This window comes from Atractosteus spatula, chromosome 1, assembly GCF_055471065.1.
Source record: "Atractosteus spatula isolate fAtrSpa1 chromosome 1, fAtrSpa1.hap1, whole genome shotgun sequence".
In the NCBI taxonomy this organism is placed as follows: Eukaryota; Metazoa; Chordata; class Actinopteri; order Semionotiformes; family Lepisosteidae; genus Atractosteus; species Atractosteus spatula.
Genome location: NC_142706.1, coordinates 10,998,778 through 11,109,948, shown reverse-complemented (window position 1 = coordinate 11,109,948; position 111,171 = coordinate 10,998,778). Strand labels below are relative to the sequence as shown.

The following is a 111,171-nucleotide window of genomic DNA, read 5'->3' as shown; positions in this document are numbered from 1 at the left end:
ACCTTACAGCTAGGACTGTCATTTCCTCAGCCAGGAAAGTTAACACCAAATATTAAAATATTAAGTACCCTGTACCTTTATATTCATCTTCTTGTCTCATTGTTAGTATTTGACCAAATTACTGAAATATTAGCTATTGCACAATGTGATTGATATTTAGTTTGCCAATCCAACAGGATGACATGGGTATCGAAAGCTGCACTTAAATCTAGGAGGAGTGAGTATAAAATGAGCCAGAGACAGAAGCCATCAGCAAATCATTAACTACATTAACAAAGGCTGTTTCAGTGCGGTGTCTTTGTCTACATCCCAAATGGAAAGTTTTTACAGAGATCATGACATACAAGATTAGATTGTTAATTGCCACTGCCTGTTCCAAAATTGTGCTAAACAAATTGGAAATAGGATGGTAGTTGCTACATACTAGGAGGCTAAGGCTCATTTCATAGCACAGGTGTGAAAGAGGTTGACGCTGAGAGCACAGGTACAAGATCAGATTTCAGGGATGCAATGATGACGTTAGTAATGAATGGGTACTGGGTAAGGAAGCTATCTTTGAACTAGGGGTGTAGGAATAGGATAAAAGATACAGGATGTACAGTAGCTTGCATTATAGCCACCAACTCAGTCATATGTATATCTCATCCTCAGCAGTTAAAACTGAGAGAAGCCTAAGCCTATAAAAGCAGGAGTGGGTGTAGTTGTTATGGCTGCATGGGATGAGGTCAACAACCGGTTATTAATGCAATGTGTTTTGTTGTGAAAGAATAGCATGAATCTGTTATAGTGTTCAGTAGAGGTAGGAAAAGCAGACTGTTGGAACTCCTTCAGACATTTTATTAATGGCGGAGAGAAAGGCATTTTGAAGTCCTGTTCAATTAGACTGGGAGAATGGAGGATGTGACTACATTAAGGCTGATGACGATGCGAAACGAGACACATTTCTGCTGGAGCCCGATTGTCAATGACAGCCACAGTTTCACGAGGACGTGCGTCCTCTCTAGAATTTCGTCCTGGCAAGAGCATTTTATTTCAAAATGAACACGCTGCATTTTTCAACAACAATAATAGTTCAGTTATAGATGGTCTCTTTCTTGCATCATCACAGTATTTACTAAGTTTCTATTATTCTTTTATGCTTTTTTGATTGTAAAGATGTTTTCCTGACTCCTTATTACACTGTGCGTTTGCCTCGGGTATCATTTTTCCTGTCAGTAAAACCTTTGCATAATGAAAGTGGATGATAACGTTTTGGTAAATGTCATGCGACAGCTGCTTCAAGCCTGATACGTGGAATTTTGCTCTACTGTTAATTATATCCAAAAAGCCTTGTTTCTTTACATTTCCTTTCTCTTCATCATTGAAGTCCAGCCTGTGGTTGTGCAACAGAAAAACATATTCCAATAACTAATTTTCCGTGATTTACAAACTAACACTCCTGAAGACTGTATGAGAGCTGAAAGGACTCTTCCAGAGCTGGAACCCACTGCTGTTGAAACAGATTCACTGCGATCATTGTAAAAAACTGTTTGACAGGTCTTTGAATAAATACACTCCCAGGAACCAAAAACACAGAGCAAACTGAATATGAGTCAAGATGTCTTTTTAACTATGTTGTCATATATCTCTTACATATTTACTGTATCTGTAACTGAAATGTCTGCTGAAGCAGTGACTTTCCTGTTTAAAGGTGAACCATGAGCACAAACATGCAGACCTAATTAAAAAAAAAACACAAGACGGTTCACATTCAGGCTGGCCAAAGGGTCAACAAAGACAACATAAAAAAGCTAAAAAAATGACAAAGCTCACTGCTGTAAAAACAATATACACACATGCAGTTTTAAAATGCTTTATTGACTAACTTACCACTATACAGACAACAATCCTGAATAAGCTTTTAAAATAAAAAAAAACAATAGTTATAAGGCCTAAAGGTAAAGCACATTTTGGCAATGAGGCACACTACAATGTTTTATTTTCTTAAACTATGCACATCTTGTTCGTTTAAGTATCTAGGAACCTATGTTTCAAGTTACAATACTACTCCTGTAGTGTAGATGAAATGGTTGAAATCAAGGTTGTTTGGAATAGAAGACCTGCTAGCTCTATAACCAGCATTCCTCTTCAATGAATCTACATATTATCTGAGCAGTGAAGCTCTCAGCCACATTAGGGTGACTGTGCTTCCATTTTGTGCACCAGAAAATCAAATGTCTGGAAAATACAGTAATATTGTATCCTCTTTAATAAACCCTTCAGCAACATGCGTATCTTTGTGAGCAATATTGCTGAGATCCTTTATGAGCTCAATTATGTTCTTCAGTCCTCTCTCCCCAGTTAAATTTGAAGTGTTTAGCTTCATACACTGCACAGATAGATGGCAAAATCAATTTGACTTCTTTAATCATTAGGAGGGGGAATACCACATCTTAGTTACACTACTGCATTTTCTGTACATTATTATAAAGCCTTTAAACAGGCCATAAGCACCGCATAAGGATCTAAGTTCCTGTTCTGACATTTCTGTCTTCTCAGGTAACATTGAAATAAACTGGTACAAGACAGTGGTGATTCACATGTGGCACTCAACCATTAAACAATGCCTGTGTTTTACCACTTATTTATATTTCATATTTTACGTTTCTGTACAGGCCCTCATTCCCTCAGTCGGTACAGTGTTTTGTCCTGGGATATGTCAGAGGCTGTTTTCCAAGGCTTTCTTTAAACACAAATGTTAGCCTTGTCCTAAACAAAACAATTAAAAAAAAAACAACAATTCAACATAAAAAAACACCGGTAAAACATACAATCCAAGACTTGCTTTCCCCCTTCGCTTACAAGTTTTAAAAATTACAAGTGAAACAAAAGAGCATTAGAAATCAAATAACAGCTGCAAAAGGAATTCAAGTTAAAAGCATTGCTTTGAGTTACCATTTGTGTAGCATTAAGGTTTGCTTTTAGTAAATTGCTTTAACAGTATGGCCCAGTTTGAGTGTACAGATAATGTGCAGTCTTTTCTGTGTTTGCCACTATTGGCCTGTCACTTGTTTGTTGTAAGAGTGGATAGTGTATTGCTGACTAAAAAGTAGACCCATTATATGGGCAAACACACTACCATCCCAGCAGAGGAATCAGAAGAACATCAGTGTCATACAGCAGGTCAATCTGTACCATAATAGTCAAGACTTCTCTAAGCAATAAAGTCTCTTATATGAGTGAAGAACAGGCCACTAATTTTGCTCTCAGTAGTCCTCTTGGTAGATATTTTGCTCGCTTGGAAAAAAAAAACAGCCCGCTCCAGTAACACACAGGTTGTGTTTGTGGTTGAGATGAGATGAGATACAAGACATTACACCATTACACAGAAGAGAACAGTATGAGCGCACTTCCATTTCAAGTCCTTCTCACTTACCATCATTCCTGCCAAAACAAGCTAGCCAAAGTGTTCAAACATATCTTTGGAAATTTTTCACTGGATTCATTTAGCATGACATTTTCAGATGTCTTGTACTAGCCTGCTGCAGACTGCACAAGAATGGAGTGCGCCTTTATAAGAAAAATACAGAAAAACAATCAATAGACCCCATCCACTCATGATTTCAGATACGGTTTAGTCAAAGCTATCCGAGTTGTGGGCAAGAGGAGAAGTTTTTTCTTGGAATAGAATAAAATATATATTTATCAGTTAAAAGGAAAGGCAACCCCAAATGGTAAACAAAAAAAGACTGAATGTATTTGTCATCATTGTGTCTTTGCAGCCATTTTGCTTGTACAGCATGGAGTGTCTGCCCCACCAGCAGCATCTGGGTGCAGCTATGCAGTGGATGGGTCTAATCCTGGCTCAGGGTATTCTGCTTTCAAAGAGTAAGCTTCCTATTCTGGGCTTGCCCGCTTCGATCTCCACTTAAAAAATAATAAGTCCAGCAAGCCCTCAGAAATTTTGTTTTGGTGACTTCCAAGTCTGTCAAAGATAACGCCTTCCAAGACATTTGTTAAAACACAAACAGCAAACCTAGATATGCATTCCATAAATCCAAAAGGTAAAATAAACAAGCTTTGTCCTCTGATCCAGCTTGTTTTTAAATCCAGGTGGACAATACTCTTTTTATTCAATGAATTGATAACCGATTCTGTTAAAACAAATCCGACCTGAATTTATTTTGTATATTCACATTCAGGTGATAATGAATTTACTTCATGATATTCTGAAATAATACAGGTAGGTGTTACAAAGTACGTCTTCACCAGAGGGTCATTCACCAGAGGCAAATTTGAGCAGCCTTTTGCTTTTCTTTGTCTGGGATTTTACAAACCTGTCAGAGATGTCATTGTGCCTGCAGGGATTTCAATAAACAAAAGCTTTTCTCCCCTAAGTTGACATGTTTCTTGAGCCACTGTGCAGTTCTACAAACTCCGGTGATGTGTGTGGCATGAACCCCTCTGTATTTTGTACTTAATTCTGCGAACACGTTTAGGGTCACAAGCAGTGCAAACCATGAAGAAACTTTAAACTCACCATCTATATGAAAGTGATAGAATCTAAGGTCTACATGTACATATATTTTACCAATTTCACATTTTTATAACTACCAAAATATATTAAGAAAACTTAGTGCTAATATAAATCCTTCATCTGTATGACAGTATCCCTGTTGGGAAGCTGACCTCAACAGTATTTACTGCAGTCACCTTTGCTGTTTACATACACTGTATTGCTGTTGGGAAGAATAAGGTGTGAACCTAGGTGTCCTAGCTGAAGTGCTCTCTGCCCTTGCACAGCCTGGATGCCGCGAGGTTACCCCTTAATTCAATTGGGGGTGCAGTTCACTACTTCTCACCCTGAGCTGTTGCGTAGTGGGGCTGCATGTAAAATGTTTTGGAATCTGTCAGGATGAAATCATTATGCCAAGGTAAATAGCCATTCTTTATAATCTTCCAGTCATTTTTGGCAACGTAAAAAGTGAAGTAAATACTTTTTTTTAATTTGTCAGCTTCCTTGCCATCCAAATTGTTACCTCTCAATCTCCATGTTTTTGCCAACCTGAAGCTTGTCCTTAGCCATTGGGTCATATTGGATTGGCGAAGTTTAAACTGGAAGGTACTACATTACATTGCGTCTAAATCACGCAAGATGAAAGGCAATATTTCTCTAGAATTGCACTTGCTGTTATTATTATTGCTGTTATAAGGCTCACAGGGCCTTTGAGAAATTTCCATTTCTTATCCAAGGAGAAGGTTAATCTATCTCTGATACAATGATATACAGTAAATCCTGGCTTGCATGCAGTAAGTACATGACAGGATCTCTGTAGCCCATCCCCAAAATGATTTGGTGCCAACTTCCCTGGGTCTTTTTCTGAGTTGCCAGAATTTCCAGAGCTCTTAACCTCCTCCTCTCCTCTCCAAAACTGTTACGAGTAGCACAACTAGAATGGAAGTATTTCCTTTCATTTTGTTTTTGGAATGCATTGTTTATCATAAAGAGCATACCCAAGGTGAAGGCACACCAGTGCTCGCAAGCATCACCAGTGGTTTTCTGCAGGATGGAGAAACTGGTTTTCTGCTTTCCAGGACAGGTTCATGTCTTCAGGTGCTGCTGTCTGTAGTTGTTTCTTTTACGTTTGCTCTCAAACACAAATCAAATCTAACACACACCTCAAACATGAATAACAATAATAATAATATTAATATTAACAATAATAAGAATAATAAATGCATAGCTATAAACGTCCTCTTTTAAAGTTGCAGACGTAAATGCGTATGGACGGAAGATATTAATGCCTAGAAGTTAATAAAAGCAATTTCAAAGTGTTTCTATTAAAATTTTCTAGATAGAATATGAATATCAATAGGTTAACCTCATGAAAAATCCTTAAAATATAACTCTTTTCAATAGCTTTAAACTCTTTTTTTCTTTAGGAGTAAAGGCAAATAGCACGTTAAGTCTTCAGTAGTCTTCACTTTTTCACTTTAATTTTCGTCACAATTTTTTTTTCTTTTCATTGAACAGGAGTCTCTTCTTTAAAAACCAAAAAAAAAAAAACCAGACGAAAAAAGGACATTCTCTGCGGAGTTCGCTCTTCATAAATACGAAAGTGTTCCTTCAGTGTTTTGGGGGGCGGGTCTTCAGTACGTCTGGTACACATCGTGGATGGGGACCTGGAAGGTGGCCGTGGGGAAAGCCTGAGGTACGTAGCTGGCGTAGCCCCCGTAGGCGGCGGCGGCGGCTGCGGCCGCGGCGTTCTTCTGCAGGGCCGCCAGCGTGGCGGTGGATGCGGGCGCCGCGATGGGTACGTAGCTCGCTCCGTACAGAGTGGTGGCGGGGATCCTCTGGATGTTGTGAGCCATCGTGTACACCGGGGTGATGGGGCGGCCCTGTGAGAGAGGGAATGAGTAAACACGTGGAGGACTTCATTGTGGTTCCTCTGTGCACAGGTCTTTACATGATAATTCTAACCCTAACCCTTCCTCTAACCCCTAACCCCTAACCCTAACCTCAAACTCCACTTATGAAAATTTACTAGAGAGCCAGCAGCCATATCACCCTGAAGCTCACAACTGGCAGCCCACTGAAGCTCAGCAGGTGTGAGCCTGGTCAGCACCTGGATGGAAGACCTCCTGGGAAAAACTAAGGTTGCTGCTGGAAGAGGTGTTAGTGGGTCCAGCAGTATAAGTGTAAGCAAATACTGGATTTGTACTCTCTTGTTTCATGGGTAATCTCCTTTCTCTCTGCAGCCAGTTAACATCCTGCATTGCAGGGTGGGAAGGCCTGACGTAGTAGCGAGATACTGGATCCAAGTTTTACATTTCGATCTAAAACCAGAGTGTCTGCCTGTTGTTTACAACCTTGGAGCTGCTACTGATTGCATTAGGCTGCCTGGGAAATGGAAACCTATTTGCTTTCATGATTCGCAAGGAGCACAAATGCCAATTGCAATGGTCCGCAGCAGTGCCGTGATCATTTCCATCAATTCATTCCACATGTCAAAGGGTTGGGAAGAGTCCGTACCTGAAATGGGGGGGGCGTGGAGACAGCAGGCATGACAGCGGCGGCGGTGGGGGCCGCCGAGGGGTCATGCTGGACTGCTATGGGGTTCATCAGGTGCTCCACTGCATGTATCTTCCCGTCCTCCATCAGCTTGGTGGCTGGGCCTGCAGAGAACACTGGGTACTGGGCGCCTAGTGTGGGCAGAGCCACTGGAAACACACAGACACCACATTAGGTTGGCAAGAAAGAGCAGGTCCACAGTGTGGCAGGTAGTATGTATACTCAACGATAAAGCTTTGCAAATGGTGCCCACTACAAGAACTGTCTGCAGCTAAGGAACAAGTAAAGGTTTATTCCATGCTGAAAAGAGAAGAAAAACACAAAGTTTCGGCTGTGGAGCCTTCTTCGGGTGTACGCTAGCTATAGTTTCTTTTTTGACACCCGAAGAAGGCTCCACAGCCGAAACGTTGTGTTTCTTTTCTTCTTTTTTCAGCATGGAATGGAGCTTGTTCCTATGCAGCCTACGCACGCTGACGCAGTACCCTACTGGAACTGTCTGCAGCTAGTTTTGAGGATCCCCATATTGTGAGGAATACACAATCCTTCACATCTGAACTATAAATCTTACTTTAGCAGTGCAGTCTAATTGAGATGAAAAATGAATTAGGACAATTATGAATTGAGATCTAGATGACATATGGGATGTATTTTTAAGAAGTCTCAGTGTTGACAAAACATGCAAATAAAAAGGACATAATGGAAAATTCACGTTATCACCCAAACATGGCCATATTAGTATGAGTCAGCTTTGAGAACAACTGCTGTGAGCTTTATACATTTAGCAGTGTACAAATAAGCCTTGAGTTAATCCATTATTCAGCAAAAAAACACCACTGAGCAAACAGCAAGTCCTCCTACAGATACTAAAATTAATTCCCTTTAAAGGTCAATTGATTCTGGTGTTGACCAAAAGACAGAAGCACATGTTTTGTATGGGGATACTGATAACAACAGTCCAAGCTTGTACTAGGAGTGATTCCAAATGGAAATCCCATGATCACATACAATTGGGTTAAGTGAGACAGAATGGAAAGCTAGTGCCACCTAGACCCATTCCATTTACAAGGGAAGCATTCGAAAGTGGCTCAGAAACACTGCAAGACAATCAGCCCATCTAGGATTCCCAGATCAATAAAAAACAATATTAGCCAGAGAGAGATAGCACAGAGGACAGATCAAATATAGGACAAAATCAAAACAGACACATAACAGGAGAAAAAGAGAGGTTATGGATGTCTGAGTAAAGGCTAATGGATTCCTTAATGGATAAGGGATAATGGTAGATAATGGATCACAACTAACTTGTGCCAGGTTTAATGCCCACTGGGTTGACTGCGGTCAGTTCCAGGCTGGGAACAAGCTCGTAGGGTTTCTCCTGCTGTTGCTTGGCCTTCCCTTCATGGTATCTGCTGTAGATGCCACGGCCTGCAGAGTATCCCCCCAGGTATGAGCCCCTGGGACCTGGGGCCCTATTCCCAGCTGCCCCGCGCCCTCTGCCCCTTACAGTACCTGCTTGAGATACAAACGAGACAGGGACGTGTTCAGAATCATAGCACTCGCTTCCTAATCGGGGGGGGGGTCATCGTGTGTGCAGTAGTGATACTGAACTTTCAGTTCCCTGATTGAAAGGAAATGCCTCAGTTTCAGGGGTAGCTTACATCATCTGCGCCTTCCCCTAATGGCCTGTCTCACTTGCCCCCTGTCCTGTTGTGTGAACTCTGTGCAATTTGCTCAATCTCAGCTAAGCAGGAGCGTTTCTGATTATCGTGTCTCTGGGACATCATAGTTCAGACGTTTGGTAGAACCTGCTGCACGAACGTGTTGCATCTAATGCAATCACATCTTTAGGGTAGGAGTCAATAAGCAACATTTTTATTTAAAGAAAAAAACTTGAGACTTTGTCTCTTTAGATTATACTGTATGTAATGCTTTATACTTAGGGCTGAATAATTTGTCTTACACACTAAAAGGGAGGAAACAAATAGATATCATGACTCTGAATCCCTCTGATTAAGCTCTGTGCCCTTATGGCCTGTACAGTGCTGATATATTTTATGAACCTACTGTTCAGCGGAGAGTTATCTTTATGCTAGTTTACTCCACACGGGTATTAATTTAACCAGAACCACAGAGAGTGCACACAATGGGTTGCAGAGCAGGCAAGTGGAGACACAGAAGCAAAACACAGATATATAACTGCACTTGGATACTTAGCTACTCACCTATGGTTATAACACTCTGTGTCTGACATTACTGCTGAGACCTACCATGCATTTTACTTTCTTACTTTTAAATGGGTAAAAAAAACTCTACTTGTTCCTCTGCAGCTTGCACACTGATGCACCTCCCCGCTTAAACTTCATTTGTTTATGCATCTATTTTTGCCATTATGAATGGGAAAATTTGCTCTAGGTTAAGGTAAATTAGCAGCAACTGTGTGCCTATAAGGACTTTAGAATAACGCACAGCAATTCAGATTGTGCTGTGGTCTTAAGGAAAACAATAATGATAAAAAGGTTAAAAAACGTTGGTTGTCATTATACTGTATATATGCTCTGTTTTCTGCAAAATGTTGAAAGTATGGTAAACATTGTAAAGTTAATAGTGTGTAGGGGACTTTTTCTTTCACAAATATGGTTACTAAAAGAAAACAGATTTCAGATGACCTTTGATCTTTTGTTTACATGTCCCATAGTACTAAGATGCTGTTACCTCAAAGGAAACAACAGCAGAAGGAAAACCGAAGAGGAGCTGAAGATGTTCAGCTGAATCATGGTCGGATTACATAGGCACTGAATATCAAATAGGTGATGTTACTGCTATCAGGTGTATATCTTTTAATTAATTGGATAATGCCCGAACCACAATTTAAAAAGGAATAATTTACACAAACAGTAAACTGATTTTCCTATTGATTAAGTCAAAATGAGCTATTTTGAAGGGAAAAGAGTTAAAAACATGAGTTTCGTTGCTCGAAAGGTTTTCCCAGGCTTCAAGGAATCAACATGCTGATTACAAATCAGAAACCACTTTTAAAAGAAGGCATCACAAAAATAGACTTTCCCTCAAAAACATGATTGGGATTTCTAACTTGGAAAAGAAATCAGCTTCACCTTGGACTGTAACACAGCTGTTATATTATTCTAGTACAAGGAGTGGTTGTTTCAGGGTATCCCACAAAAACAAGCAACACCAAACACAGAATTAAAACAGAAGAAATCTAACCTTTAACAAAGTAATCTCTGTTGGGTCCTATCAGCGCGTTGTAAGGGTATCCGTAGTAGGCTAATGTGTAAGGGTCGCACTGGTAAACATAGTTGGCTTGCGGGGTCTCTTGCGTTGGCGTTACACCTTTTGCTGCTTTTTGGTATCGTGTGTATTGCTCCTTGTCCACCGGCTTGGCCAGAGTGACTTCAATGCAGGACCCCTCCACTTCTGATCCATTGAGTTTGTCCATGGCGTTGACGGCGTCATCCCGGCTGGTGAAGTGCACAAAGGCATAGTCACGGATTTTCTTCACCCGCTCGACACAGCCCGGGTTGAACTGGCTGAAGATCTTCCGGATGGTTTCCTCCGAGGTCTCGATCATGAGGTTCCGGACGTACAGGATCTTGACCGTCTCCATGACGTCCTCGTCCACATCGATCTCCGGCTCGGCCCAGTCCACGGCGATCTGGTGGCCCCACAGCTGGATGCGGCCCGGCATGAGTTTCCTCCGGGCCATGGCGGCGGCCCGGTGGCTCTCGTACTCCACGAAGGCGAACCCCCGGTTCTTCATTTTGTCTGCCGCGCTCGCGTACACGATCACATCCAGGACGCCTTCCGTCACCTTGGAGATCTCCTCCAGGATCTCCTCGCGCTTCTTCGTCTTGGGGATGCCCCCGATGAACAGCCGGCAGTTGTCCACGCTGCTGCACACCCCCAGCAGCCTCCCGGGACGGATCTCGTAGTTGTTGAGCTCCCGGACGGCCCGCTTGGCCTCGTGCTTCTGCGTGTACATGACGAAGGCGTAGCCCCGGTTCTTGCCATCAAAGTCCATCATCAGCCGCATTTCGTAGATGCGCCCCACGGACTCGAACACGGGCACCAGCTCGTCCTCGTAGACGTCCCGGGGGATCTTGCCCACGAAGATCTCGCAGCCCCGCGGGGGGGAGGGTCCCTCCCAGCCCGGGGGAGGGCCGTATTTGCGCTGTCCGTTCTCTTGCACCATGCCGTACCCCGTGCGCTCCATCAGGGCCAGGAGGGCGCTCTCGTTGGGGGCTCCCGCCACCCCTTCCGGCACCTTGCACGCGGACTTGTTGGAGGAACTGTTACTCATGGCGGCAGCGGAGTCCTCAGCAGTCATTATGCCAAAACCATTCAATTTGTTCTGAGGCCTGCAGAAAGAACAGGGAGGGAAAACGGAAGGAGGTCACAAGGTGTTGTCCAGCAGCCTTTTCTAATAGAAAGTCCACAAAAGGCTCATCCATAACCTGCGGCACTAAGTCATGGCGTACCTGTGGGATAATACACATCACCTAGCTAATTTAAGCTAAATCTGGGATCAGACAGAGCCGGTCACCACTTCGCAGGCTGGCCTCTACACATGAGTGCTGACATTCCAGTGAGGGGGATTTCATATACAGAATACTGTTGGTTGGGTAACACTTTCTAATGAGGTGCCCTAAACCTTTACCAATGAATATAATTGAAAGGCACACACAGTAATTAATTCACGACAGGCTACAAATAGTTTGAAATACCATGCTTACAGATCAAAGTGGGGAAAGGAAAAGCCCTACATACAAAAATGTCAAGTTACTGAAAGTTAATTTACCAAATATTATTATCTTGCATACTACCTGTACAGCTTACTGATAGGACATTATGCAAGCTTGGTCTTAGTCTGATGTCTTACATAAATACAATGTTTAAAGCGTGGCTAAAAATCTATCGGAAAACTAAACAGGTGTTCAGCATTGTGGACAATTAAGGAGTAACAGATTGAATGGGTTCTTGGTGTGTGAGGTAGGCAGCTGTTTCAGTTGTTGGAACAGTTTGGAAATCCAGGAGCCTTTATACAGAATTCATTATGTGTTTATTAGTGCTTATTTTAAAGTATAACTAAATGACTATCATCCAAAGGTTTACACTTAAAGCTGTGTGTATTTTGCATTGTTCTGTAGCTGGCCCAGCCTGCTCTAGTGAAGCACTCTGTTCAAGGAAAGCTTTTCTCCAAGCACACATATCCTGCAGGTTCTGTAGGGCTACCTCACAGGTAGCATTAACAGCAACCCGATAGAAAAGAAATTGAATTTCACCTGCAGGATGTCATAGTGTGACCTTCAAAGTAGGTTTCAAAGGTAAACAAACTTCACTGAGCAGACAGATTCCATTTTGTCAATTACTGATATAATGTAGTGCTCATACTGCTAGAACTCAACACAAAAACATGCATGCTGCAGAATGTTCCTTCTGTTATACAAACACTTGACAGGCATATACTTACTATATCAATGTTTAATCTCTTTCTCCTACGTTTTAGGTAACTGCCCAGAGTTGATAAAACAAGTCTTCACAAGAGCTCAGTGCCAAATCCATTACACTGCAAGAATCAGTTTTTATTAGGTGAGAAGGTATCTCTGGGTGGAACAGAATTATATGCCAATTCTTTTATATTGAGGTTTCTGTATTAATGTTTTTCAGATGTTGGCCTTCTATGATATACTACTGGTAGAAGAAATTTCCCTTATCTGAAATGTCCCCTGAGCTTTTCTTATCTCAAATCACTTTATAGACTTATTGTGTGGAACCATGTGGTATGATTATTGACCTTTCCATTTTATGTATGTAGGGTAATAAAACCCTTTAAAAATACCTCTGTTTTGGTTTATTCCTATAATCCAGACCACACATCTAAAACCTATCACTCACGAAAAGGTCTAAAGCTGACAAATATCAGCAAACATGTGACAGTCACCATAGTATGTTTTGTACAGTCAGCTGCTTAATCGCAAACCAAGCACTTACATTTAATAGCTTTTACCACTAAGGTTTACGATGGAGCATTTTCACACTAAAAGGATGAATCTGTAAAAGATTTACTGTCTCTTTCAGGAAAATATTTATGATCTTAGGCAACACTTTATCTTAAATAGCTGATTCAGGACAATTCAGATGTCATTATTGCCTCACCCATTTCTGCTTAAGAAACTGTTGTTAGAAGGTAGGAACAGTTACAAACAAGAAGAGACTATGTGGCTCAACTGGGTGTGCCTATCTGATCCGAGGATCTCATTCATACATTCCTTGAAAACAAATCATGTGTCTGCTTCAATAATGTGACAGGATAACTTGTTTCAGATCCCCACAACACGTTATGTCAAACCTGCCTCTAGTACTAAGTTTTAAATGCAGGTCCTTATAATTTGTTCTCGTGTCCCCTGGATTGTGTTTTGCTGTTGGTTCATTAGGTTGAATACCTGTATCAGTGCAGTTCTCATCAAAATCTTATCTACTGAGGTCAAATAAGATTCAGTTCCTTCATCCTTCAGTGAAAGACATTCCTTTCAGTTTGTTATCCACCTGGAATCATATTGACATACCGACAATTCTCTAGTTTTAATTATTGTTTCTGTTTCTTTACATAACTTCCATGTGCCTGTAGTAGAAAACATACTTGTATATATAATTAGTTTGGTTTTGTCAGCCTTTTTAAGAATGGGAGCTACATCTGTGCAATTTTCCAGTCAATGGGCACTACCCCTGTCTTGAGTGACAGTTGGAAGGGTTTTATGAATTGCCAATGTATACTGTATCATTAACAGAATGCACATCAGGTCATAGAGATTTGTTGATCTTAAGTGTTGCCACTACCTGTAACACATTAGCCTCTTCTGTTCTAATATTATTTAATATGCAGCGTTCCTCAGCTTGAGACATGTTATCCATTTTTTCTTTTGAAAATACCTGACTTTCATTTAATATACTGTACCAGTCATTTCCCTTTCCTTAAAATGTTTCCTATTAATTCCCATATACGTTACTATATCCTCTTCTGTTCTTTCAGTTATTTTGAAAAAAGGCCTTTAATATTTATTTTAACTTTTATTATATATCCAGTATAATTTGATTATGACTTATACATGAATGAATGCGCTCAGTGCTTCGGATAGGATATGTTAAACTCTGTTTTCTACTTGTTATGCATCCTGTAATCTTCGTCTCATTCCTTTCTAGCTAGATTTCATAGCCTGATTTACACAAGAATGTCCTGCTGATTAAACAAAACACCCCCAACACTTTTTTTTTCAATGCAACGAAAAGATGAATACTTTCAAACAGAAATTCATTGCATTTAGAATTCCATCTCCCAAAAAATAAACAAATTAGGTTGGTAAGGTACTGATGTGATGAGTGATGACATCAGCACTGTATCTGCGAATCACGCACAATTGACAAAGTAGCAGATGACTGATTCATTTTCTTGATGGCCTTGCCATGCCACATTTCAATACTTAATACCAGAGGAGAAAAGGTACAGACTGGCACAAATACAAATAGTAAAGCACACAAAAGTTGGGAGTTTTAGAGATTTTACAAAATGCATTATTGTCATGGAGTTATTGTCAGGAGGGGCACTGTGGTACTGTTTCATCTGCAATGAAACTGAAATGGCAGAGTGTCATAGTCTGAAGAGGACAATTACCCCATCACATGTCCAGGAAATCTCAAATTGTGCCTTGAGGAGGCTTCTTGTAAGATTAAAATGAAAGAAACCTTTGTAAAAGAAGTAATTTGTTCTTCTGCGAAGCTAAGTAAAAGATCAGCCCTGTGCAGTTCTGATAAATGCAATCAGGGCTGCATGTCATTGTTAACCTTCAGGACGGCTGTGGAGATGATGTCGTCACCTGTGTTGGTACAGTCCCCTGGCTGTGATTAGCACCTTGGTAACAGCACCACGGCAACAATACCCTGTGTGACCTGAAGCGGGACAGATATCTCACTCCTACACGCATCAGATGAAAGAGCCGTTTGCATAACCGTATCAGCTGGAACTTGCACCGTCTGCAGCTCCTGAAAGGGATGAGGCAAGAGCCAAGAGATAAAAAAAAGGGGTTGTGTGGATGAAGGATGGGAGCTGGTAAAAACAGCATGTGACTCATCCCCTCTTGAAACCTGGGCTCAGAGTGTGTGTGGCTTTTTCCAGCACTGAGTCATTGTAGCATCTTCCATCCATCCATCCAATTTCTAATTGCTTCTTCCAACTCCCAACAGGGGAACCAGAGCTATCCCAGCAAGCCATGGGGGCAAGGTGAGACACACCCTAGATGGAATGGCACACACTCACACCTAGGGCAAGTTTCTCCCAGAAGCCAACTAACCTACCAGTATGTTATTTGGACTGCGGGAGTAAACTGGGAGCACCCGGGGGAAACACATGCGAACACAGGGAGAACATACAAAACTCCACACAGATAGCGCCCCAGCGCCACTGCAGCACCTTTTGAATCCAAAGCAGTGGCAAAGCATTCAAAGGGACAACATGTTCTAATGAGGAATAACAATACCCCGCACGCAAATGCCTTTAGGGATGTTTATTGAGGAGTTAGGCTGAGGGTCAACCACCTGGCTGGAGAATAAAGAAGTTATAAGACCCAAATGCAGAGTGGGGGGTCAACCAAGGTGTAGCTGCAACAGTGGAGAGGAGGTGGAGGGGGGACGCAGAGAGACAGACGCACGAAAAAGAGAGGGGTAGTAATCGCTGATGTAATTCGAGCTGTTCAGGAAGTGATGTCACGGATGAATACGAGTTATGAGTAGCAGCTAGCAATAACTAGCAATGATAACGCACCAGCTGCACCTCACAGGCTACGATACTGCCACTGCGCACAAGGGAAGCACAACTTTGTCGCCACCACCCCACTCAAACTTTCATTAAAAACTCCATGAACCAACAGTCTTGCAAAAAAAACAAACAATGTACTGGAACATAAGTGAGGGAATAATGGGAGATTGTTCAGAAACTACAACACATACACTTACTAGGTATGTACACACACTTACTAGGTTACTAGGTATTCATGCACATTTACACAGTAGCCATGTAGGTATACACACACTTCTATACTAACTGTATAATAATAATAATAATAATAATAATAGTAATAATAAACTTTATTTATAGAGCACCTTTCCTACAAATAGCAGGTTAAAGTGCTTTACAAACCAAGCGTTAAAATAAAATCTTAAAATTAAGAGATATACTTTCAGTTGTAAAGGAAAAAACAGTAATACAGTAAAGCAACATAAATGTCAATGTCAAGATAAATTGTGTATTCACACACACTTACACGTATTGACACATACACTAGTTATTCACACACATTTATATACTTACCAGGTATTTACACACACATAAAAACACAGCAATGAATTGTGAAACTTATCCACAGGCTCTGCAAATAAGGAAACTGTTTTTTTTTTTGCATAGAACTTATGGCTCCAAAACCAGGAAACACTTCAACAGCAGTTTCAGGAACTGTGAGAACTTTAAATGTATCCCCATTGAATAAAACATGCCAGGATGAAGCTTCATACTAACAAAACCTTTTTCATTGGTTGCTCGGTACCCACTAGAACTCCGGTTCTGATATTTTATAAACACTTCTCTCCCAATTTTGTCTATATTTTAGTTAGCAGAGCGAGTATCCCAAACTTCTAAACAAGGAATCAATATGACTGATTGTGAGCCTCTCACTATAGAGTTTAAAAATCATGTACTATAGACTTTTAGTTGTTTTCTGGAAAGTGAACTTTCTCAAGGTTTATTTATGAATCACCGACAATGTAGGGCTGCCAGTCTGCCAGACTAAACAATCGACGTATTATGAGTAGATGTATATGTATAAAAAATGTTTTCTGGTATTGCAAGTAAATTTGTTTAATTTAGTCACAGGTAAGAGCAGTTGTATTCTGTGAACACAAAACAAAAGCTCAGTTTTTTCTGTTCCCACTTAATGGAGGTCACAGTGTTCTTCATTCAAAGCACTGAAACCTATTTAGCTGTGATAACAACTCAGTCAAGGAATTCAGAATAACATCTGAATGAAATTTGCAAAGTGATGGTCTGTCTTCTGCGTCGCTTTTATTTTTTCACTTTGTGGGTCAACAGTCTGACGTTTTTTAGAAAGGGGCTTTACCCTGTTTTTGTGCAGCCCTAAAGATTTTAATTCTGCACTTCAAAAGAGAATTTGGAACTTGTGGGTCATGACTGTCGACACACCCAAAACACATTTTTAAAATTTTGCAACCAATTCAGGATAATGCAAAACATAATAGTCACTTTGGAAAGATGTACAGAATAGGTTTTTAAGGGAAAATGAGAAATATGCTAAGCATACATACATATGCTAAGCATAAACATTCTTTGTTAAATGCCTTGGAGTAACCTTGTTGTGAAAGGCGCTATATAAAAATAAATTTAATTGAATACATGACATAGCAATGTCTAAGTATTAACAGCTGAAAGCAGCTGTTTGTTTACCTATATTTGAGCTTTTCCATAACTTGAATAAGTGCAAACAATATTTGCAACTGCAGAATTCATGCTATCAAATTATCTTTAAAAGGATATGACATATTGCTGAAGCGGGCATGGGTTATTTTTCCCAAGGTCACAACAGTAGTGATTATGCTGTACAATGGCTGAATAAGCTGTCTTCGTATGGACTAAAGGTTATTAATAAGTCATCTTCAGTGAGGAGTATGAATATGTGATGTTTGTCATATATTAACTTCAAAACACTAGAAAAAAATGTCAAGAGCTACCCACATCAAATCCAATATGAAAATTCTGAGAAAGCTTAGGATATACAGTATGTTACATAGGCTAAATAAGATACAAATAAAAAAACTCCTGTGCCTCTATTGATATTCCAACTACTGTATTACTTCGCTTCAACTATTGACTCCGGTGTGTGATAAACGCATAAACCAGCACTTCTTAACTGGTGTGCCTTCAGACATTTATTTGTATTTTGAAAAATCCATCAGAAAATGCTAAATTAATAAATTAATAAATGAAGTATTTTTTATAATACTAGTTTTGGCGCACGTTCGGTATACATTGAACAAACCCCACGCTCTCACGCTGTACACGTAGGAATGCGAGCTGTTTTTCTGAGGTCGTAAAATACTTAATATACACAAGCAGACAACAGCGTGCTGAGCAGACTGCTCCTGAGCAGAAGATCCGTGTCTTATTGTAGTTAGTCCCTGCCAGGATATGGCCACTGTGCACTTCGAGGCAATATTAGATCAAACACTGAAATGCGTTTTGTTTATAATATTGATAACGACGTGCAGTATACAGTATACGCGGAATTGGAAACGCCAAGAAACACTGGCATAGATTCGATTTCACTCGAATAGACACAATTTTAAAATGCTGGCCTCAGTAGAAGAGTTTTCATACGCGCAGCAAAACTTATCAGACTGAAATAGTCCGTCCATATCCTTTCAGAATCAGTGTGCCACCTGCGCGCAGAGCAGTTCTTATCCTACACAACCAATCTGCTTCTCAGCAAACTCTTGCAAAGCAATGAACTGAGTCAGCAGCCATGCAGTCATGTGGTCCGCGTAGGAAATTCTAAAAAGTCTTGTGCAATACGTACAGATACACCCAGCACAGAGCTAGAATTGTTGCCAGACCTGGCACATTGAAAACTCCCAAACCTCCCCTAGTTCCGTGACTAGTTCCTTGAAAAATCTGATCAGGCGTTAAATTTGTTCAGATTGTGGTGTGCTACGCTAGAGCGCGGTAAAAGTTCATTAAAATGTCGTGCAGCACTCAGAAATCATGGCAAAAACATGGAGAAGTAATTCTGAGGGATGTTGGCCAGCGGTGGAATGGATGAATTGTTTGACTAAGGGTCAGAAGAATTCAAGATCATCCCCTGGCTGACACCTTTTCCCAGCAGTGTGGTGTGGTAGGTTCAGTTCTGGACTCACTGGTAGGTTGTGTGGGTTCAAATCCCACCGAGACAGTGCTGTTGTCCCAGTAAGTGAGCTACTGTACTTCACCTGAATTGTTTGGGGGAAACAGCTGTATAAACGGGTAAAGCTGCTTTGGATAACAATGTCAGCGAAATAAATCAGGAAGCATGATATAAGCCCAAAACCTCTCCCTCTTCAGAAATGCCTCCTACACCCTGTTGAAGGTGTTTCTGTTCGCAAGATCCTAATAGGCTTATTTTAAGGTCGGTGTACAGTACCTCACAGCCCATTGTTCGTGCTGCCTCAGTCTTCATTGTTTTACTGGTCTAAGACTATGGCCAACAATTGGAAAGTAACCCGAGCTGTTTGCTTTCGATCAATTGTCTGAGAGCATTCACACGCATTCAAAGACACAACATCACTTTTTAGGTTTGAGGCTGCCTCGATGAAAAAAAACCAGTCTGACTCCTGTTCGATTTCAGGATTTGCGCAGGTCCTTTTAAGTTATTTTACCATGTTTCCAAATGAAGTGAGCGATGGAAAAACGTCAGTTATCACTGGTGAAAAAGAGAAGAGAGAATTCCAGAGGCGGGCAAAGTCATTTTGTCCTCAGTGGTGACCGTACAACGGCAGCATTATTGAAACCGTACTGCAGAGTAAAGTCATCGCTCAGAGCTGCCTCACAAAATCCTGCCGGTAGCCTGTGAAAGCATATACAGACGCAACTGTACTTTAAAAACGACAACTCTGAACTTGAACCTTATATGGCATAGTTCACAACTATTAATACTCTGGGATATGGGATGAAAGTTTTGGATCAATTAGCTACTAAACAAGAGAGCAGGAGGGTCTGAATGACCTTGTCTCATTGTAACACTAGTGCTTATGTTCTTAGGATTAGATACAAGCTGTTTCACCTTAACTGTGCACAAGGACGGCTGGAGCTTTCTCCTTCTCCCTCTTGGAATTTTACTGACACTTTAAAATGAAGTGCCATACATTTCCACCATTGAGGTTTTTGGAGAAATTGGATTTTGTGGGTCGTGATTAGATTTGGACAATTTTGGGAGGGTAGTGCAATAAGCATTTCATTGCCCTTGAGCTTATGACAATAAACTGAACTGAATATCATAAACGTCAGAAATTCTAGGGCTGTCCGAGGTGAAATAGGCTATAATTCTATTCAGAAAATGGTACTCTGAGAAGAGGAAGTGCCCTGTCATGTTTTATTACTTCTGCTACAGTTTCACTGATTTCATGCCTATATAGACATAGCATTCATGAACATCCAGGTACTCCCTCTAATGTATATATAAGACACATTGTGTTGGTAATTACATGTGTGCTTTTGTGTAATTACAATGTAATTATGCATAATTACATTTTTATTAACTGTGTCATTTCTTGTACCTGTTCTTGCCGCTACACAAATCATGGTTATTACAAAGTAAAGTTTGTGGTTAAATATACATATAACAGAATTTAACTTGAACAACATTTTAACAATGCATTTCTTTATATTTAAGAGTAAGTACATTTAGCATGTGTGTAGTGAATAATTAATTATACATTACCGATGTGAATGTAAACATAATGTTACTGAGTTGAATTTTAACATATGGGAAATTAAATTCAAATTAATAACGAAGCATGCTCTGTCAATTCATATTCAGTCCTATCATTTTTTTTTGCAAGTGTTTGCATTAAAATAATTTTGATTTTCAACAGATAGTCACTTACAATACAGCAATGGCAGCAACCTGAATAACATTGTAGTGCACAAGCATGTGACTTAAATGCAAAATATGTGTTCACCCATACACTTTTTGTTTTCCTATTGTGCTGTTTAATGAAATACCAATTTAAAAAAATGCCCGTCCAGGTGAGTGAGTTTCTCGTGTGTCTTGTGTCTGTTTGCAGCAGGTCATGTGATAATGACACGATGTCGTGCGATTAGCTCTGTTGTTGATCTGCGAGTGTGTGACTGATTTTTTTTAAAGCCGTTTCCTTATAATGTTTATCTCTAAATACCTGAAATTCAATACCTCTGCCTTTGGGCCTTTTATATGAAATACCAAAAAAAAGTGAAGAGACAAACTATATTGTTTATTCATATTAGTCCTGCAATGTCTAACACCCCCTTCTCTACACTCACCAGGAGTTGACCTTTGAATAATGTGCACCTTGCACTAAAGAAACCTGAGGCACCATTTAGTTGTTCATTAACGACAGATAACACCATCTGACTCTTACAAATCACAGCCCTTAACTGAGCAGATCAGGCAACACCAGCCACAAACAGGCATGTGAGAAAAGTAAAAAAAAACAACTGCATTTCTGTCATATCTGCAGAAAAGACTGGAAAAGTGACACATTTATTCCTGACCTCTGAAACTCAGAATGTGCCAAGAACTTTGCTCAGCTTAATTAAGAGGTGTGTGTGTGTGTGTCAGGGGTTGTGGGGAGGGAGGAGAGAGTTGAGAAATCCTCATTTCTTGCTTTTTCTGCTGGTTGAGGAAAAGAAATGCTTTTTCGACCTTTGCTTCATGTTAATCAGTTTTAAAGAAGGGAAAAAAAGGTGTAACTGGAACATGTAGAGGTGGTGGTGGTGTTCGTTTCCTTTTACAGGAACTTTTACAGGAGTTAATTTTTCATTATCTTATTAAGTTATCTGGCTAATACTTTTAACCAAAGTAACTTATTTATACAGCTAAGTATTTTACTGGAACAATTCAGGTAAAAACCTTGCTCAATGATACAACAAGAACATCTTAACAGGAATTTGAACCCACAATATGCCAGTTATGAGGCCAGAATTTTAACTGCCTCTCTGGTGTATTTACCTTTATGTTACAGTGCAGTATCTGCAATTAACATGACTACACTGGAAAAATACGCTAAGTGTTATTCATCGACTGGACTTTACAATAGCCTTTTCCATAGCAACAAGACTGAGATACAGCTTATATGTTTTTTTTAAATAACTTTAGGGTTCATACTGATTGTGGTGACATGTAAATTGAAACAGAGTTTAACCAAACTTAACTGGAAAAACAGGTGTATAGTTCATTGCGATATATTTTAAGTTAAACAGGCTTTTTCTCCGCCTTATCAAGTATGTATTAGTGGGAGTACAGAAAGTATTCTTGTTCCAATGCCACGAGTAAACAGGCAGAACAAAGGATTATATCCACAATGACCTCTCTCACAGTAAAGTTCTCCCGTGTGACTTTAACCAGGCAATTAATCTGCAATCTCTCTTTCTCTGTTCAGCACTGTCAGACCTGGAATATCAGTCTTTTTTTAAGGAGAAGAAGATGGCAGGAACCATAGACATTTTAAAAATCTGAATGCCTCCAAAAGGTTTTGTGAATTTCTTGAATAAAACCACATGTCCCAGGAGACACTTTGGAAATACTTTTATACTGGATCATTTTTGGCCTGTCAAAAGTTTTGACCCTGAGTTAAGAGCACCTTCTGTCACTGAGAATTTCCTGGCAGTACAAGCAGATTTTATTTTTCATTTTCACGACACCAAGACAAACCAAACAGAACTCCTTGACTAACACTTTCAGAAGCACTGCACTGATGACTTATTGCCTTGTTAGGCCTTAAACCGGCATAAAGTCATGCCTCCATCCAAAAGAATAAGCAAGCAAAAAGAAAGCTAATCAAAGTTAATTGTATTGAATATATCCCTAAGAGCAAGATGACAAGGGACTTTCAGTGAAACCGTTTCACTGGTGTTACTCCACCTTAGACCAACAACACTTTATTCAACCCCTTATCTAATCTGACGAAGGAAACCATTTGATGTTGACACCTGAAGAAGGCTCCACGGCCGAAACGTTGTGTTCTCTTTCTTCTTTTTTTCAGCATGGAATAAACCTATTACTTGTTCCTTTGCAGCCTACGCATGCTGACGCAGCTACCCACCTGAACTACTAGTTTAAAAATATGCACATCAGCTTCCAAAATGAGAGGTCCAGATTTTAATCCTCCCAAATTGATTGACTAGGTTCTGAATAAATTGCTTTTTCTTTTTTTTTTAAGTGAGATACTACACCTCTCATTAAAATTCAAAACGGCAGTCAGAAGGCAAGCTAATTCTGTGTGTGCACTGTGTTTGACCTGTCTGAAACAGCCCCGCTGTTACACTGTGGAGCTGAAAAAAAACCTAGAAGATTTACAAAAGAGAATTACGGGGAAGCATTGGTTAAAAGGTATTAATGTATGTATCTTATTTTCGTGTCATTTTATGATGTTTTTATAAAGTAAAAAAGAGTAGAAGGTCTTGTTAACATGCTTCAGTTAAAAACCTGCTAAATAGATGATATTATATTAAAGTATCTTAACTATGATCACCAGTTGTCCATCAGTTTAGCAAACAAAGCTGACTAAACACAAATTATGAGCATTCGTTTATACGCGACTTAATTTCTTTCAATTAATATTCCAGTTTTTCACATGGATGTCAACATCTCCAGCACTGCAATTCTACAATTTCTTGACATCAAATTTAAAGACTGTAGGGTTCATGCCTGGTAAAACTCAAAGTGAAAGGCTGCTCTTAATCCAGGAGTTGCAGCTCTCGTTTACACTATACGCTGTGGCAGCATCATGATAAATTCAGAACTCGCAGAAAAAAACGGAATATCGGTACGCTCCGTGATGTCATTCTCCCAGCCGAAACTCACAGCTGTCACAGCTAGCAGTAAAAATGGAAAACATATTCTGTTGCGAGGAGCGAGTTCAATGCTGACAGCTGCTGCATGGTAAAGTAGCCTCCACTTTGTTAGCTGTTGGCTGTATCTGAGTGTTGAGCACCGAATAAGTTCTTTGAAGTTATGCTGACCAGTAACACAAAGCGAAAGCACTTGTCCCTTCACATGCTGCAAGATGCTGTAAGAATCTCCACTGTACCTTTATCAAGTTTCGTGGTCCTCATGTGCGCTGGGGAGACCAGGGAAGACTGCTCTTTCGCAGAACCAACTTTAGAACTATTTATCCCCACGGTCATGGGAGCAGAAAAGCTCTGCAACACCTGGTCTGTTCGTCCTTATTGTAGCAGGCTGGTCAGTGGAGCTGATTGAGAAGTCATTTGCTGGGAGAGTTGGGTGAGAGGCAGGGGGGTGGGTGGAGCAGAGAAGGTAGAGGGGGAGGTTGTGCTGTACTACCTGCTGCATAAACCTATGACTGCGTGGATCACTCTGGCTAACCCAGGTGGAACTAATGGATTTTCAGAAGTCCTAACCAAGAAGTAGAGGAGGGCCGGCTCAGGAGTCCAGACCTGGAAAAACAATGTTATTCATTCCTTCCCCTTTTTCTTTCAACTTTTCAGTTAATTCATATACAAATACTCCCAGAGGACTCAGAGGCTCTGGAACTGGGTGTGCATACAGTATGTGTGTGCGCCTGTTTGTGTTGTAACAGAACAGATAAGGAGACTCACGGTAATGTAAGGGGGAGTGGTGGAGACCTGTCACTCAAACGTGCTGGTGTTTTTTTTCCCCTCTCCTGTTCGTTATCTTTAAGCTGGGCCTGCGAGGCTAGTAACGAAGGGCCGAGCGGTTTTCCGTTAAGACACGTTTGTGCCGGGACACAGTGTTGTGTTCGCCTCAGTGAAGGACTGGAGGCAGGCACAGAATGTGTGGTTCGGACCGTTAAAATGTTGTGTACATAACAACGGGCAAGGAGCTCCCTGCAGCACTGAGGCTAAGCAAATAACACACCTTGTCAAGCAGCTAAGAGCAGGAACAAAACACAAAACGTACGACACGGCATGGGGGATACAGTCACATCAAGCATCAGCATCAGCAGGAAAAAGGAAAAGCCCAAAGCGAGAGCAGAAGAAAAACCTCCAAAACATGGTACAAGATAGGCTAAAGTAATACAAGCTCCATTACTGACTTAGCAAAGGTCTTCATTACCAATAAATGGAGGCCTTTTCAAGTTCTTTGTTAGTATCCTATCTTTTTTTTAGACCACACTGACTCTGTCACAGATATCTAAAATTGAAAGTATTATCAGGGTCCCTGAAACCGTCTTCTTTAAAGCATCTGTATGAGTGAAGAGATAACAGCAGCAGGAAACTGGAAAGCAATGGCTCTTGAGCAGAGCTCATAAATATTGTGCAGGAATAAGTCCATCGGCCTGGCAAAAGTTCTGTAGGGTCTCAAACAGCAGGAAACCACCCCTTTCTCCCCCGTTTCACACACCCAAATATAATGCATAAGAGTTCATTTACAAATCAGGACATGTGCTTACAAGATGGGACAGAATATCTTGACTTAAACTGTTTGAACGATTTTCAATTTTTCAGTTGATGATGGTGTAGATCTGCCCTTAAATATGTCCACTCTAGAATATCAGATCTAGTCTTAAAAGAGACAAACTGTGGGGATTTTACAAGTTCTGGGCTAACAAAAGGCAGTAACATCTTAGGTCATTTGGTTTCCTGCAAATATTTGCAATCTGTATTAAGTCTGTTAAAATAGCCAGGTCGCATTATTCAAAACTAAAAAATTAAGAGTCATGTGATTTAAGGAGTATGGCCAGTCTAGAGTTCCATGACTTGTCTCGTTGAATGTACTTAACACAGGCTATAAGCAACAGCACCTGACATGGTCTCTAGTGTTTCTTTCTATATTGTACTTAAATATCCAGCAACTGTCCTACACAGTGAAACACAAATCTTAACAACACAAACCAAAAAGAATAGGTGGACGTATATATGGAAAATAAACCTCAACAGGAATAGCATTGATAGCATAATTGATAGATCCATAGTCTCATTCAAATTTCAGTTATAATGAAATTTTATTTCTCCGTGCACTCAGTGTGATAAAGGAAGCACTTTTCGTACAGTAGAACAAATGATTTCACGCAGATTTCCTACAGTATGTGCTTGTCTTCAGCCCTGGCCCAAAGTGATGGGCCTTATTGCATTGAAACCTATTGCAAGGGGTTCTGCATGACCAAACACTGTATTTATTTTCTCTGCAGAGCAATTACCTACCCTGGTGATCAGACTGCTAAAAGAGTCAGCTTCCATTAACTTAATGAGTCTACAGTCCTCTTTCTTTGCTCAGTCTGTTGTAGAGTGTTCTTCAAGCTTCAAGTTCCAAGGAACCTGTTCCCTGGTTTTCTCTCCAATTGCTAAAAAGACACTGAATCTCACCATATTCCCACCCTTTCGTACATTAGAGTGCCTCACACATCCTCCTAGATACAGAAAGCACAATGATAATGATTACCTTACAAGCAAAGAATAGCACTTATAACACCCAATGGTATTTAAGAACTCTTTATATAATGTGGCTAAAATTCAGAAACCTGGACTCCTTCCCTATAAAATGCAACGTGGTCTGCTGGGTGAAAGTCTACTGAGTAATCTATTTATGAATTTGAAAAGGGAGAACGTGTATGTCCAAGAATGATTAACAGCGTGAATATATCACAGAAAGTCTTTCTCCTTTCACAGCCCAACTAACTTCTCTTTTCTGTGTGCTCTTTGTTATCAGGTACTTTATCAAGGGAAAGTTTCTGCGTGTTGACAAAAATGCATAAGGAAATAAAGAAGCAGAATGTACAGTAACTTGGCCATTATCACTTTGCACAAAAAGTGATAATGGCCACTTTGGGGGCTTTAATTCCACCTGCAATACTGTAAACCAGGCTTTGACAAACCTTGATGAATCGCCTAGATTGTGATGCGATGTCTGACAAATCAATGTTTGCATAAATGGCCCACTTTTGCTAAAACACCTACTTCAGGTAACTATTATTTCTGTGAATTTCCTCTGCACCTTGCCTTATTTGTCCATCAGAACAGTGGGAGGGTTTGTAGAGCTTTCATCTGGATAGACTTTGTTAAAACATTCAGAGTTTAGCCTACTCAATGGCTCAGATCAAATCAATTCACCTGAGGGAAAAGGCTGAGAATACTGGCCGGCTGCATCTTTCCATATGCCTGCCGAAAAACCAAAGAGGATCTATAAACCACCGGTTAGCCACGTGAGAACCTGACCTGCCTGCCTTAACCCTGAGTTAAATTCACCTTTGGAGAGACTTGAATTCATAGTTTAGCCTCATGTGCTTTACTGGGCACATGCTCAATATGAGTGATAACGATCATTAGAGGTGGTGTACAGTAAATGTGATAAGATTCCTGTGAACAGGAAAGAGATGTTCCAACACAAATGTGAAGGGAAGCATGCTCCTGTCATTAACCTGAAGTTAATGAAAACTGTGATCTGACAAAAGACAAAAGACTGTGCATTTTTATAAAACTGAGAAAGTCATGGGCAACAACAGGATCGTTGCTTTGTGTCAAATTAAAATTCAATTTTCTTTATTCACCTAACATGTTGACTTTGATGGGTTATTTAATAACATATTTGATGCCTTGAAGTAAATGCGTGACATACACCTGGTCACGGATATACAACGATCATATCACAAACTTTTGGAAATTCCTAAGAGGAAAAAAGACTGTGAATCAAGCATGCTACACTGCATGGGCTACATAAAATTAAACAAAATAAAACTGCAAATTAGGCTACAAGAGTGACCTCCTTCAAATTGGGGTCACTATACTGTCTTTTTCTTGCACATTAAGGGGAGTTGTGACTAGCTAGGACACCCATTTTACCAGCAGTACAGTCACATGAGGAATTCATTCCCATATCTGACTGGCCCCAGTTGCTTTAGTATTTTAACTAAGATGCTGTCTCATGTGATGCTCTCTTCCAGCACAAACCAGACCTCCTCCTTGTTTCATTTCTGCTTAGAACTAGTCACACACAACTAGTTTAACCACACCACACCTATTTAACCATCAATATGTGGTGTACAAGCCAAGTGACGAGACTTCCTGTAGCTTTTGGCAAAGGATTATTACTCCTTACTCCTGTATTGAACCTTAACGTATTTAATGTTATAATTATTGCCGTTTGTTGTTTTTAGGTCCTACAACACAAAGGAAAAGAGATAATGAGAACTGAATCCAAAGTTTAAGGTGCCTGGAGCACTCACCCTGTTCTTACCGGCAGTGTCTGAGCACCCTCAGTGAAGTACTGGGCTGTGAGCTGTGAGCAGAAGCAGCAAATGAAATTTGAAAAGACTTAGACAAAATTCAAGACAGGGCAACAGTCCAACGGCCTCCCCTTGTCTGAAACTGACCTTATGGTGATAAGTACAGTACTTATGCTGAGGAATGATTATGATCAGCAGTTCAGACCATGAACCAACGCTGGTGACCAGACTGACATCTCAGCTACAGGAACTGAATATTAAAATATCGGTTTCTTATAATGTTGTTTTTTCTTTCAATTCCTGACTAGACTAAAACACACCCCACATTATGAAATCGTTATGAAATTGTGGTCATGCCAAACTGCTTAACCCACAACATGCCCATACATTTTGTTGGCACACTCAGTAGAACTCAAGAGTTCCTGGACAATCCTAGAGCGAGTCAGACTGCTTAGGGGTTTCAACTGTGAGTTTGCTAAAGGTAGTTAGCACCCTGTATCTGAAAAATTACAATTGATTATTTGCTTAAATACCACACTTATTTGTCAGGGATGTTAATGTCAATGACTTGTTCAATAACCATTCACCATAGCAAATAGCAAGTATAGATATTTACAGATTTGTATGCATGCATTTTACCTGGCCATTAGCTAACCAATTTACTAGTACTGTACATCTTTCTTATCACAGCTTTCTCATTGTGTCCAACACAACTCCTGCAGTGTCTTTACAAAGTTGAGTACGTGATTTTTCTCTCCCGTCACCATCAGCTGGTGAAGTGAAAATCACACAAGAGGTATAGACGAGATAATACCGAAGATGTTTAAGGCTTTGATGCCAAACCAGTGTAAAATACCTAGCCGAAAACCATAAACATCATCCCATCATGCCAGAGACGACCAAAATAGAACAGCAAAAGGAATAAAAAGCATGCCATAGACAGGCAGGAGGAGCTTTTTCACCCATTCACGGAATAAACCAGTATTGTTGACATGATTAAAGCAACCAGCCCATAGTTGCACAGGAAATCAATCAATAAAGGAATCAATAACCTGGGATCAATACATATAACTAGTGCTCTGTTCGACCTGGAACAAACACGTAGCAAAGCTGGATCTGCCGCTGGCTGGAAGGGGCCATCAGGGGAAGATCCTGTTGTCCTGGGCCGGCAGGCCACAGGCGTTGTTACTTCCTTTCAGCGCACGCCGAACAACGCAGACGCACATTTTCTTCCTGTCCTTCACGGGCCTGCCATTAATGGTGTTATAGCCAAACCGATTTATTGAGATTTGACTTCTTTTCCAAGCTACGGGGTGCACACTGTAGCTCCAGCCAGGGAGAATCCAGCACTGGAGGACATGTTTGAAAACTGAATGGAGAGGGAGGCAGAGCAGAACCTGGGGCAAGGCTCATTAATCCCAAAAACTCACAGGGATTCTCGAACAGCAGTGTAGATCACAGCCCAGAAGGGCTTACGGACTCTATTGGCATAATTTTCCCAATTGCCCTAAGGAATTAAATTCGAGAAACAAATCAAAGCTGGGGTAAAACCAGAGTTAGATGGTGCAATGCACAGGAATGGAAACACAGCACAAATATCATCTACAATCTAATGTATCTTAACAACCAACCATATGAGTTGGGTGCAGCTCAGAAAACCACTCTCCTACTCAGCAAATCACTCCCTTGAGATCCCCTTCCTTGCTAATAGGGGGGGTCAAAGATCAGCTCAGCCTCACTGACCCATGAGGAGTAAAGGTCTGATACGAAGCAGCACATTTACCTGATGTATCGCATGTTGGCGGGTGGAGGAGGGGATGCCGTAAAAGATTCAAGTCAATATTTAAGCTGGAGGAATGAGCCGGCTTTGCCATTAAACAATAACCGACTTCTTCCTGCTGTAAACCTTAGCACTCTGCTGAGTGAATTGAAGGTTTTAATCTCATATTGTTTTTTACTGCCACAGCTATCAGTTTCTTTGGGGTTTCTATATGTAAAAATGCTTGGGGTGACTTTCGAAAATAGCATAAACCCTTGTCATCATTCCCCATACCTATGGAGGAGGTTTTCTATTTAACGGGGGGTTGTCTCCTGTTAGATTTAACCTTATTCTCTGCACATAGATGGTGTTTGAATTCCCTAATAATTTCCTTCAGCATTCATTAAAGATCTAGTCATAGTTTACACCTAAACGACAACATCTGATGGAAAGCCAAGATGTACATTTTCTTTTCCAGTGAAAGATAAATACCAAATGGTAAATGACTTTTTTCCGCAGATAATTGCTCTTAAATATCTGCACGAAAGCCCAAATTCAAAACGAAAACAGATAAATTCCTTACCCTGTCTGCTGCGTACAGTAAATGGCCAAGTTTAAACTGTCAGTTATCTCAAACGCAGGAAAAACTTGTGATTCACATATTATATAAAGATGAGAGTGTCTTTACAGTTCTTCACCCAAAAAAAACATTCCATAGGAAATCCTTTATGCTACAACTACTCCACTCATTTCCTGTCAGTAACAGTGTTCTAGCCATCTTATTTGGTGTCTTAAAAGACAAATAGCACACATTTGGCAGTGCACCTGTGGAGAAACTCTTGTATCTGTGGAATGTCAGTGTCATTTACTGCATTAGAAGACTTATTCTTCTGTTGAGAAATCTGTAAAGTCAGGATTATGAAATCCGGTGTCTAAATCTGCCAACAGGCAAATTTGTTTGTGACCCCTGGAATGATTGAACACTTTCTGGAGGAATTAATTGTTATTAATTGTAAAGCATTGGGAAAGAATGCGAGAAGCATTTTCTAGACTCTATATGCTGCTGCCTCAGCTCAAAGACGAGCCAAATACTTCCCTAACAACCGGTTTCATTTCTCAGCTCCACTGGTTTCATTTCTGTCAGGGGATGGCTGCGGCCTGCCTCAAGCACTGCTGAAGTTTGGATGGAAGAGTCACTTTTTGACCAGTGTTTCTTCATTGTACTGCACTTCCCTGTAGCAAGTATCATCTGCACCTCTCCTGTCGATGAGCCCCCCCCACAGCATGAAATCATCTGGCCTCAATGCAGAACATGAGCTTATATTATAACGTGCCATCAACGTTTTCTGTTGTGATACTTGTGTTAATTCAATGAACAGGTTTTGCTAGAACCACTAGCCAAGCAGGTTTGTGTTTTGAGAAGTTCATGAAACAGTGACCCCCCCCCCACCCCATCATGGTGGTTCCCCACAGCCTGTCAAAGCTTCTCTGTGTTCCTTTAAACAACTGTTCCACTCGTAAACAAACGACAGAGATGGACTGCGCAGCTTTGTCACCACAGCAACGTCTCTTTAGTGTGTAAACCAGGTCTTTCCACACTGCCTGGATCTGATGAACTCAAGCACCGAAAGGGTATGTACACAGCACCATAGGGAGATAACAGTAACTGCCATTTCATGGAGCTGTCCATCAGCTAGGAAGCAGTTGCATACTCCCGGGCAGAAATGCGCAGAAGGATCTGTTCGGAATGTTTTCTGAAATGTATTTCCCTGATGATTTCACACTTCCGTGTTTGCATTATTACATTTACACCATACACATTTTTCTCACCCACAATTTCCCAGTTCGTAACATTCTTTGCCAACCCACATGCTTGGTGCAACAAGATTGGAACTCTACCCTGACTAACTTGATTGATTTACAGTATTATGTAAGTCATGCAATAATAATAATAATACAACTCATATATTTCTGGACACTCCGCTGAAAGCACTTTACAGGTAATGGGGACTCCCTTCCACACCACCAATTGGGAGCCCCACCTGGATGATGTAATGGCAGCCATAGTGCGCCAGTACGCTCACCACACACCAGCTATCAGTGGGGAGGAGAACAGAGTGGTGAAGCCAATTCATAGATGGGAGTTATTAGGCAGCCATGATTGGGAAATGCCAATGTGAAATTGGCCAGGATGCTGGGGTAATGCCCCTACTCTTTTCGAGAAACACTCTGGGATTTTTAACGACCACAGAGAGTCAGGACCTCAGTTTCTCATCCGAAGGACGGTGCCTTTTTACAGTATAGCTTCCCTGTTACTATACTGGGGCGTTATAGACCACAGGGTGAGCACCCCCTACTGGCCCCTCCAATACATCTTCCAGAAGCAACTTTAGTTTTTCTCAGGAGGTCTCTCATCCAAGTACTGACCAGGCTCACACCTGCTGAGCTCCAGTGGGCTGCCAGTTGGGACTTGCAGAGCGATATGACTGCTGGCTATGTAGTTTCCAAGGACCATATTTAAATGGAAGATGTTTAAATGGTAAAGGTTGATTCAAAGTGTAGTAACCCTAAAAAGAAGTGCAATTTGCCCTCTCAAATCAAGCAATTAGGTCAGTTTAGTGAGTGAATGCTTTGCTGCTTTAACAGACAGAAAAGTCTGCAGTCCCCAAGGACCTGATCTTGATAGCCTTAGTTCAGATGCCTAAAACTGGCACTGAAATGAATTATTGACTTTCCTCATACCAAAAAGACTCCAGAGAAGCCTATTGTAAATTAACACTGCTCACACAGGTACTAACAGTTCTCATTCTGTTCCTGTATTTTATTAGGTAAGCCTACCAACAACAAACTCTCATCCCACCTAGGATTTTAATCCCCAACCCTCCCATAGTCCAGAATCCAGAGCCCCGGAAATTACTTCAAGCTGCTGCCTAAATGGTTAAAGTGTTGGAGGTATGAGATTTGAAAAAAATAAATAAATACAGATACTGTATGCAGAAGCCCCTTGAGGGCACTGGGCTGTGTAAATAAAGGAAAGGAAATTAAAATGTCTCAAAACACAATTAACAAACCATAAAACGAATTCAGGGGACACCAGGATAGTCAACAATTGGGCTAGCATTAACTCCATTAACACACAGCAGGGGGGTGGCTGACTGATGACCTGTGACTCCAGGTTTGCAACAGACAACAAGCCCCAACAAATAACAATAGACCCCAGTTGATTAACAAACTGAAGGACTTAAAAGAACCAAGTTACCTCAGCTTCTAAGGATTAAAAAATAAAAATAATATAGTCTTAATTGAATCTTCGAGAAACCCCTTGCTCATTCTGTGAAAAAAAACTGAAATTCAATCAAAAAAAGCCACAGGGCCATTTTTTTTACAATTTGCCGTTTTTGATAAAACCTTCTCCAGCTAACCTGCTGATCCAGCTGAGCAGCTGATCAAAACCCTATTGTGTTTGCTGTGAAACTGGCTGGCTGCTGGCATACAGACCAGCTCAAGATAAGGTCTGTGTACCAGGGTAATTAGATCTAGTCTTCACACCCCGTGATGCTGGATATGTGATAGTGAATACAATGAGAAGAATCCTTTAGTCACCACAACGATGAGCTGCTCAGCGGGCTCCATGTATCTTTTGGACTCTTACTGAGTGTCTCACAGTGGCTTTTGAGTGTAAGCCATGTAGATAATGCTGTTTAAGGCTCTTCTGCATTCTGCTGCCCATTATCAAAGCCTGAAAACATTTAATTTATCCTTTCATGGAAATGGAGAAGAAAAACAAATCTTTAAAAGACAGCAGATAATATCTTTCTTGTGGTAACAATAAAAAAACAAGTGTGCTCTGCCAGGAGGTTCACGAATGAGTATTTTCCTTTTTTTTTCATCATGGATGACTTTCGAAAACTAACCGTTGCCGATTCAAATATAATAGGATCACTGTGCCCCTCAAAGTTTTGGGGCAAAAGGTGTTTTGTCAAAAGAAAATATATCCATTAATAAACAGCAATTAAAATAACTTTAAAAACTTTTGATACTTGCATTGGTTTAACAGTGAGTGAAAGGGTAGTTGTGCAGTGTGCCATATTGGAATTTGTTTGGGGGGGGGGTACAATTCATGGGGTGTCTATTTTTATATCTATTCAAATTGCACATTGCTATTTTTCTTTTACAAAACCAGGAAGCAAATAAAAAATACCCTGTCCTGTAATGAGAGGTGCAGTTTGCATTGAAATTATTAAGGACTCAGGAAGAAGAACTCGAGAGGTCCCTATTAAGGTATGGCAGGATTGGGGGCTGTCAATCCCTTTAAAGAAGCAGCACTCAGGTGAATTATATCACAAGTGATTACGGGTACAGTCCCAACTCATTCCTAACAATTATAACAGACCCATCTCGCCCCTCGGAGCACCTTCTTCTTCCCTGCCAAATCCAGCCCGCGCCCCACTGCTGACAACTGGCCTTTTCAAGAGAGTGAAACTTCTCTTGTGCAGCTCTTCACTTTAAAAATCATCTCCTCTGTCGCCACTCCATCATCTTTCTCTTCTTTGTTATCTCTCGCTCCTGCACTCCGAACTCTTTCACCCTTCCCTCTGCCTCTGTATCCAGCTAGAGTGATTCACAGGAGAGGCCTTCACCATGAAAGTCACGAATGCTGTGTGAGACTGGAACGCTTTTTATAAACACTGGTTTTCCCCCAGAATTCTTACTCTGTTCTTCTATGTATAGAATTACATATCCAGATAAGTTAATGAAGGATTTGTAGTTTGTATTACTATGTAATTGTTAATCCCCCTTGAAAAATGATTGTTCTCCTTCCTCAATTCCTGGAGTGAAAATGCCCTTCAGATTAGGTACTCGGTTCTTCTAGTAAATATTTTACAAGGCTCACAGCAAACTCCCTGGCCCACCCCTAGTGCAAATACAGTTAAGAGTAAGAATCACAAGGACAACTCCACACAACCAGGAACTCCCCCACCACCAGAAAAAAACTATATACAGCAAGTACATTCAAAGAGGAATTACCTGTAAAAGTATTACTTTCTTCTTAACCAAAGATGGCTTAATTTATATGCACAAAACATTTTCTGTACTCAATATTCAATATTGTTCAAATGATGTAAAAACATTCAGCTAGTAAGAAAATAAGACATACTGTATATAAGCAAGAACAGTCACATTCACACCTACTGTAAATGCTAGAATCGTAAAGGTTATCTAGAATAGGAGGTAAACACAAGCACAACAAATTAATTAAAATAAAATAAAAGCTTTTATACACATCTGTAATGGTCTCCTATATCCATCTCCTGTAACGTTTTGTTATGCTAGAGCAATAACAAAAAAGGCAAGTGTTAACTATTTTCTGTAACTGCAAAGTGATGACGTTTGAACTTTGGCTTGAGAGCAAAGGAAGCTCAGAAACACACGCAACGGCTCCTCTGTAGGCCTGCCTTGTTGCGCAGTACATTTCCACACCGCTTTTGACACGATCGATGTGAAAAACAGAATTGTAAGGCAGGTTGAATTTAACGAGATTCCAGCTCTCCACTCTGGCATCCTCAGAGGTGCTCAAGTCAGGCATTTGCAAGTCAGTCCTGCCACTGACATGTAAGATAACAGTATATTTTGTACCATTCCATTGGTCATACACCTCCGGTAAGTGCCACGAGACAGACTTTCGAACCCCTGTCAGTAACCGGAACCTGTGCTTTCAAATCCTTTTGTTTTCAAATGGAGACACAAAACTCCCCCTCAAAATAAGACATGCCATTCTCTGACCCTTTTTTTTTGGGGGGGGAGGGGTGTGTGCTGGTAATTCCGTTGCGACGCAATGTGTTCGATTACATGGTTGGCACGCCAAGGTTATGTGAAGGACACAGACGCCGTCAGCAAGCCAACCGAGGTCTGTGGAACTCGCCTCGTGACAGGTCTGGACAGAGATCGCCAGCACACCCTGCTCTTGAACGCTTGACCTCTAGAGTTAAAACGGACCACTGAGGCCCGGGAAAGGACGAGCCCTCCTTGAAAAATACAGTCACCGAGGAAGCATAAATAGAGGAGCAAGGCTCCAGTGAATGCCGCTGTAAACCTCGATAAACTATCAATGTCACAGGAAACCAAGAGAAAACCAGTACCATACCTGTTCCCACAGGACTGACACACACAGGCTTTCTGGGCTTTGTGCTGCACACCTCTCTCAGCCTCTACAGCCAACCAACCTGTATCAGCTGCCCACAGGCTTCAAAGAGACAAGGTCCTACCTTGTTGACACAGTGTAAAAAGAGGTGTGGTTTCTTTCCTTGAGGCCGGTCCGCCCCCCACTCCCCTCCCCTCCCTGATATCAATGAAGGACCAAAGTTCTGAGATTTGAGGAGGAGGACATGTGTGTGTAAGGGGAGGGAGTGATGCTCATTCGCTCTTTAAGTTTCTGAAGGCATTTCTTGACCCAACGGGTGAAGTAAAACACAGCACTGTTCATTTTAGCGGTAGACCTCTGAACTCTCTGACCTGAAAGTGATAAAACGATTTGAGTGGTGTCGATATAATCACTTCAGTCCTTTCCATTGTTCTTGTGATTATGTCCAGAGACAGTCACCTTTAAGTAGAATATAAAGGCGGAAAGTGCCTGGAAGAAGAGCCACTTTGCTTTGAATATGTGTCTGGAAGCACTTCACACCCACAAACATGTGCATGAATGAAAAGCTACAAAGAAACAGCTGCTGATATAGGACACAATGTGCTGGATTCCCTTGTTTCTTCTTTTCTTGCAGTATCTTTGTTTCGAGGAAGACTGAAAATCAAAGAAGTTCTCATAAGTGTTCATTTTCACATTGCAACCGAATTCAAAGAATCACGTCGATATGGAAGAGTTGGTAGGTGTCATTTCCCTTACGATTCAATGTGAATAAAACCCCCCTTTCTAAAAGATTACTGGTTCAGCTTCCCCGGAAAAACAAAAAACAAAACAGTTTAGTTCCCTTGGAGTGCAAGAATGATAACTGAAATACTTCAATTGATTCTGGTTAATAATGACAAAAACCATTCTATGCCCAGAAGGCAATGATTATGTTTTGCTTAATTGGGATTTTGTAAATACACAGTGGCTTCTAATATCCTTTTAAAGGAATCTATGTCACATTAAAATAAATACTGAAACTGATGATGTCCTTCTTCAACATGCCAGCATGTTGAGTGTGTGTCCTGAGTGTGTGTCTTGCACACTCTTTATGTCATGAACACATATGTCCAGGAACACGTTAACAAATAGGGAGGGCCTGAGTTACTGGGATTATGAGCAACCCAATCCCATACAAAGTGCAAGGAAACAGTGTAGGAGTCAGTCAAGACCGGCCTGCTCTGATTTTCCACACATTGTTCCACATTATTTTCATTATTTCTTTTCTGTAATCATATACAGACTGTTGGGAAACTGCTCAAGGTTGTAGTTGGGATACTTTTTGTGATATTCAACACAAGTAACAGAAACAATGGCACTCTTGAAGAAGCATTCTCAGTGGAGGAAAACTGTTAGAACAATGGAGTAAGTAATGAGAAAGCACTGTTTGGGCTGAGAGAGCCTTCCAGAGGACTAAAACATTATGGGACAGTCCCATTACTGTGCACCATTTACCCCTCTCCTGGTACTGGAAACACACGGGCCACTCAGGGTTACTATTACCCTATGCAGGGCTAATAATAATAGGGTTAAAGAACTGAAACTCTGCACTGGGGCAAAACAGCTGGACACAGTGAATATTTTAACCTGTGAAGTCAATGACTTAATGACTTTCAATTAAGTCATTAGGGCCTCAGGTGGATCAAATTTCAGAAGACTCTGCGGCTCTTCAGGAGTGAATAACTACTTCAGATCATTCATTACAGCATAATGTGGAGCTGATGCTGGAAATGAATGAATAGATTATCTTGGGGAGATATCATTGTGGCTTGTGCAATCCCATCTCCAGTAGATAGCAGATACAGCACATGAAATGACAAGTTCATTCTCACAGTAGGCACTTACACTAATCTGGTGGGTCTGACACAGTTATGTTCTTTGAGTGTAAATAATGTTGCTTAATCAATTTTCTTACTTTATAACTACTAATTAAAAGTGTTTTTTTTTGTTGCATTGGTCTGCTCACATTTTCCAAGAATCCTTAGTGTCTGCCGTCAGGCAGTGGGCTAAGGCCAGCACTCAGTAGGCCGAATGGGTGAAAGATTAACAGGCTTGGTGTAAGCCTCTTCCTCCGTGGAGAACTAAGCATTTGCTGAGTTTCTGAAGGGAGCAGACTAACACCTAGGAAATACAGAACTGATATCATGGCAAAAATGTGATCAAGCATGGAGAGGTGTGGTAAAACATTATCCAGACTGTGGGACAACCAGGGACAGGCAAAGTAAATGCATTGTACAGGTATAAGCATGGTACTTCATGACTATAGAACATAACAGGGGTCCCCTGCATAGGAGTGAAGAGGGAGTCACTTTTTTAAGTGAATTTAAATTAAGATTAGTGACTTCCTACAACTGATCAAAACCATTTTTGATCATTCTTCCTCCTTGCTTTTTTTAATCAAAACGAGCGTGCCCAGCAGTAGATTCATGCTTAATGTGTAAGCGATGCAGGCTGAGTGATGACATCATTAATGAGTTTCTGCTCTCACCTAATGTCTCCTAGAGTAATAGACTTCATATCGGAAACTGACTGTACTTGCATGTAAATCAGAATCAACGGGGTTGTGCTCTGCGGTGTTTCTGGGGTGACATGAGGAGAAGGATCTGTAACTACTGCCTTTTCCTATTCATGGCACTCCAAAGGCCAAAAGCAAAGAGTGGCTCCAAACCTCATTGTGTAGCAGTTTCACGCTATGAGCTGGTTTGACATGAGATGCCATGAAGGTTCTGCTCAACCTCTAGAACAGCCCAATCAAGAAGAAGATAAGATTTGTATCCTCCTCAGTTCTGATTTTCTATGCTTAACCGTAACTCCTGCAAGTTTCCCTCTAAGGCTGTGAAATGGAAAATACTCAAGATACATGTTCCCTTTACACTGAAACACGCTGAAGAGAATCTGCCGCACCTAAGACAGCCTCACAACCTTAGACAAGATGGAAACGTCCGCTGACGCTGGGTGGACTCTTTCGGGGATTTTTCTTAATTGTCACGAAAGACCAGAGGTAAAAAACAAAACACTAGAAAAAATAAAGACAAACAAGGGAAGTAAAAATCACTTACAGTTATTACAGATCCTTCTTTTAAACATCAGTGTTTCCTTTCCTGTCACTGATTTGAAGGAATTATTTTCTTAGCCGCCTCTTTATTCATATGTGGTTCACTGGACATGGAGTTTGAAGTGGAATTTTTTTTGTAACTCTCAGCTCTGAAGAACAAAGTCCAGTGCAATGGAGCCACTCGGTACTTGGCTGAGAAGATCAGGGAGGCCTGATAAGGATAAGCAATGCAGTTTTCTTAACCTCTCCACCTTATATTGCTTTATTGTGTGGTCCCAAGGCAGTAAGTCTGTGGAGCAGCAGTGATTTATGCCTTGATGGCACACAGTAAGATATATTCAGTCCTTGAATAAAAAAGGCCGTTCCCACAGAAGCAACCATTTTAAAACCAGTTGTGTAACTGCTGATGGACTACCAGAGCTAGTAGGTACTTGTTAAACGTTCAGAGTTGACAGAGCTGGGAAAAAAAAACCAACTTTAAACATTGTTAAAAACACGATGTGCTAACTGTCTTGCAGTATCAATTCAATTCAATCCAGTTATTTTCCATTATATTCCTTAGAGGTCAGGACCCAGCTAAAAGAAAGGTTGTTCTTATCAAGTGTTCATATTCTCCACAGCACAGCTTGTCATTGCATCTGCTACATTTCAAGCAATGTTATTCAAAAAATGCTGATCAAAGTCTAAGTACAGAACATACTGAAACATGAAAGCACTTTCTCAAAAGTCCAGTAAATGAACCCATCCTGAGAGCACAACAGTGACTTTCATCATTCTCTGTACCCCATCATTGCTACTGTGTTTTTGTTTTTACAGCAGTTGATGCAACAACAGTCATGACACCCACAGAAATACCTTCTGGTTTCACATTCACATTGCTTGTTGCTTCTTAATGCCTGAGCTTTTGTGGAAAATTCATGACATAGTTTTCATTTGTCAACTCCTCTTTGTAATCAAAGAGTGCCGTTTTAATAGGAGCATTGTGCTAGCACCTGAGAAGAGAGGCACTCAGCCCACTGCACAGAAATGAATAAATTTTCCATCATTCTCCTGTTTTAAGAATGACAGACAGCGGATACTTGGTTTGCTTCAGCAGGGACTGTAGTGTCTTTATCTGGCATAACGGCCCAAGCCAGCATCTGTAGTCTATAGCAAGAGAAGTAGTTTTACTATTACTTTGCTGGGGACCCCAAATATTTTGAATATACTGTGAAAAACTGACACTCCAGGCTCAGAGTTGTGAGTACTTGCTCTAACACTAGAACAACATACAGAGATTTTAATGTCAGTGTGCATGAAGACTAAAGAACATTTGTGATAAGATTTCCGACGTTATTCCATAATGTTTACTCATGATAATGAACAAAAGGGTTCAGTTGGCTGTTACAGAGCTCCCACGCTTCAGGTGAAGAACTACGCGACTCATGAATAACTGTGCTAAAAAGCAAAATGATGCACTGAAAGGACATTTGACAAAACACTGGCGTCCGTGGCAACACTTCATCCCAGACTCTTAAAAATTGGTTATCCTTAGAAACAACACTAAACACAACATTGTTTTCATTTTGCTCGTGACCTTTAAGGCATTAATGTCTCCACTGCATAAGTTCTTGAATGACTAATGTAGTCCAGAGTAATAATAAGTCCTTGATTGTACAGTGCATAGTGGTTTTCATCCCAGAGCACTTAACAGACAGGAAGGGAACCACTTCATCCACTGCAGACATGCAGGACACACCTGGGTGACATGTGGCCAGCAGCCCCACTGCACAGCAGATCAGATGGAGAAGCAAGAATTTGCCTCACAAATTAAGTTAGGGTTGGTTTCCAAATCAAGCCTTGAGTGCACTAACGAAATGAACAGCAGGTGACAGGTACTTCAATGATCAGTTAGTCCAGACCTCAGTATAATGTCTTTTTCAAATGAAGGCACCTCCTACACACCATGTGACATGGCCTTGGTTATCTTCTGAGATCAGAAGAGATTGGACAGTGATAATGCTGCTGCTGGCAAATATGGTAGTATGTTTGTACTTTACTACATCAGCATGCTATGATCAGAACATGTCGATGCAATAAGTCAAACTGCCCCTTTTCTTTCAATTTGGAAAGTGAGAAAACTTGAAGATAGACAACGGTTTAAGCAACGTATCTTACCTTAAAGGGATTTTCGTCCTGAGCAGTTGTTGTAACTTTGTAACTGAGTTCCAGCTTAACAAGTGGTTGTTAGTCTTGAATTCCCTTATAACTCCATAGCTGTTGACTGAACCTTCAACAGCAGTTGATTGGCTGTTTCATCAGGCTTGCCTTAGTCATATGCTTTAAATACAGCTAGGTTTGTGTTAAACCCAATGAATGGAATATTCAAGGTATCCTATTCTAACTCTAGCTTTTAAAGGATTTGCAAATTAGAACTGATATCAGTACTCAGTGAAACCTAAACAAATTATTTTTAGCGATAGTCAAAGCTTGCTGTCTGTTGGGTCTCGTTATTTGGGCTATCGTTCGTTCTAGGAATTCAGACTGCCATGGTAATAAACTTCCCTTCTACAGAGGCTTCAAATCGATAATAAGATGCCTCCTGTGATTCAGACAGGATGCGGCAGCCAAATGATAGCATGACTGCCACTTGTAAGAGCAGAGATACTGTACAAGTCAGAGGAAGTTTAGCTCCAGCCTGCAGAAACCTATGCTAGAAACAGGAAGGCTGTAACAATTCAAGGATACTTAAAAGGGGGCTCACCATGATGTTTGTGGAAGCAAGTAAAAAAATGTCTAAGGTGCTAAATACTCCTTAGTGCTTATATACATGTATTCCATCACCATATAAAACAAATCCCAAATAATTTAAGGAAGATGGTTGGCCATCTATCTCCCACAGCCTGTGCAATGCAAAGATGGAAGTGGCACAGATCACATTATCATTGCCTGGCCAGTCACTGGATACTAACCTTGCCGAGCAGGTGTGGACTCTCTTTCATCCAGTTCCTGCACAACGCAGCCAAGGTAACCCAATTTCTATTTAATCAGATATGCACTGCTGATCCTGCACATGCAGTGTGTCAGAGTACTCCTGCATCAGGCTAAAGGAAGCACTGTATAATATTAGCCCCATTTTTATTTGCTTGTGCTGTTCAAGGAGCCGGCCAGGATAAATAGTTGCTCAATACACCATGGGTTTCCATTTACTTCCACTGATTCTCTCTCCTTCAGTCTCTTTTTGTATTTTGCATATGCATGTACTTACTGTAAATGTACAGTATGTGTATTAGGCATGGATGCAAAATACTACACTGTGATAGTTCTTCCCACCACTATATTTCTCTTGGTTTTGTACAATATTTCATCTCGCATATTCCTTGAATTGGTCAAACACTGAGCAAGCCCTGGGGGGGTTGATGAGTTTTCATTTCAGTTTAGGCCTTTTGCACAACTAGGTGGGGTGGAGATGTTCTTGGTTTCCCTGTACTACAGGTGTGAGCCGCCTCCTCCTCTCTCCTCCATCTCCATTCTCTACACGTGTCCAGTCTCTTTGATGGACACCTGGTCAAACCCAACACAAACTAATAACTAATTGTACTCTCCCTGCTTTTAAAATCACACCATCTTCTCTTCTCGCTGCACAGACTGGAGTTTACACAGACCCAGTAAGAACCTCCTGTCACTAATGAAACCAGTAAAGGCCACACCGGGGACAAAACTGTTTCCCCCAAACAAGGAAAGAGAGAAAGGTAACTGCAGACGTAGACTCCAAAACTGCATAGTAATCCCCTCACACCCTGCGGAGGTAACCTAAAGCTTAAAGGTGACACTACAAATCAGACACAGCAAAGTTATAACAATTAAGAGAATATCTTTTATGTTTCAAACCAATTATATTTCCCATTCTGTACCATTAAGATAATTTCACAGCTTAGCCTGGTATTGCGAAGAGCCCTTTCAGAAATGAGTACATGTAATGGTAAAATGAAATTGAAAGGAAAGTTGAGATAAAAGAAAAACAATTGTGTTCTCAACATGTTAGGTCAAGCGTAGAAAACTGATCATTCTGAGCCGTGAAGTGCTCAGATGTATGAAATCTTCCTGCTGGGAACATATCTGGGTTTGCCCAAAAGAGACTGTCTGAACTGGGGTTACATATCTCTTAAACTGGCACCTTAAACCTGCGGTGGACGAGAAGCAGATCTCTCACTTTTTTTAGTTGTGCTCTCCGCTGTTGTGCAAGATAATCCCTCCACTCTTCAGTTCACCCCGAGAGGCAGAACCTGTTTACCGAAGCACGCACAAAGGCAGACATTTCATACAATCTGTCCTGCATTCACCAGCTTTTGACTTTGCCATTCTAAACACCCCCAGTGACCACAGCCTGCAACCACTACTGGTGTAAAGTCATGACCAGGGGTGTAGGCTCAAGAAAACTACCCCATGGCAGACGAACCCCAGGGCAGGTGTACGGAAGGGCATGAGGAAGAGAGCAGGGACACACACGTGGGAAAAGCTGTTTGAGATCAGATTTAATTCTTTCTCTCGAATTTCGCTGTGATGTGGCAATTAACCATGGTAATTAACAGATCAAACCAGTATGACTGGTTTGAGAACTGTTTTTTTATTTTACTTGAACTGTGGAGGAAAGGTGGTTTCTTACCCACACCGTCTCTCTGAGAGACTTCAACTAGACAACAATAACCTCTAAAGACTGAGGACGTCTTTATTAGCTGTAAGTGGGCACAGTTTAAAATTTTACAGAGCACCCACTGCAATCTTCCCCAAATTGCCACAGCATTGTAGTTATCCCTAATTAAACCACATGAATGTGACCCTATGATATTTTTAACCAATTGTTTTTGTTAAATTTGAGTAACAATGTGCGTAAATGATTATTTGAAATATAAAAATGTATAATTTCTTGAACAAGTGTTTTAGGTAAGTACAGTATGAGTTAAGCATAGAATACCAACACATAAGGAGAAGAAGGGCATCTCAATTAACCTTTAAGAAAAACTTTTAATTTGATTTTTCAGATCTTGCCCACAATTATGCATAAATTAAAACTTGCGGTCCATGAATTTGGCACTTGACAGGTTAAGGAACTTCTGAGATAATGTCATTATGAGATACCACATTAAATATTTTTTTTCCTGTGCTTCCGTAAGGAACAGAGTACTTCATAAAGGTTCACAAAATAATAGCTGATATTAGACACAAGCCAGTTTCTTTCAGCTAATCCAGGCATGGCAGTACCTATTTTTAATACTATACATACCAGCCAGGCATAGCAATTCTAATAACACCTCACTGGGGCACCATCCAGTAAAGACCAGTCATATGGAAGGAAATCTGTTACTTAAAACGCCACTCTAGATTGCATTCCTAACAAAATCATTTCTTTTAATTACAAATAATCCTCCTCTAACGACTGACACCTGTAGCGTACACATTGAGAACTGATTTTTTTTTCCCAACAGGAAAGTTCTCTATAGGGGTTAATACTGAATAGGCTGTGTACAACTGTAGGATTAAGAAAAAAATTGCCATGTGCAAGGATAATCCACTCGTGACCATCTGAAACTTCACATGTACTATTCGTTTTTTTCAGTTTAGAAAGATTTCAGTTACAATGTACTAAGAAAAGTGCTACCTAGTATGTTTTGATTTGGTTTTCAGTCAATGTCTTTGCTTCACCTTTGTTTGTGAGCAGTCGCTGCACGGAGTTTGAACTGTATTTATATAAGCAGGAATATGTTAGTTACTATAAGACACTCCCACACTCACCTCCTCCTAGACAGGAGCTAATTGAATCAGTACTCAACACATAAAGGTAGAGAAGACAGCAATGTTGCTTGAGCATAAAAGGAGAAGAGAAGAAAAATAAAAAATGTCTAGCTTTTTTAACCTAAACAGTTATAGTAGTCAAATCCTGTAAACCTTTCGAACAAAAATTTTTAAATGGTGCTTATTGAAGACTGGAACCCTGACCACTATGAGAAATGGCTGATATCACTATAATGTATTAATAACAGTACTGATGTTCTTTTCCACTGTGGCAGAAGGAACCTATGAACTCAAAAGACAGAGTTGTGGTTCCAAAGAAAGTCTAGGCACTGAGCTGTTCTCTATAATGCCTCTACTTTGACACAAACAGCCTATCCAATGTAGTTTACTGGGACCATAGATCTTGAGCTTCTTAACCACCCAGAACTGCTTTATAATGAAACAACATGTCCCTTTAAAAGAAAATCCCAGGCATACAGACTGCCTCCCGATAACGTCAGACTGCATCAACATTCATTTGGGTTAAGTGCATTCTTTAAAGCTAAAATCTGCTAAAATCCAGACACACAGCCTGCATGCACCCAATATATATATACAGAAAGATGGGATAAGCACTTCTGCTTGGTACATATCATGGTAGTATTTCTCTCAGCTCAAAAGAGCCACAAATACAAATAGGTTCTGGCAGAAACCAGCCCTTAAGAGTCAGAAAATATATTCCTTGACAGTTTTGTTACCCTGAGATCATCTGTTCAGAGATCAGGTCCAGATCCCAGAGAGAAACTAATTCAGCTTTAAAGGGATTCCTGCTTCCCAGTCACCATTAACACCCTGAACACAAAAACACACTATGGGGTTTGGGCCATCAAAAGTCAATTACCAATGATGGATAGTGACATCTAGGACCCTGTTGTCTAGTACTTCTCCATGCAATAAAAGTAGCCTAATTAAGGATCAGGTTGATATTTATTTGTGTTTTATAGCCTAAAGTGGATCTTTACAGGTAATTCAATTTGCAAATGCAGGAATGTTTCAAGGATTTAATTATTTCATTTGTAAAGCGCTATTTGAATGTAAATTTATGAATGTAAATAAAATAAAGTATAATTAGTACAGTGAATAAAATTCCTTGAAAAGATGTTTTTCACATTTTCAGTGACTCAGTGACAGCATGCACTTTGAGATTGATGCAACCTAATGAAGAGTAAGATATTATTGGGTCTTCTGTTGTGTTATGAAATCGAGCAGCTTAAGCTGTGTTTTAGGCAACTAAAGCTAAAAAAACTCCAATTAGCATTGATTTTTCACAGTACGTTTGAAGATTTTGTGTCCGGCTTCCCTTAATATAAAGTTTAGAGTATAAAATAGAGATTAGAAGAGATTTACAGATTAGAAGAGGATAGTTTGTAAGTCTTAGTGACATAAAATGCAAAATGCATTTTGTACCGTTCTCTATGAATTCTGCACTAGTCTCTCAACATCTTTCAGGTGGCGTGTCCTTCACTTTCAGACAGCTTGCCCACAGCCATAACCCTTCGCTCACCACCCACTCCGAAACGCACTGTCCGCTGCTTTTACAAAATCACGAGCTCCACAGCAAGAACAGTGAGACCGATAGTCAGATGGAGGAGCTATTGCACTGAGGGGCCTTTTTTAAGAGTACTTGAAGAGATCCCAAGTTTCTGTTGCTCAAGCTGCGGCAGATCTGGTGCAAATGCCTGCACTTCACCGGCGTGCAAGCAGCCCCACGCTTTTCTCTTTGAATCCTCCAAACTGTAACACTTACAGCTGCTCCTCGGATGCTCGAAAGGACAAAGACAGCTCAGCGTGACAGCTGCTCTCATTACAGGGTCCATCCAAGTCTACAGGGCCCATCCAGGCCGGTATCACCTCCAGATTGTGAGCACATGGCCAGACACAGAGGGTAGCTGCTCCATGGGCTCACTAAGGAAACGACAGCAGACTCTCCCAATCGTGACAGCACTTAGATATTTGTGTGCTGGCTGCTGAGCATTGGGCAGTCCCAGTAATAGCTGGCTGGAGACCTAGCCCTGGTGACTCCAAGCAATCTTTGCTCTGTACCGTCTCACCTGCGCTTCCTGCAGAGACCTGTTCCGGTTGGAAAACCACAGTAGTTTCTCTTTTTGATATTTGGACACAAGGTCATGCTGAACATGCATTCGTAAAACAACACAAAACTCGCTTCGTCCAAGAAAAGAATAGCAGTACAGTATCTGGACACAGAACAGAGCGTGCAGCAGGGTGAGACCAGAGTTGTGTTGATACAGCATGAGCATTGCATAAAAAAATGAATTAACAGACACTGGTTAGGCCTTCACAGATATGGGCCAGGTTGCAGCATGTGTAGCATCATTGTTTATCTTCTTGTCTTTGAAACAGAAGCACAACGTCACTCTGAAGTTGAGTAAGTGAATTACACTTGGCAATGAACTGACAACTTAAGCAATGAATGGCTAAGTCAACTGCTCACTTTGTTAAACATGACCTCTGAGGTTTCGCAAAAGGGTATTGCCTCATCCTAGGTTCTCTGTCACACTTTCTGAGACTTGAGTGTAAATAAAAGACAGAAACATGTCTTCTCTTTGCTCTTTTCTGACAGATTCTCCCTTTTCATATAACGCAGTTGTTTTTTTACAGGCTAGTCCTCTGAATAGAAAAAGCACTAAGTGGAAAAATGATGGTCAATTTTGTGGAACTAATAAAAATCAGAACTGATCAAATTGCCTGTGCTAATTTCTGTCACTTTTTTGACAGTGAGATTCATCATTGCTGGGGGTAACATCAGTGTTTTTTAATATTTAATATTGTTTTTTTAATTTTAAGGGGAGACTTGGAATCACTGCATCCATTCTAATCTCTGCCACGCTATTAGGGGGTCATTCTGCTCCAGATAATTCCGTCATTACAGAATCAATGCATGTGACTGAACTAATTAAATAGTTTAGCCCAAACAAGCGCTTGTTTGTAGAAACTTTGTGAAGGCTAAGAGGATTAGGAGTTTCCACGACAGTGAAAGAACCTATAGCTTCAAGAGTGCAAGGGGTACTGCTAAGATCAAAACTGCGTATAACCCAGATCAGAGAGGACTGGGCCTGTTGTGATTTGGGAGAGCCGAGTTCTCCAGGCAGCAACTCAAGGCAGTCGAGTCACCAGAATTGTCATCAACTAGACCACTAAGAGGATGTCAAGCCCAAGTGGGGATTTTATCCCTCATTACCTGGGCCTTTTAACACCAGGAGGCTGGGAATGTAGCTAATTTACACATCCTTCTCTTGACACAAAACACACATTCCTCAGACACTTGGGAAGACAGCTCTGAAATTCTGTCGATCTGAAAGTGGCACCCGCTCTTGCTTCAACAACACCATCCTGCTTCACCATCACTCATAACATTTGCACTGTGTAGCCTAAATCCTGAAGCACAGCCCGAATTTTATTTTTTAATACAGTATGTGGCTCCCTTTCATAAACACCCTTCTCTCCCTTAACAAACACGAGCATCCCAAATGTTTTTTTTTTACTTTTTCAAGAGGTCTTTGTTAACAACAAAAACGTCTTCCACAGCAGTGTATGGGAAAATATGAATTGTGATGAGTTGCAAAATATTTGAAGATATTCAACTTTATTTATTGCTTACATGTCAACATGTTTTCGTGTAAATAGACACCAAGACCGCAGTGTTGTGGTAGCTGTGTTTGAGGTTTGTACATCTCACGTTCTGTTTTTACCAGCCCTTTCCAGTAGCGCCAGTACCCATCAAGTAACTGAGAACATGTAACTGAACTGCATGAACAGTGCACACGTTAACTAACACACAACCAGACGCTAAACAGAGAAACACAATCTCCACACCGAGCCTCAAAATTCAGGCTCATCCTGTACAGTGCTGTTATTGAGCCCTGGTCTGCGCAAGCTCCATTCCTACGCATTTTACGACAATTTCAATCAGGGCAGCTTGAGAAGAGAGGTGGAAACCAGTTAGGACACTGGTTCCCAGCCCTAGTCCTAAGGGACTTTGTCTTCTGGTTTTTGTTGCAGCTGGGCACTTCCTCAGCGGTGTTAATTGACTTGTGTAATTGATCTCAACATTACAACAATACAAAATACTCTAGTTAAATTGTGTTGTTTCAAGCAAGTCAGAACGTCTCTCCTCAACTTGATCATTAAATAATTTGCCTTGTTTATGACTAAATAGTTCTTAATAGACGGTGGAACAGGCTCAGGTGATAATGTCTTTCTACCAAAATCTCATGAGGAGTGTGTCTTTCCCTTCTATTTAAATCGAATCCATTTCATTCTAGCTAACACACCTGAACTGACTCTCGACACCCCTTATAACAGCTGATTGAAAATTTTAAAACACACCTAAAAATAGAAAACTGCAAACAATTTAGCTGTGATTAAAAAACTGTCAATAGCAAAAAACAGAAGACACAGTGGTTCCCCCCAAGACCAACATTGAGAATTACTGAACTGGACCATTTCCATCCCAGTGCCTAGTACAGTAAGTTCCAACCCAGCAAGATTTATAGCTGCGTGTACTTTTAGCTCACCAATCTCAAAAGGCTTGGAACAATTTAATTGTGATAAACTGCTGTGAATATGTTAAATAAAGTATTACACAGATCACTAGAAACACAACTCTTTAACTCTCAAGGACAAGGGGTCCCTTAATTGAACAAATTACCTGTTTAATTCAGCAATAGCTCTGTTCTCAATCTTTATGAAAAGACAAGGGGGTGACCTATAAAACTTATTGGACCAGCGCTCTCCGGGATCAAGGTTGGTCCAAAATTATAGACTCGTTTGTTTGGGAATACTTTCAGCTATGACACATTTAGTCTGCATTCTTAATTAATTCTGCAAGCAATTAATTTCATTTAGGTGCCTATCATGGCTTTCCTACTGACAATGCTTGGTGTCTTAGAAAAGTCACTTGTATTTGTAATCTGTGTTTGAGAACAAACATTGTAAAATGTCAGTGTGTCCGCTCCTCCAGGACAAAGAAACCCTTCAGTGTCCTTTATACTCTAAAGCCTCTTCCTGTTTCTAACTGGTTTCAGATCCTCCCTGTACGAGCTTGATCAGAGATTCACGCTGTGCGGCTCCTGGAGTCCTGGTCATGCACATTATGCAGATCTTGCCTGCAGGTACTTCCTTGCTGGGTAGGTGAGTTAGTATGTGATACAACAAGTTGTGCAACAATCTCCACACAGGATCAGCACAACAAACAATGGGATATAGAACACATCTAAAAAAAACGCCCCTGCAGTTTTCATGCTTCTCACATAGTTCATCGCCCTTGTTTTACCTGATCACAGGCAAGCTCTCCTGCCCCACAGCAACATGACCAAGCAATTGAACCCACAGGCAAAAAGTTCAAAATGTAAATAGGGAAACGTGAACACACGTCAATTCCTCAGTTTCTGTGGTCCTTTCAAGTTTATTTTAACATCCTAGATGCACTCAGCTCTCAATTACAGTTCAGTTTTTGTACATCGTGTGCTGTGAAATTGAATTAGTACCAGAGGAACTGGACAGACACTGTGCTATAGTGACTGGCTAAAGAAAGAAAACAGGTTTAATTTAGGCAACGCTATCACAAACATGCTGTGAAAAATGATTACCCTGTTTCAGTATATTAAAAGCTGAGTACTTTTCTGTATACACATACAAGCAGTGGGTCCTTTTATAAACCGAACAAGTTCTTAGCTGCCTAGCAAGCCTCTATTCTAAGTCCCCAAATGTTGAGAAAATTCCTGAGTGTATTATACACAGCAGAGCAGTGTGACAAGGATAAAGAGATTAGAACGAATGTAGGTTAACTCTTTCAGAAACTTCAGAAAGAAGGAACTTTTCGGCCAGCTTTCTGGGATGTCCGTCTTCACTTTGCACTCCCAGAAGGACTAGCTGTAGACCACAAAGCAGGTGGGGGTGAGACACTCAGTTTTGGCCTTGTCCTCGACTGCTGATTCTCTGCCTACCCACCCTGGGGCATGTGACCAGCAACATCTTCAGCACAGCTCCCAGGAGCCAACAAACCAGAAAGAGAAGGCCGACCTTATGAACGCCTCCCAGAGCTGAACTTTGCAACATCTGCATTCCCTAAAGCAGGACTATCCAGTCCTGCTCCCTCAGGAGCTGAGGGCTGCTTGCTTTTTTACCCCTGTTGTGCTCTCCATCGCTCAATCCCCTCCTTGAGGGGATGTCCTAAATATGACATGAATGTTTTACAACTGTGACAGTTAGAGATGTCAGGTGTGCAGGGAAACCGTGCTAAGAGCTTTGAACACACAGCTTGAGCTGAAAACTATTTCAAAGGGTCTGAGCAAAGTCGTTAACACTGAAGCAAAGTAAGTCCTCAGAAGAAAAGAAGACACTGGAGTCTAAGAGGGACAGGTCCGGGGAATGCTACTCTAAGGTGCCTTCCTGCTCCATCCAGTCCAGAAGGTGTTCTAGTCTGAAGCTATTCGTGGTGGTTTGTTTTTGCTGGTGTGTTGGCAAAACACGTGTATTGAGTCTGTATGGTCTGAGCTCCAGCTGGACTGTGACTGTGCTCCAGTCAGCCCTCGAGCTCTGTCATTAGCATGAATGCACAGAGGCTGGGCTTGAAGTCCAGATCTGGCATGGTGGGACCACATCCACAGCCCCAGATTTGAGAAGAAGTCATTCCTGTGTCATTTTCTCCAGTGACGCACACAAACCGGAAAAAGAATGAGATTTCAACACCATTACACTCCAGGAATGCAATCACAAGTTATCACACCAGGTGACAACAATACTGTTGTTCTGCTCTGTTCTGCTCTCAGTACAGTGCTGTAAAACTAGACGCCTAATCCCACCTTTATACAATAACCATTGGTAACACTAGAAGGAAAATCAAGGCTTCAGTTAAGAAAAGTTTCTTACGCCATATTTAAAAGGTTAGAAAGAAGTATAAAACATTCAGAAGAATAAGGCCTCTTAATTTAGCCAATTAACCGGATCTGGCTGTATGGCATCCCCAGTGTAGAGCCCTAATAGGACTATGTCATTATTGCTGCTCAAGGATATGTACTTTTATGCTATTTGTGTTGTTCTCATTCATCTCAAATAGGTTTAAGTAAATAGTACAGTGTTTTCTGTTGACAAATTGACAAAACTTCAGATGTGTCAGCTGTGATGGCATATAATCATTCTTTTCATATTATAAACACGAAATAGCTATTATAACATATTATGCACAGTATATAATGATATATATGACACCGTTAAAGTTAATAAGGTTATGCTTGTGAATTTGTCTTGTTAAAAGAGAAATTAAATAGGGGTGAAATTCAAATGGAAATGATGGGTCTCTTTGTTTTATGGAAGGAGATTTCATTTCTGTTTGAGTTTGGGCAGAAGTCTTCACCAGCTGTGTCAGGTTTGGTTTTGTTGTGTTTTCCATGAATGTGTGGTTTGTTTAATTACTTAATTACCTTATTTGGAAAAAACTAGAAAAACAGCTCTTTCTCCCACCCTGCCTAGAATCTGTTTGTTACGATGTGGTTATTTCATGTCCAGGCTGCTGATAAATTATAACTAACCCTTCTCAAGGTTGCCCACAAAATGAAATTTCATTTGTGATCCTACATTCCCCGCAAGTTAAAGTAACACTACGAAAAGGCTCAACTGAGGTCACAGACTAAGGAAAGAAATACTGAACTGTTCCATGGGAGATAAAAAGTTTGGGCTGAGGCACTTGTGCGGTTTAATAACAAATCTTTCTGCTCTGCTGCTCCCGCTATGTCACTGAAACCTGCCTGGGCCACAGCGCACAGAGATCTCATTGTGAGGACACGTCTAGTGAAAGATGCCTCTGTTTCAGGGCTGCTTCTAGGTGTTTGGAAGCTACTGTTCAAGGTTACCGTATCAAGTGCAAAACCCCAGGTTTTTTCTTTCTGTCTGTGTCACTGCTTTGAAATGTCTTTCCCGGGCCCCCACCATCCGTCCAACAGCTAAAACTGAGCTCTCTGGTATTATCAGCTGAAAAAATGCAAAACACATTTGGCTGTCTCCTCCGTGAATGCAATTAATGGCTGTCTGCGATCCCTGCAGAAAGAAACAATGTGATACCACGGCAGAGAAAAAAGCAAGAAGGGAAGTGAAATGAAGCATTATAACAGCATTAGGGAAGAGTCTAGCCAGGCTGAGAGTGGCTGCGTGATTTTCTTATTATGGCGCAGGCTGTAACAGTGCCAAAGAAGTGTGACTGAGGGGAAGGGGGCTTGATATTTTCGAAAGTAGGCTCCAAACGTGGTCTTTCATCGAATTAGACCACTTATATCTCCTAACACCCCCTGTTTATTCCACACCACTTACATACATAAGTGCACGCCATCCATAATCTGCGTTTACATTGTTCGCCACATGTCTCCATGGGGAACCCCTGTAAATGAGCCTTTGGTCTCAGCTGGTCTTTCCTAATAAGTCGTTATTAATTAAATTAAGAAATAAAGACTCCTTTGTAGGAAGGTTTGCCGCAGTACGCATTTCCGAAAAGCTTTTCAAACTGCAGCACAGCATAAAGAGAGCATTGTACAATTCAGGTATGCATGTTAAAGCACACAGAGGCATTCTAGAAGAGGAGTAAATTGAGGCGAATCGGTAAAGTAGCACAATGGACAGAAATGCTTGACGTACAACTGTACATACAACTGGTTGACTTTTGCAAAAATGTCTGACTCTCATTTCTTGTTTAAAACCATGTCCTTACTTCCCCAAATCTCCAAGTTATGTTTTTTTAAAAAAACAACACAACTTCACATACTCTTTAAGATTCAAGTCAAGTCCTCTTGAATAATAAAACACATCTGACATTGTGTTAAAATTCTGTGCAGGTCAAAATATTGATTTGTCTGGACCAAACTGGAAGTGTCAGAATACTGCTTTCTGCCGACACCTAATAAACCACTGGAACCCTGATTCTCTCCCTAAGGCAGAAGCCAGAGGGATAGAGCTGCAGTCATACCAATGGTCTGTATTGACCACAATAGGCAGACATGGCCTTCTCTCCCACAATGCACCACTGCATCTAAAACTGCCACAAGTGAGCACACAGGAAGGTTTGTCTTCAAATCAAAAGTGGAAAAAGGAACATATTTTTGGAGCACCTGGGAGGTCAACACGTTTACAGTGACAATTCCATTAAGAAAGAGGCACTTCAGGGAACCTGACGGTGATAGTAACTGTGAAAATCTTGTGCAGGGCATAAAGGCCCTCATTAAAAATACTAGAGAGGTAGAAATGAGACAAAGCCATCAGACCCAACCTGCAGGTTTATATATCCTTTGTCATGAATGTTGTCAGTGATATTTGAACAGTATGTTGAGTCATATTCAAAAACTATGTAAAATACAAGTAGGGTATTGCTATTGAGGCCTAGCATTTCAGTATATATCTTTAAAATGGATTTAAAAGAACATCCCCATTACATTTTTACCCATTATCATATTATTCTTTCTCATTAAACCTCTTAACTTAACTGGATCTTAAAGGATCTCTTAACTGCTAAGTCAACAACAAGCAGAAACAGTGTCTGACTCCCTCTGGACAGGAGGTGTAGCCCGACTGACAGATGTGGACTTACTGCAAGGAGCTTTTGAGGCAGTGCATTGTGGTACATTAATCTGTGCTGGGCTCCAGGGTTTAGGATCTTCCTTTTATCAAGTAATTGAGGCACTTTAAAGAAAACATCAGACAAACAATCACTAAACAAAATAAAAAACTGAGACTCTTTCCAAAATCTAGTCTGTAGGACACATTGTCCTTATCTCCCTCTGGGTAAACTGTATTAAAATGCTCTATCAGTAATAAAAAAGAGAGATGAGCAATTTTCCTGCCGTTTAGTGCACACACAAACACTATAATTCCTGTTTTTTTTTTTGTTTCTGCTCTCATGGATTGTTTTAATCCCTCAGAAAATTTAACCATGTACTTAATGATGTTTAAAGTACTAGTAGGATATCTGCTCTTAAACAGACATTTCAGGTTACCTGCTGTAGTATACATTACAGCGAGATTAAAAAATGCCAGCCTTTTAGCAAACGAATTGTTCAAAAATATACATTTTAACTGAACAGAATTAAATTAAACTAGGCCTCAAAATTCCTATGTGAAGACATGAAAAAATAAAGATAAAAAATCAGATAATTGCAATGAATTATCAAGAAAGTGTTTTCTCCCCTTTCTCACTTCTCCTCCTAAAAACTGAACTGTTGGCCTGTCCACATCAACACAACCATGCTTAGACATGAGATTTTAATCCAGGGCACACAAATTCCAGTCCATGAGTATCTGTTTTGGTGCTGAAACAGCGTACTTTGTAATGGCAGTTTGTGGAGAATACCATGCCAACAGCATATCACAGGATTTTAGGCGAAAGAGTCCTTCCTTTTAGATTTTAGCTCCTCCTGTACTAATCTGTTTCCCCCAAAACTCAAAAATGCTGCCATGGTTCAACATCTGACAATGTAGCTCCTCAATGGACTTCTTTCAAACCACGTTACTAAGTAACCACAGTTATTACTCACAGAACACGAAGATCCGGGATAGTGCCTGTGTGAAATGTTTCTACACATGCAGATGACTCTATTATTTATTTTATTTGGACAAGATCAGCACCATGAAAGCAAAACTATTTTGACAGAGACATGTAGAGGTTTTTAACAGTTTAAAACAGTTTTAATTCTTGTTCAAATTGTTTGGTTCTCCAATTTCCCTTGTGATAATCTCTGAATAGGGTCCTTTGTTTCACTTATTAGATGAAGGTCCTGACTACTCAGATATCAACTTTTCTATTTCCTATTTTCCTAGTGTATGGTCCTATATATTTCGATATATTTTCCTATTTTCTGAAGCTTTTGCGTGGTAAACAATGTGCAGTATATACAGCATATGGCCACCCCAAGGAAAATCCCATGACTGTTCATACACCTCATTCCAGGCAAATAAAACTCATTGCTATATTAAGATCCCTCTGCAGACTGGCCTGCAGATGATTAAACTCATTCCTGCATAAAAGGAGTTATGGAAATATAGCTCTAAATTCATTCAAACACATATAGCTCCTTTCAGGACTGAAATTGTGTTGAGATTATAGTTCCCCTATCCTGGAAGTCAGTTTGGATTGTAGAAAATATCACACATGTCAAAGGACAGCCAAGGTCACTCCTTCACTTCTCTGTTAAAGCCATGTGATTTCCTGGTTCCTGGTTCTCTTTCTCTCTTTCAGGAATCTGACCAGTAAGTTAAGCAAGACCTCTTTTAGATTGCATTAACCTTTTCGAGACAAAACACTGTAAAAATTCAAATGCGTGGCCTATTCCAACCAGTTCCTACAAAAGTGGAAGGAAATCAACACTTGAAAGGAAGAGTATAAAAGATTAAAAAATGATCTGTAATGACCCCGGCATTTAAACTCTGTTCTCTAAGAGTGTTTTACAGAGGAATACCAAAGTAAAGATGAAAACATTTACAGCTAAACAGAAAATCCTTCCCAAGTTCAATTCCAAAATACTGTTCACTGAAATCCTGTCCTGTTCAGTAACATTTATTGGTACTAATTGTGACAGTACAGTAGTACTGGCCTGGGAAGCTTTTCTTCACTCAACAAGATCACCAAAGACTAATTAAAGAAAGAAAGAAGAGGATTTTTGATGTTGCCAATTTCTTGTTCTCCCTTCAGAACGTTAACTGAGACATCTTTGAAGTTCTGTGAGCTTCCAGTAGTGGCCATCCTAATCATTATCCTTCTCATCCACCTCGAATGCACCGTGAGAAATCAGAACAAACAAGGCAAAGGACCAGTCAGGAAACCAAATACTCACAGAATTGTCATGTGTTTTGCACTGTGTACCCGTTATCTTCACAACGCTATAAACGTGCGAGTTGCTTGCTTGTTCAGATTGTGTATATAGATATTGAGAATCAGAACAACTGCTTAGCGTCTCTTTAGCTTTATGTTGTCATTTTTTTATTTAATTCCTATAATTGGAAATGACTTTTTTAGTTTTTGTACCGGCACCAAGTTAAGTTCAATGTCTGAAGCCAATAACCTCTTCAAATGGATGTGCAAATTACTGAGGTCTGTCAAAGATTCCCACCTGCACTTTAACGGTTCTACAGAGCCCTTTAACGGTTACACAGGCAGTGAGCTCAGACGCAATATTGAACACATATCCCCGCTGGAGTCCATTGTTTCCCTTGGCTCACAAAGTTCTTTGGTAAAATCTTTCAGCTCTGGTGGAAAACATGTTTATTTTTCCACTTGGTTTGTTACTGGTCAATATGCCCCAGTGTACCTACAACACACCTGTGTGCAGCTTGCCTCATTTTAGCTTCGTGTGAATTTGATTGAATTATGAGAAAACAAATCTTTTTGAAAATAAAGTTTCTGTTACTTTCCTTCAGCTTGTCTGTGGAATATGATGCATCTTTAGATGCGTGTTCCAGTCTAATGTAAAAGCGGTTTGCCAAGAAAGGGGCTTTCCAAGAAATTCAATGAGTGGCACAGTCCCACAGGACACTTCTACATCCCAGATTGTCTCTTTGGCCTTACTGAGCTCTTAGTTTCACTTCCAGAAAACCCTGACACATTCAGTTAGTCTACCTGTGTCTGTGTGAGCTGTTTTTTTTAAAAAAAGAAAAGACACACAAAGCCCTTTCTGAATTTGTGAAACATTTTAAGTAAACTAAAAAAGGGAGTATTTTTGGGCACCTGGTGCTCCACACTCCTGCCGTGATCATTTATTAGGTTAAAATAAAATTAAAACAAACTTTAAGGGCACTTCAGGGCACCTGAGAGAGCCATTTCACTGTGGGAATGCTGGGAAGGACTCACTAGCATAAAGGCCTTCATTAGAATCATAAGAAAGGGGAGGAGTCCATTGAGCCAAACCTTGTATATCTTGGTATGAATGTCGATTTTACTTTTTCAGTGCCTTTTCGGATCAAAAAGAATTGGAATGTTCTAAAATGATGTAAACTATAAAACAACCAAACGCTACAGTGTTAAACATCATGTTACGTCAAACAGAAATGTCACTTGGCCTGATGGATCTGAACAGACCTGGTGACCACAGCTGACATGTAATCTCCAGCTAACAACAAAGGATTATCTGGGCCATCACACTGCAAAGCAGTTGTCCTCGTGTCCAGAAACAGCTGAGCTTATTGAAAGGCTAGGTATGAAAGACTAGCTCTTCACAGGGCTATTAAAAATCTTATAACACCTAGCTGGCTTAGATTAGGAGGCTACAAGGATTTTTTTCAATGCTGTTTTGAAGTTAACTTAGCTCAGTGCAAAGATATCACAGTTTCTTTTTGAGCACGAAGGAGAAACATTCTGCAATAAACAAAGAACTAATATATAAAGTTCATCATATCTTATAATCTTAGCATGCTCTGCTGGGTTTAGTATACTGCACTCTTTTGATAAAGGAAATATAAATGCCTAATCTTGCCCAGTTACAAAAGAATTGAGCAAATGAGCCCATGGGAAATCTTTAGCCTGTCATGGGAGGTTTCTGTGACAGTCCACAACTGGCTCGAATTGGTTCCTTATTAGGAAGCGACAGGTGTAACCTCGCATACTGGTGTAATTTTCCTGAATATGAGCAATACGTGTTGTGTTTCTCTTCAACTGAAACGCCAAGTTAAAAATAACTGCCGGAGCGTCTTCTCCTCGTTCCTAACCGTTCACGAAAGACAAGGTGGTGTTTACTGTAATTAAAGGAGCAATACCAAACCTGCCAGACCTACAGCGTTTACACAGGCTCAGCCCTCTCACCTTTCTGATCTGACACCTGCTCCGGCCTCCTAACACACAGAAGGGAAACCAAAAGAGCGCTGTAGGCTGCACTTGTCCCTGCCAACTGACTCACATACTTCCGCAGTTTTAGAAGGTTTTTTTCTGCTGCTCTCCTTCACTGAAAATGTACCACGTTTTGTACTTTTTTCATCAACGTGACATATCGTGTGTTCCGGCAATCTAGTGAAAAAAATCAAAACGCAGCAATCTTCTGAATTATGTTCACACATATTATTGATTGGCTGTGACATTTGTACATTTTATTGCATATTTTCAGGAAACTGAAGCAGCTGAGCGCGTATTGCGCAAAACTATTAACTGGAGAAACAGCTTTTTCACTCCGTACTGTGAGGTCATTCATTACCTTGATTTTCGGATTTTTTTATTGTGCTTCAATGCGAAAATTCTCTTCACAAAAATTGCAGATAAAACACCTACAGCAGCCTATATCCAACCCAGGTTATGCATAGCCGAGACAAACTCAAGCCGGACCCATTTGAAACAGATGTAGTCATGGTAAACTATGTCTTTATTTCTAAGTCAAATCGCAATCCAATGCATTCAGCCCGCTTCTTGGTATCACAAGGACATGACTGGCGGTCCACATTAATGTATAAAGTGGCAAACTGTTTCAAAGGGCACCGTAGCAAATAAAAAACGGACTGATTAAGAAATGCTGCCTTTTTTTTTAAATGGCTGAGCTCCAGTTTACTCAGGTGTTATCATGCCAGGAGGCACGCAGGTGACATTCTGCTCATTCCACCTGTTTCCCAGGCGAAATGTTTCTTCGCAAACTTTCCTGTTTAAGTACAAAGAGTGAAAAGAAAAAACAAAAACGAAACTGTCACCTTTCTCTAACACACTGCGAAGCTATCCGCAGGAAACAATCAGTCAGTCAAAAGGTCTCCAAAAACAAAAGCTGTCTTACCTGTTTGAAGTTTCTGAGGAGAAGGACACGTCGGCCACGGTCTGTGATACCATTTACTGAGGAACGTCGAGGACCTGGGGAGCACACAACTGCATCTTCTTGGTTTCTGGAAGGACGGTCCAGCTACTGCCCCAAATGATCGTTTATGGGAAGATTTCACCCGCTCAATGCACAGAGTTCCTTCTGCTTCTCGCACTCCGGCAAGTCTCAGGGAGAAGCTGGTAATTAGTACTAGCTGGAGTGAAATACCTGACTCTCACTGACATAAGCTGCACATTCCACTGCACCGAAGAAAAAAAAAGAAAGTTCTTAAGGAAAACTAGCTGAAGCGGACACACTCAGAGCCTAGATAACACTTTCCACGTCCCACTCACTGAAATAAGAAGGACGCAACCTCAGGTGTTTGGAAATACAAGACAAACTAATAAAAAGAAAGAGAAAACAACCCAAGGCAGGATAAAGTAACCCAAACCAGCACGACAAGTGTGGGAAAAGTTTAGTCTCCTCTCTGCCTTTCTTCTTCAGTGCCTGTCTCACAGTAGCAAGGTTGTCTCTTTGTATACTCCCTGCCCCGAAACTCACCAAACCAGAATTCTACTCCTAACACCAGTAACTTCCCATAATTCTAAATTGAAATTTTATCCCATGTGTTGAGCCATGGCTGGCTGAAGGCCAGTTCAGCATTCCTGTTGTTTTGGGAGTGTAGGTACGTTTTTCTTCCCCCTGAAATACACAGAGATTAAAGAGGGCGGGAGGAGTGAGACACTTTATGCTGAATGGAGAAAAAAAAAGAAGAAGAAAAGAAACGAACTTGTATAGCCTTGGGTGATATTTGTGACGTGACACGGCCTTCCAAAAGTGCGAACTTACAAACTGCCTTCATCACAACAGTGGTCCTTCACACTGCCCGCTATGGAAGATCAGATACCAAGCACATTTTGTTTGATTTCTCTCACTTAGCGCCTATTTTCTATTCAGGCAGGTTACATAGAAATCCCTCCTCATACCTGTTTTACCTTGCACTGTTTTCCTGAACTTCTATTATTATTATTACGTTACGGTGAATTTTGGAGCTGTTTCAGATTTTAGGTATCTGTTATACCCCCCTTCAGGTATGTAACCATTGTAGTGTTTACATTTTATGTACTTGAGAAAGTTGCTGGAATGTCTTCAAATATAATAATGGAGGGGAATTGTTGTTTCAGAAAAACTGCATTTAGAGCAGTTTCAGAAAATCAAATAATAATAAGAGTTTGTTAAAGTCATAAACTCTAATAATAATAATAGTTTGTGAAATTAAGTTTTACGGGTTTTGTAAGTTAGTTTCAACATCCCCCCGCTCCCCCCTCAGCTAAGCAGTGTCTTAGTAATACAAGCTCTGATTCTCTCTCACCTGAAGCAGAGCAGGGGCTCAGTGTGGGTAAACTGTGTCGCTATTGGCAACACCTGACCTTTCTTCCTGCTCTAGCTGTGACATCACAACGGCTGTGCCGTTCGCCATGGAGCCCAAGGACTGATTGCATGGCCGCTCCGACCTTGAGTAACCGTTGCCTGCTGACAAAGACAAAAAAAGAGAAGTGACAAATCATTTTCAGTTTCAAGAAAGGCTCACAAGCCTGGGAAGAGGGAACAACAGAATGAAAAAAACCTGTAACAACCCCCCCCCCCCCTCAAAATTGAATGTACCCCTGGTTCCTTTCCCCTTCAAAGGTGCTCGGGACGAGGGCTACAGCTCCAGTTATCAACTGCACCTGCGAGAAGCTCCGGGCTCGAGACTGCGTCTGAGAGAGAGCGACACAGATCACACAGTGAAGTTCAGTTTTCTGCCCGAGTCCAGCCAAACCTGGAACAGGAAGCTGTTTCTGTCAGAAATCTGAGAAAAAATGACTAACTCTTTTGTGTCATGTCATGCGACAGTGCAACCTCCGTATTAACCCTTCACAGAGTCAAAGGCCAAAGTGATGGGCAGAATCCTACTGAAAAGTCATCAGGATTTATTTGTTGCCTCAATGTTCTAGTCTTTGTGTTTGCGTTTCAGACACACTACTGATCCATCTTTGCTTTATTATTGGCAAATTCAAAAGACCTAGTTTGGGTTACACTTGGACTGCTTCGGAAATACACCAGTCTCATAAAGAAGAACACCTGTAAGGGGTATTTGTGTCATGGATTGAGCCATTTTTGTCTGACGTCAGCTGTACACTTTTCACAACAAATCAACAGACAAATCGAGTGATCTAAAGCAGTGTTATGCAAAAGTAAACACATGAATCTACACATAACCTACTGAATATGAACAGCAGAAGCTGCAAAATGAATGTATTAAATATTGAAGTTGAAGTTGATTTACAAGCACCTTTGGAAAACCTCAATTAAGAGCTCATTTCCCTGTCTATTTTCACATTGTTCCAGAAATTGTTCCCTACGATGATTCCACTCAGTGTGGGACTGAGCCGGCCCAGTTTATAGCCCTAGTTGAACTGGAGAACGTACATTTTGCGTTCCTCGTTGTGATGACATCGATGCTGTACATACAAAGCATCTCCTTGACGTGGAAACGGGAAGAATAGGAATCTGGCTTCATAAACAGAATGGACACAGAGTGAAAGCCATGTGAAATATGTCAACTCAATCACATGACCCATTTAGGCTCAGTCTGCATTTCCACGTGTTTGATTATAACTGCGAGTCCCCTTACCAGTTCTAGCTTGATTTCTCTAGCCTGGCTTTATCTTCTGGGTTAATCACTGAATTACTGTGCTTTTTACAGCCACTTGGTTGGTAACCCTTTCAAAGACCAGCTCTGAGCTCAGATCAACAGAGCAGAGCAAGCCAGCAGGCTGTGAAAACAGATGGGATCCAAAATTTGTAGGAGTTGCCTCAACTGATGTGGAAACTCTTCCTTGATCTAAACTCCAGAGAGAGAGAGAGAGAGAGGGAATTCTGTTCGTCACATTTTTGCCCGGCAAAAAAAAAACAAACAAAAGTTTGGGAACTAGTAATTATGAACAAATGAAAGAAACAGGGACAGAAGATTGGAGCTGCCAAATTCACAATCTGGAGATTTAAATACGGAGTGTGGTATGCACGGAGCCAGGCCTGCATTTCAGTACTTGTGAACAGCAATCCAAATAGTTAACAGTATTATTGTTCTCATGCCTAGTTATTATATCACTGTTCCACTAATTAAATGACCTCTCCCACTGCCTTCTGTGTGTCTCTTTATCAATTTTTTACTGTTGCCTGCTGGAGTGTAACCACAGAATCCCATAACGCCTTGTGCCCTGCGTGTAACAAAACTAAGGCATTGCTCTCCTCAAACAAAGTGCTGTTCACAAACCTAGTTTTGAATTCTGTTGCAGGCAGGTCTTAAAAAAAAACAATGGAGGAGTTTATAGGTTAGAATTGAGATTCTGTTGTTTCTACGGGTTAAATTCGGATTTTTCACAGGGTGAAAACTTCCCATGGATACAAAGTAGCCCATTTTCACTTGAAAATGTAATATTCTTCAGGAACTTTCCTGTGACTGTCTCCATTGCAGAAAGTGGACATCACAGACACCGCCTTTCCAGACTGTACCCGTTTTTAACACAATTAAAGTGTTGCCGAAGGTGTGATCCCTAGAAGACATTTCATGTTTTTATGTTTTCTAGGAGTGTTGTAGGAATAGGGGCGACCCCCACCCCCCTTCAATCAGTTACAGAATCTCTGGATAAACAGCCTCATGTTTTCATTGTCTACTGCGAGTGTTTTCACAACATGCAGACCAGCTCCACACTGGACAAACAGGTCTTCTCTTGCCAGTCACCATTGTATGGTGACATTTTGCTGCTTAGCAGGTATCCAGCAGCCATGTCACCCTGCAACTTACAATGGGCAGCCCACTGAAGCTCAGCGGGTGTGAGCCTGGTCAGTACCTGGATGGGAGACCTCCTGGGAAAAACTAAGGTTGCTGCTGGAAGAGCTGTTAGTGAGGCCAGCAGGGGACGCTCACCCTGTGGTCCATGTGGGTCCTAATGCCCCAGTATAGTGACGGGGACACTATACTGTAAACAAGTGCCGTCTTCCGGATGAGATGTAAAACCGAGGTCCTGACTCTCTGTGGTCATTAAAAATCCCAGGGCGTTTCTTGAGAAGAGTAGGGGCCAAATTTCCCATGCCTCCTAATAATCCCTCTCTAGGAATTGGCTACATTACTTTGTTCTCCTCCCCCCCCTCCGATGGCAGGTGGAGCGACGCGCCGGTTGGAGTATTCTCGGTCGCATTTAATGGCAACATCGGCTCAAAGATTTGGTTCAAACCACCAAATGGAGACTGGCGTGCCGACAAGCGGACCCTGCTGATGTGGGATTAACGCTAGGATGAGAGAGAGCAGGTATCCAACAGAAATACATGAACCAAGGGGGTACGGCTGCTGTTTGAAGGAGAGGCTTGCCACACGTTTCTAAATCCTCAGGGAGCAGCTCTTTAACTACAGCCAGCTCTGCAATGTTTGTGTATACTGAAACGTTGATTCAAGCGGTAGTAAAGCTTCCAGGCGAATTAACAACTCGTTTCACATCATCTGGCCCATCTGTCTGACCTGTGTTAGTTCTGTACTACCGCTTGCTAGGATGAATCAGCTCTCAGTACACCTCGAAACGAAATCCTTGATGCGATAGTATGTGTGAATGATATTTTATTCATTTGAATCATTCAAATATAATATATATAGATCATAATATTTATCAAAAGTGTGTGTGTTTTGTATCTGTATTGGATAAAGCAGTTAAGAGATGGATGGATGGAATATTTACGAAATGGAGTTCATAACAGACGTTCAGGAGGAAGGTCAGATCCTAATCTCACGCAGTTCTGCTCCCCTACAGTATGTGTATAGCTCTCTTACCCAGGTCTTCCTGGCCTGGCCATATACTTTATACGCATCTCTTAATTTAACATTTAAAATATAAAATCTAACTAATAACTACTGAAAAATGACATATTGAATAATGATACTTCCTCACACTTACATAGCGCTTTACAGGTAATGGGGACTCCCCTCCTCTCCACCATCAATGTGTAGAACCCACCTGGATGATGCGACAGCACCAGTACTCTCAGATGGGGATTCTTAGGAGGCCATGATTGCTAAAGACCAGGGGGAAGTTTGGACAACGCGGTTACACCCCTACTCTTTTTGAGAAACTCCCTGGGATTATTAATGACCACAGGGAGTCAGGATTATTGTCCTCAGGTCCCAACACTGTACTGGAGCCTGAGGATCCACACAGATCACAGAGTGAGCACCCCATACTGGTCCCTCTAACATTTGTTTCAGCAGGAACCTTAGCTTTCCCAGGAGGTCTCCCATCCAGGTATCGACCAGGCTCACACCTGCTTAGCTTTAGTAGGGCTGCTAGTTTTGAGTTACAGAGTGAAAAAGCTGCTCTTGTTTCAGATGAAGGGTGGCTACACTTTTGCCTGCAACTGTAACCCCAGTCAGTCACGAAGTCCAAATCAGTCTTAAAGTCTCAGTTGATTTTCAAGCTCAACATGTAAGCAAGAGAATAGCATTTTAGGGTTTATTGTATCATAAAGAAAAAGTGAAAACAGATTACACTGAACAAAATCTGAAATGCGGGTAGGCACCACACCTGACACGAGACTGAAAGTGAAAGCATACTGATTCCACTCTCCCTGGAGTGTGTTGATCTGACATGCCTGCAGAAATCTTTAAAAGTGTAAGCATAAAACATTGCATTTTTTTAATAATACAAATATGTTAATACTGGGAAAATCTAACAAAGAATACAGGGATGAATAAATGAACTTTTTCTACTTAAGGGGGACAAATGAATTAAGGAGGGCACCTTTTTTCTGAGAATGAATCTATCTGATGTTAGAATAATTCATAGAGAAAATAGTTGGGAGAGTTTTATAGAAATTCATACTCACACACAAAGCCAATAGAAGACACATTATTTTTCACAGGCTTCTCCCAGGACATTTAGTTCCTCAGGTTTATACAAAACATTTTTTTTTTCTTGTGAGCAATGTTGTGATGGCAATGTTTTGCCTCTGAGGAACATCTGCTCCCATGACAGATCTGTCTAAAAAATGCTTTTTCCTCTGACATGACTGAGCCTTCTGTTCCTATATCACTCCAAGACCAGCAGGGCATCAAATCTGTCTGATTAATACCAAAGGGGGGAGGTCATTTGACTCATCTAGCACATTTGTTAGTTAGTAGTAGTTAGTATGTTAACTAGTAACCTAGCAGGGGGGTTATACACTAACCCACACACACACACATAAAAATAACACAGAGCTTGTCTGAGAACACCAGCAGGCAAGTAGAAAAGGGAGAACTGCTGTACAGACAAAACTGACTGAGGAATAACACGTGTGTTTTCTTTCTACACCTGGAGTCTCAAAAGACGCGCCACACAGTGTTCTGTTTCTCAACAGCCCGAAACTTCGAAACGCCAGCTGTTGAGTACCTCACTTGTACCTTTGCGCACTCCGCTCTGCTTTCACACACGCACTGTGAAGCTCTCCACTACTTCTCCACATCCTGAGCCCCACAGTGGCCACAGCAGAATTACCATTCGACAGAGGAGGGACGCACCCCTGACAGGCAATACTACAAGTTCCCAGATGAGCGACAGGTCGCGGGGTTAGTTGTTGGCACAGCGAGCCCAGGGAATTCTCATGCCTTTGACTCATGCATAATTAATCAGGAGATTAATAGATCAACAAGTCTGCCATCAATCAAAACGTATCTTATGCAGTGCATTTCGAGGAAAACAGCCTTAACAAAGTGCTATAAATGAAAAACAGTTGACATACTGTGTAACAGAGAAAGCTTAAATATGTATAAAAAAGATAAGAAAATCAGTAAAATAGAAAAAAAAAGCATGAAAATTTCTATGAACGAGGATAATTACAGTATATGTAGGGGTATAATATCAACAGTATAATGTCCAAAACAAGAAACAGCGCAAGTCAATTTTCCTATCACTTACCCTGAAATTTAGGAGAAGACTAATGAGAATAAATTGGGTTTTATCCTGAATCTTTAGAAACAATCGTTAGGAGCACTATGAAGACAAAGCTCAACCAATCCCGGTTGCTCTGGGCTAGTTATGCAACACCAAATGGGGACAAATATCCAGTATACCCACATGTTAACCAGCAATGTATGGACTGTAATAAATGGTTTCATATCATTTTCAGTTTTAGGTCTTCAAAATGAGCCCTAGCTGAAAAGTTTGGTAGTCCTCTGAAGTTGCCTGTCCCTGTTTAAAGTTGCTACAGTATATTGAAGAAAAGTGGTATTATCTTTTCTGGGAAAAGGTTAGAGTTGGGAGCTGTGTCAGTGTCTGCTGGCTGCTGAAGAACACTCAACAGCTGGAATATTTCTACTTTTCAGAGTGGAATTATCTTTTACTTGTTCTTTCACTGTCATGCATGTCACATTTTCCCTTCACATTCCACCTTAACACCTTTCCATCCAGCTAGTGTTCTCCAATCAAAATGAAGGAGTGTTTTCCGGGGGTCACTTATTTAGACTTATTTTAAACTCTCCTGATTTCATTAAATACACCACCAGCTAGACTGGTCTATATCTTACATTTGTTACCAGTCTTTGTAAAATCATCTGTATCCTCTAAGAGCAAATCTAATAAACTTTGACTTGAAAAAGATTTTAACAGAAAACAAAGGGATTTATTTATAAGCAATGCTGCTATAATAAACATATTCAACACAGTAATGGACACATTGACCATAGCCTTCTTGATGTTTTCTGCTCGAGAGTAATGTGTCAATTAAAAATAAAAAAGCATTTGCTGAGAAGAACTGGTTTATTTTCTATCACCACAAAGAGGAACAGAAAAAGAAGAATGTTTGACTTTGGTAGCAGTAAAGTCAGGACGTGAAGATAGACTATCTTGCTGTACAAGGAAGAGGCTTTGATCCATTTACACAACGCAAAAAGCAAAATCCGCCACTGTAAAATGATACATCTTCTTTACGTTTTGCATTTCTTTTAAAATATTTTCACTTTCTTTTTTGTGTCCTTTACGGAAACGTCTCAAATACAGGGCAGAGAGGGGAAAAAAACAACTCTAAAGGCTTAAATATAAAAATGAAAACAGGGTTGTTGAATGTCTTGTTGAAGGTTACATGAATAATATTTTATCTTGACTTAAATGAAAAAAAAGTACACAAGGCTAAAGGCCAGGCACAGGGAGGCGGCACAGCAGTTATCTGCGTTTAAAAATCCTTCCAGGCTGAGATCTTTTCCTCTCCCAGCCTGTCAGCGCCTGTAGGTTACTTACACTTCAGAGAAACCTGTCTGAGAGCAAGCTGGCTTCAGCCCCCACTACTACAGAGGCCTTGTGAAGACCACTGTATCTTTTAAAACATCGCTGCAGAGTGCCACTGAAACATGCAGCCAAGCATAGTAAATCGTGGTAAAAGAGGTGAGAAAAGTAGTAATGTGTACCAGAACCTAGGGAACCAGGGTAAGACGGAGCAAATGTAAGCAAGGTGAAAACAGGAAAATGCACAGCACATTCACCATGGCAACATGTGTTGAAAAGCTACCCAAGTTCTGACACAGGCCTTGGCAACAGTACTTCAAATTCTTAGAGTTAGAAACAGGGAGAGAAAGCACATGGGATCTGTATTCATAATGATTTGGCGATTATTACGTAGTTTAAAAAGGAAAAACAGACTCCTACTGTTCAATACATTTTACAATAAATCGGCATGAATCATTAACACTGAATCCCGAGACCCAGGCAGCAGTGTGGACTGGGGAACAGGGACTCCTGACTCTAGGGGCTCATGGGCCCACATCCTGGGTGAGACGCTGCTGCTACTCTGGTACCCTTGAGCAAGGTATTGTACTTCACCCAAATTGCTCCAGGAATTGCTGCTATATAAATTAGTCACGTATCAAAACTGGGACAGTCGTGAAAAGGGAGATTTCTTCTCAGGTAAAGTATCTGGTAAAATAAAGGAATAATAAAAAGGCAGAGATGTACAGTAACACTTTAGGACTTCATCGTGCGCTTTTTTTGGGGGGGGGAGCAGGTCTCAAATAACCACAGCTGATGTTTACTTTATAGATGTGGCCCAAAGTGCTCTCACAGGATGGAAAAAGTTCTACACCCACATTACTGAAGCACTTTCGTGTTTCACATCAGATTGTGTGGGCAGGGCTTCTTACCTGAAACACCTAAACACTGTCAAGAGCCCTGCCCATAGCTGCTGAGGAGTAACGCCCAGGTCACAGAGCTTCTTAAAGATCGGACAGGATCATTTTGAAAGGTGGGAGACTTTGCACCTGAGTCAAGAGGGTGGGGCCCAGTTCAGAGCTGTTCTAAACTAGAGAAACGCCGTTTCTCCTGTTTTTGCGTCCGTTGTTTCAGTTTTCAACAAAGGCTTTTGTCGTGGCAGAGCCAGCTTTGTTCATTCACTTATTGAGACTCTCAACATGGCCTCAATGCAACCTCACTGTTTGAGGGGAAAACAAAAGGGTGGACGGTGCCCTCATTTTGTGCAAACTACAGTGAATTTAGAGCACTGCCTAGTAGTTAAATGTTCTGAGCCAACCTTCATCTTGCTGAAATGCAATTGAAAAAGAGTCACCAAAACTAATTAGCCTTTGATCAATTTCTCCCGGAATGTAGAGACTTTCTCAAAAGGGGCTGCCACTCTTACTGGTGGGGGGGCCGGTTCGCAGGTTCAGAAATTTGTCTCCTTCAGTCTTGAGCTGGGCAGCTGTCAGAGAACGGTCCTTTTCAGTCAGAGACCTGGGAGTCGTTTTGCGTCGCGGTCCCGTCTTAAGCATGATCATCTCACCCGTTGCGAAACACCCTCTTCCGCCACCTCGGAAACACAGCAGAGATTTTCTGCTCCCCTATTGCGTCATCCTCCCTGATACCAGGGTGCTGTGTGACACTGACACCGCTTGTACCTTTCATTCTGTCACCAGGCTCCAGCTGGTACAGTGCAAAGGACAGCAGTCAGAATTCTGACTGGTGACAGGTGGCACAAACACATTATTCCACACCTGGCTTGATTAGACTGGCTTCCTTCCAGCCAGGTCACACATGGCCTACCACACTATCCAAGCATCAGCCCTGGGTTCCTCTCTCAATCTGCTTGCCTCCTCTGTTTTCAAATCCCCCGAACCTGAATTCCTCATTGCAAAGGAGGCTCACTGCCCGCCCAGCAACAGTGCACATTTCCTCTGTAATGTTCTCACAGTTCCCTCAGAAAAAAAAGTCCCCTAGCCTCTCACTGGCGATGTCTAAACCAAAAGCACCTCTCTATTCCATGGGTTTCTCTTCTCCTGTTTATTGTGCCACTGTGATGCATGTTTTCCCTCCTATTTCTGCTGATTTCTCGAAAAACAGGAACAGTCAATATTTTCATTTTGCTCCAGTTGTTTGTAAGCCACAGTTGTGTTCCCCGGAGCGCAGAGGCTTGGGTTGTCAGTTAATGTTTGAAGTATTTAAAACGTTTTTTATTATTTTCTACAAATTTATATCTCTTTAACACTGAGAGAGAGCTGAGAAGTTTTAAATAGGGAAAGCAGCTGGCCCCAGTTATCAGATATAACCCTTGATACAAACAAGGTGGAACAGCCTTACACACATGTGCCTATCTTATTACAGTTTGCATCTGTACATAGAGGGCGTTACACATGCTTTAGAAAACCAAGAGAATTACAGCCTTTAAAAAGGAATCTAAAAAATACCTCATCTCCTCCTTCTCAAAAGAAATATCCTATTGTTCCAAAATAGGTCACTCGAACATAACAAAGCCAAGAGAGGCTGGAAAAATGCTGTACTTAGCCTAGACTTGTGATCTGATCGATCCAAATCACATTCGATGAAGACGAATGCTACAGGTACATTGCAGATTCAAACATTGGACACCTATTTCCATAACACTTACCAAAGCCATGGATGTCATGATTTTCTGGGACTGAAGGACAGCCCAAGGTAAGTTTTTGCACATTGTGAACAAATGGGTTTGTCTCTCATTAGGCACACTCATCCCACCATTTAGCAATAAGAGTCAACAAGCAACAACAAGATGATCACGTATGGAGCTATTATTACAAAATCCCATCCAAAGCACAAAATTCCATTTACCCACTTAGAGGGATATTAAAGTGGTCATTCTGAAACGTTATAATAAAGACCACTCCCACGCTTGTAGCATTCAGGTTGAGTAATGAGACAACAGGAATGGGTTAGTCCACAGTAACAGCTAACCTTGACATTTCTGGAATCAGAGATCTTTCCTTCTGGAGAGCCACTGCTGCACATTCTGTGGGAGAGGTTAGCATTAAAAACATGTGCCTGGGACATATCCTCTGTGTAACAGACCAAAGGTTGTCTAAGGTGAGGTGATCCACAACGATTTGTGCTTCTCGAGTCCTGAAGCTGCCATTTGGAGAAACGAACCCACCACCACCTGATCTTGAACAACAAGCACAAGAAGATGAGCTGAGGTAGTATGAAACTGTGACACTATCTCCATCTACATGGAGATCAGTTCTGCTGGTTGAAGTGATGCCTCCCCCAATCAATCACTGAAGGAGGCGAATACCATTCTCTCATCTTTTGCCAAGGCATCATAGTGACCTGCACTTGTATGTGACAAACTGGGATGTCTCCGCATTTATTGTGACATTCCCAGTCAACTGGAATCATGGCTAGAAACATGATCCTTGGCTGACTGATACATTCGGTGGGGTTCAATACCCTGCTTGGCTCCTCTGACTAACCTTGCACCAGCTCTCCTTCTATCCTTCCTCTCTCACTGGATTAGATTTTATTAGATAAATCCGGGCCTCCGTGCTTTCAGTCTCCTCTGGTTTTAATTCCACCCCTGATCTTGATTGCTGTTGAGCTAATTAGTCAGCTGCATAAGTCCGATATCATGCAATTAATTATTTTTTTCATCACTGTCTTAATCAGAGATAATGAGATAATGAAATCTACCCAAAAAACCCACTAGACTGGGGCTGCCAATTTCTGCCACAGACAGGTGTAAAAAAAATGATTGTTCCTCAGATCCAACTAAACAAATCCGGTCCACAATGAAGAAGCAAATTAAGTTTTAATGATTAAGAAATAGACTTTATTTGCCTGCCGGTTTTAACCAAAGCAACTTACGCTTCTGATCATTTACAATATACAGGTGCATAACTTTGCTGAAGCCATCTGAGTGAAGACTCTTGCCCAGTCCAGGATTCAAACCCATAACCTTCCAGTTACAAGTTGGGAGCACCGACCTCTACTCATATAATATACATACTGTAACGAACAGTTCTTTCCGGACCCTATGCGGACGACACAATCTGAAGAAGTGGGGGAACACTAGGGAAACGTCATGCAGGAATACGGGGCTGAAGACAGGGGGGCGTGTCCAAGGTGCGCTGGTGCACGGGGAAGGTGTGGCCGAGGCGAACAATCCGAGAGAGTAATCCATAGAGTATCCAAAACATGAAGGTAAGTCCAAAACCAGGAGATCCATCAGAGGAAGGAATTAAAACCCACGAAGGCCGGGTCGGAACCGGCGGACGGGGAACAGGAACGGGAACAGAGGTTAAAACCTTAACGGGACCAGGCGCTTCCAGGTCCCGGACTCGCACGATATGGAAATCAGATGCAGAGCCCGGAAGAGCGTCAGCGCCTGGCTTTTAAGGTGGGCTGGGAATAGGGAACAGGTGCAGAGAATAAAGTCTAGTGAAAGGGCTGGAGCACCCTTAAGGAGGGGGAACTATAATCGTGACAGTACGCCCCTCCTTTTCAGGGCGGCTCCGAAGCCCTAAGAAAAAAAAAGGGGAGAAAAAAAAACTCGATGGAATCCAGGCTGCCAGGGTGCCGTCCGCGGGGTCCAGGTGTTGGCTCTGCATTCTGTAACGAACAGTTCTTTCCGGACCCTATGCGGACGACACAATCTGAAGAAGTGGGGGAACACTAGGGAAACGTCATGCAGGAATACGGGGCTGAAGACAGGGGGGCGTGTCCAAGGTGCGCTGGTGCACGGGGAAGGTGTGGCCGAGGCGAACAATCCGAGAGAGTAATCCATAGAGTATCCAAAACATGAAGGTAAGTCCAAAACCAGGAGATCCATCAGAGGAAGGAATTAAAACCCACGAAGGCCGGGTCGGAACCGGCGGACAGGGAACAGGAACGGGAACAGAGGTTAAAACCTTAACGGGACCAGGCGCTTCCAGGTCCCGGACTCGCACGATATGGAAATCAGATGCAGAGCCCGGAAGAGCGTCAGCGCCTGGCTTTTAAGGTGGGCTGGGAATAGGGAACAGGTGCAGAGAATAAAGTCTAGTGAAAGGGCTGGAGCACCCTTAAGGAGGGGGAACTATAATCGTGACACATACTGTATATACTCATATGTATTTCCAAGATATGTGCAAACACAGGGCTAAGAGCTTAATTCCTTGCTTTTGCAGAACCCCTTTGCCATCAGTGTGGCAGCCTAACCCAGACAGTGACCACATGCAGTTTATGTATTAGGCCAGTGGAAGGATCGAGTGACGTCTCTACCGTTTTCGGTGCCTTCTGTTACATTATTGTAGTGTACAAAACCTGTACAATAACTTGACTACTGCTGTTTTAGCTTTGAAAGAGAGAAAAAGTAAAGTTTCTTATGGGGAAAGGAGGGGAAAAAAGAAAAATGTGTATGAAAGCTAAACGATAAATGACAAACGTTTTAACATTTGGACAAATATCTGAATCTACCTTTCTAGTTTTAACCAGAAATACAGTCCGGTCTCCACTAAAGTGAGGACTCCGCTCCACAGATTGTTGGAGAACCCTGGAATATTTCTCTGCAGGTGGTAGAAATACGGGGCATTGCGACCTTTTGTAAATGCATAGCCGCACATGTTTGAATGTGTCTTCGAAACAGGGACATTTCATGTTTGCTCCAACACTGTAAAATCATTCCTATCAAGACTGGTAGCTTGCTCTAAGTATGCAGAGCAGCTAGCAGCAGACAGCAGATTAATTCAGTTGTACAAGAATTACACCTCCATTTTGTTCTTCTGCAAGTTCACTGCACTGAATCCTGCATCCCTCCATTTTCTGGAACAATCCGTCTCCGCTAGCAGAATTCTCCATTTACAGTATCCTTTCGATTAGCTTGGTAATGCATTAGAAGCAAGACTCCATTATTTTGTTTTTTCAAGTGAAGGGGACCAGGGCGGTGAGGGTGGTGGTGGTGGTGGTGGTTGGGGGGGAGTGTTTTTCCTAATGAGTCCCTTTCTTTCTTTTGCCCACTGGAGTTAAAGCCTCTTGCTGTTAGAATGTTAATCTGTCTAAACCCATTGAACTCAGCTGGTCGTTGAAGTCAATCGGCTGCTGTTCACGTAGCAGAGCCGAGTTAGTTCAGAGAGTCTTGCCCACTTCCTGCTGCGCTAGGTGAGCAGCTGGACACAGCCCCCCCTGCTGGTTGAAAAGCAGGGAGGTGCCATGATGAAAAACCCGACCTGAAGGAATTAATCCCCTCTGGCCTTCTGGGTAAAACCACACAGAAAGTGTTCCAGGACAGAACTGAATGCAGAACCCAAGAGGTATGGGGGTAGTGTGTTGTCCTTTAATTTGTGCTAAGAGACCTTTATGGAATGAACATTGAAATGAAAGGAGCAATAATTCCACTGAACATGTTGTAGCAGGAGCTTAGCAAGAAGAGTCTGGGACGCCAGTGTAAAGAGAACTGAACTTCATTATGCGGGCCTAGGCCCAAACAGAATAGAGAACGTAACCGTCCTCAAGAATTTCCCACCTGAAAGCTCCTGCGCTCCTACTTTAGGGGGGTGGGGGGTGGGGGGGATACCCTGGGGTTACCAGGGAAACACCCAGTTCCGCCCTCCTCCCCCCTCTGGAGCAGACAGCACCTTCCAGTGCCAACCAGTCAGCCAGTGCAGCCCCAGGGTGCGCCCCTCACAAATACCCCATGGGGAAACAGTCACAGCGACAAATAGCACAACTTCCATTTCTAGTCTGGAAGATGATTTCCAGTACAGTGGCTTTCAAAGTGTTACGTACTTGGCAAAGATGGTAGAAAGAAACCGGCAATGTATGCTTTTACAACAGACTACAAAGATTTGATAACGTCTATTGTTTGATAATCCAATGGCACTTTAGGTATATCCTCTCTGTTCTGTATCTGGAGACCAAAACATATTTCACCTTCCGTAGCACTGCGGAGATATTCAACTTGACGCACGAAGAAAATCACATTCTGAAGCCTTGTGTAAGAGCACACCCGACATGCAAATTATACTATGGAAAAAGGATATATGGATATAAAAATAAGAATTAGGAGTCTAAATCACATGGACAAATTCTTTACTTAAATGAGGACACCTGAATGTTGAAGAAAGACAATCAGTCAAAACCACCTGCTGCCATGAACCTTATATGAATTCAATCTGAAGCAGTAAATTCTATAGGGTTTATAAAAGGGTAAGCCTTCGTTCTAGTTCTTTATGCAAGGCCACGCAAGGCTGGTGACAAAATGCGTTTTGTGCCAAAACATTCCAAAGAAAAGTAGCACTGTTTTTGACGGAGAGATTTGGTTTTCCAGCGCAGAGTTCAGACACGTTGTTGTCAGGCTTGCTTCCCGGGAAAGTGGAACTGAAGATGGCGTCTTTGTTCTCGAAATCGCTTTTATTTGGAAGGAAGCGCGAGAGAGAAGTGGGCCACGGTGCGGGGTGTGTGTGTGTGTGTGTGTGAAAGAAAGAGACAGCAGCAATGAGAAAACCATTTCCTTCACCCTGAGGTGATTCAGGGACAAACAATCCCCACATTCTATCCAGTAGGATGTGCCGAACAATTCTAAACTATGTCAAGTGACAGAATCGCTTTGCTCTTCGGAGCCTGGAAGTTTCACAGGGTCAAACAAATAGGCTGAGAAAATCTTCTTCCATTTTTAAAAACATAAAAATGGTTACAAGTGAGAGGAGGCCATTTGACCCATCTAGCCTGTTTGATAAATAGTAATTAATGGACCCTAGGATATCATTCAGCCCTTTCCTGAAAGAAGCCAGGGTACTGGCTTCAACAACTTGGCTTGTTGAAGCCAGTACTGTTCCCTGCTTCAGAACCTGTTCCCTACTTCCACAACTCTTTGTGTAAAGAAGCACTTCCTGTTTAATAGTAATAATGATAATTTATACCACTTTTCTAGACACTTCACTCAAAGCTCTGTACAAATAATGGAGACTCCCCTCCACCACCACCAGTGTGTAGCCCCACCTGGATGATGTGACGGCAGCCATAGTTCACACAGTACACTCACCACACATCAGCAATCTGTGGGAAGAAGAACAAAGTAATGATGATTATTAGGAGGCCATGATTGGTAAAGGCCAATGGGAAATTTGGCCAGGACATAACACCCCTTCTCTTTTCTAGAAATGCCTTGGAATTTTTAATGACCGTGGAAACTCAGGACCTCTCGGTTTTATGTCTCATCCGAAGGACAGCACCTTTTTACAATATAGTGTCCCCATCGCCATATTGAGGCATTAGGACCCACACAGACTACTGGGTGAGCACACCCTACTGGCCACACTAACCAAACATGACCATGGCCAACCTTAGCTTTCCTAGGAGGTCGCCCCTCCAGGTACTGACCAGGCTCACACCCGCTGAGCTTCAGTGGGCTGCCTGCTGTGAGTTGCAGGGTGATATAGCTTCATTTAAACATACTTCTGCATGATATTTTATTTTAAACTTATTGAAAACAAAATAAAAACAATATGCCAGCATATTTACCTTAGCTTCATTCATTGTGATGTTCATGGCTATGGAAATGTTCTCCCACATTCACTGGTTTTGTATGGTGATGTGTCGGGATAATTTGGAACTCGTCATCTGGCGATCCCAGATTTCACGACATTCTGCCCTCAGGTATTGAGGAAAGAACTCCCATATTCATTTATGCTACAACATTATCCAATCCTTAATAATTTGTACTGCAGCACTTAATGGGACCTGGTACAGGAGAGAATTAAGCTATGGGAAATTCATCTAGAAATCAAAACAAAAAATAAAACATGTAGCTTCTGTTTTCTGAAATCAAAATGGATTTGAAAGAGGTACAAATGGCTTCTCAATCAACCAAGGTTACCAATCTGTGAGCTTTTATGGGCATTTACAGTTTTAATCCACATTAAACACAGAAAACACTGAACTTCATTTTAGAGAAATTCATACGTAGAGGGAAGTTCAAAAGACTGGTCTGGTCCTTCTTTCATAGATGGGCCACTTGTTTTGGAGCTGATCTGTATAGGACTCGACAAAACCAAAATACTTGAATGTACCAGTCATTAGAAATCAAGAGCTTTGAGTTCCTTGACTGGAGACTCAGCCAAAAGGACTATATTGAGACACGATGGACTTGTCACTTTGAGATGTATTAGAGATGAGATCATCAATAAGACGTGACCTGTTGTACTGTATGTGTTCGTCAATTACTTGCAATGTTCTGGATTTCAATATCAACAAGACATTGGACAAATCACCTTACTGAGTCTGTTTTCCAGAGTGCTTTTATTTAAAACAAATGTTTGTTTGTTTTTTGCAGTCACATGCAATAGAAATGAGAAATGTCTCCTACACAACGATCCCACCAAGTGCTTTTTCCATTTGCCCATGAGCGAGCCCCCAGCGTCACACCACAATGTCAGAGAGCGCAAAGGACAGTGGGACCGCAGCTTGCCTCAGCAGTGTCTTTGGGGTTGACACTCCAGTAAATAGTAATGAACAGGATGCAATCTTAGCATTTCAAATCAAGCAGTGAGTATGATAAAGATGTGCCCGGGAGAGAAGGACAAAATTGTGATTCAGGTGACCAAATAGCCACAGGCATCCAATGCAGAGAGAATAGAAACAGACATGCAGGGCTGTCTTGGCATATTTGTGTTGCTTTGAAGTGTTTGAATGTAGTGAAGTTGAATGTAGGGCGTCCACACCATTCCTTCTGTCTTAGTAAGGAATATTTCATGTTATCGGGGCTTTTACATCGCCAAACTGACACTGCTGCCCTGACATCAGCTCCAAGGAAGGCAACAGGCCTTCAATCAATGTCTCACACAGACACGTTACAGGAACCGAAACTCAAGTTTTTAAACTTTCAAAGGTACCGACAATCCTACTTCAAGTGCAACGAAGTAAGAACCCTAGGAGACAAGTGGATTAAATGTAGAGTAAATGCACTTAGGACAGAAAACAGGAGACTCATTTTTACTCAAAGTGTTGTGGGGGTAGGGAACAAACTGCCACAAACCTTCCCTGAAACCCTTCAAAGCAATGGCTTTGGATGAATAAAGTACATGCAACAAAATGAAACTACATAACTGCATAAGTCATGGAAAAAGGGACAAAATAAGTGCGCTTGAAACACCGTATATAGAGGACAAAGAAGAAATAATGGCTTAAAAACTACTATGAGTTAATCAAAAGAAAATACTGGTTGAATTCTTTCAGCAGAAGGTAACTAACAATGTGGCTTTGTTTTTACTCAGGGTCACGATTTTCTAGGTCATAACACTGTGTACAGTAACTGTGTTCCTAAATACTGGTCAGAAGAATGCGAGTTTCTCCATCTCGTATGAAAATCTAGTTAACATCGATGTCTTGCAAAAACAGGCTTTGTAGTATTTTTGTGTGAAATGTGTTTATAAGCCAGCAACAAGTAATAGGATTAGAGTACTTAGAAAACACCTGGTGCACGGAAAGTCTTAATGCCTTTATGATTTTGGTACCAGTAAGTGTGAAACCAGTTAATTGTATTAAATAATTAGTATATATATATTTGAAGAGGGACTTCTGTTGTGCACACATCCTCTTTCAGTTTTGGAAAAGAGCTTTGTGGAGGTCATTTCTTTTTTTTGTCAGGCACAAGAGGGTGAAAAAAAGGCACACGTGGCCTTTAAGTTCCTGATTTAAGACAAACAATTGTAGGTCTTACTCAGCAGCTTCCTGTAAAGATTAGAACTTTATTGCATAAATTCCAGATCAGCTTACAGCCTTACTGCCATTCTACTGACAGCAATCACTAGCACTAAACTATTACAGCACAGTTACAGAGCAACCAGAAACCTCTCTGCGTTACAGTGAATCACAAGGCTCCTGCATTTAATCGCGCAGGCTGGAGTAAACTACAAGAGATGATCTAGTGTATCTTTAAATGAATGACCGTAATTGGAGTTTAAAAAAGAGAAGAGTATTACATGTGTATTCAAGAGGCAGTCTGTCGCTTTGGGTGTGGTAACTTTCCCAGGCCTGTGCACAGCGCACGAGAGACTAATTGAAAATGATTTTATGAGGAACTCAGTGGAATGTGCTGCAGAGATGACTTTGGAATTCCTCCACTAGTCCTTGCAAGTAACCTTCGCTGTCTCGGTGAAATGACATGTGCTGCCAATTTCCACCTCTGTCTCAACACACTTGGGACGTGACTCCTCAGTGGTCACTGACTGTGAATTTAACCTTACAGCATGATCCTTTTAATCTGAATGAGAAGCGTATCGCCTCCATAGAGTTTATAAAACACGCTTGCTGCTGTTCATGACTGCGATTGCAATAATTATAACAAAAAGGTGGGCAGTACAGTGGTGCAGCCTAGCAGTGTCACTGCCCTGGGTTCAGTTCCAACCCTGTGCTGCTATCTGCATGGAGCTTGTTTCCCAATCCCAATCGTGAAGGATCCATCAATTACTCTAAATTATCAGTTGGTAGAGGCTTCTACAAATTGCAGGTGGTTATCACATCTGTTTAGACTTTATTTGTTCAGTTAACTAAAGAACAATCAACACTGGGATGACTTCAAGCAGCACGATTATGTGTCATTTGACTGGGTTTGTCAATGAAGAAATTATCATTTACACTGATGACCTGATAAATTCTCATTCATATGGCAAGCCATTTACTGGATTGCCTTAAAATACTGATACTAGCCTTTATTTAATTATTTGATTTATTCAAATACCCTTGTCATGAGATTACTGTACTGCCTTATTTACTGGGATGTCTATTAAGATATTAAATGATCTTTGGTGGTGAAATCTGATATCCAGAATTCAGTAGTCTGTATACTAGTTAAAGATACTCTGATTCAACATATAACTCCTGTCTTGTGTAATTTGCACAGGCTCTCTTTGGAATTTAGAAGCTAGTTTTCAAAAGGAGCCACATTCCACTGGAGGCTACTCAGACTAACTTTGGTTTACAGGCCCTCTTAGACCAATTAATGGGTGTTCAATCCATCAAGACCACACTATTTAAACCGTGTTATGCCACTGATCTGGTGCTCTGTCATTGAGATAGTTCTAGACCTTGGTAGTGCACTAAGCAGTACTAACTGGCACCACCGAAGTGTACTCTGCCCGAATCCACCTGAATGTCTGTCATGACCCTGAACCACCTGTCAGGAAGCCGTTTCCTGCCCATCACCGGATCAGTGGCTCCAATCTCTCTGCCCATATCCCACACGCCAGCACGGCCTCCCTTTCTGGCCCTGCCTTGACGGTTGCGCTCACTTCCTGTCCAGGCCTAATCATGATCGCCCATTCCCTGTCTCATTCTCCATCACTCTTTTTCCTGCCTCAGCCATCTCCGGTGGCCTCCATGCTCCACCACTTCGGATCTCTCTGTCAGTCTCTGTGTAACACAGAATCCTGCCGGGCTCTTGCACTTGGATTCTCAGCCTGTCCGCAAGACGCGGCTGTCTCTCTTGGCAAGCCACGTCGTAACACCTATTGCATGAGCACAGTCCAGCTCTTAACCCTAGATCTCCAGAGACCAGGCTCCACACAATGGGATACAAGGCCTTCTCTCACGCAGCACCACAGCTCATTACCAAAAATCATTAGAGACTCTGCAACTGTCAGCCTTAAAGGCTTATCTGTCTACTAAAGAGTAGAATGTATAGTGTAGTCTTACTCTTGGCTTCAACAAGTCAAAGTGCTATGTTTTTTTTCCCCTTCACTTTCTTTTTACTTGTGTATTGTAGGTTGTATTGTCCAACGTTTTGATGTTCTTGAAAAGCTTGCATAAATAAAATTGTGTTATTGGATTATTTTACTGAAGCTTTTATCCCAGTTGGAATCTGAGCCTGCATTCTGGAGTCCAGAGCCTTAAACATTATCGCACACTGCTTCCATCTGCAGCCAAAGGACCCACGCCTTTATAAAAATGTATCCTTTAAGGCTGGCTTTTAAAACATACCAGCCTGTGGCCCTCCAGTGATGGACTGCAGGGAGCAGAGAGTGATACCAAGTCCTACTTGTTTCAGGTACTGCAAAGAGTGGGAGTTGCTGAAACTTCAACCACAGTAGTAGGCAAATAAGTTCCCTGGACAAGCAACTGACACACCTGCAAGGTGTAAACTGTATCGCCCGAGGTGAAGGCGTCAAACTTAGATCACCATCTCCACGCAAAAACCCATCAGTGTGCTGCCAAAAGACTGGTAAGGCAGTTCACCAACTCCTCCTCATTCCATGAAAGTTCCATTAACAAGTTTTCACATTAATACATCTGTATGAATCATCTCCCATCCGTGCTGCTTTATTCATGTATGGTCCAGTTTTCCCTTCATACTGCATGTTGGTTTTAATTAGTCCTGAGTATTCTAACAAATAAATGCTTGCATGTGTGCTATAGATTTACCTTCCTTGACTATTATTAATAATATTAAGATATCTGCTATCTCAGCTCATGTAAATTTTCGCTTGATGGACATTACATTTCCTGCCTACGTGAGGATAATCCACACATATTCAAAGGCATCATAAACACTGACAAGTAACACCTAGAAGAAGCTAGTTTAATTACCCCAGATCATACTGGGAGCGTGAATGTGTGCTTTGGCTGAGAATCTCTTAAACCCACTGGGACATCTAGGGTGAATAAATGTTCAGTTTACCTAGAAGGGGTATAAACATCAAATCAGGATAGCTTAATAAACTATAGGTATTTCTCTTTATAAACTAGTTCATGAGCTGGCTTCAGATACATATTGCCCACAATTACACTTGAAACTACTTTCACTACTACTCCCCTTATGCAGGGCTTGTTAGAAAACAGGCAGTCTTACCATAGTCTGGTCAAAGTGGTCACAGTTACATAGGTCTCCCATTTCAATAAAGGTCGTCTTTGGGCTCCGTAACTGACACTGTCACAGTTCCCTCTAACCTGGGTTACCCATCTATCCATTTTCTAATCCGCTTATCCAATTCAGAGTCGCAGGGGTGCCGGAGCCTATCCTGGCAAGCACCGAGCACAAGGTGGGATACGCTCTAGATGGGATGCCAGCTCATCGCAGGGTACACACAGAAACAATCATGACTCGCATCGGGGCAATTTTATATACACCAGTTAACCGATCTGGAGGAACTCCATGAGAACATGAAGAACATACAAACTTCATGCAGATGGGAACCAGGGAATTGAACCCCAGCAACGCTAACCATCACGCCACTGAGCCACCCTCCTGGATTATCAAAGATCCTATTAAGCAGTTAATACAGAGCGACATACTTAACACGTGAGACTATGTCAAAGGTGGAGTGAACCGTGATCTGGGCACCAGAGCGAAAATTCCCAAATCTTGGACAAGTTGGAAGAGTACCACACAAAAGTGTAGCGGGTTTATTTTTTGACATCCCTATGGCCAACTCGCCCAGATTTGGGATCTGATGCCTTCCATGATTTCCCAGTGAAGTTTAGGTTAGGGTTCCTCTATCTGCCTGTTGGCTTGATGGCTTTTGCTGAATGCTGAAAGAATATTCTAATATCTTAGAGTGGGTTTTTTGCCATCAGAAACCTATTAATAATGTCTTTACTTGCTAGTCACACTACACAACAGGTAAAATGAAGAACTTTAAAGAAAGTGCTGTTGTTTAACAGAAGTTCAGGAGAAGGTCAAATTCTATTCTTGCACTTCTGTTCTCCAATGTATGAATATTCGTTGGCTGCCCACAGCTCTGCACAGCTTTTCTAGCTCCCCTCCCTCCACCCCAACTGCACTCCAGCAGCTGCCTCCCTGGTTCATTACTCATGAGGGAGGAGGGTTGTGACAGCTCTGACCTACAGACAGCCCTGTCATTTCCTCAGCCAGCCCAGTTAATGCCAAAGTATTGAGTAGGCTATCCCTTTATATTCATTGGGTTGTTTAGTTGTAATTAGAATTTTACAGAACTGCTTAAAGAAAAACTATTTGTTGTACACACGTGCATAAAGGAAAAGCTCATACTGGCAGGACTTTGCCCAGGGACCAGCAGACAGAATCCTATGTCTCTACGGCACCTGGTCTTGTCCCATTGTTCATTGTTGCCCTAATCTACATTAAGCAGAACAACAGAACCAGACCTGCTCATCATCAAGGTGTTTTCAGGCCAGACGTTCAAACTGCTTCTTTTGTACCTGTTAAGCCCTCAAAGAAGATATTTAACACCAAAGTTCAGCAAGACCTGTCTTTTAACCATCAGTGACCAATAGTCCAGACAGCACCATGGCTACGTGCTTCCACACAACTGCTTTAACTGGGCCGTCCCAGAAGCTGTGAAGAACAGTGGCAGCTGCACCACGGCTAGAAATATCACATTGAGTGGGAGTTACATGACACTGCTGAAGGCCAGTGGTTTGATAGTTAGTCACGCACTGTTGCAAAGTGTATTTATTCAGTAACTTGTTTCTTCCCAAAAGTACACGCATGGTGAAAATCTTGCCTGGATGGCAAAGCTTGTGAAAAGCTAGTTTTGTAGCCGTTTTCCTGATCAATACTGCTCCCATGGAACTGTAACCCGTTGTCGATTGATCTAATGGGGATTCTCCACAACAGAGTGCCCTGGGTGTTTCGCAGAAAACTTTGCTATCTGAGAGGTCAAGGTGATAACTTCAGTAAGCAACTTTTAAAGTATCCAAACCCCAGTCGCAAGCTTTCGCCCACACAAGTCTTTGTGACTCAGTGTTCCTCTGTTAGTGTCCAAGTGTTAAAACGGTAAATTCAGGTAGTTGCTGTAATTTGTTTAAACAAACACTGGAAAACATATGGCTTTAGCATCATTGTGTTTAACACTGAGCAACAGCTGCTGTAATTGCACTACTTTCTACAGCCTCCAACCATCCATTTTCTAACCACTGTATTCATTACAGGGTCACAGGGGAGCTGGAGCCTAACCCAGCAAGCAATGGGCACAACACACACACAAAACACAGAAAGCCCAAGTGCACTTTATTAACCTATGCATTAAAGGTAGACATTCTAATCCCTGACATTTTTTTGTTTGCTGGACTCAAAATACCATAACAAATCACTCAGCTCTGAAAGTGAACCTGTTTAAGGCGATTTTGGCATCTGTCATTTGCTTTCACCCTCTGAGGTCCGGGAGCTGTTCCGAAATAAGAAATGAAAAGGGATGACTAGTTAGCCATTTTCGTATTAATTCTAAAAGTCGGTTGCACCCCAACTCACTTAATTTATTAGTAATTATTATGAGTGGAAAAGTCATCTTTTTAGCCTTTGAAAAAAAGGGGCGAAGGGATTTATAATCAAATGGTCGAATAGTTTTGAAAAGCAAAACCACCTATATGTATCTGACGACATTTAATACAGTGGAGGGTGAAGAGCTGTACACAAGTTCTAAGAATATAAACTACACACAATATATGATGGTGAACAGTGAGCTTGAAGAAGCTACTAAAGAAAAAGATGTGTTTATCATTTGTCAAACCTGGGCAGTCCCTTAACCGGTAGCCTTCTGGAGGAAGCAATAAAAAAGGCAAAGTTAATATATATATTTAAAAGTTTAGAATTTCAATCAAGGGTTCTAACGTCACAATTGCCCTTTGCATTCATAACACCCCATTTTAGCATATTGTGTACAATTTTGATCACCACGCTCTAGTACTCTGGAGTGGGTTCAGAGAAAAGAAAATACATTCTCGTGCCTTTAGCCAAGGAAGGTCCTGCACTGACAGCTAATAGGACTGAACCCCTTTTTAGTCATGAGCAGAGAAGACTACAAGGAAATTGGATCCAAGTGTTCAGAATCCTCAGAGGTACTGACAAAGTCATTCCAGTGGACTTCTTCAGAATAAAACAGCGAAACACAAAACAGAGGACACAGGTGGAGAGTGATCAGCCCTGGCTTTTTTCAAGCACAGATTGGATGAGCTCTCCGGATCACTTGGCAACTGTCAACAGAACGAGTCAAATGAGCCAAACTGTCTCCACTTGTTTGTATGTACATATGTTTTTTACTACACTTTCACCGAATAGTCCTTTTTTTTTTCAAGTAAGAGTAATTCTACTCAAGTTACGATTTGGAGCACTTGTACACGTCTACTAGGTACTGAGCCAGATCGCCTACTCCTGTTTCAGAATAAGAGTCTCGTCAGCGCTGAAATGAATACGCGAAAAGATTTGCAGTGCCATCTAGTGGATCGAATTGAAAATGTCTGTATTAAGCAGGCCGATCACAGTTAAAAAAACAGATTCCCTTTCAATTCGGAATGAAGTTGTCACCGTGTGGGGGGCAAGAGCTTTTTTCACAGACGTCATACTAAGACGTTGTGTTAAATTAAATCTCGTGTGGACCACTGGACACTCTGTACTGTATTCTTTATTTATCCAGAGTTATACACTGTATCAGCGACATTCGTGTTAATCTACCCCATTTTATCTACTTTCTTATTTTTTGAGAGAGAAAGCAAATCGCTAGAAACCACTGTGATAATATCACGTTTCAACGGTGGTGTCAAGAAACATGCTACTAATGCAAAATAACTAATGTACAGGCATGCAATGGCACTAAATGTTAAAATTGGTTAATTGAGAAATCCAGACAACTGATCTTTATAATTGAGATATGTATCATGTAAAATAATAACAAGTATAATAATTTCAATCATAACAGCTATTGTAATTTCAGTGGGCAATGAATACTTGTCACCAAATTTGGGAGGAGGTGAAGTCAATGACTGCTAATGACCAATTTAAAAGTAGAAGCAGACCTTGAGAAAATAGTGGAAGATACGTCATCCAAGTGCATTCAATCTTATTTGTGCAAATTTATTCTAGCTTGGAAGAAAAAAAAAAACTAGAGATACATATTTACATAGTTTTTTCCAGGAAAGATTCAAATGAAATCCTGTCTGCTAATCAGCCGTGACGCACCTGCGTCAGTCAGCACAGGCAACAACGTGATTAGATTCAGGGTGATTCACTGAACGATACTTACAGGTCCTGAGTGTAGTATTCAGTGTCTCCACGCCAGATTGGAATCTAGGGTCAAATATGTCGTAACCGGCATTCATTTGTTAGCTCTGGAGAACAGAACTTGCTGTTCTTCATGGTTCAGCAACAGTCTCTTCAGATCACCCATCCATTTTCAGTGACCACTTAATCCTTAGAACTGGGTGTAATGATATTTAGCAACTTAAATACAGTACATTGTAGTACTGTACTGATAGATGTGAGTAGTGTGTGGCGTCCCAAGTTGCTTTACGGCACTATTACAACGGGACAAAAGTCCCGTGAAGTTAGGAGAGCACTTGTAAAATAAATGACTAGCAGAAGCTAGCTGTTCGTTAAAAGCTGGTTTCCTTATTGAACCATGCATGAACATTACACTGGGGTGTCAAATTCAGGTCCTGGAGGGCCTTGAGTCCCTTAAACAATGAACAATTAACCTAATTCGTTTCTTAATTTTCTTTTCTTATGCATACATACAATATATGTCTATAGTGCTCAAAACAATTCTTTAAAAGTACAGTTACAGTACCTGCAAACGCACCACAGGGCTGGGTTTGAAACATTACTGTTAATACAAGCTACGAAACGATTAGACCAGCTCCTTTACAGAACGGCGGACAACTAGGAGAAAAAAAACGGAAGACGTTAGGTTATCCAGCTGTAATGGAGTTTGTGTCTCTTGCCTAAGAGGGTCACAGTGAGCCAGAGCCTTTTCCAGCAGACACACAGCAAAATACACTCTGGAAATGGGCAAGAAACCACCACAGGCCAGATTCACATTCAGTCATTTTGTTGTGTAGACACCTATACAGTATATAGATGTGTAGTGTACCATCCTTAGTCAGATAAACCCTAGCTCTAGAAACCTACTTGCAATCTGCAAGGTGTTGCGCTGTAAAACATTGTTTTTAACACTCTTCTTGACTGCTCCTACAAAACAAACAGGCTTTCAAGTTACACCAGCAATTCCCCAGCTGTTTCTTTATGCGATTTAACACATGTAATGGCTCAGGTGGTAGAAATGTTCTCCTCCCTGTAGCTTTTCTGTTTGTTTGTTTTTTTTTGTAGATATCAGGTTTTATTTTTTTAGTCTATCCACACATCACACACCTGTCCAAAAACTACTGGAAAAATATACTTTTAAGGTCTAATTCGATCCTTTAATCAGAGTTTAACTGAATACAATTTTGTCAAATGATGTACCAAATTGTCTTTGTTTCGTATAAAGTTGAATCATAGTGCATATACTCTAGTAGAAGTTTAATCCACACTGTGGCCTGTGATACTGGGACACTCCCAGCACAGTGTAGTACACTTGGCAGCACGTCTCTTGTTCCTCACAAGGAAATTCTGGTGTTTCCATTGTGTACTTACAGATCCTTGCAAAACTATTTACTTCCTTCCAATGATGTCCCGTTTTGTTGAATTACATATGTGTAGATTGAATTCTCAAACTGAACACTTCTGTGGGTGAAAGAAGTTATTTATTACATCCCTGAATTGGACAACAGGCTCACATGATTTCAGAATACAGTTCTATAAGGATCCTCAATAAGGCGGTGAATTTTAAGCAAAGATTCAACCTTGAAGACCGAGGAAAGTTCTTGGGGATAAAGTTGTGCAAAGGGCACAGATCAGGAGAAGGGTATAAAGATTTAAAGACGCTGAATATCCTTTTGAACAGGCCAATCATTAAGAAGTGGAAAGTATGTCTTACCATCCAAACCTTCCAAACTGAACAGCTGGGAAAGGAAACTGGTTAGTGATGCCTCTGGCAAATTTGAAAGAGCTTCAACATCAATTTCTTAGATGGAAGAACATTTAGCCCGTACTGAAAAAAACGCTCTTCTTTCTTCAAAACTTATACCTCGAAGTAAACGAAATAATGTTAACTGACCTCGATGAGCTTGGTTGTGTGAGAGCATCTAAGATAGATAGACACTTTATTGATCTGGTGAGGGAAACTGCAGTGCAACAGCAGCTTAGCACAGTCAACACAGTACAGTGTAACGAAATGATACAATAATACAATACATACAAAAAATATACATTTAAATACAATACTTAAAAAAAGGGGGTGGAGCGGTGGCTAAGGATCTGGGCCTGTGGCTGGAAGGTTGCCAGTTCAAATTCCACGGCTGTCAGAGGAATTCTACTCCGTTGGGCCCCTGAGCAAGGCCCTTAACCCCAGCTGCTCCAGGGGTGCTGTACAACGGCTGACCCTGCGCTCTGACCCCAAGCTTCTCTCCCTGTCTGTGTGTCTCATGGAGAGCAAGCTGGGGTATGTGAAAAAATGAATTCCTAATGCAAGAAATTGTATATGGCTAATGAAAGTGATCTTAATACAATACATTCCCAGAGCTGAAGCTGCCATAGAATGTAATTTCAAAATTATTTTCTTTTTCAGCAAATATATGAATGAGAAAGCTGTGGCAATGGGTGAAGAACAGACTTGGAAAGGTATTTCTGCTTGTAGCAGCTCAGCTGTTATTTTTTACTGACTTGTAAATACTGCAGCCGTCAAGAATAGAATGTAGAGCTCCAATTGGAAATACCTGACTGACACTTTTTTTCCCTCAAAAGAAATTCCCAGTGTGCAGTAGCAGTATGGCAGAGTATGAGGTTTACCCTGGGTAACTGGCTTTTATTGTTAGTGGGCACTTTTCCCAGAAGGCATTCCAATACACCTGAGTTCAGCAGAGAACTCTAGGGAAACAGCGCCTCCCTGTGGAGAAACTGTTTGATTTTACTGGTCAGTTTTATGCCACCAAGCAGCTCACTCCTATGAGGTTATTAAAACCCTGTACTTAGCAAGGCTTTGTCTTACATGAAAAGCCAAACCTTAGGCTACTTCAGTATCATACAGCTGTCAAAGACAAGAAGCTATCTTTACTTTACTGATGGTAAAGAAATCAGTGTTCATCAGTGTTATTTTACAGAAGTGAACAGTGGATTGTAACCCACGCTGGTCCAAAAGGAGAATTTTGTTTTACTCTTTGTTAGCACAGTAGCAGGTATTATGTCACTTATTGTACTGTTATAAGAGGATACATTTATTTTCATGTTTTGATTTGTGACTGACACCTTCTGTTTTATGAAGGAAAGCGTCTTACCACAAAACTGCAATTTTTCAAATATGAATTGTGCAGTCCTAGCTGAGATTGAAGGCGAAAGTGTTGTAGTGAAGGTAATTAAGGTAATTGTGAAGGAATTAAATGTGTTATACTGTGAAATTGGGTCATTTTCTGCTGAGATTGAGTAAGCGATGACGATGATTTAAAGTAGTCAATGTGGTTAACGGGCTCTTTGTGAACGGGACTGCAGAACTTCCTGATTCAGTCACTTCCTTCCAGCCCCAGAGCTGGCGTGGGGGCCTGTCTCTCTGAATGACTGTGAGCCGGGGCAGAATACAGGCAGGTGATTTAGGGCAGAGATCCTCTTACATTGACACCAGGGGGCATCACCCTGTACCCCTCCCCCTCATCCAGAACCTCCCAGGGGCTCAAGACACAGGGAGGACACATAAAAAATGAACAGTTTCTTCAGACAAAGACAATTAAAAGTCATTATATGAATTATAGTATTTATGTTCGATTTAACATTATGTTATTGTAACAGCAACTGGTCTATTATAAGTTATTAAAGTGAGTAACATTTATTTTTAAAAATGAAATTCATGCAGGATTCAATTTTATAGGACACAACTTTTTTTCCAGCAGCTGTGCAGGGTGGTGAAACATACAGTACATCCTGCAGAAATGTCCTTATTCTATTCAATTTTTGCCTCGTTTCATAGTTTCTGATGTAAGTTTTATTCCCCATGAGAAAGGGTGAAAGGGTTTACACAGTTGTGCAAATATGTTATATAATATATTATTATAAAATATGTTATTTATTATATTTATTAAAAATTCTATGAAACCTGCTTGTATGACTCTGATTGGTATTGTATGTTTCCTTTGTAAACAAAAAAAGATAAAGAATCCATTGCACACTGAACAACTATCTGTATTATTACAGAGCTAACACTGATTTTCTTATGCTAGGCAGTGATAAAGTGAACTGACGAAGGTATTTTAACATAAGAGTCCAACATACGAAAACATGAGCAACAGCTGGACAGCTCACTGTGGCAATGAACCAGTATATCACTAAAGAATCTTACTTGCCACCTTTAACGAATCTAGAATTGAGCAGAGGCGTCAGTTGAATTTAGTTCCCGAAAGCTATGCAAAGAATAAAGTCTGCAAAGGCTTAGAAATGTGCATACTGAACTGACAGCTTTGCAAGCAACCCAGTACGCCACTTCACAGTTTTGATAAAGGTGTGCTTACTCACAGTGGTCACACGCACTCAAATGTTTCCTTCCGAAGTTAGCTATTTCCGTATCCATTCGTGGACGTGGCAATGCTGAGTGTGAAGGTGACTAAGGTGTTCCAGCTGTAGAAATGTCAAAAGACGTCAGTTCTCCACTAAGCAAAAACTACAAGTAGGTCTTCCCAGCAGCACCCATAGATTTCTGCACCACAAATCTATGAGGACAGTCACTTTATACGCCCAAGGAAAGTGTGCTACAATGAGGCATTTCCCTCAAATTCCTCAGGATATTTTAGAAATGTATTTGCCTTTTCTGTGATTTTACTAAGTAAAGCACCAGGCAGTATAGTAAAACCAGGAAAAGCAGAGTAAACGCATGATGTAAGAATACAATTTTGATCGCCGTATAATGTTATAATGAAGGTATTGCTGCTTTGGATACAGATACAGTACATTCTGGATATGTTCAGGGAATGTCCATCACCATTGAGCTGCAAGGACTGATCTTTTTTTATCTTAAGCAGGGAAGATTAGGATGAGACCAGAACTGCTGCCTCACAGAGCTGGGGTCCTGGGTTCGATTCCGGACTTGGGGTGCTGCATGGAGTTTGTATGTTCTCCCTGAGGGTTTCCTCTGGGTACCCCAGTTTCCCCTCAGTCCAAAAACATAGGCACCAGCACCCCCACAATCCTGTATCAGATAAAGCATCGTGAAAATGGACAGAGGGGACAAGACAAATGGAAAAATGGAAAATTACGGTGATACATTTCATAAGTGATGGCCTCTTAAAAAAGGACCCATATCTCTTCCACTGTGTGTTATGGAGAGTAATATGATAAAGTGGAGTTCCTTCAGTGGAGACGGGATGGGTTAACCCTGCCTGTACAGGTAACATTGACAATGAAACACGGACAGATAAGCAAACTTTTTCATAAAAAATCTGAGCTCCAGCTGTCTGAAAAAAGCATTGGGACAACCATCACGGCAGAATTTATTGCCCAAAGTCCTGATATTTGGCAAAATATTAACCTGTATAACAACTAAGTTAAAAAGGCTTACCAAGGATGCAATGAGTACTTATTGGCTTTTGTTAAACACCATACTGTCGAAATCATTAAGTGCATTATTTATGTGCATTTCCAGTAGATGCAGATTGACTTACATCTTACACCTGGTGGAAACAAAGCTGTTCATGAAAAATTCACTGCATCATTTTGAATAGAAAATATTGTGAGCTCTGACCTTCAAGCAACCTCGGTAGCAGAGAAGCTCTGGTTTCCCCAGCTAAACAAGATATGCCTGCTTATTGCCACTGTCTTGAACTCAAATAACAGGGGGACGGCAGACACAGGGAGGTTTAATCCACTGCAGAGAGTTTAAGCTGTGTAAATGCTGTCTAGCCTGTTAAAGCAACTTTTCAGCATGTGGTATATTCATGGTAAAAGCAAAGAAAATGTTAGAAAAGCATCATGGCAAAGCAGAGTTTATACAGAACAGAAGCTTAATAAACCCTCTGGACACCTGCAAATATACCATGCCTATCTGGAATGGAAACCTTCTTAATTGCAGTCCTGCATATACAATACTTTTCATAAAATGTACATCAGTATAGTGTTATAATGTAAAAACTACAAATTACAGTAATTCCACTACAAATTATTTTGTAAAGACTTAATTTTGTAAGAAAACCAATTAATTGCATCATATTGCCTATACTGGAGATATGTCAGTACCTACATAAGAACAGCAGTAAGAAATACTGTAAGCACATTACTAAACTACGCATTGAGTGCAAGCACTGAGCCATTGTACAGCGCCCCTGAGCAGAGAGGTAAAGTAAAGCAGAATCTTTAAAACAAGTGACTTTTTAGGCATATCAATATGAACCGCAGTGTTTTGGTAAAAAGCTACTGAAAATGACAATGGTTTTTCCCTGAAACTACTAGAGCAAATTGCCGTATCCTTTTCTGAGAGAATAGGCAGGAAGTTTGTATGTAAACCCTCGTACGTGAATGGGGCATGAAAACGGGGAGCGTACTGTAAAAAAATCAAAAGTCGAACCATGTGAAAAACACCATAAAGCAAAAAAATGCCCAAAAAACATAGTAAATCAGCTAGGAGCTGGTCTGTAAACTTTGTTAGGGTGCTTCCTTAACCAGTCGAAATGACAAAGTCTGCGGCTGAAAGTAGAAGCTGCTCACTTCGTTTCCCCATGGCCTTGCTCCAAACGAAAAGCGGGCTGTCCCCAAAAACACAAAAACGGACTTGGTTGACGTGTGCCGGCTGCCGACGACTACCTGGGCGGGTCAGGTGGCCTTGCCGATGATGAGGATGCTCATGAGGAAGACCATGATGAAGAAGACCCACATGAAGAACCTGTCCATGACCTTCGCCACTTTTTTCCACTCGGCGCCCTTCGCGCACGTCGCCCTCTGCTCTCGGAAGCAGTTGGCGATGTACTCGATGTTCTTGACGATGGTGCCGTGGCGACCACAGGCGCAGGCCTGGGCCTGGGCTTTTTCCACGTCCTCTTTCGGACACCCGTTCACGTTGCCGTTCGGATCCTCCCCGGCGCAGCGCTCGTAATTGCTATGGCAACCCCCGGAGGCGCCCGACTGCGTTTTCCTTCCCGGCGGCTTTCTGCCCTTCCCGGCGGGGTGCTCCTCCGCCGGCCCCCGGACGTCTCGGCTCTTCTCCCCCTGCGGGGTGGTGCAGTTCTCGCCCACCTCGTAGACGAAGAAGATCTTGGACATGTAGTCGATGATGACCACCTTCGCCCACCTGGGCACGGGCTTGGCCTCCGCCCCGCAGTGGTGGATGTTCATGATGAAAATGGTCAGGGCCGTGGAGGCGGTGATCATGGTCATGGTCGCAATGTAATACTTGCCTGCAAAAACACAAAGCCGGAAACACGTTTTCCTTCCTGCGAGGCTCTGGAAAAGGCTGTGGAATGGGGCTTTCAGTACAAAGATTAACAGAACGGCATGCACTTCTGAGGGCAAAGCATCGTAATCTACACTGATATTATTACCACCTGTGAAACATGGGTGTGCATGTATCCCATACTGTATTAAAACTCTTAATCCTTTTAGCTAGAAAACCCTTGTGACCATTATCTGGATATAAGAAGTCCCATTCCATACTATTGCAGGACATCTATAGACATGGCAGCATGGTGGTGCAGTGGTTAGCATTGCTGCCTCATAGCCCTGGGGCCCTGGGTCCATTGCTGGACCTTGGATTGCTACCAGTGTGGAGTTTGAATGTTCTCCCCCATGTTCACATGCGTTTCCTCGAGATGCTCCGGTCTCACCCTACAGTCCAAAGATGTCCCTGTGGGCGCGTGTCTGAGTTAGTGCCTGCGTTTGACTGGGCACCTGCCCTGCGATGGACTGGCGTCCTGTCCAGGGTGTACCCAGCCTTGCGCCCGCTGCTTACCAGGATAGGCTCCAGCTCCCCTGCCACCCTGAACTGTAGGCAGCGATTAGAAAGTGGGTGGAAGATATGTAAATAAAAATATACAGATATATTTTTATATATGTAAAATTATGTATGGAATTATATGGATAATGGATTATATGGCTATGGGAGATTTCCATATATATAGATATATATTGAAGCATCAACAGTGCATATCTTATTTCCATATAAAAATTAATTTCAGAATTCTAGAATGAAAATCAGGAGACCCCTTGATCTCATGCAGCACAGGAAGTGTGGCTGTATGCACAGGAAAAGTCTTTCCTCACACCGTCACACTGCACCTCAGTCCCGAACGCAGCAGCTGAGCGGCTGTTCTCCGCTGGGCCCTGGCCAGACTCACCAATCAGGGGCACGTTCTCCGAGGGCGGCATGCTCTCGGCCACCATCAGCTGGAAGACGGTGAGGGCCAAGAGCACGGTGACGCCCAGGGACACCTTCTCCCCTGAGTCGGCGGGGAGGTAGAAGCCCAGCGGGGCCAGGAAGGAGATCATGACGCAGGGGATGAGCAGGTTGAAGATGTAGAAGGAGGAGCGCCTCTTGAGCAGCAGGGTGTAGGTGATGTCGGGGTAGGGGTCGGAGCAGCAGCCGTACATGATGACGTTCTTGGTGGCCGGCATGCCGTGGCACTCCCACTCCACGTTCTCCACAAAGTCGGACAGGTCCCCGCTGTCCATGCCCATGGTGATGTCGACCTGGTTGCCGTTGTAGGTCCAGGAGCCGAAGGTCAGGTTGCACTGCTGGTCATCAAAGGGGAAGTAGGAGACGTCCACCACGCAGGAGCTCTTGGTGATGGCGGGGGAGTCCCAGGTGATCTCCCCGTTGGACCTCAGGACCACGTTCGTGTCCACAGGGCCTGAGAAGTCATCGTCGGCCCTGCAGGCGAACACGATGGACGCAAACGGTTACCGCCAGTTGTACCAGTCCACAACTTAGAATGGCATTCTCCCCGAACCTGCACCCGAGTTTAAATGATGCGTACACAATGATCAGAGAAACAAACTATTTTAAAATACTAAGCCATACTCGTGAAAATGAAATTTGTTTCAGGTGCATTACAAGCAAGTAACCCGCCCCTGCTTGGAAGACCTCAAGCTTAGGATCCCTCTGAGCAGTCGAATGACATGCTGTCACCATGATGTAACGCTTGCTGCAGCAGTTATCAAAAAAAAAGACACCCCTCTTACTTATTGTAAAGCACGATGTCGGGTCTCCAGACCAGATTGCTGGGAATTCGGATTGCGTCCAGCCCATCGTAGGCCTCCTTGTCCCACTTGAGGTAGGCATCGTACCAGGTCTGTCTGATCCACAGGTAGGCTGTCAGGATCTGATTCCTCTCATCCTGTGCCCACAGGGTGGGGGGGGGGAAACAGGTCAATTGTGTGCAGAAGAAAACAAAATGATCTCACTGTGCATCGTGAGGGAGGCATTCCACAAAACTGACTTTTCTGTTCCCAAAGCAAAAACTTCCCCGGCCAAATTTAATTCAGCTACAACAAACCTCTGTCGATTTGTGGTTTGTTTTTTTGCAGAGGACTTTCGGTTCCTCCTTGCACGCCTGGCTTCTTACACGAAGGCCGTTTTACATTTTACCCTTCTGACTGCTCCCCCAGTGAAATACGGGGTTGTGCCCTGGGGACACACCTTCTGTGCACAGCAAGCAGTACGTGGGCATGAGAGGTCTGGCCAGACTGTAGAAAAGAGAAAGCTCCAACCTGGACTCTGCCTGCCTGTGAAACACATACTGGAGCTCACACCTCAATCACAAATACGACACGAGGCTGAGGACAGTGACAAGATGCTCAGGTTTTCACATCAGCTGATCTCTATGGAACCGAATTCAGCCTATTATTAACCTCTTCCAGTTGAAGCCCGGTTTAAAAAACCCTGGCCAAATCTCAAAAGCGAATACAGAGCAATATGGTGACCTTAACGTTAAATAGCTATCATGTCCCAACCATTTAAGTCGGAAAAACCGCGCATGACAGTACTCAAACAAAGCATTACAATCCCTTCAATATTATCTGAATATCATGTTCATTCATAATTTTTACCCTACCTATCAACACATATATTATCCATGTCCAGTCCAGAGTTTGGAGACTGCTCAGCAATTCAAAATGGCTATTAATAATAATAATAGTAGTAGTAATACCAATTATTATTATTATAATTAAAATATTACCTAACCTCCACACTCATTCAGCATATAATATATAAGGAACAAGTAATAGGTTTATTCCATGCTGAAAAAAAGAAGAAAGAGCTCCTCTTTCTTCTTTTTTTCAGCATGGAATAAACCTATTACTTGTTCCTTTGCAGCCTACGCATGCTGACGCAGCTACCCACCTGAACTATATAATATATAATGCGTCGTAATGTTTTCATTATCACAATTGGCGTTCACATTTTCTAATACTTTTTATGTTTCTTGAAGGTATTTGAACCCACGGAACTTGAGTGCCATCTTTTTGTTGCGCGACAGTGTTTATTTTTCATACCCACGTTGGCGTTGCGCCTTTACTTTTGCGTCGTGGGTTTTAGTAAATTAATTGCAAATTTTGCACCCTTGAAATAAGCTTTAGAAACTACCTCGTTAGATATCAAGAATGGAACTCACAAAGACACACCTGAATGTCCCAGTGAAGATGTAAAACTGGTCATTTGAGCCGATAGCAATCCTGACGCTAACGGGTTGCGTTTAACAGCTATAGGTCTAACTGGCCCAAGAATGAGTCAGACTTGCTAATGATAGACACAGGGGTTATTACCAGGTAGACGTACGACTATTGACTATTAACCTCAGAAAAAAAGTACAAACCAATGAGACACAGGCTTGTTTCTTTCCATAATTTATTTATTAGGTCGCATAATGTACCGATAACAAATCACTTACATTTTGCAAGTTCATTTTTTTGCCTGACCTATTAATTGCCTAACTGCGCGGAGGGCACGGAGCTTTTCTTGCTCAATGTGGTAATTGTCAATTGAATTACCTGTTCATGTTTATATATCAAACATCTTTAATTCATAAACCACCACGATTTCGTTATCTGCAGCGAGGAGACCCATGGCAGTCTCTAGGTGGACTGACTGCGGGGATCTATAATAACAGGCGGGCGCTTACACTGAATGCTCCCAACACCTGAAAATATTTTGCACCGGTGTTAATTTACCACGGTTCGTCTGTAAATTGTTAAACTACGCTTATTTTTCTTAGATAACCCATTTAATATACAATTTAGTAGAAACCTGTATCAAACGCTCGGTGTTTTATTATTTTGCTTTTTTGGAAGTAAAGTGTAGAAGTCGTCAGCTGATTAAATTAACGAGGCACGAAAGGATCATTAGTTGAGTTGCAACGGGACCTTCAGCTTTCGGCAGTGGCGTTACTGCAGGAAATCCAGTATACGGAGATGTAGTATTGTGTTACAAACTGGGTAAATACGTTCTGAAATACATATATATTGACCTGTGGTCTGGCCTTTATATATATATATGGAATATTTTATATTACATATTTATTAGAGGGGATAAATGGTTTAATTCGATCATATTCATACACTTGGAGGAAAAAAAAATAACCGTAAACGACTACATAAACCGTGTCAAAGAATGTTCACAGCTGCCTCCCATCTCAGATTAATTTGCCAGGCTGCCCGGAAGGTGGCAGTGTGAGGCGTCTGAAAAATTCAGAAAAGACGGCGGCACATTGATGATTATTATTTCTGATGGGTGTTACCATCCCGTAACGACCCGTAAATTGTCCTTGAACGTAATCATGGATTACATCACAGCCAGTCGGAAGAAATATGTCTTGGCCATTTTAAAACGTGAAAGAGAGATCGTGAAACTTCGGCTCGCAAGTTAACACGTCTAATCACGGAAACGTATAAGCACGCCTCCCTCTTGTGAACGCGCAGAGGTCTTTCACATGAAGTAAAACTCTTTTTTTTTAATTCGCTTATACTGGCACCTCTTTTCTATAACGAATAAAACTCAGAAGTACACTGCAGCTGAGCACACTCCATCCTCCAGAGCCCTGCTGCTTCTCCGCCATCTACGCTCACGCTAAGGTAAAGGCTATTAGACCAGCGGACACCAGCACTGTGCCATTCCTAACCCCATTCCAGCGCCTCGTCGAGACTCACCTGTTTAGAGAGCACTTGTGATCTATCCAGTTTCACTGTACTTACCACCTTCTTCCACTACGTAAGACTCGTGTTTCACGTTCCTGACCCACCTTCGTCGCTACGTTTTATACCTTCACTCAGTATTTAATGAAGTTAAATGCGCCTGACGAGCTTTATTGCTGGTCTTATGATGTACTAGATTTGTACTAGCATAGTAAATAGTATTATAGTAATTCAAGGTACACACACTAGGGCTGCTTTCCCCAGAATCCAATTAACCTACCAGTATGCTTTTTGGACTTTCGGGAGCCCCTAGAGGAAACTCGAGCGAAAACATGGAGAACATGCAAACTCCACGCAGACTGCAGGCCAGGTCCGTAGTCGAACTATAAGAAGTATACCTGTGCTCAGTGTTGGAAGCTTTATTCCCAGATCCCCTAATTATTTCCCAGTTTCCAAGTTCTCTCCAGCTTTATGTCCCGACGTAAAGAAAGGAAAACACTTAAGTGAGGTACTGTATATGATCGGCAACGTCTTACCATGTCTTTAATTTGCGAAAGGGTGATCTGCAGGGTAACATTCAGGGCTTTGTCTGTGTCTTCCACCGGCCTCAGGGCGTTAGAGTAATTCTCCAGCAGATCATGAAACAGCATCTGGGCGTATTTCCCTTGAGCGCAGGAGGCGACTGCGGACACAAACCAGAGACGACTCTGAAGCAACGTCTCTCAGCGGACAGGAATGAATATCACCTCGACATTCTTACTCATGGAGTCTTTGGGACCCACGTATATACATATGTAAACCTCTCAGATCTTGCTAACAAACGCGCTAGAGTACCAACAAATATAAATTATAAACTCTCTTAGAAGCACCCCCCCCCCCCCCACACACACACACGTCTTCTGAGGTGGTGGTTCTGAATACGGTTCTATATTACGCCGTCACCCAGTCCAGTACAGACATATATACAATTAATACATGATTTACCCTTCTTAATTTTAATTTAATCTTAATTTGGGGGTGCTCGTCGAAAGTGATTTCTTGAAAGGGGCCGCCCCATCCACAAAAGGTTAACCCCCCGTTATTGACGTTTAACTGCAGCCGAGCGTTTCCTTTTCCACCTTAAGTTTAACAATACAGCACATTCTCGAGGACAAACCACTTTTTAAAAAAAAAACAACATTTTTTTTAATTCTCTCGAGATTATTTTATGCTACGGTAGTCAGAACAGCACAGTCGTCGGTTAAACACAGTCTAAAAACGCTGTAATGCTTTAATGCCAGAAAGCAGTGAATTCCGGCGAAAGAAAATAAGGCTCACCTTGACACAAGACGGCAAAGCCCACGATAAATATGCTTCTCTTCATTATTGTTTCTGCCCTCTTGAGCTCGGTGGCAGCGGTCACACCTGCTCACACCTCTGTAGCTCATAAGACAGATGGAAAACGCGCGGTCTGCCCCGCCTGCCACATCCAGCGGGCGGTTCACACTCCGCAGCAGGACGGACTCTCCACACCGGAGGTTCACCTGCGCAGGTATTGTACTGTGCGCCCAGCTTGTCCAGCTCAACTCTGGAGTGCCGCCGCTGAACTGTGGAACAAGAACCGGGCTATCACGTAACGCGGAGGCCGGGGAGAAACTGGAACCGCTGAGTTCTGGTACAGGCCACCGTCTGCTAGAGACTCTCCGCTGTCACGGAAAAAAAAAAACAAATATCTATCTTTGCCGGCGCTCATACTTTCGGATAAAATATCGCTCTTGTTGCTTGCGCTTGTAGCAGAGATTTCCCCAGTATTACGAAAATACACCTGTTAATAGTGATTAAGCACCCTCCAGCAAGAGAATTTTAGAAGTGTGAAATATCCTTTTAACAAGTCGCAGCGAAATAGTCTGTAAGATTGTGTAACATACAGTAGGTACCCCATGCATTTTAAAATGTCCATAGCATTATATGTTAACACAGTAATAAAATATACCGGGATCGATATATATTCTTAGTTTTCAAGCCTGTCAAAACGGTTTTGGTAACAGACCACCGTTTCTACATTAAGTGCGGCAATATTTTAGCTGGACAAAGAGAGCACTGGTAAAGGAAAAATAACAGCACTCTGCTGCCTAAATTGCGCCTATAGTCACCTAAAGTTCAAATTCATGACACTTGGGGAAATTTTGAGCTGTTCCCTGACGATTTATGCCCATACTGCCACTTTGTGGACACCTGATGAATTGCAAGTACTGTATCTGAGACAATCTGACAAAACATCACCTTGAAAGTCTAGCGGTTACTTTATGAGAGATACAAGTTTATTTTAGTTCCCACAAAGGACAAATAATGTAGCACTTGGAAGTTCTCGCCTGGGTTCAGAAGGAAAAAGAGGCAGGAATTTGGGAATGAATGCTTAGCTGGAAAAGCAGACCCTGACAATGTGCAGCTCGGTGATCAAGCAGAGCTGGCTACCCAGAGAGGACAGACTGCACACACTGCCAGCGAGTGAGATGGAGAGACAGAGAAGCGCTTTCTGCTACATTGTAAGAAAAAAGTAGACACCTTTCTCCAAAATAAATCAAATACCAGAATTCCCACACCTGCCAGAAGATTATTCCAGCTGAACTGCAGCTCAGTATGCGATCTCATGTCAGTCTGAGGAACACACAATGCGTGTCTGAAATAATGCTAAGGAATTGTTTTAAATGTTCTAATTCTTACTGCTTTGGGTTCTGTATGCTCATGAAGTTATGCGAGGTCCTGCACCACATAAGACCTCGCAGAGTCTTGAAACAGTTTGGAAACCTCTCCAACAAAACATCAGCAAGATTAGCCGTCAAATGCGAAAAAAGAAGAGCAGGAGGAATCTACATATCTTGGGACCATTTTCATTAAAAAAAAAAATCTTAAAGCAAGAGTCGAAATCCAAATATACACACAGCACATTTTAATAAGTTTTACCAAAACGGAAAAAACGTGCTAGAACCAGCCTTTTAAGACACGTTTTCAAAACAGCACCTCTGTTCTTCAACCTTAGCCTACTAAACTCGGAATCCCTTTTCTTACTTTCAGTCTCTAAAATCTATAATAAAAAAAATAAATAATAATAAAATCTCTAAAATAAATAAAACAGTAAGGACGTTTACTACAAAGTGGGTTAAAATACAGAAAATGGACCCCTAAAATGACAACAGCTCAGCCATTAAGGTTTTCGGTACCACAGTTTATTTTTAAAAAAGCTTTCAATGGCATGCCAACGAACGACCGGTCCCCGATGAGAGTGCCGTTCGTGGTGGGGGGGGTGTTAGTGAATTTGTGAGTAAGAGAATGGACATTACCTTGAATTATCGCGTTTGGGAATGGTACAGTTTTGATTATTACAGCCCTGAGGCTTTGATGAGTCGTGTGAATGAGTATATGGTGTGGGAGGAGGTGGGGGAAAGGTTTATTGATTTGCCCTCAGAAATGACACATTACAGGTACAATTATTGAACATGAAGTTTTTTAGCTGCCCTCCCCAGTGGCTTTAAAGTTTAGGCTGCCCGTGTTATGGGCGTTAAGTTTAGAGTTAGGGCAGGGATGGGGGGGTCAATTAACTTTGTTCCATGACCATGCCCTCTGACTCATATAATATTAATAACTGCTTACACTTATATAAAGCTTTTCTGGACACTCCACTCAAAGCCCTTTACAGGTCATGGAGGTTCCCCTCCACCACCACCAATGTGCAGCTCCACCTGGATGATGCAACGGCAGCCATAGTGCGCCAGTACACTCACCACACACCAGCTATCAGTGGGGAGGAGAGCAGAGTAGTGAAGCCAATTCATAGATGGGGATTATTAGGAGGCCATGATTGGTAAGGGCCAATGGGAAATGTAGCCAGGATGCTGGGGTTACAGCCCTACTCTTTTCAAGAAACACCCTGGGATTTTTAATGACCACAGAGAATCAGATTTTATGTCTCATCCAAAGGACAGCACCTTTTTATAGTACCATTCCCCATCACTATACGGGGGCATTAGGACCACATAGACAACAGGGTGAGGGCCCCCTACTGGACCCTCTAACACCTCTTCCAGCAGCAACCTTAGTTTTTCCCAGGAGGTCTCCCATCCAGGTACTGACCAGGCTCACACCTGCTGAGCTTCAGTGGGCTGCCAGTTGTGAGCTGCAGGGTGATATAGCTGCTGGCATCGCCCCTGCCCCTGTTCATAAATTGTTTGAATTGGACGTAGTATTTGATGACCTTAATGGACACTTTCTCCCCAGCAGACCTGGGTTCGATTCAGTATTTGAGCCCGTAGTGAATAGTTTCACTGTCCTGGACCTTGAGCCAGATGTTGTTTGCCCTGGGGGACCAGCCGGAGGCCCACTTTGGTGATGTTTGATAGAGAGCCAGGAGGGGTTTGGGTATGATTGTTCTGGTGTGTGTTCTGTCAGTTCGTAGATTTCTGGTCCTTGGGACCTGACGTGATCAGATAATTACTTAACACCAATCACCTGCTTAGCTGATCACAAGAAAATTGTTCCATTCGTTTAGATATTGGTGATTTCTTTGTGTGGGGGCAACACTGCACTAAGACGCTCTAGAAGCAGTTAAATTAACCCACCCACTGAAAGCTGTGTAAGACAGAGGTCCTAAACACAACTGCTGGAGCACCTACCGTTTTCTGGAGTTTTGTATATCCTGTTACATTAATGATTTATTTTTTTTATTCAGCTGGATAATTGTGATACGGCTATCTAAGAAAATCCTTATATGACTATTTTAGGTGATAATTAGATTAATTGTTTAATTAACTAGGAAATTAACCTAGGTTAAAAAAAAACAGAACCCTGATGTAAAAGTTTGAAAATGATATAGATTTAAACTTGTACAAGCTCTACCGTCTTTCCACTTAAAAAAAAAAATGAGAGCAGGGGAGCTTTTTTTTTTTACAGAAACCCCTCACGACTGCTGCAAAGGTGACATTTCAGGTTTACCGGTTTCTTAATCATATCAATACTTTCGTTTTCTCTCGCTTCGTTTCACAGATGGGCCACCACAAGCACATCTGTAATAATAGGGGGTTTTCTGATCAAAGACAGGTGCGTATTTGATGATATACCATGTCCGTTACTTCACCTGTTAGCAGCTGTTGTTTTTTTTTTTCTCGGGGTGGTGAATTTCGTGTAAAAAAAAAAGATGATTAAACAATTTCGTTGCAGAGGAAATAGCCTGGCAGGTTTTCTCGATGTAATTGTAAAAACATTTTACGTGGATAAACTACTTAGTTCAGCGCTCCGGGAAAAGCATTCATATGTGGCAATTTGACTTGACAAAATCTGGAAAATATTATCATTATTATTCTGCCGTGTTAAAGGAGGAAAGGCGCAACAAACAGTCATGTGTTTCCATAATATTTAATAAAAATAATTTAACCTGGAACACTACAGGAAAATACTTTGTGACCGATTAAAGGTTACCGTTGCCTGAAGTAAAGAGTGAAATAGTTATTTCTCAACTAAAACGCGGTCGGGGTTATTAAGTGACGCGGGGATTTCGGGTTTATTTTGATAAGATTTATTACCTCTGTATCATATCCTTTTGTATTTATTGCGTTGGAGAAGCGGTTGTTGCAATTTCTACTCTCTGCAGAGATGTGGCGCCCTATTATTATTATCAATCGTCGTGCGGTTTTTTTTTCTACGAATAATCTGTAAGGTTTTAACTTGTAACACTGGGTTATTGCAATCAAGGTTAAACTCCTCTGAATCTTAGTGTAGCCTGCCTTTACAGTTGCTAATCCGATATGTTTTATATCATTACTTAATTTCCAAAATATATCATTCATATATTGTGTTTACTACGTTAAGTTTTTATTTAAAAATTCCAATTTTATTTTTCGAAAAGGTATTTACTAATTCCAATGTGGCGACGACGCGTATCGATTGTTGAACTTTGATACGAAACGCAAGAAATGGGGTTTTTGAAAGACCATTTATTGTGGAGCCCGCATCCCTTCCTAAACACATTTCTCTCATTTGTGTAGCAGTGCAAAGATGACGCGTTTGGTTCCAGATTTCAAATAATATTTTAAATGTATTTGTATATTTTATTGCATATAAACACGGATTGCAAGTATCGTTCGTTTTATGATGCTCCATGCAATGCCCTACGAAAAAAAGAAGATTGTTATCCAGACATTAGTCATAACATATATATACATGTATATTAAGATATTTCTGATGCTGTTCAAGAAGCTTGAGGACCACAGTCGAAAGGTTATGCGTTGGAAAGAATTTGCTGTGTTAACATGCTAATACAGATTTGTTTTTATTTCTCGGATTGGAAATTTCTCAGAAATTGGGGTTTTCTGATTAATTTTCTCACTTCCTCATAAAACTAGAGTAGCTGAATTTGTCTGAAGTAACTTGAAGGACAAAAGCATTACTACTGTTTTGGGGGGTATTAAGCATAATCGCTTATGTTGCCTCCACTGCGTTCACAGCGGTCCAATACGTTAAAATGTAAATTTCAGCCGTCCATTTAATAAAGTTCAGAATCCCATCCATCACAATGGCTATGTTTTGTGAGAGACTTTGAGGGGTTAATGGCTTCAGACCTTTTTCTCATTTGATGAACTGAAACAGTTTTAGTTTTAGTTTTTCTTTTTTCTTAATTTGTTCAAAAATGTTTTTTTCCCTGTCTTGAACAGTTTTCACACTATTCATGAATTTAATTTGTTTTAATTCTAAAGAAAAGCAGTCATACAATAATTATGTACAAGACAGTACTACGTTGTTATCACAGTTAACTTAAAGATTCTAAATGTAACCTGTCATTATTTTTGATTTGTCAGATTTTTTTAAAATGTATATTTAAAAGCCCTTTACCCTGCAGACTTATTAATGACATAAGAAACAAAGAGTACCATATATAACATATTGATGTGACTTCCCAGTGTAATCTTTACCAGAGGAGCATTTACAAAATATTAATGACAGGGGTGTAAAGAACTTAAATTATGTGACAATCATGATTTCACAATTTAAATTCTTTAAGATAAATATGACTTTGCTCTATTCAATGCCTATAGTATTACATGTTTAGAAATTATTCAAGCAAAAAAACGTATATAGTTTGTATGTTTTTGTGGTATATAGAGATTTTTTTTCAGATTTCATAAGGAGAGTGATTACATCTGGAGAGCTTTTTACATAAACTTAAAATTGCATTATAGTATGGTTTTTTTGTGGCTCCAAAAATGTACAGGCTGCATAAACTTATTTTGAAATGGAAAAGTCTGACAGACCTGATATCATCTGTTTGAACACTGCTTTTTTGTAAGTAAGCAGAACAAATAAATATAAATCTCTTATTTTTTTAATTAACAATTACCAAACAAGATTCATTTGTTTATGAAAAAACTATGAGCTTCAAGTTAACACTCAATCTTAGACCTATGTACCAAGCTGAAATTAATCATTTATAGTTTGACCCTAATATGGAGTATATTATCATATTATAACAGTGACATTCTTTAAATATCTAAAAGATTCACATGAATTTGGGCTCAGGGAGTGAATCCAGCAATTGAGTTATTATTTTTTTAAATTCCTGGAATTTACAAAAGAATTTACAATCATCCCATTCATTACTTGTATACATTTTCTATCTATAAAGACATATAAACATTTTTTTTTCAGGACAAATTGTAGGATTCCTCCTTGTTATCCAAACTAAAGTTCTCGCACAACGAAATTAAAATGTAATAATTTATGGTCACGTTAGATTTTGTATGAAGGTTTTAAAGATTCGATCTCAAGAATGTCAGTGAAATCCAGAGAAGTCACGATTTCACACATTTTCTCTTTCCCGGACTGCAGTTCAAGTGAACACGCGTGCAACGCTTTTCTCAGAATCGCAGTGAAATAAAGGCGCCGAATGAACTGAATTTGAATTTTATCTGATTTTCTGGTGAAGGAGTTGTGATCTCATGTGAGCATGGCAGCCGCTTTTGAATAGACGTCTGTGATGTCTTCAAACATGCTTTAATCATGTAGGGTTTAGATGTTCAGGAATACGAATTCCTAGAGGAATTCTGTCCTCGGCCCTTTGCAGAGTTTATGAAACCACCATATGAAAACATCAAAAGCATTCTCCACAGATTGCAGCGTCTGGCATAATGGCCCTGCTATGACATACTCTTTTCTGGTGGTGCAGTTAAGCGTAAAAGCATGAGAACTGAAAGTGATCAGATTCATTCTGACCTCCTCCACCGCCTAAATCTACAGCTTCGCAGGTTGGAGGTGAAAGGTTAAAGGACAACACCTTTTGTGCTGCAAGCAGAGGGAAAGGAGATGGACAAAGTGGAGGACCACTGCCTGTCGGAAAATCTTCAACATTGACTAGGACCGATGCACCTTTCTACAAATCTGGAGACTGTCCTTTCTGGCAGAGAGAGAATGAGAACGGCTGATTTATTCTGTTTCTGTCCAGTGTGCATCGTAGCGGAATATAAGAAGGTTTGCAAATGAACTTTTAGCCTGTATGGGCTTTAGTAGTTAATTGATTCAAAGATCTCACTCAGCTGTTTCTAGAAAGAAGCCTGGATATTGGCTGGGTAGCCTCTTCCATACTTTCGGCTCGTGTGCCCTGGTCTGTGTTTCTTCTTTAAGTCTGAAGAAATGAAGAAGTCCATTATTTTGAAATAAAAGGAGCTATGGGATGATTCTGAATACTTTGAATCAGATCTCAGATCCCTTCGTAGTCTTCTCTGTTAAGAAAGACCATGACTAGTGCCTAAAGTGATTAAAAATATTTACAATACCTCCCTTGAGAAGTACATATTCATACTCTAAAACTCCAAAATACTGTCTGAATAATCATGTTTCCACAAATCTACATGCTCCCAAAATACAAATGAAACCTTTAAACTTCAGTGAATTCATTAGGAATGACGACAGCCAAGAATTAAGCGTATTGAACGGTTTATTGAGTATTTTAAGTTACAATAATTTGGCTTAACCCGGCTGAGGGCTGATCTCGTGGCCGGAGGAGGAGGAGGAGGAGGAGACCCTCAGCAGAGTGAGGGCTGACCCAGGGGCAGCTGCAGAGGTGGAGATGGGGTGGAGGAGGAATGCAAAAGATGTGTACGAGGGAGAGAAGGGGGGAATACGTACCAAGAAAATTACATCAGGATCGATTACAAATTACTGAGGCTGATGTCATCCCTCCCGAACTTTCGTTACACGCTCCATTAATACAGTATGCAAATTTGAAATGTACTCAACAATACGCGCACATTAAACAAAGCTCCAAAGTGGGGTCAATTTAGAACATGAAATCTGGAAAATTCAACTTAAAGCAAACCAGGAATGTAACCTTTTTCACCGCAGCGTTCAAGATAAATGCGTTTTTGAATATTTCTAGAACACAACACATTTCCAAAACTGCGTAGGATTTTAAAAAAATATATAAAGACTGGCATGTTGTGGAGATACAGCCCCGAAAAGAGCAAGCAGATGCGTTCCTGAGCTTGAAGGCATGCCCAACACTGACATGCTACAAGAACTGAACACGTTTAGTTTTGAAGAGAGAAGACTACAAGCAGACCTGATCCAGATATTTCAAATCCTCAAGGGCAATGCCAGTTGACCCAACATACCTGATCCACTGGGAAGCACAAATCAAAGGACACAAGGAGGGCGCTCCTTCTCTGTCCTGTCTCTCATTTCCGGTTCTTAGCTGTCCTTCCGGTGTTTCTCTCTCTCTGGGGCTATATATTTCTGGGTCTTTCATTCTGCCTTCGCTCAGCATTGACGTTCGGATGTCCTGAAACCCGCCCAGCACCAGGTCGCCCCACATCCGCTACCTGAGGGCATAGGTTTCTATAGGGCATTTCCTGAACAGCTGAGCCCGGGCTAACCCCCGTCTCGCCGCTACGCATAGAGTCTTTTCGTTCTCCTGTCATTCCACAGTTCGTCCCTTTCCAACATCCGTGACAACAAGGGGAAGCTAAGACAAAGTGCAGTTAAAATCGAGAACAGCAGGAGAAACCTTTTTGACCCAAAGGCTTGTGGGAGTGTAGAATGAGCCACCCAGCCATGCTGTTTAAGCCAATAACCAGGCTTCGTTAAAAAAAACATCTGGATCAGATCCTCAGATTAATTAGCAGCTCTCAAACAGAACTAGATGGACCTTTTTCTTTGGGCTTTAACTTTTTTTATATTCTCGATAGCATAGCACAACTCACTGTGTTTCTGTGTTCATGCGAAGGGGTGACTGCATTCTTCCTCCAAATTGGTTGAGAGGCCTGGCCATGAGGACAAGAGAGTCAGGCCTCTCCCTTTTGAATGAGCCAAGCTGCTCAATGGCTTGTAAAGTCATTGAGATATGAATAGCTGACAGAATCTGTGATATTCTTTGACAGCTGCACATTAGAATATGCATTCTGTTAATTGGTGGTAAAAATTTTCCTATGCCATCTCTGCGCTTTTACAATGTATGTTTTATATACAGTATGTGACCCATGCTTGTCTTGATCTTTATGGAGCACAGTAGGCTGGATGGGGCCCTAAATTTAGCTGATTAAATTTAGGGCATGTTTTTGCTTTTCTGGGCTGTTAAATAAACTCATTTCAAAACTCTAATGAACTGTGCTGTGAATTCTTGCATGCCTGAAGTAGGAAGGAAAGATTAATGACTGAGGTTTAATGAGGAACAGGATGATAGTTCAGTGAATTGAGGTGAATTTAATCTAAACTGAATAGTAATAAAAACGTGTTGTGGGCTACCTCACGGTGTTGTACTGTTGATCGTGCTTTAACTATTGCAGTAAAGTTAGTAGAATGCTAGACTGAAAAGTTGTGAATTTCACAATTTGGAAAACCTCAATATTCCAAGCCCTGGTCGGTATCCCCATACTGCAGGAACCTCTTCCCCAACCCTGATCTGTGCCCCCAGAAAGCTTCAACACTAAATTTGAAATTTTCCTGGTATTTGATATGCTAGTGGTGATGGGTGATGGCATTTTTTTGAAAATGTGTTGGTAGCACCTTTAATACAAATGAATAAACAACAGACTGTAGGTTATCTTGGTGCTACAGCAGTCTAAATCTTTAATGTCAGTGGCTCTGGAATGCACAGTATCAGCATTTACACTATTGTGTTAGTATTTGTTTTTGTGCCAAAATGTCTTCAAACAAGAAAAAGAAGAAATGTGGAGATAAAGCTTTGTTTCAGGAACTGTGGCAACATCTAATTTGGTGGCTACAACTAACACAGGTGTTTCCTGTGTAAAGAAAAAAACTGCATACTGTGGTCAGGCAGCTTGACTTATTTTACATATACATATATTACTGTAGAGCTGAGAGATAAAACCACAGGTTTGTTGTTGGTATTTCGGAAACAGACTTCAGCGCTCCTCACACAAAAGGCCCAGCAGCAAAATGCACGAACCATACAAAAAACACCTTCAGGAGGTCAGGCATGCTATTAAAAAAAACGTGTTTGTTTTTCTACCCTTCACTCCAATAGATTTTCAGCAAAAATTAATTTGTTTTATAAGAACATTTGAAAGGCTACAAATCAGCGAGGCAGACTGTTTATACAAACACATGCAATTCATTACATAAGCATTCTTTTTGTTGTTTCGTCGTGAGTTCTAAACATAATCCATTGGCATATTTGTTCCTGCCACCCTGTAGCCTGATCTTAAGCAAGGCTGAACGCAGAGAGTACTGGAATGAGAGACATCAGGTTAGCTGATGTACGTGGTGCTGGTGCACCACAACACTGTCTCTATAACTCTGGGCCTGAACTTCCAAATCGTTCTGCCCACATGATGGTGGATCTGTCACGGACGTCCAAAGGGACTAACCGTGGGGAGCAGGAGAGCGGAAAAAGACCCATATGCGTAGCGGCGAGACGGGAAAAAGGCCCGGGCTCATAGTGCAAAGAGTTCAGGACTGCCGTATAGAAACCTATGCCCTCAGGGAGCGGACGTGGGGCGACCTGGTGCTAGGCGGGTCTCAGGACATCCGAACGTCAATGCTGAGCGAGGACAGAGTGCAAGACCCGGAAATATATAGCCCAAGGGAAAGAGAGGGACCGGAAGGACAGCAGACCGGAAACAGGGGACAGGACAGAGGAGGAGCGCCCTCTGGCTGCAGAGGGCGTGACAGTATCCTTCAGATGAGATGTTAAACCAATTTCCTGACTAGGAGAAAAGGGAGGTTGTACAGCAAGGACTCTTATCAAACCCAAGCCGAAGACTGCTCCCCATCAAGAATCTGTAAGCCTCGGCACTTTTGCGTTTTGCATCTCAAGCTATTTTTTCCCCCTGTATAGCTCGCAATTTCCAAACTGCCAGTTGTTAATTTGCTCCATCCCTCAGTCTCCGAAATGCCTTGAAGATGAAGACATGACTTTGTCCTTCGAATGCACTTCCTCAGGCCACCTGCTTCTTTCCCGGTTTGGAGTGCACAGCAGAGCTCGCGTGTCAGACAGCTGAACACACGACGCCTGGTTAACCACAGGGGCCTCTTCTGATCGCAAGTCAAGTCAGTCCTCGCCATCTTTGAACCCGCCCGACCCCAGCGCCAACTGGACACGTCTGAATCTCTGCCCCCCTGGTCTTAATAGACTTTGATAAAGGATTTCTTTGGCCGCAGTTTGGTTTTGAGTTCTGACATCTGTGGCGATGGGTACTTCCATTAGTAATATGTTGGAGGTGCTTGCACATTATATTGTTATTTTATCATTGTTTTTAGTGCTGGGACATTTTTTATATGAGAGTCAAGAAATCAAATTGTATTATGTTTAATAATTCTATTTAAAGGTAAAATCTCTGTGCAAAAGGGGTGTGAAAGCTGTCAAAGAGTATGCATGTAGACCTATATGTATATGTTGCCATATTTTCAAATAATATGTCTTTCAGTGTCTATGGAGTGGTGGACAACAGCTGTAACATCCAATAGATCCAATGAACTGGTAGTAGTTATTACTGATCGAAAGGCTCCAGGAAAGAGAAAAAAACTTTTTTCTTTTCTTTTCTTTTTCTCTTTTTTTATATCTACCGAATAAAAGAAGTGTTACTGTGTGCTTGTTGAGCTACATACAGTGTTGGGATGTGGTTCACAACCAACAGAACTCAACATTCTCCATGAACCACATAAATGAAGCATCGCAAACACTCCCAGTGAGCTGAGCCCTTTGATGGTGACGGCTGTCTGCTTTCTTTACAAAGACCTACAGTATGCAGTTTCATGTTGAGCTTCAGAATTGTGCAAGACCCGTACATCCACTGGGCTTGAATATAGTGCACCAGGAAGAAAACTAATAGGAGGAAGAGCACC

General features: G+C 41.4%; 2 protein-coding genes across 9 annotated transcripts; both read right to left on the bottom strand.

Moving 5' to 3' along the window:
- Window positions 1–1,822: 1,822 nt before the first annotated feature.
- On the bottom strand, window positions 1,823–61,446 carry rbm47 (RNA binding motif protein 47). Of its 8 annotated transcripts, none has more exons than XM_088909888.1 (7): window positions 61,362–61,446; window positions 61,004–61,164; window positions 59,611–60,333; window positions 10,277–11,427; window positions 8,354–8,563; window positions 7,013–7,200; window positions 1,823–6,378 (listed from the first exon to the last, which is right to left on the bottom strand). In XM_088909888.1, exons 3-7 carry the CDS (start codon window positions 59,661–59,663, stop codon window positions 6,130–6,132), a joined length of 1,851 nt encoding a protein of 616 aa, XP_088766014.1. In that variant the 5' UTR covers window positions 59,664–60,333; window positions 61,004–61,164; window positions 61,362–61,446; the 3' UTR covers window positions 1,823–6,129. The 8 variants fall into 8 exon arrangements, with proteins under 8 accessions (XP_088766014.1, XP_088766189.1, XP_088766272.1 ...); XM_088910063.1 differs by having other exon boundaries at window positions 61,004–61,161; window positions 61,362–61,434; XM_088910146.1 differs by having other exon boundaries at window positions 8,354–8,560; window positions 61,297–61,410.
- A 31,089-nt stretch (window positions 61,447–92,535) lies between these two features.
- chrna9a (cholinergic receptor, nicotinic, alpha 9a) lies at window positions 92,536–99,208 on the bottom strand. Its single transcript, XM_088918352.1, has 5 exons — window positions 99,163–99,208; window positions 98,382–98,527; window positions 94,897–95,051; window positions 94,053–94,585; window positions 92,536–93,116 (listed from the first exon to the last, which is right to left on the bottom strand). The coding sequence occupies exons 1-5, from the start codon at window positions 99,206–99,208 to the stop codon at window positions 92,536–92,538; spliced, it is 1,461 nt and encodes a 486-aa protein (XP_088774478.1).
- Between the last annotated feature and the right edge of the window lie 11,963 nt (window positions 99,209–111,171).

Excerpts from the sequence above, each read along its gene's own strand:
- rbm47 (XM_088909888.1), bottom strand. The coding sequence starts at position 59,663 with ATGGTATCACAGACCGTGGCCGACGTGTCCTTCTCCTCAGAAACTTCA. Across the intron at positions 7,201-8,353 it reads GGGCATTAAACCTGGCACAA|TGGCTCTGCCCACACTAGGC; the intron begins GTTAGTTGTGAT and ends GTGTGTTTCCAG. Across the intron at positions 6,379-7,012 it reads CCACGCCCCCCCCATTTCAG|GGCCGCCCCATCACCCCGGT; the intron begins GTACGGACTCTT and ends CCTCTCTCACAG.
- chrna9a (XM_088918352.1), bottom strand. The coding sequence starts at position 99,208 with ATGAAGAGAAGCATATTTATCGTGGGCTTTGCCGTCTTGTGTCAAG. Across the intron at positions 95,052-98,381 it reads TTTCGCAAATTAAAGACATG|GATGAGAGGAATCAGATCCT; the intron begins GTAAGACGTTGC and ends CTGTGGGCACAG. Across the intron at positions 93,117-94,052 it reads GGAGAACGTGCCCCTGATTG|GCAAGTATTACATTGCGACC; the intron begins GTGAGTCTGGCC and ends GTGTTTTTGCAG.